At 32.8% G+C, this 126,762-nt stretch overlaps 5 protein-coding genes across 16 annotated transcripts; 2 read left to right on the top strand and 3 right to left on the bottom strand.

Moving 5' to 3' along the window:
• The first annotated feature begins 8,718 nt into the window (after positions 1-8,718).
• On the top strand, positions 8,719-18,070 carry LOC108909271 (methyltransferase-like protein 2). 2 transcript variants are annotated; one of them, XM_018713564.2, is made up of 4 exons: positions 8,719-8,830; positions 9,028-9,513; positions 9,567-9,739; positions 17,841-18,070. In XM_018713564.2, the coding sequence occupies exons 1-4, from the start codon at positions 8,745-8,747 to the stop codon at positions 17,975-17,977; spliced, it is 882 nt and encodes a 293-aa protein (XP_018569080.1). In that variant the 5' UTR covers positions 8,719-8,744; the 3' UTR covers positions 17,978-18,070. The 2 variants fall into 2 exon arrangements, with proteins under 2 accessions (XP_018569080.1, XP_018569079.1); XM_018713563.1 differs by having other exon boundaries at positions 8,722-8,966.
• Positions 18,071-18,097: 27 nt separating this feature from the next.
• LOC108909270 (tyrosine-protein phosphatase non-receptor type 4) lies at positions 18,098-46,132 on the bottom strand. Of its 3 annotated transcripts, none has more exons than XM_018713559.1 (13): positions 45,875-46,132; positions 45,290-45,609; positions 43,499-43,715; positions 39,380-39,500; positions 39,078-39,318; positions 34,269-34,517; positions 30,728-30,885; positions 27,578-27,810; positions 27,292-27,474; positions 23,738-24,013; positions 23,051-23,400; positions 20,677-20,958; positions 18,098-19,280 (listed from the first exon to the last, which is right to left on the bottom strand). In XM_018713559.1, exons 2-13 carry the CDS (start codon positions 45,581-45,583, stop codon positions 19,206-19,208), a joined length of 2,679 nt encoding a protein of 892 aa, XP_018569075.1. In that variant the 5' UTR covers positions 45,584-45,609; positions 45,875-46,132; the 3' UTR covers positions 18,098-19,205. The 3 variants fall into 3 exon arrangements, with proteins under 3 accessions (XP_018569075.1, XP_018569076.1, XP_018569078.1); XM_018713560.1 differs by having other exon boundaries at positions 27,581-27,810; XM_018713562.1 differs by having other exon boundaries at positions 34,404-34,517.
• A 3,182-nt stretch (positions 46,133-49,314) lies between these two features.
• Positions 49,315-92,841, top strand: LOC108909277 (serine-enriched protein). Of its 9 annotated transcripts, none has more exons than XM_018713575.1 (8): positions 49,315-49,480; positions 63,120-63,410; positions 66,988-67,098; positions 79,145-79,262; positions 83,046-83,203; positions 85,296-85,443; positions 85,616-85,782; positions 92,138-92,841. In XM_018713575.1, the coding sequence occupies exons 2-8, from the start codon at positions 63,120-63,122 to the stop codon at positions 92,312-92,314; spliced, it is 1,170 nt and encodes a 389-aa protein (XP_018569091.1). In that variant the 5' UTR covers positions 49,315-49,480; the 3' UTR covers positions 92,315-92,841. The 9 variants fall into 9 exon arrangements, with proteins under 9 accessions (XP_018569091.1, XP_018569093.1, XP_018569094.1 ...); XM_018713577.1 differs by lacking the exon at positions 49,315-49,480 and adding an exon at positions 56,175-56,218; XM_018713578.1 differs by lacking the exon at positions 49,315-49,480 and adding an exon at positions 56,205-56,381 and having other exon boundaries at positions 63,120-63,350.
• LOC111692489 lies at positions 71,691-72,335 on the bottom strand. Its single transcript, XM_023456529.1, has 2 exons — positions 72,011-72,335; positions 71,691-71,886 (listed from the first exon to the last, which is right to left on the bottom strand). Exons 1-2 carry the CDS (start codon positions 72,309-72,311, stop codon positions 71,750-71,752), a joined length of 438 nt encoding a protein of 145 aa, XP_023312297.1. The 5' UTR covers positions 72,312-72,335; the 3' UTR covers positions 71,691-71,749.
• A 14,182-nt stretch (positions 92,842-107,023) lies between the features above and the next one.
• LOC108909261 (probable multidrug resistance-associated protein lethal(2)03659) lies at positions 107,024-122,588 on the bottom strand. Its single transcript, XM_018713534.2, has 11 exons — positions 122,497-122,588; positions 122,050-122,280; positions 121,739-121,989; positions 121,496-121,675; positions 121,283-121,439; positions 115,661-116,249; positions 113,189-113,820; positions 111,316-111,661; positions 111,009-111,159; positions 110,687-110,917; positions 107,024-108,016 (listed from the first exon to the last, which is right to left on the bottom strand). The coding sequence occupies exons 1-11, from the start codon at positions 122,571-122,573 to the stop codon at positions 107,118-107,120; spliced, it is 3,744 nt and encodes a 1,247-aa protein (XP_018569050.1). The 5' UTR covers positions 122,574-122,588; the 3' UTR covers positions 107,024-107,117.
• Between the last annotated feature and the right edge of the window lie 4,174 nt (positions 122,589-126,762).

The following is a 126,762-nucleotide window of genomic DNA, read 5'->3' as shown; positions in this document are numbered from 1 at the left end:
CCCAGAAATAATTCATAATGTGCAAGAAGAATTTCTACAAAGACTTGCGTATTGTCAAGAAGTCGGTGGGTGGCAATTCGAACACTTAATTTAGGTAGAAAACTTAATGAATTGTATTTGCTTGACATAGGAATTGTTATTTTTTTAATAAATAAAATTTACGTTTTCTAACATTCAATCGTCATTTACTCGAAAACTTTCCTATGTAAGATGGCAACATTTTAATACTGTCGGATCGACAATGAAACGATCTTTCAGAATCAAGAATAAAGATAGGGGGTTGCTATTAAAAAAAAATGTCGATGACCTCATTACTCGAAAACAAATGGTTGAAAATCGCCTTTATGCTAAAATATGTATTTTTTAAATTAAAAATCGACCTGTTCGTTGATTTTTCCCAAAAAAAATTTGTTTCGTTTTTACTTAATTTATTCCATACTTTAGGCGCGTACTGTATAAATGAATTGCCAAGCATCACTTAAAAAAACAACGTTACTCCACTGTCTAAAAACACAAAATTAAAGACTAGAAACATTTATACAACAAAGTAAGATATTTGTTATCAGTAAGATTTATGGTTAGTCAAGAAATTTTTAAGTTAAGTACATATTTAAATATAAATACAGGCAAAAATTGAAAATTCATCATTTCTAACTCTATAATACGAAATGTTTTTGAATGACAAGCAATAATTTCATAATTGCTCGTATGTTACTTATTTATTACAAACATATCTGAATATTATCAGTTATTAGTGCGACAAATAAAGACATTTTAAAAACAACTCCAGATAAAAATGTCAATTTGAATTGAAATCAGGCGGTCTCTCAACTTCCTCGTATTACGATTGTAGATATTCTTGATATTATATAAAATGAAACATTTCTAAACTCTTAAAAACCGTAAACACAATTTATATAGTTAAAGAATTAATTGGCTGTCTTTGAATTCCCTAATTAATTGTGTCGTAGATATTATTTGACCATTTAAAATCTGTTATAAAATGTTTTATTAGAGATAATTTATAAATACAATATTAATCGACTTATTTGGAAAGTTTCTACATAATGTATTGTTACGTGATCGTACGGAATAATATACAAGTATATTATTTGACTAAATATAAAAAAAATAGATTTATCTGTAGATACTAGGTAAATTAACGTTTATGCATATTTTTTATTTGTAGGAAATACACACCGCAATTATTGCAGTAGAATTTTCACTTAATTACAGCTTATTATATAAAAATGTGTACGCCGTTTCGAGAGATGAGATTAAATGTAATAAATTCATAACTCGTTAGCGATTAACGGCAGAATTTCACAATGTAATCTTTTATTAACTCTCTTTTTCTTATTCTATCAGAAAATCTACTAATGATCATTTTGTGGGTAAAACCATATGCAAATTTAAAAATGTAAAGTGCCTGTCTTTTTTTTACTCAAAAAAGGGCCCTATGAAAAATATTATGGCATAGGGTCCTACAAAAATCTAGATCTGCCTGTCCTTAAACTAATGGTGAAAACGTACGTTAAACTAAAATATATTTATGACATATTCAAAAAGCTGACCACTAATTGTTAAAATTTGATTTATCTCTTCTGATTAGGTACTTATATCTCAGCAGAAAGTCAAGAAATATTTAATTATTTTTAACAAGAATAACCACAACGTAACAATAAAAATTTAATATCTAAATCTACCTTTCAAATACGGTTGGTATAAAACTCAGTATAAAATATGAGGAAAATTTTTCAAATACCTATTAATTTAATTAATATTTTTTAATGTCTCCAAATACTTAAAGTGTATGTTAATGTCCCAAAAGTAATGCAGGATTTGAATTGTGAGCCATTTTCATTCAAAGCATGATACAGAATTTTCTTAAAACAAGTCGAGTAGGTATGCCAAATAAATAGCGGAGGGTATCTTCCGATATCCTCTTTCATATTTAATGACAATGTCTACGCTTTAAAAACATGTAGAAATTTTACCAACTCTTTAATTAATAAGATATTTTTTCCTCATATGAAATCTTGCGTTTCTTTTGGGACAACTTTTATAATTGTATTTAGTATAGTCTTTCCGATCTCAGTTGAAGAACCAAGAGGTTGGCAGTATCTACGAGGTTCGGTCGCTGACGCAGCAACTCGGCATGGAAATATTTGAAAAACTTGTTTCTTTATTTATTTAGCCATACCCATAATAGGTCTGGTCGTCCAGGTGAAGAATGAGCGCGCGGGCAAACGCACCACAAACACAACCGCACTGGACGATCTGGCTATAAATTCGGTTGCCAACGAATGGCACAGCAGTGCAGTGCAACAATGCGGAATTTGGTATGATTCAGACAATTTTAATTTATTATAGGCACCTTCTATTAATCATTCATATTTCAATTATTGCAAAAGGGGGAAATAAGAGGGATATTTTGTTTACTAATATTATTACAACATGTCATTTTGGACACCTTTTTGAAACGGAACCAAACGAAATTTACCATCACTATAATAAAATTGAGGACATAAATAACGAAAATATGTTGTTGATCAAATTAACATATAATAGAAATTTTGTACATATTATATACAAAATATTATAATTTTTTAAATTCAGCAGAAAACTTGTTTAGGGACGCCTGCAAAATTTTATTGCTAGGCTTTTATATACACGTTCAACTGACTTCGGAAAGACTATACGTATAATTTAAACATCCTTGGACTTTTCGATTTTGGCCAACGTTTAATTGATATCATGATTACCATTTTAGGTCTTGCAAATCAGACTTTCCCAATGGAAGAATTAAAAAATAAATTCCGTCACGTGACTAGAATGAAGATAGCGGCTTAAGCAACGCAGGTGTCCAAACAGAATCCTTGAGTTTTAATTGCACTAAAAACGAATGAACTGAAATAAACATGATTTTAATAAACGTGAACAGTAACTTAAATAATGGTTCGCAAAAATTAGACAATAAGATAAATTACAAACTTTCTATAAAAATGTAACCACTGAAAATCTTTAAAAAAAAAATTAAGTAAACCAATCTTTAAAGAGGGAAAGGATATAAAAAATATACAGTGTGGAACAACCAAATAGAATAAAAAATAAATTCATGATATCATATTCAATAAACATTAAAACCATAGTATTTTTGAATAAAGAATGAAAACACCTTTCAAATGAGGTATCACGAGCCTTTACTTTCCATTTAAAAATTTAGGGGTTGTAACTGCCTGCGAAGGGGGTTGAATTGGGATGAAATTTTTGCGTTGCAGGATGTCATTTCAGAATCCAAAATCGACATGTCTCGGGATTTTTTATAAATATATACAATAATTGAGATATTGACTTTATTCCGTTTGGCTGTTCCACACTGTATAATAATTGAATTATATTTTTTAAACATAAAAATAAAAAATATATATGTGGGACAGCCTAATCTGAAACAGCAAAAATTAGTAACCACCTGATTTGCATTTCACGATAAGTCTTTTATCTCAAAGATAAACGTTAAGAGAATGTAGAGAGACTAACGTTTCTTTGCCATTATCAGTAGCTCAACATGGAACATATTGTGATCGAAAAATTCCCGATAACGATATCCGGACTGCAGAATAATAATGGCGATGATTGGAATTCGCTGAACAGACTTTTTCAGCCTTAGATTCAGTCTACCTATATGGAAGCAGATGGCAGTGCTAGCAGTGTCAATTTTTCTTAAACATTTAAAGCTAGAAACATAAAAAAAGGAAAATTTAAACGATAAAACAACACAGTACATATATAGGGTTGTATTATCAAAAGAAAATAACAAACTAGATTGTAGAAAGTTTGGAAGTACATTTATTACTAAAAATAATGTTTTAAACAGTAACAGTTTAAGTAATAAATGTGCTCGTAAATGTGTTTCATTTTGCAAATCTTTTACTGCATTAAACAATTGTTAATACGTATATTTCTGGCAATAAAAAACTACATGTGTAATAGATCTTAGTTTTCTGCACTCTTCTAAATAAAATTGTATAAAAAATAACTGCTGAAAATTTTGCCGAAAATTACGCTATCTACCAATTATTATGAACGGTTACATCATCGTTTTATTATAAATTACAGTCTATAAGGATAGAGTATTTGCTGTGCTGCATTTTTTAATGCAGCTAAAAATAGACCTAGCGTTCTCATTTTACTCAACGACACAAGCAAGTGCCAAAAACAGTTTACAACGGAATAAAAACAGTAAACAGAGAAATAGAAATAGATGTAGTATGTATTATAGTAGTATAACCACTGGGTACTCAAGTTTCTTACATTATTAAATAAATATTTCATTACAGTCGTAGGATATATACAAGGAACTCTTTTTGCTGTATAAATCGTTGCACAGGAGTATAAATGAAATATTTCTAATTATCAGGGATTAAGTGCTAAAGCATAGTTATTTTTTGCACTCCATGGATTAACAGTGCTGTATCATTCTTTAGTTTCAAGAAATGGCACTTTTAATATCCTATTAAATTTACTTTTACTCTATCAAAAACAAACGACTTCAATACAAATAATTTCTAAAGTAATGACGACAGCTGTTAGCTATTAGTTATATCGTGGTATTTTGTTTCCGACAATCATCAGGCACAATAGTAGTTATTTAACAGCGGTTCTGATTTATTTGCACTTTTGCACTTATTGTTAGTGCAAAAATGTAATGTTGAAAATGCTGTGAGATACACGATACACGTATAAAAAGTAATTCTTTATTGAACGAACAGTTTGGTTAGAAACAAGAACGAAATAGTTAGTCTTTCGTAAATTTTGTAGAACTATATTGCCCTTTCGTACTTAAATGTCATTTTGACAGCTAATATTATCCGAGAGTCATAACTAAACCGATACATTATAAAGTTGAGAATCTGGGAATTGCGCATACTGTGCTGATGTAAATGAAAAGCAAAATTTTTTTCGCAAATGTATGAAGTCTTCTTTATTATTAAAAATTTTAAACAATCGTTAGTAGGCTGTTATAATTGACAGGTGAATCTGTAGGATACATACGAGAAATTAAAAGTTCAGAAAAAATAAAATATGTAAGTAGAATTCTTCAACGAAGCACTAATAATATGTATTTAATGAATTTAATGGCAATTTTGATGTAATAATTCGAGAAATTCCTTTGAGTGGAATAATTAATAGTAGATATTTTCTAATATCAAGGTGCAGCAATTATTAGCATTCCCTATACATGCAAAACCGAGTGCAAAACAAGACGAGTATCACAAAATAAACGTTGGTGATGAGGAAGATATTGGTGGTATGTAAATAGTAAAAATTACAGTAACAAAAACCAATAAACCTTATTGACGACGAAAGGAAAGACCTCAAAAATATGGTTGAATAATATTCCACTCTTAGATCACTAGCAACAACATATGATCAACTATTTGTCAGCTAAAGCTATGGACAATGTTTTGATAACAATCAATCAATAATAAAGGTGAATGTTAGATCCGCCCTGACAAAGGCTAGCCCGAGAACATCAAAGGCAGGTCAAAGGTTCCTCGGTCCACGGCATAAGAGCCCGAAAAATATGTTACATATTTTGATTACCCAATCCACAGGAGTATACCGATTACGTTTTAGAGGGTCACCTGCAACCATGCTTATAGCTGCAGTAAGATGTGTTTTAGGGTTGAAGACGCACGGTGGCTCATCCACGATGACAGAATCTTATGTACAAGGATCAATTGAAAACAAAATTGCGATATCAAATCAATTTTGTGCAGAGTCTGCTAAAGAAGCGATCTCAGTTTTACTAATATACTGTATGCTACATCGAAAAGTTATAAGTTGCCCAGAACTTATTGAATTAACGCAATGTTAACTGCAATATTGCAAAGCAAATAGACCTACACGTTGTGGAAAATTAATAATGAATTATGTAAAAAAATGTCACTTTTGACACTCGCAAATCAAATACTAATTAATTAAAAAATAATTTTACTTCTTACCACAGAAGGCAAAAACAACGTATGTATCTCGAAAGGAAAATGCTTTTTAGCCAATGTTAAAATATACACCAAGTAGTCCCGTAGGACAACAATACACCTACTATAAATTTATAATAAGTTTTAGTCATTTCAGAACATGACATCATATACTAGGTACCTTGTAGGCTAAGCAGATTGAATGATCTAATATTTTTTTAAATTTTTGCATTATTATATTAGCTTTTTAAACATAAGAAGGCAAATTTTTTAATAGCTTAGTAGTAAATAAGTACTATAAAGATTAGAAAGCGGCAATCCTACTATTAACATAAGTAGTGTCTTAATAGTAGGTGTAAAACTATAAAAAATATCACTTTGCCTCGATCTTCGCGTATGTTATATATCACAGCACATTATTTTACAAGGAAACCATACAAGTATCATATTACTATCAACCTTTATTTTTTTAGAAACGCCTGGACGACAGCTAAATTTGCTTAGGTACACCCGCTTGAAAAATAAATATTTTTTCGCAGGGATAATACTCAAAATCCTGTGACATATGAGGTAGATACCTAAGGAACGTCACCTTAGTGTCATTATAGAAAATCCCGTAAACCCGTCGAACGTTACAGAAAGATAGGTGAGCCCTCAGGAGTTATCATCCGCCATTTCCTTCAATGTGAGTTCTTGAGGAAAATGAAGTAAAGCGGGAAATGACATATTTTACTGGGCGAAATATAATATGTTATACTGTGCGTTCCGGTGAAAACTGTCCACCTAGATTTTCTATTTAAAATTTGCGAATACAGTCTCTGCCATTATGCCGAGAGTTTCTTCCACGTGGATACTCGACAGTGATATAACTATATGAGAAACAAATGAGTAATCCCAATAAATGCATTCAAGGTCTCTAACTTCAAACCGGCTACAGAATGCACGACTACTAAATTAATTGGAATGTTGCAATTTTAAATAATACAAAGTTGCGTGACCAGGTGCTTTGGAAAAAGTGTCTAAGACATGTTGAATGCCAAATTTATTATATCCAGATTTTTTTCAGTCAGTTCTTTATACCTGTGAATATGCACAAACATATCGACTGTAAAATTGATATATTATTAATAAATAAACACCACTCCACAACCCACAAACCCCCACCACAATTCGCGAAAAAAAAATATAAAAATGTTACGTGTTGAAAGGATATTTACTTCGAAAATTTTGTTATGTGGATATAACAAACTACAAAATATGGATATTGATGTTAATTCTCAAAAATCGGAACTGAAACAACTACAAATACGTACATAAGTGCGGCGCAATATAGGAAGTGGTAAGTGGTAGATATTTTGACTTTATATATTAATTTATTTTCACATGATCACAATCTTAAAATTATATAAATATCTACCTAGTATTTTATTACTTTACCTATCACAATCTAAAGTTTATATTCTAAAACTGATTTAATAATTACAACCAAGTTTCGAGGTTTCAAAATATTAAAAAGAAGGAAATTAAATTTGATTATAGCTAATGCTTTGTGTAAACTGTTTATGATTAATCATCATGTTTTATCTGACAATTACATAATTGTGTCGTGTGAGTATATTTTTTAAAGTTTCAGAATTTAGGAACACTATGGTTTTGTTGCATTGGATTTCAAATCAATAAAGTACCAACGCCATGAGGACATTACTAGTGAAGTTTTAATAAAAATCAAGTAAAAATTAAAGATGGACATGCAATACCACTTTGCCTTCATTAATTGTTTTTATTTACTGATTGTTGGTATGAGAAAATATATAAAACTGTAAAATATGTTAGAAACACTGATTAAGTGCAATATAAGGCACAACTCCTATTTAAATCAAGTTTTCAAACATGCAACTACATCTAGGACATTCCTTTCATTTAATCATTACAATAAGCCGAGTACACAAATTCTTAAAATATCTTTTTATCCTGTTCTATATTTTAAGAGTAAGTGAAGAAAATGACGTTTCTTATACGTACCTCAAAAAAACTGGCTGAGTAATTTTGTAAATTGTGTGGAACAATGCACGCTACTAGTTCAAAAAGGCACTTTAAATAATCAATTCTATCCGTGGTTGCAAAATGTTCAATAAATAACGAAATTCCTTGGCAATGAATACGCCCTCCTCGATTTGACAGATGTCAAAACGCCCAAAAACAAGTAAATTTCGCACAAAACACGACAGGTCAGTCTTTATTTTTGATTTGTACTGTTTTTGTGACTATGTAAATTCATATAAAAACAATAAATCTATGAAAATATTAGAAACACCTAAACTTCTTTCACTGAATAAAGTACCGCATACGACACAATTTTATGAATGATAAATCAGAAAATACCCCTAGTATCAACTCCACTGACGTCACCAGACACAACATATCCCGACCATGTTGATAAAAATGATGGGAAAAGTTAAGAGTATTTTCACGAATGCTCTCTTAAAATAAACTTTTTTATTCCATATAAAATAAAATATAATATAATATACTCTTGGAGTATTTACGTTGGCAATATATAACTAAAATAATCTGTATTTCATACTTTAACAATCCCACGACTTTATTGAAAGGATAGAAAATGTAAAAGCTTTAGTGGCGTCATCTGTGTTAAAATATGTGAAAAGTAAAAGCAATGTGGCAAACTTAAACGTAGCAAAATTCCCTTTCGAAAGTACGAAAAAAACCAAAACAATTCAGTTCTAACTTCTAACCTCAAACATGTGCGAGTCTAGCCAGGATAAAAGACCTCAATTTGGAAACCGTTTTTTATCCGAAGAAGATAATGTTTTCGAACACAATGTATGGTATGAAAAAACAAATAACAATTGCTTTGTTTAAATATTCTTTAAATTTTCAATATTGCACTACATACAGAAAGAAACCTAAATATGGGTCTCGTTATTTGATTGATAAATCACAAGTTTATGATTTTAATGCTTGGTATGTGTCTTGCAAATAATTTAGCATTGGTTCATGTGTGAAATTAAAATGTAATTTTAAGGGACGATGTGAAATGGGATGAAACCCAAGAAAAAGAGGCTCAAAATAAAGTACAAGCAAATAGTGAAATTGAGTTTACTCCAGACGTTATAGAAAAATATGAAAAAGAGGCTGATAAATATTGGGATGCATTTTATGATATTCATACTAATAGATTTTTTAAAGATCGACACTGGTTGTTTACTGAATTTCCAGAATTAACAGGGGATAAAGACAAGTCACAAACAATTTTTGAGATTGGATGTGGAGTGGGTAATACTGTTTTCCCGATTTTACGATATTCCACAAATAAAAATGTATTTGTTTATGGATCGGATTTTTCGTCAAAGGCAATTGATATATTGAAGAGTTCAGAAGAATACAATGAGGAGCGGTGTAATGCCTTTGTTTTAGATGCTACCCTAGAAAAATGGGATGTGCCATTTGATGAAAATAGTATTGATATAGTTATATTAATTTTTGTCTTATCTGCAATTAACCCAACAAAGTAAGTTTATCGGACAAAATATCTCCAAATGTTATATCTACATAATTTTTCAGGTTCTCAAGTATCGTTTCACAAATCTTCAAATATTTAAAACCTGGAGGTTTAGTAGTGTTTAGGGATTATGGTCGATACGACCTTGCACAACTAAGGTTTAAACCTGGTCGGTGTTTAGGTGAGAATTTTTATGTGAGAGGCGATGGAACAAGAGTCTATTTTTTCACACAAGGTATTTTTTTTCTTTCACTGTTAGGGTTAGTCTTTAACTAAAATAAGATATATTTATTAAAATGAAGCTGCACACTCACAGTTTTGAGTGACTGATACCGATTGCTTGTAGTTCAAACATTTTGTACTTTGATTACTGATTACTGTAAGTTCTATTCATGAGATCAATGTCCTCCCTACATTGATCTCATTAAAAGGAATGTATATTAAATGATGGTTTATTTTTAATATGGGGAGCAAAAACAAGTCAAAAAGATTTTGTTTAGGAACGGAATGTGGCAATTACACATCTATCAAAACTTGTACATTTTACTTTACCTTTCCCAAGGAGGAAAAAATTAAAAGAAATGGAAAACTGAATTAAATACTGAAAAACTAAGTAAGTAAATATAATGTTAATGTCAAGTGATGACATATTTACAAAAGTACACAGTCCTGTTTTACAACTACAAACACCACTTTCCTGAAAAAGATTCATATCCTGTGATAGGAATTGCAAAGAGGAAATCTGAATATCTCAAGCATTCATATTTTTAACTTCATATGATACCTATAATGTCTAGTTACAAAGAAATACGATTCCTAACGCCTCTTACACGTGGACGGTAATTTGCCGATTGTCATTTAAAGTGACCGACAAAACAACCGACTAAATTTTAAATTACACATAGTTAAACACATCTTTACACACAAAAACGTTGCCAGCAAGTCTGACGCTCGTTTACCGACCGGTATAACAACGCCAGTGTGTAAGAGGCGTAAAGGTAAAGGTAAAATGTGGAAATATTTGAACGAGTTGCAGATACCTGAGGCCAGTCGTCATAATGCAAAACACAATAACAGATCATTATAAAATACAGTAAAAAGAATATGAAATATAAATCAAATCTACGACACTCAAAAGTTTTCCCTATTAATTGAACAGAAACAGTGCCATCTCTTGGTTGCTTGTTTTCTTTAGTAGTTGAAATTTCACATTCAAATAATGCCTGTCAAATTATGACAATAATTTTTTATGAAGATCTGCTGGAATATGAAAAAGTAAGAGAGAAGAGAAAATAATTATGACAAAATTATATTAAATCAGTTACAAACATACAGACCTATATCAACTTAAGTGAGAATACAAGAATAAACTATCCAGGTATGAATAGAACTCAGAAAGGCCTATTTGCACCAATGCATTTATGTGGTTATTGACATATATTCGATGCTAGTACAAAATCGATCCAAGCAAATGCAAATTTTTTGCGAAGTGGCATAAGCAACACATGTCTGCTCAATTTGCTGTTAACCTCTAACTTTTTGTCTTAAATATTAGGGCACATTCAACTAAAGACTCATATTACCTCAAAATTTTTAAATAAAAAAGGTGGCCAAGCCCTTTCTGGCTAGCGCAATAGTAGTTTTTGGAGAACCGAAAAACATCTCGCTTTTGAAAAGCATAATAAGTTTTTCTTAATCAATAAAAAATACTTAGAAACAATTTATGGTTGTGTTAATTTCTGTTTGGATACATTTACATTTACTTATAACTGTAAATCTATCTAATAAAACGAACAATATTCCAATCACATCGACAAGATCCCGATATTTTAAAAATTTATTTTTATTTAAACAAAACAATTCTAACTGCAGATCAAAAGTAGATTTTTGTAATAATACATGTAACAATGCCATTAGTTCCAATTCTCGACTTACAACAGTGTATGAAGTTAACTATTTTTTAAATACTTGCCTTGCAGAAAGAATTCCCAAGGTGTTGATGGGTTATCAGACTGCAGTCCTTTTATTGATCAATATGTTATGCATAATATCCACAGTTGCATCGAAATTGGATATTTTCCTGATTTGTGCAAAAATTTTTATAGGTCTATTATCAAAATTTCGTTCCCTCAATTTACTCAAATTCGAGGATTAGAACTATTCTCCCTGCTGGTTCACACATTTTTTATAGTCAAATTGACGCTTTAGTACGAAAACATGCTATCTCAGATTTCAGTTGGAAAACATGCTATCTCAGATTTCGGTTGGAAAACATGCTCTCAGATCTTTAGGTAAAAACATGCTATCTCAGTGTGACTAGAAATTTAAGTTGGCACATTGAATGATTGAAACCATGCATATAATATATTTTTTAAAAAGTAAGGAATGTTTATGTTCAGGTACACTGTTATATTTTTTTTATTCAACATTTTTCAATTAATTTTGTTAAGTTACTGTTATAAACAACAAAATTCTTAATTAAAAAAATAGAATATGCAGTATGCTGCAACATGTAAATTACTCGTTTTTTGAAATGACAAATTATAAAAAAATAGTGTATACCTTAATATATAAAAATGTTTGTTATTACAAAAAATTTTTTTTCATACAAGTTTGCCTTGATATAAAAATTAATAGCGCACTCTTACCTGATTTATAATCACTACTCTTACTTTTAATCAATCAACTTAAATTTCTAGTCACACTGAGATAGCATGTTTTTACCTAAAGATTTGAGTTGGCATGTTTTCCAACTGAAATTTGAGATAGCATGTTTTCCAACCGAAATCTGAGAGCATGTTTTTGTACTAAAGCGTCGAAATGTACAGTTATAGTAAAAGCAATAAAATTTTGCTTAATTGTCAATGTGGATTTAGAAAGGGATTTTGAGTTTCTGTAATATTAGTAAACGTTACTGACAATATTATCCATGGACATGACTGTGCTCTAGTTTTGTTAAATTTACCTGAAGCATTTGATACTATTTAATCATGACTTAGTTTGTTATAAATTGAAATATTATGGTTCTGATAAATTATTATTTAAATTTATGAAATTCTATTTATCTAATCGCACCCCAGAGTTTTTAGTAATAATACACTCCCATGTGCTATAGTTACCTCTGGTGTGCCATATGGGAATAGTGTGGTCAAACAGTAGTCATTACTATGGAAGTGACTGAAACATTAAAAACGGAAATATCACGAACTTATTTTTAGAGCTTTACAGTGTCTCTGTAGTGTACTGAACATGGTTATTGTCCAAAAAAACCGGTTTCTGTCAATTTTCAAATCAAAAATTGAAACAAAGATGGTGACTTCACCATTCACCATACATCTTATCATTAATATCTACTTTTAGACTATGGCAAGTTGTGTTCTAAATTAGCAGTGGCTCTGTATCCCATTAATTCTAGGACACAAAAAAAAAGTCAATATCACAAATTTCTTAAAATTATTAGAATCTTCAAACTGGGATGTTTGAAACATTTCCATTGTTTTATATACATTATTTGGTTTTGTTGTTCCTTATCCTTAATCAAAATTTTTTTTTGTTTTGCTCTTAATTACCACACACAGTGCTAAATATTTCCGTCCTCTATGGTTTGTATTTCATATTTTTTATATAATTAGCAATTTTTACAGCAATAATTACATTTTATTTAAAATTGTATTTGGAATAAAACATTTCTGCTTTTGTTTTGAAACATAGTTTTGGAGTCATTTTCAATTAACTCAACTTTGTGGTAAGTATAAACTTAAAAAAAAATCGAAAATGATTCATTTTTGGAACAAAATGGAAGATTTTTCTTTGAAATACAATTTCATCTGAAACAAAGATGGCATAGACATCCTAGGGTTTTCAATGACAGTGCTTTCTGGTATTTTTACCACTAGTTCACATATTTGTATACCAATTCAGTAAATTTTTGCTTTTAATTAATCGAATCAGTTGCTGAAGTTTCAACATATAACGGGTTATCCATTTTGAGCTTGGGATAGTAAAGCCCTGCTAATTGATATTTGTCAAATGTCACTATTATCCAGACTGATATTTGTTTAGTTAAAGGTTTGCCATTTCACAATATGGAACGTTTTATGACCGAACAACGCGTTAAAATTTAAAATTATGCTACGAAAATGATGGATCTTCGGTGGCTGCATTTCGCGCATTACGCGGAGATTATGATTGACATAACCGTCCATCCCAGCAAACAACCACCAACACAGTGAGGAAATTCCAATAGACTGGATCGGTAACAGACATCGTAAGACCTGTGCATTATCGTTTTACCCGTTCAACCGAAAACATAGCCGCTGTGAATGAAAGTGTTAACGATGGCTCGAATCTTTCGACTCCAAGTCGAGCTCAGCATTTGGGCCTGTCATACGGCACATTGTGGCGCATTTTGCATTTAGATTTGCATCGCCATCCATATAAAGTCCAACTCCCGTAAGAATTCAAGCCGGCTGACCATAGATTGCGCCGTGAGTACACCAATTGGGTGCTGGAACAACAGGCCACCGATTCTGATTTTTCGAAGAAAATCTTCTTCAGTGACGAGGCCCATTTCACGCTCGGCTGCTATGTTAATAGACAAAATTTCCAAATCTCGGGTAGTGAGCAGCCAGAAGTGACCGCTGAGAGACCATTGGACCCTCAGAGAGTGACTGTTTGGTGTGCATTGTGGGCTGGCGTCGTCGTCGAACCATACTTCTTCGAGAACGATGAAGGACCCACTGTTACCGTCAATTCTCAGTGGTATGCCGCCATGATCATCGACTTTTTTTAGCCTGAAATTGAAGATTTTGATCTGGACGATATGTGGTTTCAACAAAATGGGGCCACATGCCACATAACGCGGCCAATTATGGCTCTATTGCGCGAGAAATTCCCAGGACGCGTAATTTCGAGATTCGGCGATGTGGCTTGGCTACCAAAATCCTACGATTTAACGCCTTTGGATTTCTCTTTGTGGGGCTATGCGAAAGACCGTAGTTATGCGAACAATCCCACAACTTTGGAGTAATTGAAGGACGAGATACGCCAAGTTATGGCCGGATTATTGCCCGAATTGTGTGAAAAAGTCTTCGAAAATTACCTCAAAAAGATTGAGTCCTGCAAATGGTTCCGTGGAGGACATTTGAATAATATTGTTTTTCACGCATAATGGCATAGTCCAAACTTTATTATGAAATAAAAGTTCCATCGAAATTTAAATATTCAGTGTGTTTTTTAAAACTTTACTTTCCCAAGGAGAAAATGGATAACCCTTTATAAGTACCTACCTTGCAATGTATTTGAAAAATGTGATTTTTTTAAATTTCAACGTCAGTTGCATTAGATCTTTCGTTCGTTTTGGAATAAAATCATGCAAGGAGCACACCCCTGAAGTTGTAACATAATAAAGACTTTCCAGTCCCCTCAATGTTCTTCCAATTTCATGTTTTTTACTTTTAGTATCATTTTTATTTTCAATTTCTTCCATTTACCGTTTGAAGAAGTGAGTTAATTATAAGTTGTTTTTTTGTAATTTTTATTAAATTACACAGCCCCACAAAAAAAAGTGTTCGGACTTGTGGGTCGGACATATGTATTCCCATGTATTTTTCGATGCTGAATCCCATCCCAAGCTCAGAAATGGCCCTCCACGTCTGGAATTGCATTCTAAAGCCAAAGCCGGATTTGTGGCCGAAAAGTTTATGTCCAACTGAAATTCCCCTTCGACTTCGCCTCATCCCAGAATCCATCTTTCAGGCCCTATAGAGGCCATTTTTGGCCCCTGGGGCCAATTCCAGATGTGGAGGGCCATTTCTGAGCTCAGGATCGGATTCAGTGTCGAAAAATACATGGGAATACATATGTCCGACCCACAAGTCCGAACACTTTTTTTCTGTGGGGCTCATAAACAACATTACATAATTTCTTTTTTAAAAGTTTTTTAATCATATTCCTTGCTGCCTCAAAATATTATCATTTGTCTTCCTGTTGTTTAATAATTTAAACCCTGTGTCCAAGATAAGGATGGGATAAGCATTAGAATCTAGGAAAAATCGTTTTATTTTCTTTTATGGCTCTATTTGAAAACGAATTTTAAAATAAATGCATATTTACAATGCCACATTTTTCACTCTATCCAATGGCATCAACATTTTTGCAATCCGACGTTTCGTCTGAGGAGCCATGATCAGAGGTTCATTTTTTTAAATACGTCGCTGCTATTTTTATGACAGAATCTAGTTATTTTTAATTCTAAATTAGATGATATTACTATTGTATCACTTAAAAAGGCTTTTAGCTTATTTTAGCTATCATTTAAATTTTTTCCTGAGACGCTTTCAAAATATCCGTTGGAGGAAATCATAACAGTATAAAAGTCAATACAGCACAAAATAACCAACAATTTTTTTTCTACTATTAGCAATACTAATTAGAAATAATAAAACATTTCATAAATTTGTATTATTTTTATTAGGTACAACTGTTTTAAGTTATTGATTAAAAAAAATTGTTGGATATTTTGTGCTGTATTGACTTTTATACCCGTTACACACATGCCGGAACCGGCTAACCGGATCTGGTTACCCGGTAGCAAGGTGTACAGAGTCTTATGGCAGCTTTCACACGTGATGGAAGGAGCTATCCGGCGAACGGCCGCTGGGTTGTAGCCGGTCGCCACCACTACCAGCCTGGCTGCCGTGTACCGGCTAATTTAATATTTGTACACAACTATGTCGAATGTTTGTTCCCTAGAAGTAGATATTGCATTCTTTATATCACTGGTTGAAACCAGACCTGTTCAGTGGAACAAAACTTTAGCCTTTTCACATTTTTCGGATATTTTTCATATGTTTTGTTTTTTTTTTATTGCAACGACATTGGTAATAGCCAAGCCACATAATTGCAATGCTAAATATCGGCCAAACCAGTTTGAAAATTAAACTACGTGTGAAAGAGCCAGCCGGTCCGGCAAGCGTGAAACGAGGCTTATACTGTTATGACTTTCTCCAATAGATACTTTGAAAGCGTTCAGAGCCGTACTCAGCAAAAATTTTAAACGATAGCTAAAACAAGCTGAAAACGTTTTTACAATACAATTACAATTCAATATTGCAATAGTAATATCATCTAATTAAGAATTAAAAATTACTTGATTTTGTCATAAAAATAGCAACGATTTATTTAAAAAAATTTACGTGATCATGGCCCCTCGAAGACGAAACATCGGATTGCAAAAATGTTGACGTCATTGGATAGAGCGAAAAAAGTGGCACGGTAAATATACAATTTATTTTAAAACTCGTTTTCAAATAAAGCCAGAAAAAAACGATTTTGTAAAATTTCGACATTTTCCGGATATCTCCAGAACTACCCACAATTTTAAAACGGCATATTGTTAGGTATTAAAAAACACAACTTTTTTCTAATTTGATCCACCCCATATCTTTTACCGTTTCCTAGATCCAAATGCTATCCCATCTTATCTGTATTGTTATAAATATCCATAATCTCGTGGTTGATTCTGTGTTTTTTGTTCCCGTTCCATTTATGGCCCCACATTGGGCGCCATGTTATAAATATTCATGGGTTTGATGGATTTTTTTGAGTATCACTTTTCGACCTGGGTATTTTTTTAACTCTTGTTGTTTGGGGTTCAAGATGTTGGCGTAAGCTTTTCTGTATCCAAAGAAAGTTCTGAGTAAGTGCTGGTAGTGGGACTTGTTCGGAGAGCAGAGTTCTTTTCTTAGGATTCTGTCTTTATTTCTTTTTAATTATTTTGGTTGCCAAGAAAATTTTGAATTTCTATTACTAAACGTATTCTTTTTGAATTCTTACACCTAGTGTTTTTCGGTAAAATATCTGTCTTCGATCTTTTTACTATGAGTGAACTTTTTGATAAAGAATAAAACTAATAAGGTTAAAGATATATATTTTCTAATAAATACTAAGCTAAACATGCAGAATAAATATGTGATTAATAAATATTTTACAAATTTGTTAACAGAAATATTTGGTTGAAACAAACTGGACGTAAATATGAACTATGTAATTTTAGATCAAGTGCATACTCGAATGTTTAATCTGGAAAAACTGACGTGAAAATTTATACAAACCGAAAAGGAAAAACCTTTTTGTTTGTGGCACTGAACTGTTGCAGAGTAACCGGAGACTGCATTTGGCTAGGACTAGGCTAACTACATCTCCTTTTTTTTTGTTTGCAGTCGATATCTCCTTTATTGTTTTTCATTCTTTCTTACCTGAAATATGTTCATGATTCACTTCACCAATTTCGAATGATTCTTATTTTAATTTACAATCATTTTTTTTTCTTTCAGATGAGGTAAAGTCATTGTTCGAAGATGCTGGATTTAAGGAAGTGGAAAACAGAGTAGATAGGCGCTTGCAAGTCAACAGGGGAAGGTTACTGGAAATGTATCGGGTATGGATACAGTGCAAATACAGGAAGCCCTGATAGAAACGAGTGCTTCGTTCCATATATATATATTCATATATTACTTCTTTTATTAACTTTCATTACATAATTTAATTATGTTAATTAAAAAGTACATTTACAAAATCAATATTTAAAAAATAAAATCCTCAAAGGTACAACTAGCAATTAAAATGAAAGTAAGCGATACGCAATTTTTTGTACTTTATACAAAGTAAAGAATTACTAATTACAAGTTAGTTCACTAAAAAAATAAAATTAAAAAATTATACAATAGTAAAAAGTTAAGACACAAACATAGAATTTTACATGCATATTTCTAAAATATTTTAAAATACATTCTGTGTATAACGGGGCAGTCAAAAATATTTTTCAAAGTGACTGTAAAAAAAATCAGCCTTTACATCATCTTAAACATTAAACTGGATCGATTAATTTTTTTAGGACCGAAACGACAATGGACGAAATCTACTCAAAAACTTTAACACTCCATGACACAATTTACATGTTAACATTTACACAGAAAAATAACTGAGACGAACTTTTTTAATCAAGGAAAAATTACAACTTAAAATGAATCCATATTTTTTTATACTATCACGTTAACTGTTAAAGTAACTGGTATTCTGGAAAAAATATTTTTACAAGAATATTTTTTTGTGTAAATGGGCCCAAAGACCTGACCAATGTTTATTGTAATATTTTTTTTACCAAAAATCTTATTGCACAGTTTTAACTCCTTTAAACTACTTTTATATTTTTATAAAATTACTTTCGTCACGATAAAAGTGTGAATAATATTGATATTAAATAAATTACTGAAAATGAGTATTTACCAATTTAATACTTAAGTTCGAATTATTAATATTGTTTTCATAATTTGAAACCTGTTATTTACAAATCAACGAAAAGAGGATCTTCTTATTATGTTAAAAATTATTATTAACAGAATTTCAAACGAAATCATTACAAAGCAAAATGTTTTAATTGAAAAATTAAACGTTTTGGGTTGAAATAAGGCTATCTTGGTGTAATCTTACGTTTGTAAGGCTTATAAATCACATGTCACATGATTCCAAGTTGTAACGACGGATGCAAACTTTTCCCAAAACCCTGACAATCCTAGCTACATTCTCAAAAATGCTCGAAAGCACGTAAATGAAAATAAAATTCTGGAAACATAAACAAAAACGATTAGGCATTTTTGAGGATATCTGACGTTCGTTTGACCGATTCTCTTTTAAAATTATCAAGTATCCTGTTGGCTGGCGGTTTTTTCGCTGTACGCAGCGTGGACGCTTTCACAGACAAAACGGTACTGACTCTGCAAGAAAATGAGAAAATGTACACAATGCTGACCGTATTTCGGTTCCTTGCTCAACATTCTGTCGATAGTTAGAAATATTGGGGGCTCAATTTTCCAGCCGCATCATAGGGATTATTCTAAGAGAAATTTCACTTTTTGTTTTGAAATTATTGGTGAAAAGCCGAAAATTTTGATTTTCTTTATTTTTTTTTAAATCTAAAATGGACTTTAATATGTTTTAGGTTGTAGAAATGACATTCAACTTTTGTTTTTTTTTATTCATATTGGATTTTTACATTTTTGAATTTAACACATTTTCCTGATTACGATATTTTTATTTTATTATAAAAGTGTTATGAATGAATTAAAACAAATTTTTCCTAAAAAATCCTATAGGCGCACACGGTTGGATTCCACACTTCAGCGATTTTTTAGCTTCACTGTTTCATAAGATATGGTTTCCTTCGAAATATCAAATTTTCAATTTTTACTAAGAGTGCTTTGAAAACAAAACAACTCACTATTACACCACACGAAATTTTGACAGTTCAGTAAAATTTTCCTTGGCATTGAAGTTTAAAGGTAAAAAAAAATACAAATTTTACATTAAACTAAACGAGATATTCTTCACATAACTAATAACTCATTTATTAGTAAGTTTGAAGCATATCTCGCTCTTCAATTACAATTTAAATGATACTTTTAATTCTATAAACATTGATATCAACGACAATTTAAGTAAACTGTCAAAATTTTATTTGGCGTAATAGTTTTGTTTTGTTTCCAAAGCATTCTTTGTCAAAGTGGATAATTTGATATTTCGATGAACATAACAAAGTAGGCTATAACAAATGACATATCATTGTAATCAGAAAAATGTGCAGAATTAAAAAAAAGTGAAAATCCAATACCTGAAACAAATAAAAGTTGCGTGCCGTTTCTCTAAACTAATAGCGGTCACGGTTAACAGCACAACGTATTTCAATTCTCCACAAAGAACATGTCTAAAAAATGTTATAAGGCCGTCTTTCCATTAAAAGAAAACTCAAAATTTCTAGTATTTCATTGAAAATTTTCAATGAAAATGCAAAAAAATCAAAATCAAATTTCTTAGCGATACAAATACAAATTTCTCTTCAGCAAGTTATCTATTATAAAATTCCGCAACTCTGCCCTAATTTGATCCAGCTTGTATATTTCAAGATAACTAATATCCTTAGAGTGCAACTCGAAAAACAAGCACCCAGTATATCCAAGCAAAATAAATATTTTGAACAGTTTTGTTGATATTAAAAAAATATATTATTTGAACATAAAAAAATAGAAAATATGTGCAGAATTAAAAATAAAAATAATCAATAAATAAAGTAACGTCAAATACTACTAAAACATTATTTTTTGAAAATGTACTTACAGCATTCTGTATCATCATAGCACGTTGTTCCCTCATGGTCTTCACTATTTCTAACGGATACACGGGCTCCCCTGTCTCTATTAAACAGAGAGCAGTTTCCATAAGAACCAAGACGCCCGTCCTTCCTATACCAGCACTACAATGCACCACGACGGGCGCGTCGCTTTTCCTCGACTGACGCACCTTGTCGGTGAAACTTAGGAACTGTTGCGGGGACTCGGGTACCCCGTGGTCCGGCCAGGCGATATACTGCATGTGCTTGATTTCTCTCGACTCATCATTCTATGAAAGATAGAAAAATCGGGCGGTGAAAATTACTTCATGTTACCTTGGTTTGTTTTAGAGATACAGAGCATTATATGTAAAAATGTATTACTTTTGTAGAGAGATTGTTTATCTAACATAGAATCCTGCAAAGTAGAGTGCACCATTTGTGTGGTAAAGCGTTACCAACGAAGTGAATAAAGACAAACAAAAAATGGAGCGCTACACGAAAGAACGTTTTCATTGTTGAGCAATATACATATTAAAAATACTGAAAGTTTGTCAGCTACAGTTCACAATTTTCGTACAAAATATGGCTGGAACTACATTAACCGTGAAGAGATTAATTGAAAAACTCACAGACTGGATCAACTGGCCGTCTTTCAACATAAAATATTGAAGCAGTTCGTGAGAGTGTTGCTGAGTCCTGGGTAATGTTCCCTCTAATTTTTTCTCTGAACGGCACGGTACAAAAGTATATTGGAGCAAATATGTTAAATGTTAAAATAGTTTTTTGATCCCCTCAATTTTACCTTTTTTTTAGTGAAATTTGGATTTTACAATTTTTAGATGCAATTCTGTTATAAAATGAAAATGAAATTAAAAAAAATGGTGAACAAGCCCATTGTACGCAAAATATAAAAATGGTTGCGCAACTTTAGGAAAATTAGTGCACAGCCACGCAGTTTAGAGGGAGATTTGGTCCAGGGACATCAATCAGGAACTGTGATAAAAAATTGGACATTCTCTAGAAGTTCTCTACAAAAAAATTTGCATTTTCATGCTTACAAAGTTCAACTTGTTCCAGAATTAAGGGCTATTAACCACCCAGAGCAAAGAGAGTTTGTTGAATGGATTGTGGAACAAGTGGATGCTGATTTTTCGATCAAAACCATCTTCAGTGATGAGGCTCATTTTTATCTTGATGGCTTTGTTAACCCTTTCGCTGCGCAATACATCTGAACGTAGCTACCGCGCCGTGCGCGAAAGTTTATCGCGTGCGAATATATACGTCTGGAGCAGTTTGACCACTTATAGTTTTACATTATGTTATGTTAAATTACGATTTGCGATAAATTTTACAATTTTATTTTGAATAAAATACAGTATATGTACTAAATAGAAACTGAAAGAAACATGAACAATCTTGGTATTATTACCAGTACCTCTTTCCATAAAAATATTTGTCACAATCGGTATAAGCTCGCCCGCAAAAATTCGCCTTACCAATTGCAATAACCAAGTCACTAATGCGCATGGTTGCGAATATATACGGTTTGAACAGCCTGATCCAATTTAACTATTCATGCGAATTAATCCGTCTGGAGCAGTTTGAGCCCTACAAATTTTTAGCGAATATATACGTTTGGAGCAGTGAAAAGGTTAATTGACAAATTATTGCATTTGGGATTCAGAGAATCCATGAGGGTTTGTTGAGAAACAGATGCATCCACGTGTTTAGTGCGGATTTTGGCTAGAGGCATCATCATACCATTCTTCTCCAAAAATGCGGTTGGTCGAACAATAACAGTTAATGGTGCTTGCTATCGCGACATAATAATCCAGTATTTTGCACCTAAACTGCAGGATATGGCCGTAGACGACTTGTGGTTGCTACAAGACGGTGCAACATGCCACACAGTCCGAGAAACAATTCAAATACTGCGTAAGTCATTTGCTGGTTGTGTAGTTTCCCATTTTCGTGATCAAAATTGTCCACCCAAATCACGCGATTTAACACTGTTGGACTTTTTTCTTCAGGGTTTTTTTGAAGTCCCTCAAGTCCAACAATCCCACAACGACCCACACCCTGAGGGAGGAAATTGAGCACTGTATTAACGAAATTTAGCCGCGTTTATGCAAAATGGTCACGCAAAATTTCGACAAAAGATATGTTATTTCATACATAACCCCATACTCTATACTTAATAGGTCAATGAAAAATGTACAATTTTTAATTAAATAAATTGTGTTTTCTATTAAAATTACTTCTTGCGCGATTTTGGGACACCCTTTACATGTAGGTTTTTCGAATTATAACGAAAAACTACAATTTGAGTAAACTATAACACTTCATTAAATCAATCGAAGACTATTAAAAGCAACCTACCTTAACATCAACAAGAACGAAATCTCTGAAGACGAAACTCTCAGACGGATCCGTTTCCTCGCTGACGCACTTGACAATCGCGTTCTGCATCGTGAGCACCTCCCCCACGTTCGGCCAGTACTTATGGCATTTCGCCCTGCCTCTCTCCACCAACGTCGTCAGCATCACGATCAAATTGCACCCCTCTTCCAGAATCATCTGCCAGAAATCCTCGGTGGTGGACGGCAAGGGGCCCTGAGTGGCGATGTAGCGATTCTCTATCTCGGCGTTGGATATTGCCATGTTGACGTAGTTAGCGTTGATGTAGTCACCATTCGGGGCATTTTTCAAAATCACTCTCGTTGTGTCGTCTAGAAGAAACATTTTTGTTGTCAACAATCATTTTGGAACTGCTGGTATACTAAATTAACAATAATCTGCTCAGAAGAAATGGTTCTAAGGCTTCATTTTAAGTTTTAGATGCCGCGAAACTATGCAAACATTCATTATTTTTGCTGATTCCAAAACTTTTTATTTTTCAACAAAAAGTTTTGGAACTGCTGATATACAAAATTAACAATAATCTTCTTAGCAAAAATGATCCTGATATTTTCAAAGTTTTTGTAATAATCAGAATTCTTATCTTTTGTTTCATACAAATACAAAATTTCACAATTTTCTACAATTTCTATTTTGCAAGTTACTTACAAGGCGATATATCTCTGTATCTATTCTTATTGACGTTTTGGGGTTTGGCCGCCTCATCACAGGTCATGTCAGGGTGTTTCCTGTACAACATTTCGTATCTAGCCACTAGAGCGCCACTGGCTAAGCCGTCTGCCAGTAGGAGCATGCTCTGCTGTAAGGCATTTCCCGGAGATGGCGGTCTCAGTTCTCCCACGGGAACGTATTGATATGGAGGTTCTTCGAATTCTTCAAGGCCTTGGTAGTGAGCGTTAGGTTTCACGGTTAGCACAAGTTTCCCTGTAAACAACAGACATGGTTCTGAGTATACAAAAAATTAACGATCGCACGAATGACAGTGATTGCTTATTAACTCTACAAAATATTTTGGCTCATTTCATATTCCTCTTTTTGCAGATCTTTCTTCAAATCTAAAGTTACTTTAGTTATCAATGTTATAGTTTTATTATTAAAAATTTATACGGTATATTAGAGCAAGTTTCCCTACAAAATAATATATACGATTCTACGTATTGAAAAATTAATGATCACACAAATGCACCATGTGATTTGTTCCGTCACACATATAAATAATGTGATTTGATTTGAGTGACCCAATAATTCATTGTACGTCATTTTCACTTATCTAAGGTTGTTTTGCTTACCAATGTTATATTGTTTCATTGTTAAGAGATACTGTATTATCAAAATATTAAATATTTGAAAATAGTTTCCACTAAACATTGTGTAATTATTACACTGTAAAAAAAGAATTTATAGTTTGACAACACAACTATAACATTTATACAGACTATTAGCACAACTTACCCTGAAAAAGAATATATACGATTATAAATATTGGAAAATTAACGATCACACAAATAATCACATCAATAATTCCGTCACACAAATGAACGATGTGGTTTGTTTTGAGGGGACAAAATATTTTAGAATTTTATTGTCCCTTATTTTTCTATTTAAGGTTATTTTATTTACCATTCTTAAAATATTTTAAATTATTAGAATATTCTTAAACATAGTTCTGTAATGGCAAGAACTATTGTGCACATTCTCTTCAAAAACACAAAAGTAAAACTTATTTCTGAATTTTCTCAAATTTCACACTATTTTTTTAAATATTGTTTCTATAAATATTGGAAAATGTAGAGTAATTAGGAGCATTTTCTAAAAATAATTCAATATACAGTTTTCATGAGAATGTTGGAAAATAATGAAAACTTTCAGAATTTTCAAATACAAAATATTTCGCTATTTTTCTCGTTTATTCTTATATGTATATGCTTGACGAAAATTCTCCAAAAATAAAATTTTCCAGCATTTTACTACACATCTTGTGTTCCTTTCAGTGCAGGTTGTTCAGAATATTCTTAAGTAACTAAAAATAACTTGCCACAATACACTCATGTGTAATAAAAATATACATTGACAAATTTTGTTTCACAATAAAATTAATATTTAAACAGTCTATTATAGTAGGTTTTACTGCAAAAGAGTGGTTAAAGAATTAATGATCATACAAATGAACAATGTGATTTCAAGGTTCAAGTGTAATTTGGCAATTTTTTAAAAATTGCTTGCCACAATACACTTATGTGTAATAAAAACATACTGGCAAAGAAATTTTAATGTTTCACAATGAAACAAATATTTAAACAGCCTATTAGCATAAGTTTTGCGGTAAAAGAACAAGAACATAAGCAAAAATTAATTTTTTGCATGATCACACAAATGGACAACGTGATTCATTCTGTCACACAACTGAACGTCGAACGATGATTCATTTTTAACGAGCAAACATATTATTTTAGTCCATTTTGTGTACCTTTCACTGAACGATATTTTGTCAAATCTAAGGTTATTTTACTTACCAATGTTATACTGCTTCATTATTAAGTAATATTAAAATGTTCAGGATGTTCCTAAACAACTAAAAATTACTTGCTGGCGATACACTTACGTGTAATAAAAATACAGACTGGTCAATAAATTATATGGTTTCACAACAGAATTATAATATTTGAACAACCTATTAACTTATTTTTAGTAAAATGTAGGGCAGTTCAATTCTTTGTCGGATTTATTTAAATCCACGTGTTTCATCAATCAAAATGTCAATAAACAAATAATAATGATTATTTCAAAGCTATTTATAACGATTCCTGATCACCAAAGTATTAGAGTGGTTTTATTGAAATTATTAATAAAGAAAAAGGTTTTTTTGACGTACATGGCTATAAAACGTGATGTTAAATTTAATATGCCAAGACTCAACTCGAAAGTTTTCGAAATGGTCGAGATGTAGATCAAAGTTCAAGAAAAGTAAATATGAGGCATCAGTTATCAAAATAAGTCACTTCAGTATTCACACTTGCAACTTTTGTGGCTATTCATCAGGGTAGAGGTGTTTTAATATCTCATGAGCCGCGAAATGGGCGAAAGGCGTGGCGTATCCGCATAATTCTTCTAATAAGCATGTTGTGAAAACATTGACTCAGAATTAGACCACGTACCTCATTACAACCAGAAATGAACTAAGGCGCTTGGGCATCAATAAAGTCGACTGGCGAACGTTCGTTATATATATTTTTATTGATTAAATTAAAATAATAAAGAATAGGGCATTTTATTATCATATTTGTATAGAGACTTTTGAGATAGACTGTGAATAATAGATGTAATGTTTTTAGGACGTAGAATAATTTAGGCCGGAATTATGTTTCGGCACATATGAAGGTCAAGTCAAAGCTCATAAAATTTTAAAACACCTCTACAACCCACCCACAAGTTCTTTTTTAATATTTTTTCACTATACTCAATTTAGTATGTTTCATTTTTATTTAACAAATGATGTACAGTCCAGCGATTAAGTTTTAAGACTGATTTAATTGTGACGAAGTGTGTGGCGTTATCTATGTGCGGTCAACGAAACTACGTAGTGGAAAACCTTCTGAACTACGGAACAAAATTTCATCAGTATATATGTATTTATCACGAAATTATAACGTTCTACATGAATAGAGTTTCTGATGTGTTGGATCGTTTGCTGAAGAGAATTGCGATAGTTCGCTCAGAATTGTACGTGTCGATGGAGTTGGTTCTGTTATACGATAATACGCCAGCCCATAACGCTCATTCTTTGACAATTCTCAGCCCAAAAAAAAAAAACGTTATCTTGTTTAACCGCCCACCGTATTAGTCAGATTTGACTTTTATTCTCGAAAATTAAATCACAATTAAAAGGCAATAATTTTGATGATATTTCGACAATTCAAAAAGCTGAGATGAGGGAGCTGCATGAGGCACCAGATGACTTCGCTAATGCGCTAGAACGGTTAGCGAATCGCGTCCAGTGTTTTGATGTGTACATAGAGTAAAATAAAAAAAATTTTACGTTCTGATTATTTACGTTTATTTTCTGATCTTAGTCTTAAAACTTAATAGCTGCACTGTGTAGTATAAATGTGAGTATAACTGTGAATATATCATTGATTTGCGTTCTCCTATTTTCTCAATAAAGAAAACATACTACGCTTACACAATCTGTAAAATGGACTAACCTGAGTCTGTTGCCCTTGCATCTTGAATAAGCTTAACGACATCTTGGTGGAGCGCGTGAGAAACATCGTGGCCGTTGATCTGGATCAACTGGTCGCCCTCGGTAAGTCTCGGCGTTCCCTTGTCCGCGGGGGTGTTCGGGGCCACTCGGGACACCAATATAGGTACGGCGGTGTCCGTTCCACCTAGAAGTGGATAAAATATTATAAAACGTCAACAATACAATACACATATTTCAGAATTTCAAAAAATGAAAGGACGCTGACTATAAAATCCTACTTCTACCACTACCTTTGACGTTAAAGCCGTATTTTCCATCTTCGTCGGGGTAGAGGACAATTGTTACAAGGCCATCTTCTATTATCTGCGAGGTGGGGGAATGGCTGATGCTGTAAGGAGGGGTGTCGTACAGACCGTTCGATGTGGGCGAAGGGGGCTCCTCGTCGGCATAACTTATGACCCTGCCTGCGATACCAGGTGAGAACGGACCTTCTAGGGTCTTTTCCAGAAAACCGCCATCACTGGGAAAAAAGTAATGTAAGTAAATGATACAGAATTATCCTTAAATGTGTTCATATACATGTACGTTCATGGGTCCAGAGAAAGTTATCTGTCAAAATTACAAATATTTACAGGATGTCGCATTTAAATATGATACAAGCCTGTAATTTTTTTATTTTTTGGCAAAATTTTTAATTTGGAATGTGGGCTAAAAAAAACTATCTAACTGTGGTATTGCTGTTTTTATTAATGCAATTCATAGCCAACTAGGACGTGTTTTCTTGACTGCTATTAGCGATTTTTTTTCCAAAAAACAGATTACGTATTCTCATTTAGCATCCCTTAAAACGTCTTACTACCAAGTTTCATCAAATTCGATACATCTTCAGGCGAGCACTCCGTGATGTTGCGTAATGTGGCGCAATGGGTATTGACGGTTTTTAGAGTGTTATTATTGATATACCAATGAAACAACCAAGGTCAAAAAGATATATTTTTATTACACATATAATGCAGTTTGACAACGAAAATTATTTTTTTAAAATAATGTCTTTTAAATGGCCGCCACGTTTTTCTAAACATTCCTGAAGTCATGATTGAAAATTCTCTGTAACTCGTAGCAGTATCTCCTGGTTTATCGCTCTGATTTCTCGAGTAATGTTGTCTTTTAAAGCTTGTAGGGTGGAGGTCTATTTTCGAAAACCCTAGCCTTCAAATATCCCCATAAGAAAAAATCAGGGCTGGTCAAATCTGGTGACCTCGGCGGCCAATTAAAATCACCATGACGGGAAATAAGTCGTCCAGGAAACATGTTTCTTAGACCAGCCATGCAAATTCGCGGAGTATGCCTTGTTGCTCCATCCTGCTGGAAACATAAGACGTTATTTTCTACCCCGTCGTTGCAATTCAGCAGGTAAAAAATTTAGAAGCATCTCTAAATACCGTTGAGAAGTTACAATCACTGTACAGTCATTTTTATCAAAAAAGTACGGGCCTAGTATTCTGAATGCAGACACACCGCATCATACGGTAACTTTTTCGGAATGCAGAGGTTGTTCGTGAATTTGTTGATACACATATCCTGATAAATGGAAATGTGCCTCATCAGACATTATCAAATTTAAAACATTTGGGTTCAGTACATCAAAAAATGTTCTACAAAATTGCAATCGTGCTGGTAAATCTTGCGGTAAAATTTTATAAACAACTTGAATTTTGTATGGATGAAATCGTAGGTCTTCGTGTAAAATTCGACCTAAACTTCTTCGTGTAATGTTTTATGCTACTGCTTGCTACGCCTTGCTGAACGAACTGGACTCCTTATTACAGCTTGCCGTACTCGCTCTATGTTCTCCGGTGTATGCACAGTTTTGATAGAACCGACAAATTCATTTTTTACACTTCCATGATCATGAAACTTTGCAACCCACCGCAAAATTGTGTTGCGCGAAGGAATTCTACCACACCTTGGAATGTTATATTCATGCCGAAACTGTCGTTGCACCTCAATAACAGACTCCGATCGGTGATACGCCCTAACGCAAAAGTTGCGTTGGTTCACTGGCCACGTCTCCATGGCTACTAAATGGCATTACATGCGGAATATTTTAAGCGGTTGAATATACCCTCCACTTTACTCATATTCGGACAGTGGCGTCTCAAAAATCGTCAATACCCATTGCACCACCCTGTACAAGCGTGTAACTTCTTTATTTTTTGGTCGATTTCAAAAATTTTTTTTACGGGATGAAGGGTAAAAAAACTATCTAACTGTGATAATACTGCTGTTTTTTATTAATGCAATACCGACCAACTAGTGCTTGTCTGAAGATGTATCAAAATTGATGAAACTTGGTGATAGGACATTTTAAGGGATGCTGAATGAGAATATGTAATCTGTTTTTTGGAAAAAAAATTGGTAATACCAATTGGCTGTTTTGGCATCAAAAAAATGCGTCCTAGTTGGCCATGAATTGCATTAATGAAAACAGCAGCATTACAGTTAGATAGTTTTTTTATCCTACATTCTAAAAATAAAAAATTTTGAAATTGGTCAAAAAATAAAGAAGCTGTACATTTTTTTTAAATCTGCCCCTTTATACATTACATTTTGAGAACGGCTGTCTGCTTGAAATGTAATTATTAGGTAAAAAAATACAAAATAACAAACTAACAATTGAAAACTTTAATTAAATTAAACCTCACTGATTTCCGATACGATACTGGAGTGGGGTTTTACTGGATTCCACCCACCAATACCAGTTTTTATGTTATGGTATTGAAAGTATTTGTGTAAGAATATGAGTCACGAATTGTAGAAGTCGCATTACACAGGTTAATACTGACTCCAACTCGAAACAGGGATGAAATTTGAATTTAACAATAAAACTAAAATTACGTATTTTGATTTCAGAATTGAAGTTGAAATAATAAGAAAACAGTATTTTATCAATGGGCGAGTCTGGAATCGTGAATCAGGCAGAGCGTTTGCGGTTATTTCGCTACTGCACAGCATGTGACATTTGCAAAAAATAAACCAAAAAATATATTTCAGGTAACTTCGAATTTTTTAAATTTTTTATTACAGCATTTATTTCAAATGCCGCCGCATTTTTTTGAAAAATTAACAAATAAATAATAAATTAATAAATCACAATGTTTGCAACAACTCTAATGAAATAGAAAAATTCAATAAATTTATAAATTAAAAAATTTTTAAAAAAATGTTATGAAAATTCTTTAAAAATTAGATATTCTAAACAAAGCATTTTGTATTTTAACAGAAACAACAATTTAAAGATAGACATATTAAATTATTCAATAATTTTGTTTATATCCAACTTTTATTAAAGTAATATTAATTCCTACAAATGAAGTAAATTTTTATCGTCAATTTAACGTCAAATTAACGTCAGGTTAATAGAAAAATTTACTTACTCATCTGATATGTGTGAGTCTTCCGTCCAGGCTTTTTTGGGTTCCTTAGTGCCTAGAGAAGTGACTTTGTGGGCATATGGTCCGGGAGGTCTGGCGGGCGCTGTCAAAACTTTTCCTTTATCCTCTAAAGCAGGAGGAGAGGGAACAGACTGCCGAATCTAAAAAATTAAAACGAAAAACTCAGAAATTATGGCACCTTTTTCCAAAACACCCTGTACATCCCATAAGGACAGTCCCTATAGAGAACTTTCCTATTATTTCTTCCTGTTTCGTTCCTGAAGCTTCATTCCACATTCAACTGAGAAAGTTTGGAAATTAAATAATACAATGCTGTGACCGGTTCTCAGAATTGAAATTAATTTACAACCTATAGCACAAATGAATCAATCAATGAACGAATGACTACATACTTCCATGGAAAATGATTTTCAAAAACGAATGAGTACTATTCTCGGAATAAAACAGGAAATCACATAACAAAATCTGAAAAGGAAGACAAGTTTTGATAAGGACAATTTTCCTGATCAAATATTTGTCATTAGTATAATCATTTCAAACCACAATTCCAATTTTGCACACGATTTCCCTTATTTGTAACAAATGCATTTCTTTGAATTCCCTAAAAGTTCTTCTAAATTTAGTCAGAAATCCCTTTCATGTACACGAGACATTATTTACTATTAACAATACTTTTCTGTTTTTTATAGTACATCAATCAAAAGCAGAAAAGTTTTATAAATCAAAATGCACATGTACACAAAGGTACTGGAAACTCGAATAAAATATACATATGTACAGTGTAACTTTAAGTGGAGGTCTGTTTGTTAGGGATAATAATATGTGTTGCCCAGAACACGTAAAATGTATTTTTTAATCAAATCAACAGTCTGCATATAAAACCAAATGACTGGCAGAGAGTGAAACTGCAATGGAAAATAATTTCATAGAAACAGATTGCTTTTGTATAATTTTGCAACAGTGTAACAGGTTATTTTAAAGTCACCACATTTTTTTAACTAATATTGATACGTGGATAGGCTTGGATATGTTTTTAATAATTATAAGTAAAACTAGTTTATGTATTAAAATAATTGCTTTTGCTGTTTTATAAAATGTACTAAAAAATAAATAAAAATACTTAATAATCTGGTAGATTTAAACTATTTTTTCAAATCATTTCATATATTTTAAATATAAAAAGTGTTCGTTACTAATTCTTTAAGCACTGTGTTTAGTTTGTGAATCTCAGCATCAATGACCTCTGACAATGACCTAGTTCAAGTAAACTACATAATATCAATCCATCCGATAACAGGGCCAATGTTATATCGGCAAAACAGGCAGGACCATATATGTTACTGCTTCATTTATTACATCTGTTATTTCAGTTCATCGGTTTTACGAAGTGTTTGTAATACAATAGGTAATTTAACAACTTTCTGCGAAAATTAATAGTTTTTACTAGAATAGAAATAGAATTTGTAGTGTAGTGTTTTGTGTAGTTTATTTAATTGCATAAATATAAAGTTAAATATTTCAGTGTTTAGTGAAAGTGTGGTGTGTTTACCTGTCTTTATGTTAAATTTCTGTGATATTATGAAAATAATGAGTATTAATAAAAAAAATTAAATTTGATAATGCATGCTGTTGCGCCAAACTGGGTACGCCTCGTGGCTACTGCTGGTGGGTGTTTCAGGTTACACTGGTCTGTCCAGTGGTGGGGTATGAAAACCACAGAATTTGGGAAAACAAACTTGTGTATTTCTAAAAGTCAAAGGCAAAGGCATAAATATGACCCCCATTCAAAGTTCCACCCTGTCTTAACTAACTTATTTACAATACAGGCTGTTAATGAACTTGTGTCAAAAATTTAAAGAGGTGAAAAAGGAACAAAAACTGAGTTAACTGATGTCACAAACTTGTATCGGAAGTTTATGGTCACAGAGAAAAAAGCTAATTAAAAATGTGTTTAAAACTGTTTTGGAACTGCTGAAATACATGCATTTTATCGCGGCGAGTACTTACAAAAGATTCCGTAATACTTTTTACGAGTTGGTAGGTTTGTTATGAAGCCGGACTGTATTCGAAAGTCAGTTTGTAATACATTGTTCTAGTGATTGCTGTGCTGTTTTTTGAGAGTATATTAATAGCCATATTTCCAAGTTTTCTCTTTTGAAAATGCCACATTTATTTAGCAACCGCGAATATTATGATATGCTCATAATTTATGACGAAGCAAACGAAAATGCCTACAGAGCTTGTCAAGTGTACCGTGCATGATATCCTGAATGATGTGCCCCCGCACCGCGAATATTTGTTGCTGTAGCGCAAAGAGTTTTGGACACCGGTGAAGTACAACCGCATCGAGGTCGCGACGGTGGCCCAGGGAGACCACTAAGAATCTTAAATGTCGAGGAGATGATTTTAGATCTCATTGAAGAAGATCCGCATCGTAGCACCAGAAAATATCGCACAGCAAGTAAATATTTAGCATCATGTTATGTGACGGACATTACGAGAAGCACAGTTGTACTCATTTCATATTCAACATGTTCAAGGGCTTACTCCTGAGAATTTTCCACTACGTCGAGGTTTTTGCAAATGGTTGCTTCAGGAATCCCCAATTTCCTTTCAGTCGAAATGGTGTACGTAACGTCCACAACACTCACCACTGGACTATCGAAAATCCACACAAAATACATTGCGATACCTTTCAGCAACAGTTTTCAGCGAACATGTGGGCCGGTATCGTTAATGACACTTTAATAGGACCTTTTGAATTGCCTAGACGCTTAGACGGTGCTTCATATCTAGATTTTTTATATATCGCTGCATAGGTCGCGGCAGCCTAGTTAGATGGCCCCCAGTTCCCGGACCTCAACCCTTTGACTTCTTTTTGTGGGGATATGTGAAATGTGTTGTGTATTCCACAGAAGTTCGTGACATCGATCAACTGCAACTCGTATTACGGAAGCTTGTAATATAATTCAAGAGAATGTGGTAATGTTGCAACACGTGCAAGCGAATTGGATACGTCACGCTGAGGCTTGTGTGCAAGCAAATGGTGGGTACATGGAACATCTTCTATGAAAATCAGCAGTTCTCGAAAGGTAGCTCCTTGCAATGTTGAGATAAGTCAGATTTAAAAATTACATTTTACTCAATATAAATCCGTGTCTTTACCTCATTTTGACATAACGGACATGTGGCAAAAATATTTGATATAAGTTCATTAACACCCTGTATACATTATTTACAAAAAGAAAAAATGGATTCAAGAAATTGCTATGAACATTTCCTAAACAGTATCTAGGTGTTTTGTGTGTATAGTTTCACTTGATAAATTGAGATCATTAGAAACCAAAAATTTGTTAGTCATAGAATATATAAAAGAAAAATGGTTTTGGGAAAAACTATCCAATGCATCAAATTAAATAAAAAATAATTTAGTGTTCATAGGAATTTCTCAATTAATGATTTTAGAATTAATGACACAGCATGCATTGTATAGGGTGCTCGAGGTACACAAATTGGGACTTACCAAGTGCTTACTAGGAGACCTAACAAATTTTCTCTCTAATATCCCTCTTTGTCTAACCTCAGATACTGTTTGGAACTCTGTGCGGCCAGAATATGTGAACTTAGAACCTAATGATAGGGGGAATTTTCTTCTTACCCTTGGCGAGTGCAACCTAAAGAACGTGTGGTGTTCGACGCATGCCTTCCACAGGGTCTTGCAAGATCTGTACGTCTCCATGTTGAAGCCCAACAGGGTATCGTAAGATTCCGACTAAAACGATAGGGGAATGTTTCAGGTTCGCTAATTTCGATAATGTAAAAAGACTCATAATATTGGTTGATAAATTAATAAAAAAGACATTTGTTACGCAGAGACATTAAAATAGTTGCAATTTTGTTATTACTTTCTTAAAATGAACATAAAATAAACTTATTATTGGTATGGACTCATTGTAATAACTAGGATCCAAGAGTAAATCATATATTCCCGGTTTGTACGTTGCTTTCACTCAAGCGATGAAAAATAGACAATATTGCAGACCCAAAGCTAGTGAATCGTTATCGATTATTATAAAATGAGTTTAAAATACAAATCGAATATTTGCAACTAACGGTACAAAGTGCAGTGTTAGTTAAGCCTGAAATTTTTCATTCAAGATTACAGAATTTTAAATGGTAAAACTGGTGCTTCAATCATTTCCAGCATTTTTTCAAAATACTTAACCTACAGCTTAACAAGTGTCAAATTCGTGTTCAGTGCATCAAAATATGTTGGAATAAATCTTGGACTGATCCAAATAATATTCTTCATTCAGTGAAAATTTCGAAATAAGTGGTTTTCTAGCGATTGTTTGCATTTTTTGGGGATTTTTCTCAAATAACTCAATTACGTAGGACCAGGAAGACTAACTAGTATTCAGCGCATTATAATACACAAGATTAAGATTTTATATTGTCCAAATAAATTTTATCACGATTTTTCAGAATTTTCAGACGATTTGCTCAAATCCTGTAGGTGCTGGAGTAAAACTGACAAATATATTGCTGGTATAATTCAATGCTAGTTGTGGCATCTAGCGTATAGAGAATTGTTTCTTGCAATATCAACAATTTCCTAACTACCTTGTCTGTGATTACATTTGCGTACCTAGATTTCTGGTATAAAAGTACATTGACTTAATTTGAATTTTTTAGTAATATATACAGGCTGTTACAAATTCGCTTCTCACTACAGGGATCTCGGAAACGGTAAGAGATACGATGTAGCTTAAATGGGGCAAAGTTGCATAAAAAATTTGAGATATTTGGAACGAATACATTGAAGATGAACTTTTCGAGACAAATCGTCTGAATCTGGTTCGGGCTTAGTCAGTACAGTATTGGGGGTTATGAAGGCTTGCGAAAAATGTAATAAAATTTCGTTACATATAAAAATTGATAATGCCATTCGATAGAGGACAAAAAGTTGCCATGAGAAAGTGTTCTCTTTTTCAATATCAGTTTCAATATTTCAGCTTTTTTAAAATATTTCGAAAACTAATCTTGTTAGCCTTGATTTTTTAGAGGTCCCCTGATTATGCAACTTTGCCCCCATTTAAGCTACTTCGTATCTTTTACTGTTTCAGAGATCCCTCTAATAAGAAGCGAATTTGTAACAGCCTGTATTATAATATGGGACATTTCACGTTAAATCGATCACGGCTCTCCCCAAAATTTGAAGACACTTAATAAATGGTTTTGGGCGTACAAAAATTAGTTCTTCCAAGTACTTTAAGATGTTATGTGGCAGCATTCGAAAATCCAATATGGCGCCTGCAAGTGTAAAAAAAATTAGGATTCGCCCAATAAACTCCCTCCAGTGAATATATTACTAATAAAGCTGTCTCCAAATATCTTTAATGGGGACTTCGAATTCACTGTTCATAAATCTTAAGTTATTTTCAGAAGATTCAAGTTGGCAGTTTTTATATAACTGCTTAGCAAGCCATAAACCACAAAACTTTTATTCAAACATAGTTCAACGGTCATAATTTGAAGTCGCTGAATCGTAATTTTAAATCAACTGGATAGTACGATGTCATGTTATTATGTTATTCCTTTTAGTTTATTTGAAAATAAACACTTCTATTCTATTCTAGTAACATTAAAAAAAAAATAAAAATCAAGATTTTTTATTAATACTGCGATCAATCCTAAGAGACTTGTCGTTTCTCATGTTTCCGGGGGTTGACAAATCATAATTTATAGTCGTTTCGATGATATCAAATCACATTCTGATCCTTGGACCAAAAGAATTTAAAAATTGTGATTTTTCATTCATACTATGAATTGAATCTTAAAAGCATTTTTTTCTTTGTTTTCGAGGTCAGAGAGGTCCTTGGCTCAGTTAGCAAGACAGTTTGCTCTAAAACAAGGGGTCATGAATTCAAATCCCGTGGATATTTTGAATTTTTCAATCTCGATTTATCAGTAGCATTTGTACTCGGGAAACCATACAAAAAAGTAATAAAATGCCAGTATTGGCAAAAAATCCCATTTCTTAAAATTACTATATTCGAGAGTATTGAGGATTATCGTTCGTCGAATTCGAGAACAGGTTTCCAACTGATGAAGGGACCAACATGATGAGAACTGATATCGATAAAGTAGGGAATCAAGGTTAAATTGTTACATGATTTGCTAGGAAAGAAGCTACTTTCAAGTCTTTTTAGAATTTAGGTTGAAAATGTGGAGCATTACGATTAAATTTTTTTTTTTTTGAGGTTAGAATTAGAACGTGGCATAATACAATTGAACCGACTTTAAATTACAATTTGGCAACCCCAAAAACATTAAAAACAACTAGTCTTTAATGTTTTAATGCGAGACATGAATAGGAAAGTGATACGATATTATCAAAGTGACTTCAATTTATGATTTATAGCGACTTCGAAAACATAGGAAATGACTAGTCTGACTTGTCTTGTCTGTGAAATCGACCATTGAACGATGTCTGCATAAGAGTTTTGCAGTTTATGGCTTGCCAAGCAGTTATATAAAAACTGTCAACTCGAATCTTCTGAAAATTTATGAACAGCGATCTCGAAGTCCCCATTAAGGTTATTTAAAGACGGATTTATCCGTAATATTGTGGAGGCAGTTTATGGGATGAATCCTAATTTTTTTTACATTTGCACACGCCATATTGGGCCGCCATATTGGATTCTCAAATTCTGCCAGATAACATCTGAAAGTATTGGGAAGAACTAATTTTTGCACGCCCAAAACCATTTATTAAGTGTCTTCAAATTTTGGCGAGAGCAGTGATTGATTTAACGTGAAACATCCGATATATATATTTTAATTTGTTTGAACTAGCTTAATACTTTTAAAAAAAATACAATGAGTTACTTTAACGTTTACACAAGCAAAGATCTGACAATTTCGCTGTAAAAAATCCATACTCAATGTCGTGAGAATCTCTTTAAAATCTTGTATGAATTGTATGCGCTTTCAGCTAGAGAACTTCTTGCGCAGGAGATATGAGAGAAAAGGCTACCGTAGCAAATTTGCTCACACGTCTTACGATCCGAAAAATTTTAAACGCTCCTATTACATCTGTAAAAGTCGAAATGGCACTTTATTTGTATAAATTTTATTTTTGACAGTAGGTGCTGAAATTTAACTTCTAAACATTTATAAAATTACCAGTTGCATCATATCATCATTGAGAGTGAAAACTCCCCTATGTGTAAAATACCATTTTTTACAGGAGGGTGAAAAAACAATAGCTATTCGAAGACGAATTTCAATCTTTTGCACATAGGACGTTTACAAAAACACGGTTTTATGCTAGAATAATTATAATTTGTAAATATGAGGTTTTATTAAATAATAAAAGGAATGAAAACTAACCAATTGCATCTGCAAACCAAAGGCCACATAGGCATTTCACGCTCAATGACGATATGTATATATCAACATTATCAACCTTGATTTTATGTCATGTATAATTTACTCTCAGACCATGATAGTTAAAAAAATTTGATAAAAATGTGTAGTAAGATTTTCCTTCCATTTTTTAGGTAATCGTTCAGAATTCGCCGCTGACTATCTGTCTTGTATGTCCTCGCTTATTAATTAAGGTCACTGTTAAAATGGTATGGGGACATATAGATTGAAGCATACCTCGTCTGTGATTAATATAGGAATAAATTCTCCAGAATTATAAGAGGGACGATTATTTTGCTTAGTTAGAAAATGGTCATGACATAACACAGCCACACAAAAAAAATAGTTGTCTGTACTTTTCATGCGACATATATTATCCGTAGTATTTTTGCCTCCTGATCACGAATTCGGTGTCAGAATTGAGCTATCACATCACAAGAATTTCCTAACCTCAAAAAACAGGTCAAAAAGTGCTAGGAAAAATTCAAAAATTTTTTTATTCTATATTTAAATGTTCATTTATATGGTTAAGACCCTGCCGAATGTGAATCCACGGTCAAAATTTATGGTTCTTTTTCAAAAAATAACAGATTCGCGCCAAATTTGGTATACGGGGGTTTCGGGGTCGCTGCTCACGGATCCGGGGTCAATTTTGCAAAATTCAAGATGGCGGATCCAAGATGGCCGACCAAATTTTCAAAAATACATGGGGGTTTTCGGAGTTGCTGACCACGAATCCGAGGTCAATTTTGCAAAATTCAAGAAAGCGGATCAAAGATGGCCAAACAAATTTTCAAAAAATTATTCGTGCCAAATTTGGTATACGGGGGTTTTCAGGGTCACTGATCACGTCGTGGAGTGAATATACCATAAAACGAATTTCCTGCATGGAATTACTCACCAGTTCCCGCCTAAGCTGTATAAAAAACTGTTTTCTCTTAAACGATATCTTCATGATCTTGGACCAGGAAAATACATTTATCCGTATATTGTTTTGGAACACCACAAGCCCGATATGCGTAACCCCTAACTGCAATTCTTTATTAGCGTTGTCCTTCGCCTTGTGTAGTTCCACGCCATACATTTCGATTTTTTTGGCGTGGTCCAGGAAATTGAATTCAGCGTCGGCAGGTAATTGACCTCTACAAACAAAGAAAACAGATGAATTCATACCCTTCATCAGTGTAAGGAAAAATATTTTACTTGTGTAATTTATGGAGTTCCGATATCTTTCTCTCGATCTCCTCCGTTTGGCCCGGAACCAATTGCATGTTTGATAAGTAGTTTGGTCCATGCTCCTCAGGCTGATAATCTCCTAATTCAGCTGAAAGATACAGCAGCCTTGAGTCGTACTTACTAGTAATTATTTATTTCAATTGATGGCTGGCATTAAATAGGCATTAAACGAGAAATGTTATCAATAAACGATATTTAAACAAGTCGTGAAATTTGATTTATTGCTAAATAATATTTACAAATAATGGGATTTAAATAGAACTAAAAATATAATTATTTTCAAATTTTAGGGGATATTGCGGCGATTATTTTCCAAGGTAATCTAAAAACGAATAGCACCGAATGACAGCTATCAATTTATAGTCCTTGACGGAATTATAAAATTAAATAAGGAATTTGAACATTTTTATCATAGCCATAATATGGCGTTATTAGTTCTTAATCCTTGAACTGAGGCGACAGAATTTGATGTACTTTTAAAATGATTATTATGGCTTTAAATTTAACGTATAAGCTAAATTTTGTTCTAATTCACATTAATTGAACGAAAATTCGTCTACTCATTAAAGATATTAAGCAGAGGAAACACAAAAAACAACGGATAAATTAACTGCAAAAAAATAATGCAAGGAACAGACAACATACTGTGATTTATTTGTTTTGTATGTATAAATTAAACAGTAAGACATAAATTAATTACTTCCTTATCTAATGATTGTATATAAGAAGATAGTACTTTATATCCTATATTTTGTTTATATTGTTTAAAATGTTTATTTTAATCTCCTTCAATGCAGTCGAAATTCAGATTTAGATTTTTGCAAGGACTGATTAAACTGATACACGATTGGATTTACAAGTTAAAATTAGGTCAAGATTATGTCGCTAAGGATTTTATCATTTTTTTTTTTTTTTTTTTGATGAAATATACACATTTTATTTTTGGAATGAATTTCAATTGTATTTAATATCTATAGAAAGGGTATAAAATGAGTAGATTTTAATACATACAGAGTGTGTGAAATTCAATGAAATTTCAGAGAACGTAGAAACCAGTAAAGATAAAAAAATATGATAATTTTCAGTTTGATTTTCAACACAGGTTTGACGTCTGCATTTGTTTTCGAGTTACAGTGTGTCACTGAATGAGTTAAAATGACCTCATTCTGAAGAGTTATAAAGCAAACTTTTGGTTTTTTATAAGAGGATAGTAGTTAACCATGATCTAGATAGATATATGTATTATTTATTTTTTGGTGAAGGAACGTTTTTCTCCTATAGTCATATTTGGTTATAGTAAATTCTCTTGAAAGAAAACATAGCTTCTATTTAAAAAAGGATTATAGCATTTGTGACTCACCTAAAATTTAAAATAAACTTTATTTATACATATACAGGGTGACTTTTTTCGATGTATAGTGTACGGATCTGGGAAAGTAGCAGAGATACAAAAAAGCTTAAATGAGGAAAGATGTGCAGTTTTATGAAACCTTTTTAAATGTTACTTTTATTTTTTAAATAAACGTCATGGCTGACTAGATACTAGGGAAAATTCGATTTCGGCCAATTCTTTCAGATGTGTAGCTCCGTTGCTATTTATTTTACAAAAAAAAAATTAAATTATAAAGTTTCAGATTTTGATCAAATTGTTCGTGTGCACTTTCGTTTTCAAGTTGTAACATAAACTTCAAGTTCTTTAAATGTGAACCATAGTTAGCTATGAGCTAGAAAAAATGTCTTTTTTTATGCTTTCCGACGATATAATATTCGGTATTGTTATTTTGAAAAATGAAAGAACTGCAGCCGTTTTTAACCTTTCAATTGCTCGTTGATGTAGATGGCTGTGAAAATTATACGCAATCCAACGAATAAAATCAGAACAATTGAAGTCGGCATCATGTGCGCACCTCTGTACGTGTCATGGCACCGAAGCAGTGTGCGACTGGCATATTTTAAATAAACAATAATAATAAGTAAAGAATAAAGAATTTAAATCATAATGATGAAAATCGTTTGTGGTAAGTAAATGAAATACTTAACAAGACAAAAAAAATATCAGAATTTTATGAACCACTATTTACTTTAAAGATATTAAAGAAATTATTCAAAAACTCCATCGTTATTATTAATGCACAAAATACATCTTTTTGAAACAGAATTTCGGGCTTTTCTCACAGAACGCGTATCAATATTGTCAAAAGTTTCCTGAACGAATATAACACTCAATAATATTATGCTTTTCGTCATTTGAAAAATTCATTGTCTTTAGCAATTGAAACAAATTTTAAAAAAGAAAAGTACCTGTCAAATAATGCTACAGTAACTAAAAGCGTTGTCGGTAAACATTTCGATTGTTTTCAGAGCCATCTACATCAGCGAGCAACTGAAAATTTAAAAACAGCTGCAGTTTTCCCATTTTAAAATAACAATACCAAATATTACATCGTTGGAAAGCATAAAAAAGACAATTTTTTCTAGCTCATAGCTATTAAAAAAACTTGAAGTTTATGTTATAACTTGAAAACGAAAGTGTACATGAACAATTTGATCATACTATCTTATTAACACTGCAAACATTTGAAGTTTTGCAATTTTAAATTTTTTTTGTAAAATAAATAGCAACAGAGCTACACACATCTGAATGAATTGGCCAAATTCGGATTTTTCCAAATATTTCTTCTTCTTCTTCTTCATCTAGTGGTTGGTCCTTTAAAAGTCCCATAGCACTGCGGCCTAATTAGGCCTATTGTGCGTCCCACTACTAGTCCTATTCAGCAAGTAGATTTGTCCTTTTTACAAAGTCCAAAAGCTTCTTTCCAAATATTTAGTCAAGCCATGACGTTTTTTCAAAAAATAAAAGTAACATTTTATAAGGATCATAAAACTGCACATCTTTCCTCATTTAAGCTTTTTTGTATCTCTGTTACTTTGCCAGAGCCCTACAGTAAACATCGAAAAAAAGTCACATTGTATAAAACAGCCTGTATTTTTTTATATATGTTAAAATAGCCATATAGGTATTATACAGAGTGACTCACAACTTAAAATTAAATTAAAAAAACTTTGGGGATATATGCACTAGGTATTCAAAATAGAATCGTTACGAAATTGTTACAGATTTCGAGAAAAAATGTTTGAAGTTATTATATTTGAAGCACTATACCTTTCTGGACAACTGTAACGTGATTATTAAAATGTATCTTATGAATTTTGCACACACCCAGATATTCGGTTCCAGGTATCTTCAGTAAATTTTATTTGACAAATGAATATTTATTTTTCACTATTACTGTGGTTTTCATAATGCCCTTATTACTGTGATTTATTGTTTACATCACTCTTACAAGTGTTGAAAATATGGCAATATTTTCAACAGTTAAAGCAGTAAAGCAATACAAAATACTTTAGCCAGCTCCTCTTGATGTGAAAGTTATAGATGAAGCTCTGGTTACACGAAATGGGAAAAATAATGTTCACAAAGCACATAGCTGAGAACTTGAAAATCTGCACGAGATTCAACGGAATCACTTCCAACACCATAATAATAATAAAAGCAATAACTAAATTCGCTAAAATAAAATAACTGTGATAAAACACTACTTATTTATTATATCCTTAAATTATTTACTAGGTTTAGGTATTACAATCGATCAGATTCCAGTGGCATGTAGACAAATATTTTTAAATAAATTTTGAAATGTCCTTTTTTGATTCGACTGTTGAATTTACTAAAAATGCGTTTAGTTTTCCTATTATCATGTTCGACCAGTGCACATTATATAAAAACTAAATGCAAAATAGCATAATATTGTTCAAAATTGATAATGCATAAACGTACCACAACAAATATACAACGTGGATAAACACTAGATTTTATATGTATGTTTTAGTATCCTCAACTGTGTTTCTTTTTATATATCAATGTTTTGAATCAAACCACTTTCTTTTATCTATTTTAATATTCTACAATCCTAAAAAATACTTTGTTGTTAATACATTGATCCTAAATTTCATCGCATTTCTTCTTGTTGCAGAATAGTATAGGCTTTGAATTTATAATGTAAAAAAAAAACTAAAAGTACTTACATTGTACAGTATAACTAGCTAAAAGGATGGCAGTGCTGGGAGGCAGATGGAGCCTTTCCTCCAGAATGTCCCTCCGTAATTGTAAATAGAATTGATATCTGGTGTATTCCTCTTGTAGCTTACTTGGATCGGATACATAAAATTTAACTCTAAAATATAAAGGATACTGGCAGTTTCCTAGCTGCTTCTTGATTGACTTGGACGGATCTAACCAACGCTAAAAAGAGCCAAATAAATTATTAACAAACGTTGGTTCAATATGAATTAAATCATCAATCAAATTTTCTGAATAAAATATAACGCTTACTGTACTTAATATTTTATAACATATTTTTTTAAAATCATATCAGTATTTAATACAATGTGACAAATATATTTAGTTTCTTCTAAGAAAATGATATCAGTTTCTTGAAGCTCAACATTATATATGATATTGATAAGGATAAGTTTGCATTTTAAAAACGGAAATTGTTTAGACAGCAAATTTAATATGTTAACATCCAATTAAACTGTAAAACTGTTAATAATCATTTTTGTCATAAATAGTTTGGCAATGATAAAATAAATATGAATATTATCTTTTCATTTATTTTGTTTTGAAATTAGCAATGGAGGGGTAAAAATTATGAAAAAATTTGAAGTTATAGCCTCAACATATTGATACCTACTTGTAGACTTGCCAACGTGTTTTATTTTCAACTTACTAAATTAAACCAAGAAGGTAACTTTTTTAAGAATATCTACAGATAAGACAGATATAGGTAATTACATTTAACTTCAACAATTATAAATCCTGGATGCAAGTAGAAATATGTATCCACTCCTGTATCCAGCAAATATGGTCTCATCCGAGGCCGAGTTTTTTTCAAAAAAAAAAAAATAAATAATCGTAATTGTGCCATCACACAATATATCCTAAATGCAACGATATAAATATGATTACTTTTTAAACTGTTAGGATTTGCTGCTTAAAGTAGATGTGTGAAAATCACGAAGTATAAACCGAGGCTCCGAGGTATAAACTATTCTGACAAAAATAAGGATTTTAATATTAAAAAAGAGATGCACACTATGTTATGGAAATATTATTTAAGCGACATACCTATTTCATCTAGCAAAGTAATTTGTTTACTATGAATTTAATTACATTCATTAAATTTCAAAGCATTATTTGATAGGATATAATTTTCTATAGATAAATAAGAAATCTTGTATTTAAGTATTCCTAAACCTCCAGTTCTTTGTGAAATGCCAATGACATCAACAAATCTGTTTTCTGATTAATTCATTTTAAACAAATAAATTCCAAAAAAGTAATTTTTTCTAATACTATATTTTAATAACTTCAAGATTCTGTTAAAACTGCAGTATATTATAAAAAACAGTTCAAGTAGTTGAAACGTCAAAGATGGTTTAATTAGAACGTTTAAGCATCAACAGGGTCACTTATAATTTTTCTCATTCAGATAAGAATATTAAATTATATATAATTCACTACTGTATGGCAAAATAATTGTCATAATTAATAATGCATGTAATGCACAAATAAAGCATGCAATGAAACATTTCAAAGATACAAGCACAAACAAAATGGAATAACCATTTCTTCACACATCGTACATGTAGTAATTTTAGCAGATATAAGATGATTGATAAAAATAATCTATTCTCAATATATTAATCTTTAGATGTACAAAGCCTTGAACATTTTGTATTTCAAGTACGATTAGTTCTACTAGTAAATTATCAGTTAATGAAATTTTTTTTAATATATGAAATTTTCTCACTTACCATCCACTCCGAACATCGACCGTTAATCGAACATCCATCATCTGAATATTGCAATCCAAAATAATCTTTCTCCACTAATTCTAAATGTTGATAAACTTGTTCTAAAAGGACAGCACCCTTGGCACGTTTCTCAATATGAAAAACGTGCTCAGTGTCGTCCAAGAATCTCACTGTCACATTGAGACCTTTTAATTTACGTTCTCTTGCCGCAGCCAGTTCTAAAGCATGAACATTATAAGTGCCACTGGAACCACTAAAAGCCCTTTTCGATACACTTTCGATCATCCTCACCATAAAACCCACATAGTACTGTCGACATGCTAGAAAAAATGATCGTGTGACTAATCAGTGGGTTTTTCATTCAATATGCGGTTTATGATAGCTGGATTCACCTGACAGATTAAAATAATATATATATTTTTTTATCTACAAGTGGCCAAGTTTAGTGCAGTTCTCTTGATAAAGAAATTTAGCTATCAATAACCTCTCTTATTACAGCGAGACTTGTATCAGTTAATTCATTATAATTAAACTAGGTTTATTATTCAAGGATCAGTGGTTAGATAAGAAACTTTTATGTTTTACCTATAAATAAAACGAAAGAGATTTTTAATTTTTATAACGCTGTCACATCATGGTTTTGTAGGCTGTAGTTTGATTTCGTGAGTCACTCGTTTCCGTCGCACTGTGAAAAACTATTTCCACTCATTTCACTCGATGATACTAACTTTATCACAAACCTTGTTATCACATTTAAATAATATCGTTCACCATTATCTCATTTGATACACAAACGTCAGTAGCAGGAATTTTGTGTGGCTTTCAGAAAATTGTTGTAACAGCGCCACGTGCTGCCATCTTACGAATAAAAGATGAAGGTCTCAGTGCGAGGTAAAGTTTGAATTCGATTGTGAATTTGCTTTCATTTGTATATTAATACTATAATTATAAATTGTTTAGCATAATAACGTTGATATTCATATATATTGTGGTCATAGTGCAAAATTGAAATTGTTAAATATTATAAATGAACATAAGCAGGTTGTCCAACAACGAATGGGAATTTTTTTGGGACTGCCGAGAATGAATGTATTTTTTACTTAAATAACAGAATCGCTTGTTGTCATCTTTTATTGGTAGAGATTTTCGGAAAACTCAAGTGTTTTAATATAATTCAACTGCCCCTTTTTTCTAAATTAATACTTTTAATCACTTTTTATGATTTACATCAATTTACGTATAGTCTTTCCGAAGTCAGTTGAACATGCAAAAAAATGCTTGGCAATAAAATTTAATGACTTTTATAGGCGTCCCTAAAAAAGTTTTCTGCTACAGGTAAAAAATTATAATAATTTGTATATTATGTAGGAAATGTCTATTATATGTTCATTTGGCCAACAACATATTTTAATTATTTATGTCCTCAAACAATTTTATTATATTGATGGTAAATTTCGTTTTGTTCCGTTTTAAAAGGTCCCCAAAATGCCATATTGTAATAATATTATCTCTCCCTTTTGCAATTGTAATATAAATGATTAATAGAAGGTGCCTATAAAAAATTAAAATCACCTAAATGACATCAAATTCCGCATTGCTGCACTGCACTGGGCAATTTGTCAACCACTTGTCAAAAGCTGAAATTTATTGCCTAGTAGCCCAATGCTGTTGTGTTAGATTTCGTTTGTCCGCGCGCCCATTTTTCAACTGGGCATATACGAGTACATTTCTGCCACTTCCACGTTTAGTTCGACCAGACCTGTATATGGGTATGGCTAAATAAATATGGGAACAAGTTATTCAAATATACCAATGCCGATTTGCTGCGTCAGCGACCGAACCTGGTATATACCGTCAACGTCTTAGTTCTTCAATTGATATAGGAAAGACTATACCTTTATTTGAAAGACAAGTCAACTCCTACTGAGATGTAGCTGGCGAAACAGCATTTGCACCAATTTACAGGCTTATCTCAGTAGACGTTGACATTCGAATAGAGGAAAATTGATTCAAAATGTAAAAAAAAAGTTTAACAAAAATATGTTTAGTTGAATGGTGAAGAATAAAGACGTTAGAATACCTCCACTGTCTACGCAGATGATACCTCTGTATTTTAGAGGTAAAAGTTAAGTTTATGTATAATCGTCTTTGGTTGGCCCAAAAATTCTTAAAAATTTACGGCACATAACTTTTTAAGGAAGAAAAATTTGAATAAGGCAACCGATCCAAATCGGTTTATTTTTATTCAAGTTCAAGTAAGATCCATTCGCTTCTGGACACCTCTTGTACATTATTCAAACTACTTTGCATACCTCTCAACTATTTGGGTTAAAAATTAATTTAAAAATCGTATTACATTCTGAAAATACTGAAAAAAATTTGTAAACAAAGTCCATACTTATTGTTCAAAACAACATTGAGAGAATCATTTCCAGTCAAAGCTTTGTTGGTTATTATTATATTACTGTATTACTGACAATATAATACGTTATTTGTATGAAAGATAGACAAAGCCCCTCCCTGTTCCAATGTTGGACACAAAATGGCAATGTACCATGTACCTACTATCTAGCTTTCACTTCTACGTGTTAAATATGATTACTACGCGCTAAAAAAATATTTATGTATTTTGTGCTTCCCCGTAGGTAAATTATTTTTAACCGTTTATAGGTAGGTAGTAACTAAAGGTAAGTTACTACTTACCTTTAGTTAAATGGAAAAATGCTAAAAAAATTTACCCATTCACTTTAAGAAGGTGCTCGGTTATTATAGTAATGCATGGACTTGGATAGTAAAATCGTGTTTTAGCTAAACTGTCTTATTGGTTAATTTTCGTCAGTGAATAATCGATAATTAATTTATTTAACAAGAAACCAAAAACTTTCAAAATCATTAAAAATTATAGTAATCTATCTATTAAAATTTATAAATAGTAGGTTTTTAGGGTAAACAGATTCAAAAACATTGTCTCATTGTACCCTTATTTGATTGGTTCTTTTTTATTTTTATTTATGTAAGTAGTTGTTTTTCTAAGATGTTGGGAATATTGTCGATATTTCCATTTTTTACGCTGTAATGGCATTCATACCGTAACTTAATTTAAACAAGCTTTTAGTAATCTAAACTCAATAAATTTTCACATAAAACTTCCCAATAATATTCTCGGTTTTATAACCTGCCATCAATTTAAGTGGTTTGTAATTTATAACAGGCATTATTGCAATAATTTGGTAAGTAATTTCAGGATTATTGTTTCTTTAAATAGTGGCATGAATAGAAGGTAGAGAATTTAAGAGAATTAGTACACGGTGTCCCACTTAACTTTCCCACCCCAATTGTCTCGGCTAGTTTTGCAGATTTAAAAATTTTGTTGATATAAAAGTTATGTTTTTATGAAGTTTCTGTTTGTGGCAACAAAAAACCAATTCAAATTTAAATGTCGACATGTGTGGCACTTATTAGTGCCACACATGTTATATACTATTATTCAGAATAAAATTTTACATCTAAAAATGTAATAATTTACAGGGTGGTCTAACTAACCGAGATAAGTGGAATGGGAAAGTTAAGTGGGACATCATGTACATACAATTATGTATGTCTTAAGAGATTTTTTTATTTAGGATTTTAAAATTGTCAATTGTTTGATAATATAAAACCTTTCCCAGTGGTATAGTTACAGACATAAAAGTAGGGACAAGTTTAAAAAATATAGTACGTTATTGGTACCTACTTTTCTTTCAATAAAAAAAAAATGTTAAACACATTTAACATCTAAAGTATTCTAAAAACTTCGATATTAATAAATGTAACGTACTTTCGGTAATGATTAGAATTATGTACTAATGCTGAATGGAAATGCTGGAACTTTTATAGGTCTTGGATAAATAGAGCGGTCGAAACAGGCGACAACATTGTGGGTAGCCCATCAACCGATGTTAAATAAGATCGTTATTTCTGCGCTTGCGTCCATCCGGCAGGTTTCCCTTGTTTTTCCAATTTTCTTGCATTCCAGGTCGTGAACTGGGACGGGAAACGTTCCAAAATGTCTGAAATATCCAATAAAAATGTTTGCAACGCCTTGTAAACCGTAACGTTTCGACAGGCGTTTCCTTACGACCGAGTTAGGGAGTTGGTAGAAGAAATTTTGTTTATTTTTTGTTGAAACAGTGCCAGGAATCTAATCAACAGGTAAAATATTGATTTTTCTGATATACGGCGAATAAATTTATTCAATTTTTTACTTGTTGCTTGATGTGAATGGAATTATAATATAAATATCGCATTTTTTTTCAATTAATACAATTCATATTGAATTTTTACTAAACCACTTTGCGATTTTCGGCTGTTACAACGACATTTTAGGAAAATTTAATATTTCAAAGCAATAGAAGTAAATCAAACTTGCAACAGTTAATTTATCCATGTATATCTAAATATAAATATATAAATAACAGGTAATAAATAACTGAGTTGAATAAAATATGTATGAGATCTAATTAATCGTTGGAGAAATCAGATATTTTAATTATCAATTTTCATTGAGTTCTGATACTTACATACATGATTTTATCTAAATGTTAAGTACCTACTAATTTTTTTCTTATCGTAAAAATGTCAATAGGTATATTGTTTAGGTAATCGAGTTTAGAATATTTTTTACACATCTAAAAAATATTTTTTTCTTTATTTTTTTGGGTATTTTGCCACCTGTGAAAAAATTTAAAAATTAGTTAAATAAACCCTTGTGCTAAAAGCTAAAAGGATAAGTCAAGGGTTATTTTGATAAAAATAGTTTTGCCTAACCAAGAAATCTCACACTGAAGAAAAAGCAGACAAATATACAAAATATAGTACAAAAAAACTTTGTATCGCGCATTTTAAAAAGTTGTTGACGTGTCGAAAATCTATCTGTTTTCGTCTTCAGAACTTTTTTGACTTTTCATGTTAATTAGTTTTGACAGTTTATTCTATTATTACTTCATCTTTTAGAATCTGTAGCCAACAACGATCCAAGTTCATAGAATAATTTGAAACACATTTTTCACCATTCAACAAAATAATCGCAGTGTCTTTTAATTTTCTTAACCGTATTTTCCTTTTCCAAAATTTTAGTCGAACCCTTTGAATATTATGATCGTTTTCCCAAACATAATTTATCAAATTCTCGTTTTTTAATATAATTTTTGTGTTCATCTCTTCCAATATTCACTATGGTCGAGAAATATCTCCAATATATTGCTTTTACAAGGTATGCAATCTTTTGAATTTTGAAAATCATTATTTGGGCATATCTTTGACAATAAAGTTCTTAAAGTATTAGTTGTCTGAAAAACTGTAATGATGTTAAATTTGTTGCCTCAAATTACAACAACTTTTACTGTGAAAGAAAACCGCATTGAAATTGTTCCATGAATTATAAATACACATATAAGTTTCTAGATACCATCTTCTTAATATTTAGAACTGTTAAGTTGGACAAAATACACTTCAAATTTCGGTGAGTGAGTAATACCTATGTTATTTTTAGAGCTGTTTTAGAATTTTTCTTTTTCGGGTTTTATGGTAATTGTGACAGGAACAAATTTTTTAGAATGATTGTAAATGTATTTGTTTTTTTTTATTTTAATACCTTAACGAATTTTATTAAAAACATTGTTTGTATTTTAGAGCCCTGAGGATGGTGTAAAATAACACCGAAACGTAGGCAATGATTTAAAATATAGTGTTCTTTTATGTATTGATCTTTATCCCACTAAAACCTTGACTTGGATAACTAATCAAGATCGCAAAACAGTGGAAACGTATATATTTTATACTTCTTGCCAAAATCCATTATTTGCTTTTTATACTTATATTCAATTACTTAAATTTTCTTCCAATATCAGATTACTTAAAAAAAAATCGTGTGGTTAGTTTGTGAGCTAAATTAAATTGGATGCTCTGTATACGAGGTCTGTTCAGAAAATAACCGAACTTTTTATGGAGATATTTAGTGCTATATTTAGGTTGGCAGCATTGCGTTGAGCAAAACCGCCTCTGAAACCACATGTTCTTGGATTGTTGATTTCTCATTCAGTTTTCATGATATTGTTATTTGAGTGCAACGTGTTTAAGTGTTAGTGACGATTTTTGAAATGTGCGATTTTCTGGAACAGCCATGCAACACAAAATTTTGCCTGAAACTGGGGAAACGGAAACGTTTCAACTTTTGAAGCAAGCTTACGGAGATGAGTCTTGCGCAATGTTACGAAAGGTTTTCACGAGTCGTCGTTAGTCAATTGAAGATGATCCTCGACCAGGAAGGTCTTCGATTTCAACTGATGACTACCACGTTCAGAAAGTCAAAGATCTGGTGCGTGCAAATCGCCGTTTGACTGCATCTCAATTGGGCCATGCCATGAAATTTTTACTGATAAATTGATCAGTTGCAGCAAAATTTGTTCCTCATTTGATGACCGAACAACAGAAAGAAAATCGTGTAGACGTTTGTCGGCAACTGCTTAAATGATGATAAAACATTCATTCTAAGTAATGATATTGGTAGCCTTATTTTTATTCAGTTTGTTGTTAATAGTGGGAAATTAGAGGCCAAATTTCAAAGAAAAACACCAAATGTTCTCAATTGAGATTTTCTTTGAAATTTGGCCTCTAATTTCCCACTATTAACAACAAACTGGATTCATTCTAAGGATCATAACGGGACACAAAAGTTGGGTTTGCGACTACGACAGTGAGACAATGTATTGACAGAGGATGTGCATTTTGAATTGATGCCACGAGGTGAAATAGTGAACTATGTGTTTTACAACAGTTACGTGAAAAAATCCGTAAAAAGAGTTGTGACAAGACAACTGATGGTTCTTGTACCGTGACAATGTCCTCGCGCACTCAGCTTTGTCAGTTCGTCAGTTTTGTGCCAAAAATCAGATGACTGTCCTCCTTTACCCTCCTTACTCGCCAGACCTGACCCCTTGCGATTTTTTTTAATTCCCAAATTAAAATCAGTGCTGAAAGAACGTCGTTTTCTGACTATTGATGACATCGTACCAGACTTTAAAGGCCACTTCAAATGAAGCTATCCTAGACTGGTTCGCGAAATGGATGCACCGCTTGGAAAAGTATGTGAATAGGGAATTGGTGAATAGGATTATACTTTGAAGGTGACAAGGACCAATAATGTATAAAATTTATAACAATAAAGTTTAAAAAATTTAAGTTCGGTTATTTTTTGAACGGACCTCGTATGCACGATTGTGAGACGTCATAGATATCTCTATTTAGTTATTGCGTAGATCTACTTCAATGCAAAGGTCAGATATCTGGAGCTGATAAAATTTAATGAACAATGTTAGATATACGATATCTCACACGTCTATTTGAAAATAGATAAACAAAAATGAACAATTGCACGTTTAAATTTAAGAAACTCATGTTGAATATTTTGAAAACAGAAATAGAGATCAGTAAAGTAATTTATTGCATTTTTTTCCACATGCATATATTCTTTTTTTAAGCGCCCTTCTTTGATTAAACGAAAATATTTTTGAATTTCACTCTTGCATAAATTAGTGTAAAAGTTTATTTACAAATTGGTAAATTACGTAATACACAATTTGGTATACCAGATAAACCTCAAACAATAGGTATTATTTGATATCGGAACCAACAAATTTTAAAGAAAGTGGAAAATATTTTAAACTGTTTTATTAAATAAGAAACATATTTCACATCTAAATTATTTACTCTAAATTGGAGGCATTAAATGATTTTCAAATTTTCAATAGTTTGTGACTGGAACCTTCACCATTTTTTACAATATTTGTGAAATATCTACTGCTTACCTTTTTAGTAAATTCGGACAACAAAAATAAAAATATTTGTGAAAAAATAAAATTGTAACCATAAGAAAATAAAAAAAAAAGAAATAAATGCTTGTGTTCCTACGATGACCTCTCAAGACATTTGTTGTCTCCAATGTTTATTTTAAAACTGCCGGGCTGGTATCACGTCGTCGGTTTATAGAGACTTTGCGTGAAACATAATAGTATAGCCTTTTTCTTCTGCAGAATAAATTCTGAAACGAGATTAAGTCCTCTGACCGGTATTTATACTGGGTGTCACAAATTAGTAGTTGAAGCAGTAAACCACAGGTTACTTGGGCGAACTTTCATTATGTCATTTTTAATTCAGGTGCCTCATTTTCGATATACAGGGTGTTTAAGTTAAGATTTTTATTAATAACTCTCTAACGTTGTTCTCTAACGTATTGAGTTAAAATTTTGCACGTGTTTATAAGGTTATACCGTCACAGTTTTGAACAATTTTGGTTAAAAAAAAATCGAGACGCAAGCGGTGGAATGGACCCTCCAATTTTCTATGGTCGGAAACTATATATTTCAGACAGAATGGGTGTTTTCCAATTTTTCTCCCTTGCATAATATTTATTTACGACTTGGTTTCCGAAATTATAGCTATCTCTTTAGTTATGCGATAGGACTCCTGTTTGCATTAGACTAGGTTTAGAATTTGGAATTCTTAAGACACAAGTCTTTCTTAAAGTACAAGTTGTTCGCCATTAGAATTACCAGACAATCGTATTTTTGTATCTTCTATTTTTTATTATTCTACATACGTAAAAAAACGGAAATCCAGTATTTTTAATTAATACCATTACTAATCTTTATGAAACGCGATTGATTAGAAAAATTAATATACAGGGTGTCCCAAAAAACATTCACCAGCGGCCGGTCATAGGTATATAGTACAACTAAAAATAAGTCAAAAGTCATCTATACAGAAACTTCGAAAAACGACATCTAAGAAAGTTACGGTCTCATTAATAATGAAAAATGTGTATTTTATAGTAATTATGGAACGAATATTAAGCAGTGGCGACTCGTTAGGTGAATCAAGTAACGCACTGCTTCACCTATTTCCGTTTGGTAGTGCAAATTAAAATTATTTTTAATTTTATATAGATTTTATAATTTAGGTATAATTCTATACTGAAAATGTATTGTGTTCGTATGTTTAATACGCAGAAATAAACAGAATAGTTGCGCGGTGAACGCCCTCTAAAAAAACATTGCCTTCGTTGAGCGCGAACATTAACCTCGTACTATACAACGTATAGTATACGCAAATGACGCAGATCGAAATTAGTCTGTATTCCGCTTCTCTTCGAAGCGTTGTTTACCACGTTTGTCATGGCAACCAGGCGACCAACACGGGAGTAAACTACGGCGTGGAGGAACGCGGATATTGAAGCAGCATTGACATCGCCCATCGCCTGCCTTTAAACAGTTTATACGATACGCGTCGCCCACTACACGATTATAACGGTTCATACTTAATATTTGTGTTGTATAATAATAATAATTTAGAAATGTTTCCCGTTTTATTGGAAACGCCATTTTCCAGATGGAAAATTGGGGACAAAAAGACATAAAGTCAAAAGACAATGTGTATGTTTGGAAGTTTCGGAATGAATGGTATTCGGAGTATAAATAGTTGTGTGGAAGTGTTTATTTAAAAAAACTGCCGTGTTTAATTGTGGATATAAAGTCGGGCGTATGGAATAAGGAGGAATTTAACAATTTTGGGAAGGTCACGCGAGGCTGTCGTAACCACAAAGCATCTTTGCATATATGTACTAATATTTTTATTTTTTATAAAATCTAAAAGAAAATCCTTCTTACGAACGTCACTTTTTCAGTAATATTGCAAATGCAACTAAAAATTTCAAGATTCATTTAAAGCCGTTTGACCTTCAAATTTTGAAAATATTCGCCTGCGGCACTTTTTTTTTCTTTTTAGTCAATCAATGAATATGCTACGTCTATTCTCAATGTCACGAGGCGCCACTAAAGGTGACATTATATTAGAAATTTATAAAGATAATTCGTCAAAATGTTCACCATTCAATGGTAAACGTTAATTAAAATTGTTTTTAACAGAAACAAATGTTTCATTGTTCAATTATAACGCCGTAAATACAAACAATGACATCATCTTCATTGTTAGGTAGAGTGGAATAAACTGCATTTTTCAGATACCCCCAAAGCCAAAAATCGATAGGGTTGAGATCAGGCGACCTAGAAGGCCAACCAATGGCCAACCACCTGTTGGGAAAATTTCTCGAACATTTTGAGAGTAGTGTCAGCGTACTCCATCACGCTGATACACGATATTTATATGTTGCGTTAATGGAATTTCTTCAAGTAGATCGCCCTTATTGACAGTATAGTTAAGAACGACAGGGATTTTATAAGTCGCCATCTAGTAGTGTCCTATCTAAGTTTGACTAGTTGTCTAACTATAATTATATATAAACAAGGGTATTGACTATGTATGTACACTAGGTTGATTTTGTCTATGCCATGTTGGGACCCATTTTTTTAAATTTTACTGTAAAAGATCTTTTAACCGACTCTCCCTTAAAAAAAGGCCAATTTGGGGGTCTGCAAGAAGTCCTTATTGCACTTCCATGTAGTTCTTCCTATGCTTGCTTGGAATATATGTCCTTTGCCTGCGACAGGATGAAACACACCTTTTTCAATACGATATTTTTTTGTTAATAAGAATTTTAAAGATTTTCTAGTAAATTTAACAGAAGAAGGGCATACACAAGCGTTCTATGTCAATATTTATATCTGTAGTGGAGGGTTATGGGAAACTTTATTTCAAAATTGAAAAAGTTACCGGAGCGACCATTTTCGATGGGAAACCCTGTACCTACCATTTTCCCAGTACGTTTTCTATCCGCAATTCATTGGGAAATATCAACATTGTTCGTTTCATATCAGTGCCTCATGCTCGAGGGCGGTGTCATTTCCTAACAGAAAGGATGTGGTTTGGTTTTAGCACTAGCCTGTATGAATTATGACGATAAATGAGATCAGTCTAAAAATGCGCAGCTGGCGTTAGGTGTGTATTTTATCGGATGTTTCCGACAAGTTTTAAGTAAGGTAGTGAAAGAAAAACAAATATCTGATGGGTATTTATAGCCCCTTTAATCCTCATTTATAATTAATAACGCAGACGGAGCAGCAAGGACGCGCTTCGAGCATACTGGGTGGTGCTAGGACGGGTAAATATTTAAAAAATGTTGAGGCATGTCTGAGTTACTTAAGATACGGTTTAATTTAATAGTTTACAGTTGCAAATGTCTTTTTTGTTTCTATTTACACCTAAATTCATTTGCTTTCTTTCTCATGCGGAACTGAGTATATTACTTTTATTTTATAAGTTTGGGAAATAAGCAGCATACGTGCTTTAATAATGTAAGATTTAGAATAACTAATAAATATTCGGATAAATTTGAACACAATTCAAATGTAACATATTTTTATTAGAACGTGATACACAAGGTATTTTTCAAGGTAATAGTTTTCCACATCCTTACTTGGAAATTTACCACACTAAGTTCTTGTTTCTATTTCAAAACTTTTTGCGAGCAGTCAGTAAAAACGTAAAATAATAATGCAATCCGCATAGTGATCACTTTCTCCCTTGGAATTGTAGTTTCAATATAAGCTGGAGTTTTTATAAAGAATTATATTTGCTTGTAAAAATTTTTTTAATTTATATTCAAATATTAAATACTTGCATTTTTGTCAGTATCTTCAATATGTAAATTAATAATAATAATTTCACTCATAATATTTAATAACTGGTCCTGTTTGAAAAATATATACACATTTTTTTTTTATCAAGTGGAGATTAATAAAATAACATAATTTTGAATATGTATGTATATATTTATGAGAATGTTAAAATGGAATCATTTCCTCGACCAGTAAGAGAATATATTGATAGAATTGCAATTAAACTGCCAACAATTTAAGGTACCTAAAGTCATATTTGTCCAATTTTTTAACTGTAAAATAAAAGTCAAACGCAGAAAAATTAGTTTTCGAAAATTGCGCATGATTATTGTAAAAAGTGATTAATGTTGATGAAATTTATGGAAAAGACGATCAATACAATGACCAACATGTGTTCCAAAGGTCGATTCGATCGATAGTGAAATTGTTGCTCCACACGCATAAAAAATTTCTTGATTCAAATGTACAACATTTGATTTTAAGGTATCTCACATTTATATATGCTCAAGAAAATATTTTTTTCTTTCAAGAAAATTATTTATTTATTTAAATACTTACTTTAAATTTCTACGCAGAAATATAATTTCTTACTTTAAAAATAAATAAATAAATATTTGATACTTACGGTTAAACGAATTCTATTCCTAATTTTATTATTTAGATAGATTTTATAGAAACATGTTCTTTCTGTATTAATGTATCGTTTGTTTAATACAAAACTGAATAGTTTTGGTCAAATGATTGTATATACTTACTTTAAGAATATTTCTGGATATAAATATTTCTCAGTAATAAAAAATATTTTATCTGCTTCCACTATAGTAAATTTTTTAAGTAGCTAAGTGGATTTTACCGTAGAAGTGGAAGTTGCTATGGACGACGGGAGGTAAATAAGGTAATTTCCCTGTCAGGGGAAAAAGCGATTTCGAGTTATAAATACATATTTTTTGAACAAATAAATAGAAATATTAGCCAGTAACGTTGCCGATGTTCTTCGGAATGAATGGCCTGTATATGTTTCAGGATGTTCTAGTTTCAAAAATTGTGCAATTTTATTAGGAATCATAGACAGGGTATTCTTGCCGACTGGTTGGTTATAACATCTATCTGCTTGATAGCGCATAAAAAAGCGTGAAATTTCAGTTCTAATTTCCAATCTACTCTTGATATATTTCCTGAGAATGTCTACGTGAGAAACAGAACCCAGACGAGAATTAATTGTGAACGTACGTGACATACCATTTTTAGAATCTGGAATTGAAACTACAATAATGTCATCGAAATTTTTGAAATTAACGTTGTTCAAAGTAAGTTTGCATAACTCATCAGAACGGCATGCTCCTGCAATACCTAAGAGCGTCACTATCACATAAATCCACTGGATTTTTATTTCTCGGGTAAAATTAAATCTTTGGTTTATAAAGATGTTACACATAGATACTCCAGAGCAGCTGTGGGCAGAAATAAACATTAACACTGTCAGAGATCAAATTCAAAGTCAGACAGAATTTTCAGTGGTATTCACTTTGAGAATTCTTTGTAATTATTAAATTACACGTAAGCATAATAAAATTTTCAGTTGTTATTTAATTCGTAATTAAAATTGTAAATCGTCTTTATTTCGAAAACGGTTAAGTTTTTTAAGGGACAAAAAAATTTGATATATTTTCTCTCTGACTAAACACTAAAGTAGCGCCCCCTAGAATTGGTAGCAAAATAGTTATCATTTTCGTAATTATCACCTCAGAAAACATAGACATACAAACTTTCAAGACAATCGGTTCAAAGACGCTCAAGATATTTCAAAAAATAGAAAAAAAATCAGATTTAATACCCTGTAGATCGATATTCGGATAAGGCTTACTCGTTCTATTTTGAAGTCAGCAACCTGCCAATAACCTCTATTCCCATTACACAGCCACACAGAAAAAAAAAGTTGGGTATACTTTTTATGCGACATATATTTTTCGTAGTAATTTGGCCTCCTGAACACGAATCTGGGGTCAGAATTGGCCCATCACGTCACAATTTTTTCCTAACCTCAAAAAACTTGTGAAAAATAGTGAAAATTGATGAAAATTTACTGGGAAAATTTGGAAAAAAATTTATTTCCACATCAAATAGTACATTTTTATGTAAAAGACTCTGCTGAATTCAAATCCACTGTCAGAATTGAGCTAGAACGTGTGGTTTTTTTTCTAACCTCAAAAAACCGAGCAGGAATCGCTATTTTCAAATTCTGAGCGGATTTTGACCAGATTTTGTATAAAGGGGTTTTTTGGGTCGCTGATTACGAATATGAATTCACATTGTAAAAATTCAAGATGGCTGATCCAATATGGCGGGTGTACTTTTTTGAAATCCACCGATTTCAGTAAAATTTGGCATCATAAGGATTGCTGGTTGATCTCACCTTCATTAATCACACATCTGGAGCCAGATTTTCATAAATCAAGGTAAAATTTGTAGGCAGAGTCATAATTTTAGGCCGAGTAGGCGGCATTTTTTCGGCAAAGTCACATTTTTAGATTGAAGGCATAAGCAGATGCAGTGATGTGCTGTGTGGCAGTAATGTGTCCTTTTCCTTGAACTTTAAAATTATTAAGAAATAAAAGCATCTAAATGCCATAGGAAAACTGCATAGTAGTTAAAAAAATCTGATTGGAAAACCATAAGCCCATGCACGACTAAATAAATGAAAGAATAAAGTAGAAACTTTTTTGTCTTGTCCCATGGAAACAAGCACATCACACTACACATCATTACATGTGTAGAGTCCTTAAGTCATTTTTTTAAGCGAAGTCACATTTTTAGACGGAGTGGAATCTTTTACCTTGATTTATGAAAATCTGGCTCCAGATGTGTGATTAATGAAGGTGAGATCAACCAGCAATCCTTATGATGCCAAATTTTACTGAAATCGGTGGATTTCAAAAAAGTACACCCGCCATATTGGATCAGCCATCTTGAATTTTTACAATGTGAATTCATATTCGTAATCAGCGACCCAAAAAACCCCTTTATATAAAATCTGGTCAAAATCCGCTCAGAATTTGAAAATAGCGATTCCTGCTCGGTTTTTTGAGGTTAAAAAAAAAACCACACGTTCTAGCTCAATTCTGACAGTGGATTTGAATTCAGCAGAGTCTTTTACATAAAAATGTACTATTTGATGTGGAAATAAATTATTTTCCAAATTTTCCCAGTAAATTTTCATCAATTTTCACTATTTTTACAAGTTTTTTGATGTTAGGAAAAAATTACTACGAAAAATATATGTCGCATAAAAAGTATACCCAATTTTTTTTTTCTGTGTGGCTGTGTTATCAATTAATCACCCTGTATATCCATTGCCCCTTATCTCCTGACCTTCTCCCACTACTCCATAAAACCCTAGCAAAATCATAACTCAAATAAAGATAATAGGGAGATCAGTGCCCACAGTAACAAAAATCACATTAACCACCTTGAAGCTTGTAAATTTTATTAGACGTGAAAATGTAAATATGAATAAAAATGTGAATTATTAATTATGAAATCGGCAGAAAGGTGCATTTTCATGCATATAGGGTATTTTTGCATTGTTCCAATAGTACATGCCACATGGTACTGTTAGATAGATGCACTTTTAACCAATGTCGCGAGTACTGCGCCTCCGATCTTCCTCAACGAGGTTTATGATGTTTTCTTCGTTGTCGAAAACATGTTGCGGGCTTTCTCGTCCAGGACCTTAAAATGTCAAGTCGACATTCCCAGTATCCCATAACCTTTGAACAGTCTTTAGCACTGTTCTACTGTTAGGTTATCGTCTGTTACGGTAACGGACCGCGTACAAACGACAAGTCTCATTTAAATTGTACTGACATTCCCCGTACATTAATATCATATCTGCTAGTTCTGGATCAGAAAACATTTTATACGCCGGCTAAGTAATACTGCAACATATAACTAAAGAACACGAGATATACATCAGATTTGCTTGATTGAGAAAGTCACGTGGAACGTCAGCCAATTAGAGAAGCGTTTCACGCATGTAGCGAGTCCGAAGCATTCTGTCCGTGCACGTGCACAAGATGCACAGGTTCGGCTTTTTTTACTTCATTTTCTAGTAAACAAAAACATTTATACCATCAGTTGCTTAACAAAAGTTGCTCATTATCGTGCTCTCTATCGCCTTTTTCGCGGAACGCACGTATTTCAGGAACACCTTGTATATACGCCTATATGACATGCGCGTGGGCACACCAGTTACTATATGATTGCCACACCACGAACAATAATTGTAATAGAGATATTATTTGAGAGTGTGGTAAAATAGTCTCGTGTGCTCGTCAGTCGGATCAGTTTCATCTTGTCTGCGCAAGACGTCACCTGAGACCAGCTCGTCAAATTTGTACTATACAAGTACAAATATAGTATAAAATGTATTCACACAACGATAACGATATATTATATAACGAGCGTTCAAATAAAAACGTGGTCAAGTTGGTTCTGAAAATTTGGACGTAGGGCGTAGCGTATAGCAAATGAACTTAAACGTCATCTGTCAAAGCGCTATATCGCCGCTATCAATTTGAATATTTTCGTTTTAAAAAGCGTTTAAAATGGTTTTCTCAAGAACAAAAAGTGTTTATCATAGAGTCCTACTTTAGAAATGGACGCAAGATTGATGGAATATGGAAGTATTCTATTGAGGAATGTTTCATAGAATTTCAAAATCAATTTCCCGGCGCTGTTGAGTACAAAATTTTTCAAAGAGCAGTTCAGCGTTGTGTTAATGTAAGAAAAGAAGGAAGCGGCCGACCTAAAAAGCGGACTGAAGAATTAAAAGAAAATGTCCAACAAATAATGGAAAATGCGCCAAGAACTTCTGTACGTGTTTTATCACAAATGGTGGGAGTATCAGTCGGTACCTGCCACACAGTGTTAAAAAAAGATTTGCGTTTGTTCTCATATCGTTTAACTTGTCAGCAAGAACTTCATGAAGTTGATTTTCCGCGACGGGCTGTATTTTGTGAATGGTTTTTAAACAACTACGGTGAACTTCATAATATCACCTTTTTTTCTGATGAAGCCTGATTTAATTTAAGTGGATACGTAAACTCACAGAATATGAGAATGTGGTCTTCTGAAAAACCAGATAACTTTTTTGTCGAGGGCCCTCTACACGCTCAAAAAATTGGAGTTTGGTGTGCTCTCAATCGAAGGAGGATTTATGGACCTATTTTTTTTAATGGTACTCTTACTGCGCAAAGGTATAGAGTAGAATTTATCGCTCCTTTTGTTAACCAGCTGGAAGAAAACGAAATTACAAACTTTTACTTTCAACAAGATGGCGCAAGGGCACATACGGCAGGCGAGACGATGAATATGTTGAGGGAAGTTTTCCAAAATCGACTAATAAGTCTCAATGCTGAACATGAATTTCCACCGAGGTCATGTGATATTACGCCGGGTGATTTCTTTTTGTGGCCTTACCTTAAAAACACTATTTTTGAACTGCCTATTCCTGATTTAAACCATCTGCGGGCTCGACTTATAGACAAGATTCGTGAAATTAACAATACCCCGAGCATCTTAGAAAATGTCTTTAATTATTTGAGGAACAGGTGTGAAAAGTGCTTGGAACAAGGAGGGGGACACTTTCCGCAGCTCCTTTAATTGTTTGTTATTGTTATCAGGATTATTCTTTAAAATAAAGTTATATAGTCATTAACGTTATTGAAACTGACAGCTGCTATACAGCTCGTTGAGAAATGAGGTTAAGTTGGTCGCTATAAGCTACTCCCTACGTCCAATGTGTCAGAGCCAACTTCGACCACGTTTTTATTTGAACGCTCGTTACATATAAAGAGACGGTTTATGTTGAAATCTCTAATTTTCACATTTACAAATGGTACGAATTCTGTTTAAAAAGGCATTTTAAGCAAGTAGGGTCTAAACGTGAACATAACCCTAAATATTTTATCAAGTTTGAAGATTGAAACGAAGTTACTTGTTTTGCATAATGAAATGAATGATGTGAAGATGTTTAGGTTGTAACAGCTCTGGCTTTTTTGAAAAATGGCAGAAAGTTACAGTTTCATGCTCCGATTTCGTCACACTTGTTCTTAAGTGACGTCACCACATACCATTTTCACACCACGTTTAAGAACATTAGACATAACCGTAGCGTAGGGTAATATGTCCAATATGCACAATACAAATTTGTTTTATTTCAGATGCCGGACAGCCTGTTACTTCCCGCGAGCTATATCGTGATGGCGGAGGCCGAGCCCGACCTAAGCACCTTCGAGAACAAGTCCGGCCTGGCGGAGGACATGAAGTTCCTGGCGTCAATGCCGGAGCTCTGCGATGTCACCTTCCTCGTCGGCGACACGCGGGAGCCCGTGTGCGCCGTCAAGGCCGTGCTCGCCGCCAGGTCCAGGGTGTTCCACAAGATGCTCTACCAGGTGAGTAGAGCAAGGTCCACAAAGAGGTCGCTGAGGAAGTCGATGGTAGGATCTATGAAAGTAATGGTTTTTATTTATTTTTTTTTTCAAAGCTTTGGACTAACCACCCGCAGATTTATTAACAATAATTTAGGTAACGATTGTATTGAAAATTATGGACAACTTCTGAGAAATACTTATATATAAGCATTTGTTTTATTTATCTTAGATTAGAAGTGAAAAATTTTCTGTAATTTTTAATGCAAGAATATATACTTTAACAAAACCTACTAACAATTAAAGCAAGTGACTCGAAAATCATAGGCGCCGTTTACAGAGAATCCAAGAGAGGGAAATTTAAAATATCAGAACACATAATTTTCTAAGTCTAAAGTCTTTGAGTAAATCGTATATCCCGTACAATTAAGGGATATATTTTAATAGTTATCAATACAGTTACTTGATATTGATGGCATTGAAAAAAATAAGAAGAGTTCTAAAATTATTTTTTCCCCGTCACCAGAATTTAGTTTGAATGAACAAAATGCTCTTCCTGTTTCTACAGCCTAGATAGGAAATTACAGCATTTTACTTATCCTAATCCTTACACTGTAGCATACAAAAACAGTTTGCGCAACTTTTTAATTTTCTTAGGAGGGCTCTATGCTCTATATTAAACAGGCAACCAGCAATACATTTTTATAGATTTTATTACACAGTTTGTCTAAATATGAATTAATGCCCAAATAACAGACTTTCCTCCAATCCAACGCAGATTTTCTACACAATGGAGTTAGTTTGAAACTCAAATTACTTTTACTTTTACATTAGGACTGTTAAAAATCATGACCCTTTACTAGTTTTTGAATTATGACAGATATGTTACTTTTCCCTTTAATAATTTCGTTCTGTTTACCAAATAAGAAGGTCTTGAGGTTAAACTGTTGTATTTTAATGTTGATTGTTTAATTACACAGCCACACAGAAAAAAAAAAGTTGGGTATACTTTTTATGCGACATATATTTTTCGTGGTAATTTGGCCTCTTGAACACGAATCTGGTGTCAGAATTGGCCCATCACGTCACAATTTTTTCCTAACCTCAAAAAACTTGTGAAAATTGATGAAAATTTACTGGGAAAATTTGGAAAAAAATTTATTTCCACATCAAATAGTACATTTTTATGTAAAAGACTCTGCTGAATTCAAATCCACTGTCAGAATTGAGCTAGAACGTGTGGTTTTTTTTCTAACCTCAAAAAACCGAGCAGGAATCGCTATTTTCAAATTCTGAGCGGATTTTGACCAGATTTTGTATAAAGGGGTTTTTTGGGTCGCTGATTACGAATATGAATTCACATTGTAAAAATTCAAGATGGCTGATCCAATATGGCGGGTGTACTTTTTTGAAATCCACCGATTTCAGTAAAATTTGGCATCATAAGGATTGCTGGTTGATCTCACCTTCATTAATCACACATCTGGAGCCAGATTTTCATAAATCAAGGTAAAATTTGTAGGCAGAGTCATAATTTTAGGCCGAGTAGGCGGCATTTTTTCGGCAAAGTCACATTTTTAGATTGAAGGCATAAGCAGATGCAGTGATGTGCTGTGTGGCAGTAATGTGTCCTTTTCCTTGAACTTTAAAATTATTAAGAAATAAAAGCATCTAAATGCCATAGGAAAACTGCATAGTAGTTAAAAAAATCTGATTGGAAAACCATAAGCCCATGCACGACTAAATAAATGAAAGAATAAAGTAGAAACTTTTTTGTCTTGTCCCATGGAAACAAGCACATCACACTACACATCATTACATGTGTAGAGTCCTTAAGTCATTTTTTTAAGCGAAGTCACATTTTTAGACGGAGTGGAATCTTTTACCTTGATTTATGAAAATCTGGCTCCAGATGTGTGATTAATGAAGGTGAGATCAACCAGCAATCCTTATGATGCCAAATTTTACTGAAATCGGTGGATTTCAAAAAAGTACACCCGCCATATTGGATCAGCCATCTTGAATTTTTACAATGTGAATTCATATTCGTAATCAGCGACCCAAAAAACCCCTTTATACAAAATCTGGTCAAAATCCGCTCAGAATTTGAAAATAGCGATTCCTGCTCGGTTTTTTGAGGTTAGAAAAAAAACCACACGTTCTAGCTCAATTCTGACAGTGGATTTGAATTCAGCAGAGTCTTTTACATATATATGTACTATTTGATGTGGAAATAAAATTTTTTCCAAATTTTCCCAGTAAATTTTCATCAATTTTCACTATTTTTCACAAGTTTTTTGAGGTTAGGAAAAAATTGTGACATGATGCGCCAATTCTGACCCCAGGTTCGTGTTCAGAAGGCCAAATTACTACAAAAAATATATGTCGCATAAAAAGTATACCCAACTTTTTTTTTTCTGTGTGGCTGTGTTATCAATAAAAATTGTTCGATTTACTCTTGGACCTTCACCGAGTGGTGTGAAAAATAACACCACCACCCTAATTTAATTTTTTATTTAACAAATTTTTACCGAATTATTTTCGAGGGTCCTAGAAATCACGCCCTAAAAAATCGTATGGATCTCACGCTTTATTATTAAAATATGATCATAGTGAAATATGAATTTTCACTAGCTGCCACAGGTTGTAAGCGGTTCTTTTTAAAGAGAAATAGATGTTTTTAAAATAATTTTAGACTCAATTTTTTTCAATACACTTAGAAAATAAGTACCTACCACCTACCTAAGTGTAATGCCCCTCTACTCTTTGTTATACAGCGTGATAACTCTGCATCTACTGTTGCTTCTTTTATTAACTATTACTGGACTTCTAGAAAGGGGGTAATTTCCCCTCTTTACCTTTTCTAAACGGCGCCTATGGTGAAGAGAGTTTCTAATGCTTGTGCAATGCTTACATAAAAATATTTTGTATTTGCTTAAAGGTAATACTTATAAGTAGGAATATAATAAATTACCTATTGAATTTCGCTATTGTAATGCCAAATTTGACAGATAAACGAAATTTTTTACTAATTGCCACTGAAAATTATTACTTTTACCATACACCTGCTAAATCGTAGTGCCTCTGCTATAATATTTCATACCCATGTAATTTAACTGATTAGGCCTCTATGAAATATTTTATTTTGTGTGTTACTTCATGCAAGGGTCATGTGGTACGAAATTCCAATAATGACGGTACGTGATCCTAGTGATCACGCTGTAGATTAATCACATATGGTGTAAAATCACTGAAAATAAGTTTACAACCAAAGTTCTAGTTAATTTTAAATTTTTTTGTTGTTTTGCATGAAATTATAGAACTTTGAATAATGGAAAATGAAAACTTTCCACTTTGAACAGCGAAAAACTGACGCTTCAGCTTCACAGCAGGTCCATGTTGAGATGCTTTTATTCAGATTTTGGACACTCATATTTTGTCCTTGAAAACTTTCATGAATTAGTTCATCTTCAAGAAAAAAATCCCCCAGTTACAAACAGATTGTTATGACTAAATAATAGCTCCATGATCAGAATGACATTGGAATAAATGATTTTGTTGCGAAAAATAATATTGAAAAAAGTACACATACCTCCTTCTTCTAGAACTTTAACAATAAATATATAACAACCAAACTTTCATGAATGAGGGTTATTTTTAGGCCCCCAGTCCCCAGCGCAAAAAGGAACCACCTCCAAGAGAAAACAAACTCCGCCTTTTCTTGAAGAGGTCCTCTGAACCCCTGTTAAATTTGCAGAATGCTTCCCAACAGGTAGGTTTCATTGCTAACCAACATGAGATATAGCCTTAGCGCCCTATATATGATAGAATTTCTTGTAACCAGAAACCTTTTTTTTAAATATTGATTGATTAAAAACAATGCCCTCACGATAAAAACAATAATAGTATGATTTGTCATGAATATCTAATGCTTAAATGGTGTGTTCAGAAATTGGAGCTTTAGGTATTTTTTTTTATACATTTTGCACATGATTTCACTTGTAAGAAAAGGTTTATTCATAAATTCTAATATATTACTTCTATGGTGAAATTAATCGGCGTATACACTTATCACGTTGCTGGTTGCATGAAATTTGTAAAAATACATGAATAATATAAGGTTAGATGAAAGACCTAGATCGATTTTTGTTTATCTGGTATGTTATATATACATAGAGAGGCTTCACCCAGCAGCTGGCTCCTATCCAAGAGGTAATCCAACAGTTTCCTCTTCCAGATTCTGTCCGTCTTACTGCCTGCGAACGCCTGTCTTTCTATACCAAGTTCACTTAACAATATTTTGCGGTTTGGCTCCAACAAATATCTACTTGGTCGTTTATTTCGTGGACAGCGAGTTTTGAATATACAGGGTGTACCGAAATTCATGCAACAAAATTTGGTCACAGATTCAAATTTAGGGGACCCGTATTTTTTATTTTTGCCAAGTGGCCCCCTCTTTCGGAGTTACAGCCCCCTGAAGTCCACCCCTAAGAATAATCTTTTTTTATATCTTAGAATCCTGTTGTACGAGAATGACTAAATTTGGTACACAGGGGTTTTATGACATGTGGAATCTGTGACCAAATGAAAACCAAAATCCCCTTAAGACAATTTTTCGTGGTCCCCCTTGTCTTTGGAGCCAAAAAAATTTAGTCGCATATTTAAATTTCCTAAAAATTATCAGTCCACTAGAAAGCCATTAAATTTAGAAACTTTTTGTCTCTTTATACTTTTTTCGTAAAACGCAAAGTTTTCGAGAAAAATGTCAAAATGTGATCGAATGCATATGGTGATTCGCTATTTTCCTCAAAAACATTGCATTTTACGAAACAAGAGATCAAGAGACAAAAACGTTTCTGAATTCAATGGCTTTCTACCTAATTAATATTTTTTAAAAAAATCAAATTTGCGACCAAATTTTTTTGGTTCCAAAGACAAAGGGGCCCACGAAAAAGTGTCTTAAGGGGGTTTCTCGCCAAAAAGCGTAGCACTGTGAAATTCCACATGTCATAAAACTCCTGTGTACCAAATTTAGTGATTCTCGTACATTGTTTTGAAATATAAAACAGACTTCAGGGCGCTGTAACTCCGAAAGAGGGGGCCAGTTGGCAAAAAGAAAAAATACGGGTCCCCTAAATTTGTCTTAAGAATTTAAGACCAAATTTTGTTTCATGAATTTCGGGACACCCTGTATAGAAAACACTTTTAATACATATTTTTTCAACAAATGGTACTTCAACCACATAAAATACAAGTAATGAAAATGGGAAAGCTTCGAAGTATGCTAGAGAAAATGGAGCTGTTTATAATTTAACGATTACATTTTGTTTTTGTAACCTGTAAAAAATTTCCAACAAACTGAGAAAAGTTCTTTTGCTACCATCTTAAACGGATAACCCTCAAGAATACGAGCCAATTCCTTCAAATTATTCCTTTTTTTTAGTTAATTCAAATTAATTTTAAAAGTTGTCCCAATACACGGGGTGATTTTTTAATTTTCACTAAAACTTGCTTCACACTTTCGAACAAATAAATCAAACGGATGATTTTTCTCGCTACGATATATGTAATTGTAAAAAAAATGTGCTGAGTGAACTTTCGGAAGGACTCCTCAAAAGAATAGGAACAGTACGGTTATGAAGTTTCGGAACTTTGATTTTAGTCCATGTATACAGGGTGTTAATGATAAGTTTTGCCAAACTTTAATGGCGTATTTTACTGATGATATTATTCAAGTTTTACCCTATAAAGATTTTTGATAGGATGCTTCCCTACAGAGATACAGGGTGTTAAAAATTTTAAATACAGGGTGATTCACAACTTATCCAAAACAATTTGGGAATAGATGCGGCATGAGAAATGGAGTCAATATTGTAAAAAAAAAATTGTAAAATCCTTATAGTTTCTGAGAAAAGAATTATTGAAGTTATAGCACATTAAACCACTACATAGCTGGACAACTGTAGTCTCTACCGTGATTCGCAATACGCGTGGAGAGCCATGTGACTCCTAATACTGAAATCCTTCGTTGCGGTAGTTTTTACCTGTTATCTGTGTTATTTACATCAGTTTTTTAGTAGATAGTGTCAAAAATGGCTTGCGTGTATAGCAACACAGAGTTGATGGATATCGTTTTAATTTATGGTGAAGCAAGACAACATTTGTATTATGGTGAAGTATTTGTGTTATGGTGAAGCAAGATATCATTTGTGTTAGTTCGTAGAAAGTGAGTAAGACGGACCCAAATGTGTTTACACGTGAGTGGATAAAATTTTGAACAATTGCTGTTGCAGCATCGGGTATGTCAAATGATTTTATTATTTAAAAACACAAATTAATTTTATTAATTAATAACGGCAAAAGCAGTTGAATTTGCCGATATAAAATAGGTGCGATAAAATTCTATTTACATATTTCTTTCCTTGCGAAAGTTTTTGTCCGTTTTTATCACACCGTTTTACACTGGACCAGTTTCCAGTGCCGTGCAGAAGTGTATTTTTAAATCTATTTCGAACTGACCTTTTTGATTTTTTCTTTACAAAATTGTATTTGTAAGGGTCCCCTGTATATCCAGAATTTTTTTTTGGATTAGTTCTGAATCACCCTGTATATATATATATATATTATTTTTCCTGTAACTTCACTAGCATAAAAGATTGAATGATAAAATTTGGGAGATTACATTTTTTTAGTAGGGGCTATTTTTTTATAGATAACTTATTCCAAAATACATTCCAGTGGCGTAGTTATTGGGGAAGTAGGGGAACTCTTTAAAAAAAAAATCGTACACCACTGTTTTTTTAAATAATTTTAAATGTTATTAAAATGTACAGGCAATTTGTGACAAAGTATTCTTGTAAAGTATTCGTAAAATTTACTGGTCTTTAGATAATTGGGAAACTAAATAAGAAGATACTTAAGTACCTACCTTGCTATTTACCATTTTTTATTGATTGCTAAATGTGTAACAATAAATCCAATACCTAATATTTTTGAGAGATTTCAAAACACTATAGGTACAACATCACACTATACAACATCTCAAGAAATTAGGATACTTATTATTCAGTAACTGTCTGACGGTAAGGCTGTAATGAGGTGGCGCCCCATCATGCATATATACCACAATAATTGACGTAACCTCAATGGCACTTCTTCTAGAAGTGGTGGTAATTCTTGTAGGAACCTTTGATAAGTTCTACCATCGAGGATTCTGGGTAAAACGTAAGGACCAGTCAAGTAATCGCCCACAATGCCTGTCCAAACATTCACAGAAAACTGTTCTTGGAATCGACGTTGGGGAATAATATGCTGATATTCATCCGCCCATTGGTGGTTATTATGATGACAATTCGAAATGATAATTTTTAGCCCGGGAGGCAGCGACATTATTGATGTAATTATTCCTACAAAGCTGATTTTTTCTCATTTTGTTGTTTTGATATCGTAAGTAAACGGAACGGCAGTCTACCGCGCCAATGTGGGGGCAAACGTTAGTAACAATTTTTTAAACATGTAAATAAATAATACTTAAATGCCTTATACCTACAAGGCTGAAACTTTTTAGAGTGATCAATTATACCTAAAAATACAGTATAGTGATAGTCTACCGCGTCGGAAGGGGGGCCATCAAGGGTCTACCACCCACGCAAGGTGTTGAAAAATTAACTTTTTTGACTTATTTCTACAAGGCTGAATTTTTTTCTCAAATACTTTAGTTTATAAGAGAACCAAAAAAAAACAGTCTACCGATCATCTAAGGGTGCAAAGCCTTGATAGACGCAATGGAATGCACGATCTCCCGAGCGCAGTCGCTGCGCCGATTCACTGTAAGCCGCTCTGAATAATAACTCATACCGGGATTAAATTACAATCTACAAAGCTGCTTTTTTGTCTATAGATATCTTACAATAATTATTGTCAAATAAACGTCTTATACCTTCGATACGAGGTGGCTAAAGCTTCGGTAGACGTGGCGAAAGTTTTTGCGCGGAAGTTGCTTAAAATTCCAAATTTATTATTAATTATAATTTTTTGAGCTTACACCATTATTTAAACGTATGATATAGTAACAACGAGCGAGCGTTAGCGAGCGAGATTTTTGCTAGTATAATAGGTATTAACAAAAGTTAAAAAATTTTTTTTTTCAAATAACTGACCTTTTTCTTTTTTAACATTGAATAATTAAATTTATTTCACTTTTACTTATAATTTATAACAATAATACTTTTCGATAATAGCGCGCGAAATGCTTGATTTGCGATTCATCATCACATTCGTCAATTACACTCGTGCGAGAATTATTCTATCGCACTAGTATCGAACAATATTTTACGACACTTATTTATAAAATAAATGATAACAACGCAAATGTTTTTTATTACAACAATATAGTAATTATATAAAAAATAAATATATTTTTCTTATTCCTCATCGCTACTGACATTTGATTCCTCATCGCCTTCCATATCATCACTATCTTCATCCTCATCATCTTTCTGGTCACACACTCCATCATTTTCTTTAAGGTATTGACAACCGTCATTTGCAATTTCTGTATCTGCAAATAGCAATATATTATTAAATATTTATTATATTATGCTAACATAAATTCACCCCCTTTAGGGTCTGAAAGTCATTTTTTAATTGAGTTTTAGACTTCCTTAAAATGCAAATATGTGTACCTGAATCTTTATCGTTCTGTAGATCAAACGTCACATCATCGATTGACTGAGGCAATTGGTCGCCACTAAACCAATTAAAATCATATCTTGCATTCTCATCCACTTTCCAGCCACAGTCGAGTGGGGATAATGTTGTAGGCTCTTTTAAGTGAGCATTACTCCAAATTTGTGCAATATATGCTGTTCGGAGTATGTGTTCTCGGAGCTCTGATTGACAAGGTGGTAAAGCAGATGCATCGAAACTCTTGACCTTTTGACGAAAGATTTTATCGTTAGTAGTTTTGTAAGCTTTCAAAAACATCACTGATCGATGTGACGTTTGATCTACAGAACGATAAAGATTCAGGTACACATATTTGCATTTTAAGGAGGTCTAAAACTCAATTAAAAAATGACTTTCAGACCCTAAAGGGGGTGAATTTATGTTAGCATAATATAATAAATATTTAATAATATATTGCTATTTGCAGATACAGAAATTGCAAATGACGGTTGTCAATACCTTAAAGAAAATGATGGAGTGTGTGACCAGAAAGATGATGAGGATGAAGATAGTGATGATATGGAAGGCGATGAGGAATCAAATGTCAGTAGCGATGAGGAATAAGAAAAATATATTTATTTTTTATATAATTACTATATTGTTGTAATAAAAAACATTTGCGTTGTTATCATTTATTTTATAAATAAGTGTCGTAAAATATTGTTCGATACTAGTGCGATAGAATAATTCTCGCACGAGTGTAATTGACGAATGTGATGATGAATCGCAAATCAAGCATTTCGCGCGCTATTATCGAAAAGTATTATTGTTATAAATTATAAGTAAAAGTGAAATAAATTTAATTATTCAATGTTAAAAAAGAAAAAGGTCAGTTATTTGAAAAAAAAAATTTTTGAACTTTTGTTAATACCTATTATACTAGCAAAAATCTCGCTCGCTAACGCTCGCTCGTTGTTACTATATCATACGTTTAAATAATGGTGTAAGCTCAAAAAACTGTAATTAATAATAAATTTGGAATTTTAAGCAACTTCCGCGCAAAAACTTTCGCCACGTCTACCGAAGCTTTAGCCACCTCGTATCGAAGGTATAAGACGTTTATTTGACAATAATTATTGTAAGATATCTATAGACAAAAAAGCAGCTTTGTAGATTGTAATTTAATCCCGGTATGAGTTATTATTCAGAGCGGCTTACAGTGAATCGGCGCAGCGACTGCGCTCGGGAGATCGTGCATTCCATTGCGTCTATCAAGGCTTTGCACCCTTAGATGATCGGTAGACTTTTTTTTTTTGGTTCTCTTATAAACTAAAGTATTTGAGAAAAAAAATTCAGCCTTGTAGAAATAAGTCAAAAAAGTTAATTTTTCAACACCTTGCGTGGGTGGTAGACCCTTGATGGCCCCCCTTCCGACGCGGTAGACTATCACTATACTGTATTTTTAGGTATAATTGATCACTCTAAAAAGTTTCAGCCTTGTAGGTATAAGGCATTTAAGTATTATTTATTTACATGTTTAAAAAATTGTTACTAACGTTTGCCCCCACATTGGCGCGGTAGACTGCCGTTCCGTTTACTTACGATATCAAAACAACAAAATGAGAAAAAATCAGCTTTGTAGGAATTGGTGCAAAATTTCTGTCGCTGCCTCCCGGACTATTTGCTTCATCGGTAAATAATATTAATAATTGAAAATCAGGCTGCTCGCATTGTAGTAAAAACCACTGACAAAATTCAATCATCGGTTGATAATAATCATTTTAATTTAATGCATGAACTCGCTGGACATGATATGGGCGTAATTGCTGCTCACGTAAGACGTTCCAAATTGTTACATGTGATACACCCAAATCTGTTGATATCTGTCTGGTACTGGTAGATGGGTTTTCATCTACAGATTCCAAAATTCTGTCTTCCAAATGAACTGTACGAATAGGTCTTTCTCTTGCTCGACGTTTTGGTAGCGACAAACATGCAGTTTCACGAGCTCGACGGTGAACGCTTGAAAAATTATTCCTTGTTGGACAACGTCGATTTGGAAAAGTCCGTCTATAAAGTCGATCAGCTTGTCTAGCATTGCCATTCCCTCTACCGTATGTAAAATGTACATCGGCTAATTGAATATTTGTATAAAGGACCCTAACTAGCAGAGAAACGCGACAAAAATAGGTGACAGTTTCAAAATTATTAGGTACTGTTTTCTAACAACTTGCCACCTACGGTACTGGTATTTTACAGTAGAAATTAATTGAATACCATTTTTTCTTTTTATTAAAATCTGTTTTTAGTTGTATAAAGAATAACAAAGTTTTGCAACACACAAAGCAATGGCGTTGTATAGTATTTTGAAATATCAAAAATATTAGGTATTGAATTTATTGTTACACATTTGGCAATCAATAGAAACTGATAAATAGCAACGTAGGTACCTACTGAAGTATCTTCTTTGATTTCCAAATTATCTAAAGACCAGTAAATTTTACGAATACTTTACAAAAATACTTTATTGCCAGAAAATGATTGTACATTTTAAAAACATCGGCGTACGATTTTTTTTCCAAAAAAGGTCTCCAACGCCCCCAATAACTACGCCACTGGAGTGTATTTTGGAACGGATAAGTTATCCATGAAAAAATAGTCCCTACTAAAAAAAATTTATCCCCTAAATTTTATAACTAAATATATGAATTAATAGATATCTGACAATAAGTAGTTCCTTGATAATAATTTATTCTTGGGTTAGTTTTGTCGGATCATTTTCGGCAAATATGAGCGTATTATTATTTAATGATTAAAATCATAAATTGTTTGGTTCTTTTTATCTGGTTAAAGATTAACATATTAAATAACTTTTATAAAAAATGTTACATTACATACAAAAATTGCCAATTGCATCAACACATTTTTGCAACAGGTAAGAAGATATACACTTAACCTCTGGGTTACGGTTACCGTAATTATTACCACAGACAATATAGCGTATCGCTGCAGACTGCTACTTAAATGCTGGAAATTGGCAACCCGAAATGGAAGCAGGGTCTCCTTAGCCGGCTTCCAGCTATAAAATTTAGCGTGGTAACTCTTCTACTTGCTAATAGCGGCAGTTCCAGCGGTGGCTTTGTTGCCAAATAATAACTGCTAAATAAATTTAATGCTTTCAATTATGTAATTAAAGAGATATGGAACTTATCTTGTGTTTGGAAATCACATTTGCCTTAAATGTTAAATAAAATAAATCAAGTTAGAATTAAAACTATGAATTTACCTAATTAATTATTTATTTTATATCACCTTGGAATGGGAAAATTCAAAAACTCGAAAGTAATGTTTTAGATTTGTGCGTCGACTTCCAATATGGTACGATATTAAAACCTATGTTTAAAAAAATTGCATTATACAGATTGTGTATCCTTAGATGGGTACTGCCTCTTATTGTTGATTTCTTTAGATAGGTAAATAATTATTTATTGACACAAGTGTTGCATATTATGGATGTCATTGGTAGTGCCCATATTTGTGACACAAGGTGTTCAAAAAAATTAACACAATGTAAAGTTGCTGGAACCTCAAGGAGTAGTTGAATACGAAATTTATTTAAAAAAAACAACAAATTATCAATCAATACAGAGATAAGATAATGCGTTCGCTACTGCTGTTGCAATTTTTAACTAACTTTTTTGTTTTTCGACATACTGACTTTGGACCGTTTCCATTCAACGCAGAACGGACAATCATGACCAGAGTAATGGGGAGATTTTTTTTAATTATTTTTTCAATTCAACGCACCGTTTCCGAATTATAAGACCTTTTTTACTGTATCACCTCACACACCTCTTCTTTCCGAAATTTATTTTCCACATACAGACTTCGGACTTTTTCCATTCAACGCAGAACTGTCATACAGAACCAGGAGTGTGGGGAGATTTATTTAATTATTTTTTCGATTTAACGCACCGTTTCCGAGTTATACGGCCTTTTTACTATAATACGACATACCTCTTGTTTCCAGAATTTATTTTCGACATACGGACTTCGGACCTTTTGCATTCAACTCAGAAGGAACATACAGAACCCGGGAGGGAGGGGTTGACATTTTTCAATTATTTTTTCGATTTAACGCACCGTTTCCGAGTTATACGGCCTTTTTACTATAATACGACATACCTCTTGTTTCCAGAATTTATTTTCGACATACGGACTTCGGACCTTTTGCATTCAACTCAGAAGGAACATACAGAACCCGGGAGGGAGGGGTTGACATTTTTCAATTATTTTTTCGATTTAACGCACCGTTTCCGAGTTATACGGCCTTTTTACTATAATACGACATACCTCTTGTTTCCAGAATTTATTTTCGACATACGGACTTCGGACCTTTTGCATTCAACTCAGAAGGAACATACAGAACCCGGGAGGGAGGGGTTGACATTTTTCAATTATTTTTTCGATTCAACGCAACGTTTCCGAGTTATAAACACTTTTTTATCCTATGACGTCACACACCGTTGGCCTCGATTTTTTTTTAACATGCGGGTTTTGCCGTTTTTCACTCGTTCACCATGGGAGATTTATTTGTTCACCATGGGAGATTTTTTGATACTTAAGAGTCTCAGCAAATACTGTTTTTTTTTCTTTCATATATTGTGACACCCCGCCTGCGTCATCCACCGAGTGCTCTACTCAGAACCAAGGGGAGATTTGTTTATATTTCCAGCCATTTTCGAGTTACGAGCAAAAACCATTTTTTTTTCTTATACTGTGTGACGTCATAGATCGATAACGAAGGCTTAACAAGGCCATGCGCTTTACCCCACGTTCCCTCCCTAGGTGTCCTGAAATTGCTGGGGAGACTCCTGAAGCCAGCAGAGAAAGAGAGAGAGATAAGCTCTCTATGAGGGCAGAGTCACTCTATCTCTATCGCACACTATAACTGTCTCTCTCGCACACAATCAGACAAAAACGACAGAAACGAACCTTCTTTTAAAAATACATGGGATTTATCATTATTAGAATAACCGATTTTAATTTAAAAAATTTAAAAAATTATAATGGGTTATTCTGATGACGAAAAATAAAACATAATTAACTGTATTATTCAAATAACAATAATGTGCAAAAGTTCTTCAGGAATATTGGCAAATTTATTTTGGAGGAAGAATCCCGTCAACGAACACTAAAAAATATTAGAAACCTTAGGTGGCCAGAAAACAGCCCCGATCTCATTGTCAGTCCTTTAGACATATTTTTTTTTAACCTGAAAGTTTGCAAGTATTGAAAAAAATACAGGACGAAATGCTTGATAATTTTGAATTTGTTTTTGAAACAATTAATAGTAAATTGAAACATATTGTCAACTGTATCGTCACAATCACTTGCATGTTGATTTGTAAAAATTGTAGGTATATTAATGTTATCTCGTTTTTAGTTATTCTCCTTATGTTGTTGTAAAGGTTAGTTATAAAAAGCGTTGTTTGTTATTTTCATAAGGATGAATTTTAATTTTTTTTAATGATTTTTTTAATATTTTATGCCAGTAAATTTTCATGTCAAATGAAATAAAGGAAAAGTCGTACATTTGTATTTAAAGTTTCTTTCTATCTTTAATTATTAAACCTATAAGTGGATGTCAAAATACAAAAAAAAACCTGTACCTACATTCCGCGACGTACTAATAACCCACCTTGTATATTAAATAAATTTACCGTCATCATCAAATCATCATCATATTACGAATTTTGTTTATTAGGAAATATATTTTCTGCAGTATTTCAATACCAAAAAATTAAAATAGTAGGTAGCTAATTAGCGAAATTATTATTAAATAACTTAATTGTAACACCACTGCAGAATATCATATGATACATACATAGATATTCGTTGATTCTTTAAAAACATTTTTGTCAATACCTACATCATGCATTGAAGTAAATACAGTAACGCAAAAAACAGATATTGATAAAAAAGTGTACAAAAGAAATCCGTAAGTACGCCTGGCAACATTACCAAAGTTTTGTTTATATGTTGCTAGGATACGCTTAGGTATGCGGGCCGCTGTATTTGATTCTTCCTAAAATTTTGCTGGTGGTGTACTCTACCGGCAATTCGGAAATTTAAAACTGCTGGCCTATTCCAGGAGCGGTCTGTGGCGATAGCTATTTTGTCTGTGTTATTACAATTAAGAATATATATGAATAATAAATGCTCTAAGAACCCAGTTAAATTCAACACTTGTAGAAGATCAGCGAAAAAATACAGAAACTAAATTTTACCACTAGTGTTAAAAACAATTTATTTTTGAAACTGATGTCATATAATGATGTTTCGAATTAATAAGAACAAGTGACATATTTGTTGCAGCCAAATCCAGTAGTTAGTTTTTGAGGCACAAAAAGGCAAAATATTGCTTAACACTTAAATATAGGTTCACATCCCTAAGATACGGTGAAAACCTGTATATATTTTCGATATTGTGGCATGGTGCACAGACTACTAATTTTAAGATATTTAACATGCTTCTGTATCCATAAGTCACGTTTAAATAGGTAGTAGGTAGTTTGTACATAAGTTATAACCTAAAACCTTCGTTTTTGCATGGTATATTGCCAGTATATGATTATTATCAATTTTTTTACGTTTTATTGTGAGTTTTTCACAAAATGCACTCTTCTGGCACGCCATCTTTAGATTATAATTCAAACTCCAGGAAAATAAAGCTTTTAGAGATTTGTGGAAGGCTCATATTTATTTATTTGTTATTGTTTTAGCCCGGAATTTTTTCCAATAATATGTTAAATAAAAAAATAAAGACTTACAATCACTTTGGCGTTGTATCATCAAAAACGTTTTGTTTTATTTCATTTATTTTTATTCTACATAATAGTAATGAAAGTAAATGTAACACAACGGCTTTTGATATATTGTTTGTACCTTAATTTGTTTCATATGTCCCCATATTTAAGGCTTTTGTATATTACATGCACCAATAACTTATTTTCATATGTGGATATTTTTCTATTTATAGTAATTCGTCACTTATCCCTTTCTAAACTTATAAAAATTGCATGTTTTTTATTATTCCACCCTCAAATTTAAGTTTTTTTTATAAATAGTGTTTTTAATGTTGTATACAGCCTACGTCACAGCAGCATCAGACGCTCATTATTGAAGAGTTTGAGCCAGATGTTTTCCGTCAATTAATAGAATATATTCACACAGGATGCGTTACTTTGCAGCCCCGGACCCTTTTAGGTAAGCCGAAAAGTCAGAAATTTAAATAGTACCTCAAATTTAGTTGAGAAAACTCAATTTATTGCTGATACTTTGGATACGCCGTTCAGTTGGCTTGATCACAATTAATTAACAGTGAAATTTGAATTATGTAGTATCTTCCGTTTCTGTTATCTTTACCGATTTCTCTAAAGCATTGAATCTGTTTGATCTATTCATAGTGAAATTTGAATCATATGGTATCTTCCCCATTCTGTTATTTCTGTTCTATCGTTCTTTGTCTTATTTCAGTAACACTTTGGACAGTATCAGGCTCCCAATCAGATAAATTTTATCAATCCTCAGAGGTTCCCCAAAGGGCAACTCTGGGGTCGTTCTTGTTTGGTATTTGTATTAATGATTTGACTGAAGACTTTCATATCAATTACTTACTCTATCCGAACGATCTTTGGTTGTTTTTGCAAATAAAATATTCTATTGATTGCGCGATGATGCTGACAAATTGAATAGTTAGTGTTTCATTAATAACACAAAAAAAAGTTGTCTGTACTTTTCATGCGACATACGTTATTCGTAGTATTTTTGCCTCCTGATCATGAATCCTGTGTCAGAATTGTGCTATCACATCACAGGAATATCCTAACCTCAAAAAAGTGGTCAAAAATAGCAAAAATTGACGAAAAAGTGCTTGGAAAAACACAAAAAAATTTCTATATTCAAATGTTCATTTATATGGTTAAGACCCTGCCGACCGTGAATCAGCGGTCAGAATTGATGGTTCTTTTTCTAACCTTAAAAAAACTGGTTCATTAAGATCACATATCACGAATTTTCAAAAAATAGCAGATTCGCGCCAATTTGGGTATAAGGGGGTTTTCGGGGTCACTGATCATGGATCCGAGGTCAATTTTACAAAATTCAAAATGGCGGATCCAAGATGGCAGACCAAATTTTAAAAAAATAACCCATTCGCGCTAAATTTGGTATACTGATCACGAATTATTGTAAATTTTGATTGGTAAATCATTTCTAAATAGTTACGTTATTTAATGATATTACATTTGTTATTGACTTATTTTTTCTTCTGAAAACCAAGTCAAATTTTAAAAACGTAGGCTTTATTTTAAGCAATTCTAAAGATTTTTAGAACGTAAAGGTTTTAAATACATTATAAGCAACATCTGTGTGTTATAAATTAGAATAGGCATCGATTGTTTAAAGTCATATTTAGAATGTTTACAATGTTTATGATACACCAACAATAACTGTTTCCTTGTTTCAATTTTTATAGTGTTTTCAAAATCATGAACAATACATTAAATGCAGATTTAGTTTCATAGATTTATACCCTTAATTCTATGCTTCACTCTGCATTACAATTACCCACACCCATTACCAAATTACTAATGACGTCTCCCTATACTAAATGATTCAAAATTACCAAAAGTATGAAAATCGTCTTGATGTCACTTTATCAATAACATAAAAAAATGCTTATGTAGTAAATGTTAACCAAACCTTGTTGCGCAAGGTGCCTTCCAAAATAAACAGGACTTTTCAAAAATAGATATTTCTAGTGAGGCCATCTATGCCTCGGAAAGGTAGGGCCTTCATTGATGTGGTGTGAAAATTTCATGCCATTTTTAGGAATGAATAGCAGCGGAACGTCAGTTTGTTTGTGTCATCGGTAGGTACAGAAATGAGCATCGGACAGAGCTTATTTTAAGTTTTATTTTAAACTTGGTAAAACTTTTACTCTCGAACACATGAATTTACCGCATTTTGGTTCAACATTTGTGGCTACCGACAAGTGTTTGCACGGTTTATTCCGCACAAGTTGACTGAAGATAAAAAATTGTTCAGAATTCAACATTCGAAGGATACCATCAAGGAGACGAAAAAAGACAAAAACTTCCTTTACAACATTGTGATTGGTGACGTGACATGGCGTTTTCAGTATGATACAGAAACCAAGCGCTAAAGTGCCGAATGGAAGGCGCCAGACAAGCAGAAACCCAAAAAATTTCGTTTGGAGAAGTCAAAAGTCATCGATCGCCACTTGTGACCGATTTTTTGACTGAAAGTCGCATTTTAACTGTCAATCACTCGCCGTATTCGCCTGATTTAGCACCATGCGGCTTTTACCTTTTCGGCAAAATGAATTTGTCGATTAAAGGAAAGCATTTTGTGGACGTAGAAGCCATATAAAAGGCTGGTATCGATATCCTGAAGGACATACCGGCCGACGCACAGTGGGGCAGAATCCCAAAAAGCTGGTCAAAAGTCAAAATCTTTAAAAATCGATCTGAAATTTGTTACTCGGGGGTTTTTGGGATCGCTGATAACGAATTTGGAGTCAGAATTACAAAATTCAATGTGGAGGATTTAATATAGCCATATCAGAAGTAGAAATATTTTTTAAATAGGGATTAAGAATTAAAAGATTATGAAATACAAAATGTCACATTTATCAAGCATAAAGAAGATGTAAAAATGACAAATGACATATTAGACTATTTATATATTTCGTTAAATATGTATCGAGAGTGATTTATTTGAATCCCGTGCCAAAGTTGTAATATAAAATTCCAGTTTTTTCATAAAAGAAAAGAATCATCATCTGATGAAAAATCTTCTTAAGTTGAGAAAATTTCGTCTTTATTTGCAATCTTCCCATGTCTTACATCGTCCAGAGAAGGCGAAATTCATTTTATTCTACATTTTACAAAAACCTGTACAAAAAGTTGTTAGGCACTTATAGGCAGCTGATTTTTTTTTAGTTTACAGATAATAGTTTTGTCTTTTTTGTCCAATAAGTTAAATGACAGAATTCTGCAGAATTATTAAACTTTTTTCTTCAAAACTAAATTATTATTTCATTTTATAACGTAAAATTCACATAAGTTTGGTAGCCAATTACTATTTTTTGTAAAAATATTGAGTATTTTAACCTACATATTCATAATCTACGTACATTTATGAGTTCATTCCATTTTGTTAGAGATAAATCGGTGAACTCTACGAAATTTTATAACCATTTAAACACAACTCTTACTTCTGTTCCTACGCGCGAGCAAGATGTTGCTCGAGCAGCGGTCGCCTTTGTAATGATTTAAAAAGCAGGTATAGGGAATTTGACTCTAATAGTAATGGATTCTGAGACTTGGGATATTACTCTAGCCAATCCAGTAAAAATTACGGAATTAAAAACTTTATTTTTTGACTTTTGGCCAGCTTTTTGGGATTCTGCCCCACTGTGCGACGATCTAAAACACTCTTTCGACATGCTTTTAGAACGTGCGTTGTGTTGAGTCGGAAGGGGACTATTTTGAATAAAATAAATCGGTTTTACCAAACTTTTCGATCTTATTTTTAAAGTCTTGTTTACTTTGAAACGCATATTGCGTACGTTATTTACTTTACGTATTTTTATTTGTTCCTCGCTGTTTTTTACTTAAGATCTTCTGCATTTCGCTTTTATATTTGACTGGTATTTTATCCCGCAGCATTGTTTTTACACAATGTTAGATTTTCTTTTTTAAGTATTTTTTTAATTTAAATTTCGCTTTTCTATTTTATGTTCTGTAATTGAGAACAAAAAAAAAATGTTTCCCCAAACTTTATTCCTTAAATAGCAATAATCTTCCTTTTCCAGCCTTTACAGTTTGTGGAAATTTTAAACCAACATTAATTTCTATTCTGGTGCTGCAGGGAAGACTGTTTAGTTTCGATATTAGGCGGAAGTTATTTTCGATCCTAGACCGTCTATATTTACCAGCGTTTTCATGCCATTTCTCTTTCTAGGTGTTATGAATGCAGCAGATTACTACGGCCTCGATGAACTCCGCAGAGCTTGTGCCGGCTTTGTGCAGTGTTGCATAAACGTTGACACAGTTTGCGCCCTCCTGGCCTCCGCTGAACGCTACATACAGTACAAGTGCACAAAGTCCTTGGTTCAAAAGGTAAGCGAAATTGGCAGAACCGCTAATGTAAGTCGTTTTCTTCGTAAATTCAACCTATGTAACTGATATGAATGGAAATTAAAACGAGCTAAAATATTAAATGAATATTTATTATGTTCCGCAGAAGGAAATCTTGGCAGAAGCTTACATGCCATTGTAGTGAGACATGCGGGTGTGTAATTTGAACAACAGGAAATACCAGCGAGGTTATATTATAGATTACAGAAGCAAAAGCCTATATGTATGTGAATGTGGCCATAAAATGTTTGCGGCTTCTGAATAAATGTCGTCGTTTTATGTGTACAGTGGTGGCTCATTTTATACTACGGCTATTTAAATAGTTTATTTTATTATCGTTAAATATTATTAAACTGATTGAAAGTTTATGAAAATATTTAACTATCACTGATGCTTTTTCATTATAAAAGTCCAAAAAATCAATCGTAGGTATATCTTTTATACTCACATATACAGGGTGTATTTAAATGAAGGGGTACAAATGATACCAAAGATTACTTAAGTGAAAATAAGCTGATAACATACCTATATCCTAAGTCGCATAATAAAGAAGATATAAGGTGTGAAAGTGAAAAATAAAAAATGGGTTTTCCTTAATAATTTCTAAAGTTTTAGTCAGACTCGTTCCGATTTTTCTAGCGAGAGATTTTTTCAGGGTGGGAAAAATAATATCATAATCATTTTTGGCTGTCGTGTGTGGGGTGCTCTCTGCAGACAATGTTATGCATGTTAACTTTTTGTTAGCCGCCGTATACAGCTTTTAGTAACAAAACATGATGTATTGGATTTTTTTGAAGAAAAATCGTAGATATACTTATTTTTAGATATTTTTGATTTTATAAGTTCATGTTCATGGACTAATCAGGAAAAACTATTTTTTATTTTTCACTTTGAAACCCTGTATCTCTTTTATTATGCGACTTGGAATGTAGGTATGTTAGATTAAATCACCTAAAGAATCTCTGGTATCATTTGTGCCCCTTCATTTAAATACACCCTGAATACAGGGTAGTTCCTAAGTAATCTAAAATATTTCAGAGGGTCATTCTTCAAATTTTGTTATGAAAAAAATAGTATTAACGTACGTCCAAAAACCAGGGGCGTTCGTAATTATTTAAAAGAAATATTTGCACGCCACTGCATACGTTTGATTTTGTTTTCAATTCAGTTTTAGAATTACTTTCAATTGAATGTAGTACCTAATTATATTAACAATAATATGATTAATACCTAATTATGAAATGACTTGTTTTCGGACAAAATTGGAACACTCTCTTATACATATTACTTGCTAACCTAGATCTTATATTTTTCTTTTAAACATCTTCAAATATATTTAAGTAAATGTGAGGGAAAGAAAATAAATATGAGTTAAGGAATGAACTTAAATAAAAACCTTATATGGCATAGGTCCTAAACTCAACCGTTTCCGGGAAAAAAAGATCAAACTCTCCAACTTTATTTATTTTAATTATTTTTAATACGTATGATTATTTGGACGACGTGAATCTTTAATTACATATTTTTCAAATTCATAATTTGATTAAAAGTGAAGCTCCTGTGTTAAGAAATTCATAATTACTAAAATTCGAGCTAACATTTAAGCACAACACTATCTTCGTACTACAATATTGATACATTTTATTTAAAAACTGAAAACATTTTTTCCAAATGACAAGTCTAACTTGTGCACACGTGGTGTGCATCAGCTGTGTAGCGCTATTGTTACGTTGTGATTAAACTGCCCAATATTAATATTCGCTGTATTTTGAAAACTGTTAATCTTACACCCCTGTAATATGGAACTTTTTTGTTCATTTATGATTACTCTATCTCATGCTAAAGTTATGGCAGTCATACTTCTTACACCCTGTAAACATTATTGAACCTGATAGACAGTTTTTGTTCATTACAAATCGTACCTATATTTTGACAACTGAAAGCCACAGAAAAATTTACTGTTACATTTAGTTTGTCTACATTTTACATAAACTATGTTCCTAATTAGCTTTACTACACACATAAAACATGTGAATGTTTTTCTTTACTTAACACTGATTCATTTTGGTTTCAGGTTTTAGAATTCGTCGACGAACACGGAAACGAAGTTTTAAACTTGGGATCTTTTACATTGCTACCCCAGCACGTAGTCAGGCTGATTCTGGCCAGAGATGAACTGCAAGCCGATGAGTTTACCAAGTTCCAAGCTGCTCTAATGTGGGGTAATAAAAATTTAGTTATTTCTATCAATACTGGATGATTCATTAGCCTTACTACAAGATATTACAATTACAGCCAATAGAAACTCATGGTTTCTATTACCAAAGTTTGTAACAAGGCTTTGGAATCATCCTGTATGTATACTATTTAGCAACCTATTTCTTTCGGCATTAGGCAAGAAGTACTGCGACAACAACCCGAGCACGAGCATAAAGGACGTAATAGGTAACTTCCTGGAATACATCCAGTTCCACAAGATTCCCGCTAACGTCCTCATGAGGGAAATCCACCCGCTAGGATTGGTGCCCTACAGTATCATTATGAATGCTTTAGCGTACCAGGTGCAGTAGTTATTGCTTTATTATTAGTTCGCTACTCGAAACGAAGCTATATTACTGCTCGTCTTCGTGTGAACTTCGCTTTATAGCATTTTGATTCGTAGTTGACGAGGGAATGACACATAGAAGTTATTGCTACGTTTTATTTAAACAGAGCTAGGCATCTTTTACTTTAGAAAGAGAATATTGTTTATGTTGTTCACTTGAAACATTTTTTTATTTGAAAATTGTTTAGGGTTTTTTAAAATGGAATTAGAAGAAATGAAATCGTGGAGACGAAAACGTAAAATAACAAGCCATTTATAGATACAAAATGTAAATGCATGGCTGCACGTGTTTTCAATTAATCAATATACAGGGTGTTGCAATATTTCACAGACAAAATTATTAAGTCATTCCCTGACCAAAAATTAAAAGATTTCACATTAATGGAGATCGGCAACTGCTTTCACATAATTAAAAATAGTGTTTTATTTGGTTCTTGATTGTTCCTATATTACCAGTTTTTTAATATGTCTTCTATAACAAAGATATAAAAGTCAAAGTTAAAAAAATAAATGTTGTCGACATTTGTCGTTCAAGTTCGTAAATTTTTTGAAGCGTTGCAAATCTAATCCATTTTTTTTAATATAAATTTTGGAAGTGAAGTTTTGCCAACCTTACATTGATGTCAGGAATGTGGCGTCCCACAAAGAAGTAAGTTTGGAGTCGAGTTTCCAATTATGAGATCAAAATCTGCAGAAATCGAAACGTTACATAGAAATGATTAAGAATATGTGGAAAAGCCAGGATGAAATGAAGGAAGATTTGAAAAAGGAAGTGAATGAAATGGAATAACCAGGATGAAGAAAAGAACAGTTTACAAGAAGAATAATCAAAAATAACTAATTGTAAAAAATGAAATGAAGAACAACCAGGATGAAATGAATGTTAATCCCAAAGATTTTGAAGAAACTGGAAGAAGAAATGAAAAAGGAAGTGAGTAACAATCGAAATGAAATGAAGAACAACCAGGATGAAGCAAAGAACAGTTTACAAGAAAAATAATAAAAAACAACTAATTGTAAGAAGTGAAATGAAGAACAACCAGGATGAAATGAATATTAATTTAATAAATAGGAACTTAGAACTTAGGTGATTAAGGATAATCTCAAAGATTTTGAAGAAATTGTGAAAGAAGAAATGATGCAACTTAGGAATGAGATGCAAGACATAATCCAAATCGTGGAAGAAAACGTAATTAAGATATAAAGTGAAGTTATAAGTCTAGAAAAGTTTGTACAATTGTTAGAAAAAGAAGGCTGGACGTAATTCTCTCATATCTTCAGGAATAAAGCCGCCAACCATTGATGGAAAGAATGTCATCAAACACTTCCTTAAAATAGTTACAGGCAGAAGTTAGAGGAAACAACTGGTCTCTGGAAGAGAAGGCAAAAATGCCGTTACGTTTACCAGGCATAAACATGCACAGATGGTCATAAAGATCTCAGACTGGCGAACCATAAAAATTTGAGAAGAATGATGGAAGATTGTTGAGGAGCTTGAGGGATTTGTTGGACAGCTTTCAGAAAGGATAGGATCGTATTGATTCTGGTGATGTATTCAGCAGGCAAAGACCCAATTCATGTTGAAATTGTGATTCTAAAGGACCTATACTGCCAGAATCAGCGAAAACTTGACGAAAATGAGAATTATTAATAAAAACAGAACTCAATATCAATTAAAAATTAAAATCGCGATTTCAAAGTGTTCAAAGTAAAATCGAAGTTGTAGATTATTACTAAAGGTAACTCGAAACTTTCACAAAGAAGTTGATAAACTGAATTTGACTGATCTATTACAAAAATGGACGCAAAAATTAAAATAATAAAATAATATAATAAAGAAAAATAAAATAAAAAAGTACAATAAAAGATAAAGAATAAAAAGAGAGAATAAAAAATAAGCGAAAGAATAAGAAGAATAAATAAATAAAATAAATAAAGAATAATAAAATTAAAAAGAAAAAAGAAAGAAATAAAGAATTATAAAATAAACTATATCTCTTGGATTTCAAGATCCAAGCATTTGAGGATATACGTTCATATGATTTTTTTCTTATTTTAGATCAGAGAATCACTTGTATAATTTTAAATATTGCTACACTCTATATATACATAGTTATAGTACACGTAATATGCATGGGAATTTCTATTAACTTCAAATCAGTCTTGATCTAAATAACTAAAGTATAATAAATGTGATATTATTTTATGCAGTAGTATAGTTCTGAACTAATTATAGATTGGTTCTAAGCATTTAAATATTTATAAACAAGCATATGTATATACATATACAAGGTGGTGATTACGTTGGATATTCTTGAAATTGTATTTAAAAAATTTGGAATTACTTTCTGTTTTTAAGATAGGTTTAAAGAAACCTAAAACAGTTGAAAAGCTAACAATGCAATGAAATTGCAAAAAAATTCCACGAAAACCGCGTTGAATTCAAATTCACCCTGTATATAAAGTTTTTCTTTTGGTAGTTTAGGCATGAGAAGTAGTAACAAAAATAAGCAATAGTAATTGAAAAAGGTTTAAACTATAAACAATAAGCTTCTATATAACAAAAACGCAGCGTACCAAAGATAAATCTAGTCGTTCGTCCATGTCAATCTGAATATGTAATGAGAGAAAAATGCATTTCCTAAATGAATAAAAAATTTGTATCATCTGGACAACAGAGGAAGTCCAACTGATTTTGAGTAGTTAAGTTTGTAGTGGGACCGAATTTTTAGATTGATACAAACAGATTTTTTGGTCCTAAATCTTCCACCGACAATTTAATATCTCTTCTTGTGCATGGCATGGACATGCGACGTTCATCTTATACTAACAACAGATTACAGTGTGTTTTCGAAAGTGGGGTTTTAATTTTACGAGGTTATAGTCAGTGCCAAAATAATTCGCTTCTCAAAAAATGAGTCTAATGAAAGCTTTATAATAGCAGAGATATTTACTTTTGAATTTAATGATTCTGATTCCGGTTTGTAATTATTAATTATAATTATACATTTGTACTACCTCGCAAAATAAATTGTTTTTTTTTGCTGTCATTTCTAACGGTCGTGCTCTTTGACGTTTTAATAATCACTTTTTGGTTTGAGTTTTTAATAGATTTAATTTAGGTGTGCATCATTGTCAGTGTTTTAAAAAACTAGTGCCACTAGTTCTTGCTGATGAAACATACTTTCTGAAATTTTCAACTTATTGATGATGCTTTCCTTGATATACCCTTCAGCCACACTATTCACTGTCATCATCCATGTCTTGTTAAGTGTTTGAATATCAGCTCCATTGTTAGCGAGGAAGGTGGCAGGTGTCCTCCTCAAGCAATGGTCAGTGCAACTTGATGCATCTGGGAGTTTTAAGTATTCTGCAACTCTTTTGCAAAATTGTTGATCTCAATTGGTTGTATTGTGCACTTATCGTGATTATAGCGTTGAGTGAGGAAATAGTATCCTCACTCAACGATTAGGTAAAGTAAATGAAAAATTGAGTTTTACTTGTTTAGGTCTCAATTGTAAATACTTATGAAAAATGTCATATCCGTTGCTCTCTGAACCTACGGTAAATACACGTTTCTTTTTATTTTGGTATCATGTAAAGTTATAACCGCCATTATTCCATGGCTAGAAATTGGCTTCAATGATTTGGGATCGAGGGAGATTATCCCTCTTTATCCTGCCTCATCTCGTGTAGGCCTGGACAGCCTTCGTAGGTGGGCCCCATCCGTCGTCTACCCTGACCGCAAATGCGGCCGGTGTAGGCGCTTTGTGGGACCTCCTTTTGTCCTGGCGCTCCACGTGCCTTCTATATCTTTAACAGTTGAATTGCACGCCGATATGTCCCCTTTAAAAGAAATATTAGTACCACTTACATTAATAAGAACTTATCGTCTGGAGCCTCTTTTAAAAATATAGTAAAGTTTTCCATTGTCAAAACTGTTGATTTCTTTGCTTCTTCTTTTCATTTTGACGTTTTAAAAAGGCTAGTAGCTTTTTATATTGTGATATATCCATATTTTCGTTTATTTATATGGTACTTTTCAACATGGAATATGTAGAACAGAGGTCCCCAAACTTTTTTGTCTCGTAAACCATGTGCCAATTTTTTCTGGTTTTTGTAGACCCTCGCCTTTCTAGTATTGAATTGTTACAAATTCATCAACTTCAAATGTGTTTTTGATAGCTAACTCAGTGCCACTCACATTGTTATGTTTAATTGTAGAGTGAAAAAGTTATAAATAAACACATTAAGTTTTACACATGTATTTATGACGTATGATGTATGATGTATTTATTTAAATTGACACACAATGCAAATAAATATGGCAAAATTATAATATAAAATAACTACACAAAAAAAATAAATACTTTGGGATGGATGAGCCTGATACTTTAATAGCAAATTTTGCAATATTTGGCTTCAATTTAGTTAGGTTTAACCTTAAATCTCCTCCGATCGGTAATTTCTAATTTGTTTCTATTTTTGGTAAGAAGATTGGCAACTGCGCTAAAACTCCTTTCCATGCGGTATGGATGGAAAAATTATCAAAATTTTTCTCGCTATACTCCATAATAATAATTTTATTAAAAATGTTTACTTCATGTAATTTATGTGTCTCTAAGAAGAAAATTTTAGTAAGTACTTACATAAATACTACCTGTGTTACGTGAATTATTTCATTTATGAAACCCAAAATTTCAATCACGATCTGCTTATATGGGATCCATTCTAGTGGACCCCGATATAAACCACTTTGGGAATCATTGAGTAGACCATAAACTGGATACCTTAAGAGATTTTGTCTAAAATAACGAAAGACATTGTATGAAAAACACTAAAATATGTATAAAAAATAGCTTTTCAAAAAAATACACTAGCAATACACTTTTATCAGTTCTTAGTGCGTTTTTTGTCATCCTTCACTTACAAAATACCTATTTCATATACCTTCTCGTATTTTTTCTTGGATTTTAAAGGAAGTAAGTTCGTACTTCTCGAGCGGTATTTAAAATATCTTCAGAACAATTTTCTAAATTGTTTTCAGTAGCAAGACTCATTTTTATAATTAATATAACTTAGAATCAATTCGACTCTCAATTTCTAACTTTGTAATGTTTTTACATCTATCACTATTTGCTACTTACTAACACAAAATGCAAAAAATAGTATTCGTTTTAATACATTTGTTGTTTAATATACTATTAAATTACAGACATTTTCATATGCAAATAACACAGTATGTTATTTGCTACAAATAGGCAGCCGTTGAAATAATAATAATAATATATTTATTTCATAAGACTTTGCTCATACAAAGTATCGAAAATTATTGAAAGTATCTAACACAACTAAAAAACAGATAACAATTGTATATGGACAAACTACAAAATATAGACCAATGACAAGATATAGAACATAATTACAAAATATAGAATAAAAATTGCAATAAAAAATTAAAAATTACAATAAAAAAATTAAAATTAAAAACCAGACTCATTGAAGACACAACACATATACTCATCAATACTATAGAAGGTATTCTGCAAGAGAATTCGCTTTACTTTGTTACGAAAGTGAACACAATAATTTATTTGTTTAATATGCGTTGGCAACTTATATACCTAATTTAATGGACATAATAAAAAGGCCATTAACCGTTAACGATAGACGATGCTGGGGTATTTTTAAATTAAGAGATTCTCTGAGTTTATAGCCACAAGACTGACTTGTATTGGCACGTATAATGAAATTTGTTAAATTGTTTTCACGTATGTAAATATTTTTGAGTTAGCAATCATTTCAATGTTATTAATAAAAAGTAAGAACAAAAATGGGTCTAAAATGCTCCCTTGAGGGACACCTAATTGGATATACCTCGGTTGTGAAAAATATTGAATACCATTGCCATTTAAATGAACTTCTTGTGTTCTTCCTTACCTTTCTATACCTTTCTAACTTGCTTAACAAAAGTGTATGTTCAACTACATCGAATGCCCTAGTCAAATCAAATAGTATACATGCACATTTGTCTTTATTTTCTAATGAATTTAATATAAAGCTATATAAAGATAAAATTGCATCTTGGTCGCCAAACTTTTTCTAAATCCGAACTGACTTTTATTAATTATGTTATTATTAAAACTCCACAATCAAAATCACCCTGTTTAAATTACGGTCGGGCATTTAAAGCTTTCGTTAGTTTTCTATTAGCATTAACTTCTAACTCTCACTAGTTGCATGATTACTTTTCTGTGGCTTTCATAGCTGTCAAAGTCATCGCCTAGATGGTCAAGCACTCCATGTTGCAGGCAGACCCGGCAAGTGTCGACCCCGGAAAACTGTCACCAAATAGGGTAAGGCGGCAGGCCCAGGGCCGGTCCATGTCGGTCCAGAGCTCTCTGGACCCCTACGGATCCAACACGACCCTCAGCAGCAGCGCCTCCAGCGAGCTAGCCTCCTCGGATGGCAAGCACTCCTCCAACTAACATAAGGCCACTGCTGCGCCTCAACAACCGCCCCCCGTGTCCGTGTCCCCCTCCCCCAAGCACTACCCCAAGCATCCCCCCACCGTCACCGTTTCGTCCTCTTCGCCTTCTTCGACTCCCCAGTCGTCGCCCGCTCACACCTTCACGTTCACTATAGTGCTGAAGAAGGTCACTCCGAAGGAGTAATGGGGAACTTTGGCTTGTTTCGAGGAAAGAATACGTGCTTTACCTAGTAAAAAGTTCGATAATTTTAGAAAATCTGCATTTAGTAGGTATATTTGATAAAAAATATAAAATTGACCAATTCGGTTTTCACAATTTTTTTTACTGCAAGTGATACTGTTTCAGCAGATAACTGATTTTAACATTTATAATTTTAATCAGGGTGTAACAGCGATATTTCAACAAACTTTTATAGGCCAGGTAAAAGAGCTGCGAAATGACAATTTCGCGACTTTCTGTTTCGTCAAGCTGAATTTATCACTATAGATGCTAAATATTATGTATAATAACATATTAGTTTCCACTGTCATAAAAATGGGGAGAAGATTGTTTACAGGGTGGTTAATTGTATAATTTTTACGTAAATTCACGTTTTTCGCTTATAACTTTTTTCCGTTCATTTCCACGAAAAAAGTACGAAGTAAAGTACTTTTTTTTTTAGTCTTCAAAAGACCTACAAAACTAGCCCTCGAGCGTAAAAAAATATTGATTAGATCAAAAGTTATAAACAGAAGAAGTTTATTTATGACTTTTGAATTAAACATTTATAAACTGCGTTATTATTACCAGAACGTTTTGGCATCCTCCTTATCACTAATAACTCACACGAAATCTGGAATCGGTTAAGTTGAACAAGTTTACAAGTTATGGCCTTATAAACAAATTAACTAATTATTAGTCTGGACGATCCCGAGCATCTTCCACAATCGCACTACTTTTTCATAGTAGATTTCATAATTGAAATCCATCATTTTTTTTTTATTTCAAATTGCAACATGAATTTTTTTTTATTTTTTAGCCTTGATATAGTTATATATTATTACATATTCGGAAAGCTTATGAAAGGAGCTTTAAGTTAAAAAAAAATCTTCAAGATTCGTTGAACAACAACGGAGTTACAGACTGTCAAATAATATTTTCAAGCGAATATCGCTTTTTTAACGGCAGGACTATGAATATTATCATTTTCTTCGGATTCGCTGTCGTTCGCTTCCTCCATCCTTCCGCCGCGCTTCGGCTCGACGAAAAATCAAGCAACCCACTGACTTTTGACAATATTTCTTATACACTTAACATACTTCCACAAATGAAATATTTTTATCTGGGAAAGTACTCGGGTTGCCGGTTATGACAGTATTTTTTTTTTGCCGCTACCAACCTAATTCGTTTAACAATAGGCCGTCAACTTTGACAGTCTGTAACTACGTTGTTTATCAACGAATCTTGACGACTTAAACTATTCAACTTAGCGATTCCAGATTTCGTGAGTTATTAGACAGTGATAAGGAATAAAGGATGCGATGTCAAAACGTTCTGGTAATGATAACACAGCTTATAAATGTCTAATTCAAAAGTCATAAATAAACTTCTTCTGTTTATAACTTTTGATCTAATCAATATTTTTTTACGCTCGAGGGCTAGTTTTCTTGAAGACTAAAAAATAGTACTTTACTGTTTTCTCGTGGAAATGAACGGAAAAAAGTTATAAGCGAAAAACGTGAATTTACGTAAAAATTATTCAATTAACCACCCTATAAACAATCTTCCCCCCATTTTTATGATTGTGGAAACTAATATGTTATTGTACATAATATTTAGCATCTATAGTTCAGCTTGCCGAAACAAAAAGTCGCGTCCAACTCTACATTTCCTGGCCTATTTAGTCGTATTACCACCTATTTGTTTTTAAGCCACGCTATAAAATCTTTACTTATTGTGCGAAATTAACCGGATTTTTTTTAAGATGTGCTTGATGAAGTGTGCTTTGTGAAAGAAAATGAGCGTGATCCCACAAACTCCAAGGCGTACTACGTCCGTTTTTAGGAGTAAAATTCTAATCTATCATATTAGGGATGTTTTGAGAAAAATATATTTACGCCACTGGATTCACGACCCCCCAAAACGGGCCAATACCAAATTTTATCAAAAATTTTTAAATAACGATTTTGTAGCCAAATCAAAAATTCAGAAGTCTACTTTTTTTAATTAATTTATTGTTGATATCAAGTTGTCCACGAAGCAAAACAGAAGCAAGAAAATGAAATTAATTAAACTAAAGTAATGTGGTATTATAATGATTATTAATAATCTTAGTTTTAACAAATTTAAAAATAAAATAATGAAACTGAAACCAACAAGAGTTAAATAATTATATTCTCGTCACTTTTATCAGTCCACCATTTACTTCTATGCACTTCTTAATTCCTTTACGTACGTTCGTAATTACTTTTTGTATTTGGTTTGGAGTAATTTCTGCACATGCTTTCATTCTCCTAGCACGTGTTCATGTACAATTAGTGGCCTTGATTTATAAACTTTTGTTTCAATAAACTCCAAAGAAAAAATCTAATGGGTTTAAGCCCGGGGATCTCGCCGGCCACTCAATTAAAGGATTATTTCGTGATAATATCAAAATGTTCGTTTAACCATTCTCTCACCGCAACAGCGGCAGCGTTATGAATAGGGCTACCATCTAATTGAAACTTTAAATTAAGGAGATTTCTAAAAGGCAAATCATCTAATGCGTTCCGAAATTCATTCTTAAGAAAATTTAAAAATCTATTTGCATTCAAATTGTTGTCATTGCATTTTGTTATTTAATATTCCACACTGAGCGTTAACTTTTTGCGAATACTGTCTCTTTGCGTTTATAATGAATTCTGGATGACGACAATTTTGGGACGAAACTACCCTATTTGTAGTAAATATGGCCTCATGACTAAATATAATTTCACTTAAAAATTTAGGATTATTTAAATATTCTCCCTGTAGCCAATAACAAAACTCCAATCGTATTTCTTCATCTCCCAATTCCAAAGTATGGACAAACAGTTTTTATTTCGTCTTTTGCCAGATACCTTCTGATACTTTCTCCAATTTAGAAAGAACGAAAATGATAAAACGTTTAATACTAATTTTACAATGAGTAATATACTTTCTCAAAATTTCGTACAAATTTCGTGGCGAGAGTACAGAATCCAGTGGTGTAGTCAAATATTAAATAAAAAATCGCTAATCAATTTTTGTCTCAGACACCGACAAAAAATTGAAAGGAGACTTTGATAATTGAAAATAAATTCAAATCATGTGTGATTTGATAGATTTTTTTAAGCTCTATCTTAAAAAAATAAATCCGTCAATAAATATTTTTTTAAAAGGGTGCTTCTATTTGAGGTGAGTGACGCTGTATAATATTATTCACATTAAATACAGTTTTTGTTCATAACTAAATCTCTATTATGTACTTTAGCTTCCGGTCATTACACATTTTATATCTATTTAATTTTACTGAACTTTTAATACTCAAATTCATATCCTTAACGTTTTATTGATGTATCTGTCAACTCTGACATGAAACGTAGAGGCCTTGATAATTTAGGTGGTAATGGCCATACCATATAGAGCGCTAAGGCCATAATTGTTTTAAATGTATGTGACCACACAGAATTCGTTCCATATACAGGGTGTCCCATTTGACACTCCCGCTGCCAATATCTTCGAAATGAAGATATTTATTTTAGTTCCGGAAACTGAGGTTGTTAGGTCCTTCGAATAGCTTCAAATTAGAATTGTTAGTTCAAATCTCTCTTTATAGATGGCATGGCGATAATAAAAAAATTTTTGTTACTTGGAACACGTGGAAATGCCGTCCATCTGAAAGTTCGTTAAATTTTGAGTAATTTTTGTATTAAAAAGTTTTTCCCAATATTTATTTGGTTTCGAGACACGTCGACTTCAATATGCAATGTATGATTTAACAGGAAAATCTATTATTCTTTTAAAATATTGGTATAAAAGCTTTATTCATACCACATACTAACAAACAGTAAAATATATAAAAAACATGATCAAGTACAGAAAAAGTAACAGAAAGTATTTAAAATAATACCGAACGGAAAAGTAGATGTACCTAGTTACTAAAGAAAGTTGCAACAAAGATTATAATAAATGTTCAAAATTACGTCCTTTAGCATTAATACACAATCTTCTCGTTAGTTCGACATTACAAGCTCTTAATAAAATGTCACGATCAAAAACCGCCGTAGCTGCATTTAAATTTATTAAATAACATTTACCATTGTACATTTTTTTTTCTGCAGTTGATCATTTGTTTTTTTATAATTTATTGTTTGTTAGTTAGTATGTGGTGTGAATAAAGCCATTGTAACAATATTTTGAAAGAATATTTTGTCTCGCGCGATTTAAATAAAATAATAGATTTTCCTGTTAAATCATACATTGCACATTGAAGTCGACGTATCTCGAAAACAAGTAAATATTGGGAAAGAGTTTATATTATTAAAATTACTCAAAATTTAACAATCTTTCAGATGAACCGCAATTCCAGGTTCCAGGAATCAAAAAATTTTTTGTGCGCCATCTATACATGGAGATTTGAACTAACAATTCTAACTGCAATTTTAAGCTATTCGAGGGATCTAACAACCCATTTTCCGGAACTGTAATAAATATCTTCATTTCGGAGATATTGGCAGCGGTAGTGTTAAATGGCACACCCTGTATACAGGGCGATCTATGTTCTATTTTTACTGCAATTTGCTTCTTTCTTATTAAGATATTTGAATGGAACAAAATGTAGATAAATGTAAAGATCCCCACTGAATATCAATATAAAGGAATATGGCCAAATTAAGGCGTATGTATATGGCGATTTTTTTGCCGTACGTAATAGGAATCTTACATTGATCGCAGACGGTGTGTTTGTAAGTATTTACAGTAGTGGTCGTAGGTAAAGTATATTACGTAATAAGTGTTGTAAAAAGTATTTTACCTACGACCACTACTGTAAGTACTTAAAAACACACTGTCTGCGATCAATGTAAGATTCCTATTACGTACGGTAAAAAAAACGCACAGTTTTCCTAGCAATTGCCTAGTAACGGCCAATACAATACTGTTTGTATTGACCGTTGCTAGGCGGTTACTAGGAAAACTGTACCACTACTGTAAATACTTAAAAACACACCGTCTGCGATCAATGTAAGATTCCTATTACGTACGGTAATAAAATCGCACACTTTGGTAAAAAAATCGTACAGTTTTCCTAGCAACCGTCTGCAACGGTCAATACAATACTGTTTGCTAGGAAAACTGTACGATTTTTTTACCAAGCTGTGTGATTTTGTTACCGTACGTAATAGGAATCTTACATTGATCGCAGACGGTGTATTTTTAAGTATATACAGTAGTGGTCGTAGGTAAATCTATTTTTTTGCGGAATATACCTCTAAATTTTGTCAGAATATTGCTTTACACCCTGCGGTATTAAAAATCAGCAGAAAAAGTACGTTTTTATTCTCCAAGATCATTAAAATGAAAATCAGATTTTAGGGAAATAGAGGAAATCCCAAGAAAACCAACGACACTGTCATTAGAGTAGCAGTTTTGATGTTTGTCAGCTAATGTCAATCATGGGTATCATTTGCAATAATTCACATTCAATATGTATGTTTGTAAAATTTTAAACGTAATGGAAAAACATCGTCTAAAAGAGTTGGTTTTATGTTTGAAAATTATTATTTCTTAACATTTTGAGTGGGCAAAAAGCAATTTCATTGATTCCATCCACTAGAAATAAAAATATTTCTACAACGACTTTCAAAGAGACATTAGTTTAAGGTGGAACCAGTTTCTTAAGGAGTTAATAATAACTTAAACTGCGTATTAAAATTTGTCTCTAAACTTATTACTTAGTGCCAAGACCATAATTATAAAGTAATTTTTGAGAATATTTTGAGTATAATAAAATAAAAACTACATTAAAGAAATAGTGGTAATGTATAACCTATAAATTTTTTCCGAAGATTTAAAGAAGTTTTAATATTGAAAGAAAATTGTGAGGGAATAAAGAAAATTTAGGCTAAGGAAGTGAAGAGGAAGAAAATAACAAATATCCTCGAATAAAGCACATTCTTTTATGGTTGACGGATTTGAAAAGCTATTCGTGAAACCTACGATGATTTAAGTAAAGATCCAGGTTTGGTTTAGACAAAAAGGAAGCTGAAATTAAAGAACGAAACAGAAAATACTGACGACAATTGTCAATATATTTATTTGGTGTCTACTCTTTGTCCAGCATTAAGTCGATATACACATAAAAATAAACAAAAGCCATATTATTAAATGTTATATAATTATGGTCTTGTCACCAAGCTATTAACGGTAGTTGTGATTATGACAATTTTAGAATAACGTATTCATTCCTTCAAATTGGGCACCAGACAACTTCAACATCATTCCATACGGGTAAACACATTCGTGGTTATAATTTTTTCACCAATACTTCAAGGTAGACAATCTTTTTTACTCCTTTTTTTGATATCCAAGGAATACCTCATTGTCACAAAACGCACCATTCCAAAATGTGTGCAATGTAGCAATATTCTCATGCAGTGGTGAGCGTATTAAAAAAAATACTGACATATTATTATAACTTGCATTATCAACAACAAACACTTAAGTATTATCTTCAAAAAATAAGTAAATTTGTGCGAATCCGTTTCCTGTACAAATTTATTTTGTGCTAAATATAAAAAAACTACTATACGCGACAATCTATACAATATGTATTATTTAATGTGATGATGTTCAGTATTCTCGTAGTTGGATGCAACTGCATGACGATATTATAGTAACTATCCATATCATTAACATAAGGTGTTTTTCTTAATTTTTTTTAACATTCGTGTAGAATTCATTGTGTTGAGAAGTATGTGCACTACTCAATGTGCACGATGTGATGCAACGGTGTTGATATTAAGAGATATTTTGATTTCGAAAACACCATGTGTTGATTTGGTCGTTGTAACGTCTTAACCTCATACCTCGTGGTCAAAAGAACACCACAAATATCCAAAAATGTTTCCTGAATCCAAGACCTACCTTGTTCGAGGCGCAGTAGTGGCTCAAATTAGCGATTAGATTTGGTGTATAATCCAGAATGGACCAAAAGTACATACATGATAGTAATACACCACCCCGTCCTTCTACTCTTCGTCTAACTTTTCCCGGTTAGACTCGGGAGTAGAGATACCATTTTATCAAGTGTAAATTGGCAGATGATTTGAGTAAATTAGTATGTTTTTGGTCCGTTTGTACGATTAGTGGTAATTTATTTATTGTTTGCCAGCTTAAAATAAAGTAGGTAGCTGTATCAGTTGAAAAGAACTCTCTCGGTTTTTAACAAAGTTTAAAAAGTTATAATTCACAAAACTAAAGTTACTAACGGTAAAGGTGTACGTATGAAAAAGTCATGTCATGTTTAGTCTATAGGGTGTTTCATAATAGTATGTCTTTATTAAGGGGGGTGAATTTGCGCATGATTTTAAGTAAAAAAGTTCATAGTACAGGGTGTTAAAGTTTCAATAAAGACATACTATGTTGACACCCTGTATATTATAATATTTTAAACTTTGTATTTCAATTATGATTTTAGTATCATAAATTTGAAATTTGATGTAAATTTCTGTCAACTATAGGTATATTGCAAGAAGTATATATTAAAAGTAAAGTACACAGGATTCCATCTAATGAGTAGGTACATTATTATATGTATGCTTTGCCGTTGATTTTTTTTATGTAATTCTGAGTTTTTTCATAGAAATTTTCTGCGGTAAATAAGATTTATACATTATTTTTAAGCGTGCTTTGGACCTACTTATATTTTTAAGGTTATGTATATATTAAAGCTTAATGTTTAGGTATTTTTATTTAGTAAATTATTTGTGTGTTACATTGACTTGTTGCGACGCCGAAGAAACTAGAATTTATCCACCAATTCATTTATAATGCGATAAAATTTTAGACTTTTCGGTAATCCAATAGGCAATCTTAAATGTTAGCTGATAATATTTTGTGTCTGTATTCTATAATCATTTGAAAACACTACTACATTTTATAAAGTCAGATAAGATTTCAAACTTGACCCAAAGGCTTTAAAGCATAAAGAAATATCATAACATATTTTTTATTTAATACTTTAAAGTGAATTACTTTTGGTTCTTTTTTAGAATAACTTTTTATTTGATGTTATACACTTCCATAGAGTAGCTGAAATTCATTTTGTATCTTATCTGGTGAAGTAAAATGTTTGTAGGAAAATTGTCATCCGATAAGCAGAAGTCATGATTTTATTCACACCAAAGAAAATGATAAACTAATTTCAACTTTGTAAAAGCTCCTATACACTTGAAACTCATAAAGACTATGTGCCAACTTTTGAGACTGCACAAAGTGAAGTTTTAATAAATTCATCTAAATATACTGTTGATGTCGTTTTAGAGAAACAAGAATATAAACGTTTGCTGTAAAACTGTCCTTCCGTTCTTAGGCGAAAAAAAAAAAAAAATGTGACATAATATGTATGGTAATAGTTTTAATGTCGATTCGCACTTAAACTTTTGGAAAAAGGTTAGAATCAGTCTCAGGTACATCCTACAACCCAATTCATCTATACTTTCTGGCTAATTCATTTCATCTTAAACTATATAATACTTCATCTACTTTGCGTAATTTGAAATGACACATTGGCATTTAGCAATTGTCCTATTTTTAATTTATGCTACAGTAAATAAAAATTAGACGCAGTGTTTTGAAAGAATAAATTCAGGTGTTGGTAGAAAATTAAAAAATAAGATGTTTTTTCCTGGACTATGGATCTATTGTCTTAAATTTTTGAGATACCTACTGGAAGTAAAAGATGAGATACGAGGATGAGAAAACAATGTGTATTTTATGTTCTATCAGTCCCTGAATTTATAGAAACAGAAACAGATTTTTTGCTTACTTTCTAGATCACTTCTGAAATAACTAAAAGAAAATGGAGAAATATATCATTATTCTATGAAGGATATGTTTAAAAACGTATTGCTTATTAGTATATGTGTTATGAACAATGTGATTATTAGGCACTATACTATGCATAAAACCATATACTATGAGTAATGCCCAGTCAGTGTGATATGAAGTTAAAAATACTTTTAATTTCTCGCACAACCCAAAGCAAGATTGGTCATTTATCACACTGACGAATTATACATAGCGCCCAATTATGAACATTGACCATAACATAAAATTAATTTATTCTGCTGCTAGGTTCTGTTTTATATTATTTACTATAATTTTTATCAACTGTGGCGTATTTCCAGGTTTCTTTGGTGAATAAATACAAATTAGTTTGCGTTCGTGGATGCTTATGTTATCGATAAGAGTAAATGTTAAATAACGAAAATACAAGAAATATTTTTGGGCAGATGTAAACAGGAAAATATTTTGTTGGCCAAATATTTAGATATATGTGGGCTAAGATGTTATAAAATATATTTATTTACGTACAGACTGAGTTTTATTTCTAATAAGTCAACAATGTCGTATGTTTGAAGAAATTACTTCATCTTGATGTTTCAGATAAAGTATATATTTGAAGTAATTCTTGTATACTTCATCAATTGCAACCATTGCTCTGTTATTTATATTATACAGGGTGTTAAAAAAAGAGTGTAAAATATTTAAGGAGGTAATAGTATGAACCAAAATAAGCAGAAAAGTTTCAATAAAGATGGGTCCGCAAAGTAACGGTTGCGGAGATATGGAATGTTTTATGTTTTTAGCCCCTTTTTTTATTTTGCAAAAACGTTGTGTATTTTCTTATAATAGTTGGTTGATGTTTAGTGAAATAAACAGTACGTATTTGATAGTTGTTCTCAGTGCACAAGTTTTCTTTCGCTATGGCTGGTTACTCTAACGCAGAATTAACAGACATGCATTTCATGTATGGTCGTGCTAATGGGAACACCACCGAAGCGCGACGTCTTTATGTTGACGCTTATCCAAACGCCAGATTCCTTCACAACGCATGTTTGGAAGAATTCACCAAAGATTGCGTGATACCGGTTCCTTGAGCAAACAGTGCCATTTATCCGGAAGACCAAGGTCGGTATCCACTCCTAGAGCAGAAGAAGAAATTCTAGCACTGGTAGAGCAGAATCCAGGTACGAGTGTGCGGAGAATATCAGCCGAGGTAGGAATTAGTGGTCCTCTTGTTTGGAGAATCCTTCACGAGCAACTACTTTATTCATACCATGTGCAACGAGTACAGGCCTTAAATCCAATAAATGATCATCAAGCACGTTTGTTTTTTTACCGCTGGTTTCTACGTCATGATGCTGAAGACCCTCGTTTTCTTGCAAACATTCTTTTTACTGATAAGGCCGGGTTCACAAGAAATGGAGTGTTTAATTTTCACAATACGCATATTTGGGCCGACGAAAATCCTCATGATCTAGTAGAATCTGGACATCAGGCACGTTTTTCATTAAACATTTGGATGGGTATTGTAGGTGATAGGTTTCTAGGTCCTGTTGTTTTACCAAACCGATTAACAGGCGCTGCTTACCTCAAGTTTCTGCAGAACACACTGTATGAGTTTTTGGAAGACATTCCTTTGAATCAGAGGCAATAAATGTGGTTCCAGCGTGATGGTGCTCCAGCTCATTTTTCCATGGCTGTTAGAGAGCATTTACACCAAACTTTTCCACATAGATGGGTAGAAAGGGCCGGACCTGTTTTATGGCCTCCAAGATCGCCTGATCTGAACCCTCTAGATTTCTTTGTTTGGGGATATTTGAAGACATTAGTGTATGGTACTCCTGTAAATAGCCTGGAAGAGCTGCAGCTACGGATTAATCAAAAGTGTCAAGAAATCCAAACCAAGGAGGGTGTTTTCGAAAGAGTTCGAATATCGTTGAGACGAAGATGTCGTGCCTGCTTGGAAATAGACGGAGGGCACTTTGAACATCTTCTGTAACTTTGTTTTTTGTTTGTTAGCTTCCTTTGTTGGTTTATTCCTAATAAAATAAAATGTTTGAAAAACGAATAGTTGTCTATATCTCCGCAACCGTTACTTTGCGGACCCATGTTTATTAAGACTTTTCTGCTTATTTTGGTTCATAGTATTACCTCCTGAAATATTTTACACTCTTTTTTTACACCCTGTATATCAGAAGTTCAGAATGCTACAAATGCTTCTATAAAATATGAATTTTGTTTATAGGCGACAGTACGCAAGGCAATGTACGAGATATTTTCTAAATTCTTAGATCACTAGATTAAAAAACCTAAATAAATCAGGAATCTAAATCCACTATTTTTAGAGAATAAGGTGTAAGTTTAAAAAAATGTCATTGAAATTATTTGACGTAGATCGATGAAACCTAGAGACAATACTTACAACACTATATCTCATCAATTAGTGGCCTTCTGAAATTATGGGAGAGATTTAGAAATAATAATAAACGACATTAATATATTGAAATAGACTATAATGAAAAAAAGTTCGTTATGTTATTTATTAGGAAAGTATTAACCAATTTATTTAGAATCGCTATTTTAAAAATAGCTGCTGGGAACATATTCTGGTTTATCCATATCTACGAAAAAGTCTTTAGTAGCATATGGAATACATTTTTGTTAGGTGGTTTGGTTTCTCCACCACATTTGATGAATGTGTATTTAATTGGAACAGGCATATTGCAAAACTCACGGGTGTTGGGAACCCTTTTGGAATAATTGATCTCCAGCTCCAGTGGTAAGAATTTGTCGCTTGTCCGTCAGTACCCTCTCCCCCATCAAAGAACAATGTAGCAATGAAGAAAATCACAACCAATGCAACGTATAACCAAGTCATGTACCAAGGCTGCCGCGCCCTATCCAACGATCGGAAAAGTATTGTTTAGAAAGTCGCACACTCTCCGAAAAAAGTGAGCGGAGGTTCCGTCGTACAGTAACCACATATTTTGTCAAATAATTTAATGGCACGTCTTCCAATAATTCCGGCAAGCGATTATGCAAAAAATCTAGATATGAAAGCACCGTCTAAGCGTCTAGGCAATTCAAAAGGTCTTATCAAAGTGTCATTAACAATACCAGCCCACATGTTCACTGAAAACTGTTGCTGAGAGACACTGCAACGTATTTCGTGTGGATTTTCGATAGTCCAGTGGTGAGTGTTGTGGATTTGCTGTGCGATATTTTTGGTGTTACAATGCGGATCTTCTTCGACGAGATCTAAAATTATCTCCTCGACATTTAAGATTCTTAGTGGTCGCCCTGGGCCACCGTCGCGACCTCGACGCTGTTGTACTTCACCGGTGTTCATAGTAGTCAGGATATTTTGCAAGGTACACTTGACAAGCTCTGTGGGCAATTTCGTTTATTTCGCCATAAATTATGAGCATATTATAATATTCGCGATCGCTAATTAAATGCGCCATTTTCAAAAGAAAACTTGTAAATATAGCTATTAAATGTACTCTCGAAAAACAGCACAGCAATCACTACAACAATGTATTAGAAACTGACTTTCGAATACAGTCCGGCTTCATAAGAAACCTCCTACAAATTCGTATTAATCCAGTTACTCAGGGTTTTTACCTCCGAATTCTTTATAACTGAACCGATTGACGTGAAATTTTGACTGAATATGGGGAATGCCTCAAGGAACAAAACTTATATAGTGCTGAAGTGTGCTTTTGCCCTGGGGGTGGTTCCTACCCCTTCTTGGGGGTGGAAATTTTTACGTCCAAAATAACCCAAGGATTCGATAGAGGAGTCAATTTTAAGTAACAAATGTTATATAAAGTTTTTTGGATAATCCAATACTTTCCGAGATTTTACTGAAAAAGTGTTTGTTTTCGGACAGATTTTTGCAAATAACTCTGAAACCATTGGATTTAACGAAAAAGTTGTAATGAACAAAAAGAAAGGTAATAAAAAAAACAAATCTAATGGCATTATTTTATTTTTCTCTAATTGCAATATAAACCGAGTTATGGATTTTTAAACATTATTATATGTTAGCTAAAAACTAAATTGGAACCAGTTAACGTTAAATAACGTCAAAACTATAAATATTAGGGAAAAAAACTATTTGCACCTTTTTTAAAGTACTTTAAAAACCTTGAGCTTGAAAATGAGCTGATTTAAAAGTCTTTAGGATCAAAATTAACGGAAATATGATCGAAATAACACGAGTCTCATTTTTTTAAGAAAAAATTAATATACAAATCAGTGCCTTTGGCGACAGAATTAAAATTAAATGCAATCCATTTACAGATTTCTTCATTTATGTTCTAAGAATATGTACTGGGTCTTTGGCTCACTTACAAAGCATGATTTCGAAAAAAAACTTAATTTTTGAAAGTATTAATTTTTCAAATTTCCGAAAAAAATTCGATTTTTACGCTGTAACTTAAAAATTAAAAGGTGTACGAAAAAAATACAAAAGTAAAAAAATTTAGCTTTATTTTTGCTGAAGATTTTCCTTTTTTTGTAATCCTCTAAAATTAATATTAATCGAGATATCGCCATTTTAAGTTATCATATGAATGTGAGAACCACCCTTTTCGAGCCCTTTGAACCCTTCAAACTTAAAAAAATCAACTCAACAGTTCGCGTAGCCCTTACAATTCCCTGCAAAATGAGCCTTTGTGCGATTAAAAATCTTAAAATGTAAGAAAGTTATCGTCAAAAAATAAACACGTGTATAATGATAATTTTAGGAAAATTTAGGTCAAACAAGAATTTCGAAGCATTTAGATCTATTTAATACGAATGCACATTTAAAATGTTTCTACTCTCTCTATAATATTTTTTTCATTTTATTTTCGAAAGAAGGGGTATTTTTCAAGGGTTGAAAAGTTGCAATCGATAAAAAAGATTTTTTAATCAAGAAATCAATTTTAATTTGATAAAAATGCATGATTAAAACGTTTCAAGTTGAAAAAATTTTTTTATATTATTTTCATCCAAAGGGGTGGTTTTTCCGGGTTGAAAAATTGGGATACATTATGTTAAATAGCACATGAAATTACTCATACTGCAGAAATAAAAAAGATTTGATTACCTAAGTACATAAAATGCTTAAATTTGTATTTTTTCTTTTTTCTAATAAGGGGTGGATTTCACCCTTTAAGAACAAAAAGCACACCTAGAGCATATATAGGTTTTGAAGTGGGGGGTAAGATGAGCCTAATTCTAAATTTTGAGAAAAATCGATGCAGTTATAAAAAATTCGGAGGTATTATATTTTAAGTTACAGTAAGTGGGCTATATAAAATGTTACAGAATTTTTTGTAATTACTTGCCCCGATAAAATACATGCATTTCAGCAGTTTCAAAACAGTTTTAAACACATTTTTAATTAGATTTTTTCTCTATGACCTTAAACTTCCGATACAAGTTATACTTAACATCACTTAACTCAGTTTTTGCTTCTTTTTCACCACTTAGAATTGTTTATATAAGTTCATTAACACCCTGTATACAGTAAATTATTTGTGCATATTACTGTAATACTCAACTGAGATATCACTTCTATTCTTTTTCTGGGTTGAATTTTTTAGATCATAAGAGGGAGTATGTATGTAGAATAAAATTTCAAAAACTTTTCAAGTTCAGTTTACTATATTTTACTAAAAACCTCATGAAAACATTTTACTTCTTAATAGTAATTTCAAGACATTGTAATATGAAGCGTATTGACTATCTATTCTTTTATTAAGAGCTAATCAGTGGTATTTTGCAGCATCTTCGAAAACATACTCGTTTTATCGTGTAGTAGAGTAATAGGATTATCAAACTCTTTTATCACGCCTTTTTCCATTACCATGACCTTGTCACAACTCAAAACAGAATTCAACCGGTGAGCAATGATGAGAACTGTACAATTCACGAAATTTTCTGCGATGACCTTCTGAATTAAAAGCTCAGTTTCCGGATCCATATTAGCTGTGGCTTCATCTAAAACGACGATTTTGTTACTTCTGATAATCGCTCTGGCCAGACAGATCAGCTGTCTCTGACCAGTACTGAAATTGGAATTGTTGGAGGTTATCCTCAGGTCCAAGCTATGTATCACGTTTTGCAGTCGGGCTTTGTGAATGGTCTTCCAAATTTTCTTATCGGTATAAAGTTGCAAAGGATCTATGTTGGTCCGAATTGTACCGGCAAACATTATGGGATCTTGTGGAATTATAGAAATGTGTTGTCTTAGAAACGTCAAAGGGATAGTCTTTAATTCAACATCATCTATGAGTATCTGACCTTCGTAGTTGTACAGTCTGAACAAGGTGGATATGATAGAAGTTTTGCCAGCGCCGGTTCTGCCAACTATTCCTATCTTCTGTCTAGGTTTCACGTGGAAGTTAATACTTTTCAGTACTTTTTCGTTAGTGTTTGAGTATGTTAGGGATACATTTATGTACTTTATTGCACCTAAACTGGGCCACTTTTCAACCTCTTGGCCTGTAGGATTCTCTATGTCCAATTTAGTGTACTCTAAAACCCTCTCTACTGACGTCATAAGGTTTTCTAGCTCGGACCATTGCATTAGACCTCCTTGAATTATCATGGATAGAGACGCAGCTTGCGTTATGGCTAACCCAACATCTCCAGCAGCAGTGCCTAGATATTTTAGAAACAAGTAATATTATTGTGAGCAGAAAAGCTTTAAATGAAGAGTATTCTAAAAAAAATAAGAAAAAAAGTGTATGTGAATATACAGGGTGTCTTTAAAGGGTCTGTACAACGCTCCACCAGATATACTACGGCTCAAAATAAGTCCTTTAAAGGAAACAGTGCAAGTACAATTTCAAATTTCGTTTATTTAACAATTTTGCTGCAAACAGAATTGATAGAGTAAAAAAACATACTTTCTAAGATCATTTATTATTAGATTATTTAATCTAATCAATCTAACACTATCTAAACGATGTAACTAATCCAAACGATCTAAAAATCTAACAATAAAACATAACTAATTAACTAACTCTGCTCGACTATTCATTAGACTCATCTCTAGCTCTGGTGGTGATCTAGTTCAATGACCATATAGATCATTAGAACTGAATATGAATCTCTTTTATGATTCAGTTTTTAAAATAGGCCATTCTCATTACTGTTTGTGGATTCTGGATCCTTCCAAAATAGCAATTGTATTGGAAATACGATTTTAAATAAAATGTATTAAAGAACATGCCAAAAAAATCATTGATGAAATTTCTACGTCAATGATTTGAAATATACAGGGTGGCCAAATGAAATCGAAACAGAGCCATTATCAGGAACTACGTCAAAATTGTAGAAAAATGCTCAGACCCGTCAATTTTAGATTAAAGGGGGACATTCTTTGCTGGTATTTCCTATTTCCTTCACTTTCACTCCGCCACTTTCACCCCCAAGCAAAGGTAAGCATCACTCCAAAATATTTAAAGGGCATTGGGGGTTGAGTAATATTTCTTTTAAAAGCTCTTACAATTCTCTTTACAACAGACTTTAAATTTTATAATTCCGCCCAATACTTATTTTGATTTTAAACTTGAAACTTATACATATACAAACAATTATTAGCAACGGTAAAAATGTCAGTCATTCGAGTTAAGTACGCCAATGGAATAAATTTAGTATTTCTTGCGTTACATTGGTTTCTGGCGATTTATTATCACTTTCGTAAAAAAAACATAGAGAAATTGAAAAACCTATAGTTAATGAAGCTAGTGAAGTTGCAGTTTTGGAACAAGTTCATCTTGATCCTACATTAAGTACGAGGCAGCTGGCATCTGTGTCTGAGATCAATCGAACTAGCATACAAACCATTTTGAAGAAGAATAAATTCCATCCAAACAAAATACATTTAGTCCAGGAACTTCATGAGGATGATTATGACCGCCGTTTGCAATTTTGCGAAATAATGAGTGAGCGAGCAGGGAACGAGCCACAGTTCCTTTTTAACATCTGTTTTTCTGATGAATGCAGTTATTTCTTGAACGGGACGATAAATCGTCACAATTGCCGCTATTGGTCCAATTCAAACCCAAGAGTTTTTCAAAAGGTGCATACACAGCAACCGGAAAAATTAAATGTATGAGCTGGAATATTCGGTGACCAGCTGGTGGGTCCTTTTTTCTTCCTGGTAATTTGACTGGCCAAATGCAATTACTGGAAGACGCTATTGACCCTGCCTTGACTGATATTATTGAAAATGTTCCAGAGTATGATGAAGATCATTTGATTTTTCAACAGGACGGTGCTCCTCCGCATTATGCAATAATTGTCCGTCAGTATTTGGACCAACGTTTTCTACGGAATTAGGTTGGAAGAGACAGCATTGAGTGGCCTCGATCACCGGATTTATCGCCCCTTGATTTCTTTTTGTGGGGATACCTAAAAAGTAAAATCTATAAAACACAGCCAGCGTCGCTGGAAGATTTGCTTTAAAAAATCGTTTACGAATGCCGTCGAATCACTCCGAAAATGCTTCGGAATGTGCGCGAACGTTTCGAACAAAATCTTTATTCTTGTATGGAAGCGGGCGGTCGTCAGTTTGACCATTTAATCAACTAAGTAGTAAGTAAGTAAGCAACTAAACATAATTTAAATTTTAAAATGTAAATGTTTTTCAAAGTATTGGGTGGATTTTAAAGTCTATTGTAAAGAGAATTGTAAGAGCTTTCAAAAGAAATATTATTCAACCCCCAATGCCATTTTTATATTTTTTGGGGGTGATGCTTACCCTGGCTTGGGGGTGAAAGTGGAGGAGTCAAAAATACTAGCAAAGAATGTCCCCCTTTAATCTAAAATCGACGGGTCTGAGCGTTTTTCTACAAACTTGACGCAGTTCCTGAAAATGTCTCTGTTTCGTTTTCATTTGGCCACCCTGTATATTTCAAATCATTGACGTAGAAATTTCATCAATGATTTTTTTGGCATGTTCTTTAATACATTTTATTTAAAATCGTATTTCCAATACAATTGCTATTTTGGAAGGATCCAGAATCCACAAACAGTAATGAGAATGGCCTATTTTAAAAACTGAATCATAAAAGAGATTCATATATTCAGTTCTAATGATCTATATGGTCATTGAACTAGATCACCACCAGAGCTAGAGATAAGACTAATGAATAGTCGAGCAGAAGGAGTTACCTAGATAATAAAAACAGTTGTTTTTTTTTAACGAAAACTTTAATACCCTGAATGAACTTTTTCTCTTATTTAAATTTTTTGATATACTCTTTGCTTTTAAGGTTTTTAACTTTTAACTTTTGTCCTCTACGTTATCGAATGAGAACTTACCTGAGTCGAGAAACAAGAACTTAATGATTATGATGCATACAAATATTGTCGAAGTAACGTCCATACAAAACGCGAAGGCCCGTTTGAGGCAAAATGATGTGTAATGAGCTGATGTGTACAGGTCCTGATGCCTATCGAATTCTTTGGTTAAAATGCGTTCAGCTCTAGAGGCTCGTATTGTTGTAAGTCCATCTACAGACGCGTTCAGGTGTCCTACGATAGGGCTTCTCGCTAAAAATTAATAACCTCAGAAATTCAGAAATATGGTTCAATTACACTATTGTAGATTATGGCAAGGGACTACAATAAATTAGGTACTTACAAGCAGATTCCAGTCTCCGCAAACTCCTAGCTGCTGGCATGTAGATATTTCGGCATGCCATTAAAGTAACTATTAAAGCTAAAGAAGGAAGGAAGAACTTCCAGTTCACAACTGCTATTAAAATGACTATACCGCCAACAGCAAACATAACCTACAATAAATATTACGTCAAATACATTTTGTCTGTTCATTTCCCTGAACCAAATGACAAATTGTCAGAAGAATTCTTTATGGTTTTGACTTGAAAACAGAGTAATGATGCTATACGCACCTACATTGTTGTAGTTTTACTATGAACATTATTTACCTCAATGAGACGATTTAGAACAAGTGGTAACCTTTCATCAACAACGTTGAGATCCTGAGCAAATCTGTTTAAAATGTTTCCGATGAAGTGACTATCAAAAAACTGCATAACCGAAAATAAAATGCTATCCACCATAGTTTTGTGTAGTTTAACTGAAGCCCTTCTGGCAAATGTCAGTACGAAATAGGTTTTTATCAGTTCCAGAGTTATGAATGAAAAGATCATCACTGAATACATTCTTAGGGTGCTGTTGGAGTTTGTCGCGTATTCTTCTAATAGTCCAGTAGTTTGGGAGTCTTGACCTTTTGCCTCTTTGTATGATGTAATATTTTGTTGTACATTAACCCTAAAACAGTATTAAGATTGCAATTCAGTTCGATATACCAGTAGTTTCTGTTTTCATCCTCAGGAAGGTCTTAAATTTCTTAAAATAAAACGGTATTGTTTAAACGTTTGACATTTTTTTTAATGTTCAGTGTCACCGAATAGAATTCAGAGATTTGCCTGTTTAGGTATAACGGGGGCGATGGCATCGACCCTGACAGCTGCACTAGAAGTCATGCTAAATCTACCACCGCTGCATGTAGTGGTGGGAAGAGAAGCGCGGCTAGCAGCATATCGACTCAGGAATAACAACGACTGGAGGGGTAGTTCCCAATCCACGATCATAGACACATCTATGTCGGAACCAACTTTTGGGATGGTATCTGACAAGATGGTTCCGAGGTTTCCCTTCCACAAGCCATTTGAGACTCGAATAGAGGATCAAAGCAAATGGGAGGGAAGGTTTAATACCCTGGAAAGGTTGAGCCTAGTATGGTTTACAGATGGCTCCAAAATGACCAGAGGGACTGGTGCAGGAATATATGGACTCAGACCCAGATGGAGTGCAAGCTACAGTCTGGGGGAGTTCCCTACCGTATTGCAAGCAGAAAATTTCGCGATAATGGCGTGTCTGGCAGAGAATGTACGTAGAGGTTATAAACGTAAATATCATATATATATTCTCTGATAGTCAACCTGCAATTAAAGCTTTAGGCGCGCACAAGATAAGTTCTAAACTGGTGTGGGATTGTTTACAAATGCTGACTGAACTCGCCACCAACAATACAGTCAGACTGTGTTGGGTGCCAGGGCACAAAGGCATTTGTGGAAATTAGAAAGCGGATGAACTTGCTAGAAAGGGATCCGAGACAGAGTTCATTGGCCCGGAGCCCTTCTGTGGCACATCTCCCAGTGTGGTCAGGCGGGCTCTGGGCAAATGGACTGAGACAGAATATAGAAAATACTGGACATCATCAAGGCCAGGACATAGCCATTCTAAGGTGCTCATGGAGTATCCTTCGAAGGAAAGAGCGAATGATTTACTGAGCTTGAACAGAATCCGGCTCAGGAGAGTGACAGAACTCATAACGGGACACTGTCACTTTAGGAAACATCTACATAAGCTAAAGCTGGTAGACAGTCCGGTCTGCCGAGGATGTGAATCGGCGGATGAAACTGCTCTGCATATCCAGGGCGGGTGCCCGGGATTTGCACGTAGCAGAATGGCGCTCCTTGGGGACCCTATTTGGAACCCAAGGAACTGAGAGAAGTGTCAGCAAGGAAGCTTTTGGACTTTGTAAAAAGGACAAATCTACTTGCTGAATATGACTAGTAGTGGGACGCACAATAGGCCTAATTAGGCCGCAGTGCTATGGGACTTATTAGGACCAACCACTAGAAGAAGAAGAAGAAGAATGTTCAGTGTCAATCATTTGACTATAAACTAGTTATACAAAATATCTGAATGGGAATGGACCATATTTTGGTAAATGATATAAACAAATTAAAAAATGCAATTTGAACAAAAGAATAAGAATTTTGTACTTACCAATGTGACAACAATTTTGAAGTATAGCTTTCTGTGAACTGACATGCTGAGAATAACAATATGATTAGGCCAAAAAGTAAAATGCCACCACCAAATTTAAAGTATTTCCAATAAACATCACCACTGACGCTGCCTTCCTTTTTTGTTTCAAAATAAACGCCTTTCTTCCTAAGATTACGTTCGGATTTCAGTAACACAGTCTTTTCATCTTCGATAATTTCATTTTCTACAACTTTCTTGGTACCATCTTTAACATTAGTGTCTTCTATATTCGACAAAATGTCGTTAGGTAAATTATCCTCATTTCCTTGAAATTTGATAGTTCCGTTCTCCAAAATTACAACTCTGTCTGCACTGTTAATATGTTTTGCATTGTGCGTAACCAAAATGCAGAGTTTGCCTTTAAGGAAACGTTTTATGCACTCTTGAAAGATGAAGTCTTGAACCTGGGGATCTAAAGCCGTCAGGGAATCATCTACGAGATATATGTCAGCGTCTTTGTATACTGCTCTAGCTAAGTTTATACGAGCTTGCTGGCCTTTACTTAAGTTCAAACCTTTATCTGCTACAATCGTTTCATCACCGTTTGGAAGGAGTTTGAAGTCGTATTCCAATGCACAACGTCTAACAACCTAAAGAAGTAGCCCAGTTACTGTAGCTGGAAACATAGTAATACCTCCGATTTTTTTATAACTGTATAGATTTTTCTCAAAATTTTGAATTAGGCTCATCTTACCCCTCACTTCAAAACTTATATATGCACTAGGTGTACTTTTTGTTCTTAAGGGGTGAAAACCACCCCTTATTGGAAAAAAATGAAAAAATACAAATTTAAGCATTTTATCTAGTCAAATCTTCTTTATTTATGCAGTATGAGTAATTTCATGTGCTAACATGAAACTTAATGTATCCCCTTGGGATGAAAATAATATAAAAAAAATTTTTCAACTTTAAACGTTTTAATCATGCATGACAAATAAGAAGTGGATCTTATTTTTGGAAGGGCGAAATGGGCGGTAACTATTAGACCATTATAGCCATCTGTCGCTATCGCACGGATTTCTATGACTTTCTTTATCGCTCTCACGTAACGGCCGATGAACTATGGGGACTTTCCGACCCTGTATATACCAAAAAGATCTAAATGCTTTAAAATTCTTGTTTGATATAAATTTTTCTAAAATTATTTGACGATAACTTTCTTACTTTTTAAGATTTTTAATCGCACAAAGGCTCATTTTGCAGGGAATTGTAAGGGCTACGAGAACTGTTGAGTTGATCTTTTTTAAGCCCTTAATTTTTAAGTTTGAAGGGTTTAGAGGGCTCGAAAAGGGTGGTTCTCTCATTTATATGTTAAACAAAAAAGGCGATTAATATTAATTTTAGAGAAATACAAAATAAAAGCAAAATCTTCAGCAAAAATAAAGCAACATTTTTTTACTCTTGTATTTTTTTCGTACACCCTTTAATTTTTAAGTTACAGCGTAAAAATCGATTTTTTTTCAAAAATTTGAAAAATTAACATTTTCAAAAATTAAGTTTTTTTTCGAAATCATGCTTTGTAAGCGAGCCAAAGACCCAAAACATATTCTTAGAATATAAATGAATAAATCTGTGAATGGATTGCATTTAATTTTAATTCTGTTGCCAAAGGCACTGTTTTGTTTATTAATTTTTTCTTAAAAAAAATGAGACTATCATGTTATTTTGATCATATTTCCGTTAATTTTGATTCTAAAGACTTTTAAAATAGCTCATTTTAAAGGTTTTTCAAAGTACTTTAAAAAAGGTTCAAATAGTTTTTTTCCTAATATTTATGGTTTTGGCGTTATTTAACGTTAACTGGTTCCAATTTAGTTTTTAGCTAACATATAATAATGTTTAAAAATCCATAACTCAGTTTATATTGCAGTTAGAGAAAAACAAAATGCCATTAGATTTGTTTTTTATTACTTTTTCGTTTGTTTATTACAACTTTTTCGTTAAATCCAATGGTCTCAGAGTTATTTGCAAAAAACTGTCAGAAAACAAGCACTTTTTCAGTAAAAAATCAACATTTTCAATGACGAATTACTCGGAAAGTATTGGATTATCCAAAAAACTTTATATAACATATGTTACTTAAAATTGACTCCTATATCGATTCCTGTAGTTATCTTGGGCATAAAAATTTCCACCCATGAGAAGGGGTAGGAACCACCCCCGGGGCAAAAGTACACTTCGGCACTATATAAGTTTTGTTCCTTGAGGCATTCCCTACATTCAGTCAAAATTTCACGTTTCACTGGACTAAAGATAAATAGTAAAAAACGAGGAATCTAAATTAAAAAAAAACTGAAGAAAGATCTAGTTAGAGCTACATACTTATCAACTAATCCAAGAACAAGATGTCAGTTGTTTATAAACACATTCCGCCAATTCAATTTTCTAATAAAACAATAAATTACCAATTACGTCCTAATAACTACTTACTTCTTGGTACCTTTTCTCATTGTACTCTTCTCCAAACAATATATTTTGCTTGATGGAAGATGGAAAAAGCCAAGGGTCTTGGGAAGCATAGCTTTTTCTTCCACTGGTTTCAACAATTCCTCCACTTAAAGGGTAATCTTGCAGAATAGTTTTAACAAGAGAACTTTTACCGCACCCTAATGGACCAGTTATCACTGTAAGACCCTTCTGAAGACTTACAGTAATATTTTCAAGTACAGTTTTGTCTTTAATACAAACTCTGGCGTTTTTCAAGAATACTGTAGGATCCTCAACATTTGTTTCAGTGGCTTCTTTCAGTTCTTCGGCTCTCAGCACCCTGTTTATTCTGTCCAGAGAGGCTGAAAGTTCTGCCATTCTCGACATGCCATCTGAGACTGTGTGACCAATGACATGTTTTAACGTCACGAAACATTTCATGATGTAGAACATAACGTCGGCGCTGGTACTCTCATTCAACCAAATGTAGGTCACAACCAGGCAATAGAAACCAATTTTTGAAGACAGCATCGTTATCAGGGACATCACTATCTTTAAATAGAATGCCGTCATCAACTGTTTCATTTCCCTCCTGGAATATTAAGTGCTTGTTAATTACCACAAATACTTTCGCCCCTTCAGAAGCGTAGTTTTAAACTATTTATTTGACATAAATTAGCAGTAATGGGAAAAGCTGCGTTGATGAATTAGAAAAACCAGTTTAATGTACAAAAGGATGAATGAAGCAGTGGAAGTTTATACGTGTAATGTTTTACTTTTACCGGTAGGCAGTAGGTAGTACAAAAAGGAAAATTTTCAATAAATACTAGTAGCATTTATAGCTTGGATTATAAAACTATAAAACTATGTAATATTAACAAAAGTTTGAAGAGTCAGCCAATAATTGAGTTATGTCAGTTCATAATAATTATTATCAATATCATTCCGCTTTGTGACATTATTTTTAGTAAGATTAATAAATTAAACATATTTCTCCATGCTTGTCTATTCTCAGTGTTGGCACAAATATATGTTATACAGAAATGTAGGTTTTAACGAAAAAAAAATCATGCTCACGAGATATAATTTTTTTACTATAGCCATTTTTCAATCAGCTTAAGAATACCTATATCTAAGCAAACCCACAGTCAGTCAAGAATACTTCTTGAATACTTTAACTGTGTTTTCTTTTATGGAAGGACAGTGTGCCTCTGGGGTGTGTATTAATAAGTGTCAATGAACACCCTAAAACGGCCTATCTACATTAGCAATACATTGTGATAATATGAAAGTGCTGATGTGCAACACATGCAAACAAAGGTAGACAAAATAGACCCCATACACGATCAAACAATTGGCGCAAACTTTTGTTGTACAACATAATGTTGCAACTTGGTGATTATATACACGCTAGTTTATTGAAAATAGGCATGTCTCTGTCGCCATTTTCCTCTATTTCCCTCAATTTGTTTACTAATTTACCATAACCTGCACTTTTTAAATTTAGATTTTTGTAAAGTTCACTTTTCATACTTCGGGTAAATCGCGATACATCTGTATAAATTCTCGCCAAAATTCTTTATTTCCAACCGTAGATAAAGCCATTTTATTTATTTTTTAAAACCGCTCGAACAACTTATGTGACAATATTCGTTTGTTACATTATACAGGGTGTCCCATAAGCACATGATCAAAAAGGTACTGCGACATTCTTTGGCTCAAAAGAAGACGATTTGACCTAACTTCCATTACGAAAAAATGTCTGGTTCTTCTGCTATTGACTGTCAAAGTTCTTGAAAAAATATATGTTTTTTGTTATATCTGGAGAATGTTACGATGGATTTTAAAGAAACTTGCTGTGGTCCTGTTCCTAAGTAAAACTCATGTTTTGATGAAGCAACCGCGTCCATCCGCCTTGGGAAAGTGGTATATTCTTGAGTGTCTTGGTACAAGAATAACCAGAACTTTTTATTTGGTAGCTGGAATCAATTCATTTTATTTTTATTGATGCATCAGTCCTTTTTCGAGATTTTCGTGCACTTGGTAAAATCATCTAGCACTCATAGTTTTTACGCAAAACATTTTTTTCAATTTTAGACAATCATTATCACTACTACTCAAGTACAACAACTACTCACTACAATTACTACTATCGTAGTAAGCGATGATGTCATTTTATAATAAATGAATTGTCAATCAATCCGTTTCGAATGGCGTTTTCTAATGAAAAAATGACCGACTAATCAAAGTCTTAGGGTTTTGCGAAGACAACTTGGGTGGGAGTGTACGCGTCTACGCGGCGCTATACCCAAATCGACGGGTTCCAGATAACCGATCTATATGGACTGAAAAGAGTTTGCGTGAGACTGGGCAATTTGGTGTTCGAGCCGTTTACTGTGTGAGTCGTCCTCAAGTACGAAATGCAGCCGATGAGGGAGTCGTTTTAAATAGGGTCGCTGAAGATCCAAATATCAGTACTTGCCGTCTGACTGTGGAATTTGGCGTACCAAAAAGTACAATTAATCGCATCATAAGACAGCAGCTCCTCCATCCTGATCATGCGACGTCTATTCAAGAGCTTTTACCACACCATTTTGAGAGAAGACTTTTGCCCCTTTATTTAAGGAGCGCGGCCACGTGATCCAAATTTCACCAGCCACATTTTATTACCATTACGCAGAAGAAATCTCTCGTGCCAGGAGTATTAACCACTTTCCAACCGCGGGTCCCGGGTTCGAATCCGGTCTAGGAAAATTCACTTTTTGAATTTTTTTTTATATGTACAGCACTGAATTGAAAATATTTAGTAGTTTACACGATAAAATTTTAAAAACGGATTGTTTGTAGCAGAACAATATAATATTATAGCTAAATTAAGGAAGCATCTGACAGTAGTGATTATATAATACTCATTAATCACTGCCGTGATTAATGGGTATTATTAAGGTCGAGCAAACAGACGTATAATGGGTACATTATACAATAGTCGTGGATAAATATGTTAATCCTTACCTGACTGCTTTTATACCTCTGATTTCGCCAATATTAAAACGGTCGTCTCTTTTTAAAAATTCATGACCATAAAAATATCAATTTTCGGAAAATTTGCGAAGTAGCTTTGACAAATCCCGTTTCACACATTCTGCTCTAATTCTAAGGGAAGGAAGATATTAAATGATTATTACTAAATAATAATTTTACTTAATAAAGGAATTCGAAGATTAAGGAAGATAACTCGTAGACTTGAAAATATTTTATGCGACAATGTCACTGACAGACTGACACTACTGACAGTGTTGACAGAGCATCTTCTTCCGCCAATTTTTTCCTTTACGCAATCATCTACACATAATTTCACTACAAGGTGCCCATTATGACGTCACAGCCGTTTTAAAATATCATAAAAAAATCAGTTTTAAATAATTATTATAAAACTGTTCCGACGCATTTCTCAATCTCTAATTGTGCATACACACTAATTAGTACGTGTAGAATTATATTATCTACTTTTTGAAATTTGGTCAACAACCCTATTTCCAATAAATGTTTTTGGGCCGGGACATCGGTGACATCCTTCTGGGTCCTTATGTCATGCCGCGCAATTTGTATAGCGAAAATTATTTCCATTTTCTGACGAATACATTTTCGGTTCTAAGGGAAGATGTCCCTCTCGATCTTCGTGCTCAGATGTAATTTATGCACGATGGTGCTCCTCCGCACTTTAGTGCAAATGTAATTGCACATTTCAATAATACTTTTCCACACAAGTGGATCGGAAGAAAAGGGAGAAATGTTCCTGTCGAATGCCCCCCCCCCCAGGTCCCCCGACTTAACACTGTTAGATTTTTTTCTATGCGGAGACTTAAAGAATAAAGTTTATGTGGAATCCCAGGAAGAATTATTGTATAGGATTCAAAACGGAGGCGGACGTAATACGGAATGATCCAACAATGTTGAGGAGGGCTCAATTCAATTTCAATCGAAGGATGCAGCTATACATCCAAGAAAATGGGGGGCATATCGAACTTATCTTGTAATTCCATCATCATATATCGTATATATGTAACTATCATCCAGTTTCAATAATGAGAATTATGTTTTTTCTAAGTACGTCTTTACGTCTTTGAGTGTTAACATAAAATAAATTTAATGAAGTAAAATGATATTCAATCCGTCGCATTGCGACATACTTTAAAATTGCGACCATTTAACTTTCAATATTGATATCTTAGGTAAAAGAATTGGCAATTATTAGAGAAAGCTGCTTCTTGTAAAAGCGCAACGAAACAGAAAATACTTTTTTGCGTAAAAACTATGAATGCAACAAGATTTTACCAAGGTACTTACTACGATAGTAGTGATTGTAGTGAGTATTTGTTGTACTTGAGTAATAGTCTAAAATTGAAAATATTTTTTTGCGTAAAAACTATGAATGTTACAAGATTTTACCAAGAGCACGAAAATCTCGAAAAAGGACTGATGCACAATAAAAATAAAATGAATTGATTCCAGCGACCAAATAAAAAGTTCTGGCAATTCTTGTACCAAGACACTCAAGAATTTTCCATACTAGTCCAAGGCAGATGGACGCGGTTGCTTCATCAAAACATAAGTTTTACTTAGGAACAAGTCCACAGCAAGTTTCATTAAAATTCATTGTCCATTCACATTCTCCAGATATTACAAAAAACATATCTTTTTTCAAGAACTTTGACAGTCAATAGCAGACGAGCCAGACATTTTTTCTTAATGGAAGTTAGATCAAATCGTCTTCTTTTGAGCCAAAAAATGTCGCAGTACCTTTTTGATCATGTGGTTATGGGACACCCTGTATAACACCTTCAAACTCGAATTTACTAAAACTATTGCCCAACAGCTCCAATCAAGACATACATAATCAAACAATTTGCACAACGCCCTCTGTTGTGCAAATTGTTGATCGTGTATGGGGCCTATTATTGGCGGAATCAGCGGTCCCAAAAATGTTTTCATCGTATCAATGTAACTTAGGTATGTAGGTATAATTACTGATATATAATTATCAATTCTGTTTAATTTGTCAATTCTGTTTAATAAAGAATAATAACAATTTTTATTCTCACATTTTAAAAATGTCACATTTTGAAGAGGCAAGTTACTTTTTCAATAAAAATTCTACTTTTAGCGTCAGATATTCAATTTATTTAAAATATAACAAGTATTTATTTGCAAATACTTTACAGGGTGCCTCGTAAGTATGTGTTTTTGGAAAATTAACTATTACATTCTGATTATAATAAATATTTTTCAAAGTAAAAGTTATACAGTATTCTCAGTAAAAGTATTTACTAACTTTTATGAACGTCGGGCATTTTTTCACATATTCTAATTATTAATGACATCAACTATGACCGGAATGGTAAAAGCTGTGAAAGATTCGCAAATTTAATATATGGAGTGAAACAAGCTCCCTTATTTTTGACTTTTCGTTGTGATACGCCCTGTATGAATGAACTGAAAATCGGTTTACAAGTAACAATTTTAAAACAAAAGTAATTATTATTACCATACGTCAGGATATATGCATTTTAAGACGACTTTCTGTCCAAGAAAATCGCCTTGTGAATTGAAATAAAATGTTCTTACTTTCTCGCAAAGTCAATTTTTTGCCCAAAAATTTTCTCCCACGTATACATTTTAATTATCTTAATTGCAGACAAACTTTCCTGGGTCACTTGCAAACGCTCGTCAGTTTTTCTGTTGATCTTTAATCGCATACGTTTTATGACTTTTCCTATATACACTGAAAAGAGAGTATCAGGTTTTTAACTTTTTACTTTACTAAGCATTTCTACTTACACTGTAAAGGTATTGAAAGCAGTAACAGTGTTATACCAACTGCAGATGCGATACCAATTTTGGAGTAGAGTAAATAGCAAATGACCGCCGTTTGAATTAAAGCAATCCACAATTCGTTGAAGAGCCAAATTGTAGATTCAAACTGTTGAACATCCTTGGTCACTATCGTGATTATGTTCCCTAAAATTTCAGTAATGTTTACACTTATTTCAAGGATATTTGCATACATTTGAAGACACTCACCTACACTTACGTCTAGCAATGCAGATGGTGTGAGTTTCAAGGTTTTCCTGTAGATTAGCGAACAAAAGGCAGTCCGTATTTGGATAGCCAGTTGCTTAAGGTAGATCATGTAGTTTTGAAAATAGAAGCAATGCAAAATTTTGAGTCCAATCATAATCCCTGCATAGTACATTGCATCATATATGGTTACAGTAGTCTGTTTGGGCTTAAAATAGGAAACTAGCTTTCCTATGGCTTCTGGTTCTAAGACACTGAAATTAAATATATCATAGATAGAAGATAACATGGTAGTCCATTTTCAGGTAGGTCACCTGTTGACGAGTTTGAAACATAAATGGATCATGCCCAAACCGATATATGTAGTGCCATAGCACTTCCATATCATCCTAGCCGTAGATGGTTTTTTTCTTTGTTTTTCAGTATTGAAACATTTTTCCAGTTTATCGCCACACTTTTCCGATCCACAACTTTTTATCACTTCGTATATGTCTTCCTCTTCGAGATCATGTTTGTAAGCTTTCGAAAATAGTTGACCAGTGTAACTGAAATTAATTTTCAAATGTATTGATTAACTTACTAGGAAAACATTGGTCACATTTCCCTATATCAAATTTACTTGAAAATTTTCCAATAAAAAATCTCAAAACATAAAACGTATCATTATCAATTTATATTTTAATAGATATCTTTAGGAAACTTTAGGAAATATGTAGTACGTTAGTCTTTTCTAAATATTATTTTCTATTATTGGTACTTACACGAACGTCAGCAAGGAAAGGAGATTGGCATTTTCCCTTGGATTAGTCTTTCTTTCTATTTTCTCACAGTGCTCCATTTAGTTGATGTCAAAACGTTACACAATATTAAAATGAGGCGATTCAAAATTATTGCTTGCCATAGTTGCCTCGCAGTATGTAATCTTACCATGTTTGTTCATGAGACATTGCGTATTTTTACATTAATTTTGACAGGTGAATAGACAGATGCAGATAAAGATAACTTAATAAATATTTGAATTCCTAAATTAAATATTTTCTTTGAACTTCGCATTTGTAATACCCAACAAAGAAGGTACCTAACTGATGCAACAAAAATAATTGTTTATGCATGTATTTACTTTGAAAGAAATGCCAGGACATCTTTGTTGAATAAAAACAAAAGGATTGAGATGAATTAGAATGTTGAGGTTAACTGAATTTTTTAAATCTCTTTCAATATTTTCTGCAGGTTCAGTTTCATTTAAATCACGCCTATTCTGATTTTTACTTTCATTGTCAATAGTCCGGTCATATTAAGTAGTGGTCAAATAACAAAAATTCCAACAGAGCTAAATTTAGGTGGAGACCTTGGGTACACCATTAGAAATAAAGTGTCAAAAGTCCCCCTCAATCCCATGTGTGCTAAAAAAGTTATTCGGGGTCAAAGGTCAAAATTTGGGGTGTTTTGGATTTTTTTCGAAAACTTTAAGTTTTATCAAAAATGTAGTATCTACAAAAATGGTCCTTATAGTTATTTTTTTTTCTAAGAATCGTCATTCCTGGGATATCGTGATTCTAAAAGTTGAAGGAGTCACGTTCTACGTGATATGCACATATATGCCACGTATATACATAGTCAGGCACTTAATACAAGTAAAAATGCCTATTTGTGTCTCTTGTATATATAAACTATACTATTCTGAAAATATACACTCAAAAGAAACACAGGCCCTTAGTCAAAATGACGCAGATGTCCTTATAATTGAAACAGCAATAGAACAATTTAATGCAACAAATACAACTATTTTAGTTGGTGAGTATGTTGACTTATTAATACTACTCACTGCAAGGACTCCAATTGATAAAATTATATACTTTTTAAAACCTGGAAAGGCTCAACAGCGAACAGAAATATATTCTTCAAAAAGTTTATCTGCTTATCCAAAATGCCAAAACCATATCTTATTTTTACATGCGATAACCGGCTGCGATACTACATCAGCATGTTCAGAAGCGGTAAAACATCAGTATTAAAATTATTTGAAAAAAAAAAAGATTTGACTGATTGCGCTAAAGTATTTACAGAAATTAATTCTTCACCCCAAACAATAATCACAAAAAGAAATCGCTTTTTTCCTTGCTGTTTATGGAGCTCCAAAAAAAATTGATTGTATAGATAAATATAGAAATTTAACTTTTGTAAAAAATACACGAAACAAGTACAACTATCTTGTCTTCCTCCAACATCGGCTTCTGCTAATCAACACTTGTATCGAGTATACTATCAAATTCAGACATGGCTAGGCAATCAACTGAACAAAGATGACTGGGGTTGGAAATTAACAGATAATACTTTGGAACCGATCCAAACTTTACTCCCACTTGCTCCGGAAAAACTCCTAAACACTATTTTTTGCAATTGCAAAAAAGGTTGTAGTGCTAAATGTGGCTGTAGAAGAATAGGGTTACTGTGTTCTCCAGCGTGTACTAATTGCCAAAGCCAGTCTTGCTCAAATGTCCAATTGAATACAACAGACGAAGATTCATGTGATTTCGATGAAGAGACAGCTGATTCATCTTCATTTGAACAATTTATGAACATCCAGCAAAAAGAAGAAGAAGAAATCGAAGAAGACATGACTGTTGAAGTCGACTTTGAAGAGTATGAATCAGATTAAAATATCAAAAGAAATCAGAACTACAGTTAAAATCAATAACCAACATCAATATCAATAATCATGCAGTTAAAAGAGTATTACGAACGAACTGTGTACGAACGTCCACCCGACTAGCCTGAAATTCAATAATCAGCATTCAGAACCTGGCCAGTATTAGTACACGATCCAAATTACATCTATATTTTATATGCCTTCATATTTATTTCATTATTAAGAATATAATCAATAATACTCATATTACGAGTATATTTACAAAATATTTTTATATATTTATTTATTATTATACTTTTTAGTTATATTTTTCTGCAAAAAATACCAAGCCAAGCTCAAAGCTCCCATTGCTCCTCAAGCTATAGCCATATATCCCGCAATTCCTCAAGCTAGGTCCGTTCTACCTACGGCGAAAATACCTACCTCTAAAGCTGCCATACCCAAGCCCTCCAAGGAGGCGATGTGAAAAAAGCTTCTAAAGCATACAGATGCTCTACGGAGACCGAAATAACAAACTTTAGTGCCTAGCAAGCATTCAAAGACAGTGATAAATACACTGGAATATTAAACTGGCAGTGCTCCATAAAACAAAGTGCAAAACAAGGGTCATTTGAAACCCTCATAGGTAAATAAAATTAAAGCAAATGACAATTTAAAAAATACTGTGTTGTATTTATCAAACAAGAAAAGAAAAATAATGAAATTGGGGAGAAAATTTGGCAAGTATTTTCAAAAGTTTATTATTTTTTTACATATAGGTATCAAGTAAAATTCATTTCTAGCAATATTTATTGTTGGTATGTAGTTTTTAAACATATAAATAGTCACACACAACAAATCTGAAATGTAGTTGTAAATACATATTTAGGGATGGCCAGAAGTACGGAATAAAATTAATATCTTTTGAATTAGTTAATTTTTTTTAAAACGCCGAAACACGTTAGCAGTGATAGGTAGTTTCAAATTTTTTATTTTATTCTGTGCAAATTCATGGAGGATAACACTGAAGATAATTAAATTTTATTTCACTTGTTAAGTAGGTGTTTTATACAACCCTAAAAACCTTGTTATTGAAAAAATGAAACTTGTTTATTTGGTATGGCTGGATTCAGTTTTCTATAACCTTTCCATGAGCCCCCTCATGCCTTATGTTTCCATTTGAAAAAAAGTAGGGGTAGCTGGGGGTTAGGGGGTTGAAGAAAAATTAATTATTATACAGGGTGTCTCACATTTAAATAGCAGGACTTCAGGAATCAGTAGAAGACCTCATTTTGAGTCTAAAAGTTCCTATATATATGGGTCCTAAAACGCTTCGTTTCTGAGATACAGGGCGTTCAATTTTATTTTTGTTTTATTTATTTATTTTTTAACTAAATAACCGCTGACAAAAAAAATCATCATGTTGCGGCGAAAGACTTAGTATTTAAGGGCAAATAATTTGACACAGAAAATCATCGCATATTAGTTCCAGTGGTGGAGATAGAGGGGTCTCTATGCATATTTTTATAAAAAAAAGTATAGCCGATTTGATATTTTCCAAATGTTTTCGAAAAATATGAAAGAGCATTCAATTTTACCCAGAAAAGGCCCTCTTGTCCAAAGTCGATAGGAGGTGGCGTTTTCAAGAAAAACCGAAAATACTGTTTAGAAGTCAAATTAAGAAAAACCGAAAATACTGTTTAGAAATCAAATCAGACTTGAAATGTCATTCTAATATTGACATTTGCGCTTATTTTATTATAGTTTCTAATTGTGTGTAGAGTATTAAAAAAAATTGCAACAAATTCAAAATGCCGTTTAAGTTTACGAACCAAGAATACGCAGATATTCACTTCGTATACGGGTTTGCCAATGGGAACTCGGCAGAAGCTGCTAGGGAATATCGGAGACGATTTCCTAATAGAAGACAGCCGCATCCACACGTTTTTATTAATATTCATCAACGTTTCGCTAATGACGGATTGAATCTGGTCCATAGGGATCGCAACATAATTAACGTTAATATTGGCAGAAATAGGAGGAATCAGCGAATCTTGCACGAATTTGACAGAGATCCCACGACGAGTACCAGAAAAATTTCCAGGATTATTGGTGTTTCCAGGTGCACTATTTCTAGAACATTAAGACGAGATCATAGACATCCCTACCACTTACAACCTGTTCAGGGTTTACGTCCGGGTGACGAGGAACATAGAATAGCTTTTTCTCGGTGGATTCTTAACTCAATTGAAAACGACGGAAATTTTTTATCACACATATTATGGACCGACGAGTCATGTTTTACTCGTCGAGGTGTGACAAATTTACACAATCAGCATGAGTGGGCACATGAAAACCCGCATGCAATCAGACCACGAAATTTTCAGCACGAATTTAG

The sequence above is a fragment of the Anoplophora glabripennis genome, unplaced genomic scaffold (genome assembly GCF_000390285.2).
Source record: "Anoplophora glabripennis isolate ALB-LARVAE unplaced genomic scaffold, Agla_2.0 scaffold306, whole genome shotgun sequence".
Taxonomy (NCBI): Eukaryota; Metazoa; Arthropoda; class Insecta; order Coleoptera; family Cerambycidae; genus Anoplophora; species Anoplophora glabripennis.
Note: the sequence above shows the minus strand (reverse complement) of the source record. Positions and strands in the feature narration are given on the sequence as shown.

Excerpts from the sequence above, each read along its gene's own strand:
- LOC108909271 (XM_018713563.1), top strand. The coding sequence starts at position 8,809 with ATGTTTTCGAACACAATGTATGGTATGAAAAAACAAATAACAATTGCT. Across the intron at positions 8,967-9,027 it reads GTTTATGATTTTAATGCTTG|GGACGATGTGAAATGGGATG; the intron begins GTATGTGTCTTG and ends TGTAATTTTAAG. Across the intron at positions 9,514-9,566 it reads TCTGCAATTAACCCAACAAA|GTTCTCAAGTATCGTTTCAC; the intron begins GTAAGTTTATCG and ends ATAATTTTTCAG.
- LOC108909270 (XM_018713559.1), bottom strand. The coding sequence starts at position 45,583 with ATGGTGAGGATGATCGAAAGTGTATCGAAAAGGGCTTTTAGTGGTTCC. Across the intron at positions 24,014-27,291 it reads TGCAAGGGCAACAGACTCAG|GGAAACTTGTGCTAACCGTG; the intron begins GTTAGTCCATTT and ends TGTTGTTTACAG. Across the intron at positions 23,401-23,737 it reads ATACAGAGATATATCGCCTT|ACGACACAACGAGAGTGATT; the intron begins GTAAGTAACTTG and ends TGTTTCTTCTAG.
- LOC108909277 (XM_018713575.1), top strand. The coding sequence starts at position 63,120 with ATGCCGGACAGCCTGTTACTTCCCGCGAGCTATATCGTGATGGCGGAG. Across the intron at positions 67,099-79,144 it reads TGCAGAATGCTTCCCAACAG|CCTACGTCACAGCAGCATCA; the intron begins GTAGGTTTCATT and ends TGTTGTATACAG. Across the intron at positions 79,263-83,045 it reads GCAGCCCCGGACCCTTTTAG|GTGTTATGAATGCAGCAGAT; the intron begins GTAAGCCGAAAA and ends TTCTCTTTCTAG.
- LOC111692489 (XM_023456529.1), bottom strand. The coding sequence starts at position 72,311 with ATGTTTTTGAAAGCTTACAAAACTACTAACGATAAAATCTTTCGTCAA. Across the intron at positions 71,887-72,010 it reads ACAGAACGATAAAGATTCAG|ATACAGAAATTGCAAATGAC; the intron begins GTACACATATTT and ends TGCTATTTGCAG.
- LOC108909261 (XM_018713534.2), bottom strand. The coding sequence starts at position 122,573 with ATGGAGCACTGTGAGAAAATAGAAAGAAAGACTAATCCAAGGGAAAAT. Across the intron at positions 121,990-122,049 it reads TGTTTCAAACTCGTCAACAG|TGTCTTAGAACCAGAAGCCA; the intron begins GTGACCTACCTG and ends ATTTAATTTCAG. Across the intron at positions 116,250-121,282 it reads AAAATTGACTTTGCGAGAAA|GAGGGAAATGAAACAGTTGA; the intron begins GTAAGAACATTT and ends TTAATATTCCAG.